At 39.0% G+C, this 124,630-nt stretch overlaps 3 protein-coding genes across 4 annotated transcripts; all 3 read left to right on the forward strand.

Annotated features, from left to right (window-relative positions):
• The first annotated feature begins 8,649 nt into the window (after positions 1–8,649).
• On the forward strand, positions 8,650–34,042 carry tpcn3 (two pore segment channel 3). The gene is made up of 19 exons (XM_075462543.1): positions 8,650–9,062; positions 10,154–10,236; positions 10,859–10,973; positions 12,896–13,024; positions 14,536–14,652; positions 16,569–16,687; positions 18,009–18,110; positions 19,404–19,530; positions 20,218–20,425; positions 24,736–24,880; positions 25,074–25,259; positions 29,819–29,883; positions 30,242–30,329; positions 30,633–30,702; positions 31,234–31,450; positions 31,655–31,745; positions 32,212–32,325; positions 33,111–33,226; positions 33,534–34,042. The coding sequence occupies exons 1-19, from the start codon at positions 8,973–8,975 to the stop codon at positions 33,665–33,667; spliced, it is 2,316 nt and encodes a 771-aa protein (XP_075318658.1). The 5' UTR covers positions 8,650–8,972; the 3' UTR covers positions 33,668–34,042.
• A 1,834-nt stretch (positions 34,043–35,876) lies between these two features.
• Positions 35,877–101,601, forward strand: ttbk1a (tau tubulin kinase 1a). 2 transcript variants are annotated; one of them, XM_075462542.1, is made up of 16 exons: positions 35,877–35,970; positions 54,559–54,717; positions 56,333–56,480; positions 58,935–59,008; positions 60,504–60,644; positions 62,379–62,483; positions 69,189–69,254; positions 69,683–69,775; positions 72,195–72,320; positions 72,417–72,571; positions 73,367–73,577; positions 76,176–76,348; positions 79,074–79,414; positions 82,026–82,207; positions 98,289–99,742; positions 100,216–101,601. In XM_075462542.1, the coding sequence occupies exons 2-16, from the start codon at positions 54,610–54,612 to the stop codon at positions 100,613–100,615; spliced, it is 3,777 nt and encodes a 1,258-aa protein (XP_075318657.1). In that variant the 5' UTR covers positions 35,877–35,970; positions 54,559–54,609; the 3' UTR covers positions 100,616–101,601. The 2 variants fall into 2 exon arrangements, with proteins under 2 accessions (XP_075318657.1, XP_075318656.1); XM_075462541.1 differs by lacking the exon at positions 35,877–35,970 and adding an exon at positions 47,629–48,174.
• A 2,789-nt stretch (positions 101,602–104,390) lies between these two features.
• Positions 104,391–116,877, forward strand: pex6 (peroxisomal biogenesis factor 6). The gene is made up of 18 exons (XM_075462544.1): positions 104,391–104,935; positions 105,660–106,280; positions 106,549–106,718; positions 107,154–107,237; positions 107,444–107,555; positions 108,491–108,624; positions 108,829–108,931; positions 109,053–109,255; positions 110,367–110,553; positions 110,761–110,837; positions 111,200–111,317; positions 112,230–112,435; positions 112,541–112,602; positions 113,660–113,768; positions 113,908–114,024; positions 114,336–114,413; positions 114,694–114,833; positions 116,481–116,877. The coding sequence occupies exons 1-18, from the start codon at positions 104,408–104,410 to the stop codon at positions 116,615–116,617; spliced, it is 3,186 nt and encodes a 1,061-aa protein (XP_075318659.1). The 5' UTR covers positions 104,391–104,407; the 3' UTR covers positions 116,618–116,877.
• The last annotated feature ends 7,753 nt before the right edge of the window (positions 116,878–124,630 follow it).

The raw sequence follows: 124,630 nt of genomic DNA on the forward strand, positions 1-124,630 counted from the left end.
TTTTGGCTGAAAACGGTCAAATCAAAACTCTCAAAACACATCCGAATTAAATAATTTTGATGTCAACTCAACATATGTACTCCCAACATCCCGTAAATTGACCTAAAGTGCATTTTACTCCGGATTATTCCTTTAAAGATCTGAAATGGAGAGAAACCTCTCGTTAATGTCCAACGGTAAGAAAATCCACTTGCCTCAGAAGAGCTATAAAAGCTCTCTGATTAATACTTTATGTTTATTGATTATAACCAACAGAAAAAAATGAAAAATAACAGTGTAGTTGTATGGTAGGGTGTGTACTATACAATTCTCAGTTTGGCGTCCTTTGGCCTTTTTTTAAGAGAAGAAACAAGATGAGATGTAACATGTTAATCATTGAGCTCCAGTTGGCTGTTACCATAGGACAAAGGTGCACCTACCAGTTCCCGTCCTGCTCTACAGTCTTTATGCCGACTTTTCTACCAATATTAGTGTGACTCTTTTAGAAGATTTTTTTATTTCTGAATTGTGGAATTAGTCCTTAATGGAAACATATCAAGCATTTGCTCAACGATCATTTCTACACGTAAAATCAGGGTGTGACAGGCTCTCCTTGAATTCAAAATGTAAGGAAAAATTTGAAAATGAGTCATTCATGTGCTAGGTCAGTTTCAGTTTTAAAAAAAATCATTACAATGCATGTTTTTACTATATCAACTAACCTGTAAAGAAAATTAAGGTCATCACCAAAAGCACAAGATTATATAAAAAACTGACAAACTACTTAGTCAGCACATTTGCTGAACACATATATATATACATATATATATATATGTGTGTATAAATGGCCATAACTCATTTTTGTTGATAAAATGCATTGTCTCTGCCAGCGGTTTGCCAACTATCTTATGACACTAAAGGATTTATTTATCTAACGGTACACTTTATTCTTCATTTTTGGCAGCTCTTTAGGGAATGTCTTTATTCATGGCTGCTGGGTTGATTTCTAGATTTAATTGTCTTTGCTCTTTAAAGAAAAATCTTATAAATGTACATGATCAAATAAAACATTACATTCTCTTTTAATATGACCCGTACAATCTAAATTACCAGATTATTGCAATGTTGAATGAAATTGTCAAGGTGATGGTTGATCAAAAATATTAAATAATCTTTTACATAGTATGTTTGACTTATGTTTGGTAGTGGTTTGATTTGGTTTTATGTCTGACCCACATATTTTAATCATCATTTAAGTAATGAATTATTGGTGTTACATTTTACTGCAAAACAAAATTAAATTTCCATTTGTGATATCCCCTTTTCTCATGCCAGCAGGTTTTTCTTACCTTGCGTACACAGGTTATCTTGTATGATAACATTTTGTGCAATTAATCTACCTTATTTACACAAGACAGCTTTATATTGTATAGAGAAAGTAAAACATCATCTTACAGGACATTTGAAGCTCTGTAAGTTTTTTTTCTTTTCTTTTTTTTTTCTTTTCCTAGATATTGAAATTTTATCCTAAATTATGTTTATGAAATGAGCTCCACATCTGAATGCTCCTGTACAAAGAGGTTGTGGTTCTATTGAATGTGAATTAAGATGAAAATATCATGACGCAATCCTAAACTTTAATATAAAAGCATTGTACTAAGATTTTGGTCTGTGATGGATAATGCAAATTAAAGATTTTATCTTATGATTTTCTCTGTTGCTCTGTTTTCACTGATAATCACTGTTTTTCTCTTCATATTCAAACACAATAAATCACTGAATTTAGGAGTGTCTATAGTAGCAGTGTGGTCTTAATTTTGGATCAACTGGCAAGTTGGAAAATGGGTCTTTATTTATTTATCTATCTATCTGCTTGTTTGGTTTGATAATTTATTATCTATCTATATGTGTATTCATACTTAATGGTGTTTTACATGCTTATTTTTAAAGTTATTTTCAATGGTAAATTGTTGTTTTTTTGCCATATTTGTTATTGGAAAGTTTTTTTTTTATTATGCTAAGAAATTTGGCTTTGTGCAGGGGTAGTAGTGATTTTCTGAACAGAAACAGAACAGAGGTAATAAATTCAGAAAGTTGGACGGATTAAAGGGATAGTTCGCCTCTTTTGACATGAAGCTGTGTGACATCCCATATCAGCAACATCATTTATGAACATCTTCTTACCCCCTGCTGCGTCCTGTGAGCAGAGTTCCAGCCTCGTTTTGGTGTTGATGAAGGTAGTCCGGCTAGTTGGCTGGGGTTTAAAAAATAAAGCGTTTTGCTTCTCAAAAAAATATGCATTCAAAAGAGTAATACATTTGCATCACAAAATGGTTCTCCAGGAAAAAGTCAGACCTCACAATCGCTTGGCCCTATTTTCTCTCCCTTGGTATCACTGCCTGCTGCCGCCTGCCGACAGCCGCGCCTGTTACAGTGTTTGCTGCTCTGAAGCAGGGGACTGCTCGGTCTGCACTTCGGTCTGCACAGCAGACAGTGAACCTGTTTTTTTTTTTTGTTGTACTAAGATTTTGGTCTGTGATGGATAATGCAAATTATTAATTATTTTATCTTATGATTATCTTATGATTTTATCTTTTTACATACGTCCTGTTTTTTTTGGGCACAAAAAGAGTCAAGTCTAGAGTCTGGGACATGTCTTTGTCTACAATCCTCTGCCCGAGTACGTCCTGTCGGGAGAAGTTAGCTAATGCTAACTTAACTGCTAGTGAGCTAATGCTTCTGCATCGGAGTACCCAAGCATCTCCCACCACGCGATTGAGCAACTTATTTCCCCGCTAAGAACAACAAGAGGTCACGGCTCTCTGTTGAACAGGAGGTACGAGTGGCCCCCTGCTCAGTGCCACCGAGGATTAAAAAAATCTGCGCACCCCGACAGGCACATGTATCTCACTAATTTGTAAGTAGGCAAAATATTTACAATAGCACATGTTTCAATGCTGATTGATGAAATGTTGCATTTATAATTTGTACTTTAGGACCCTGGACAATGCAGCTGAATTTCTGCTGAGTTTCCTTTGCCTCATTTTTAAATGAATGTGTTGCTGCTTTGATGAAGCCTAATTTGATAAAGTTTCAAATTTATTTTTGAAATATTATGTTAATAAATATTTCATGAGTAATATAGTTGTCTTTGTCACATTTTATTTGGCAGTAGTAAATAATTATGCACATTTACAGATATTTTACATGATATGAGTGATAACACGTGTTTACATCACTTACACACTAAGTGAACTGACATTACACATTTGAATGCATGAAGTTGTGAACACATCAAGTTGAAATGAAGCCTTTGGTATTTCTACTTTTGTTGATATGAAAAAAAATCTGAAAAAACCCTGAAAATGTGTCTGGATGATTCATCACTTTTATATGGTTTGAGTCAAATTTAGTTGTATGGCTTGATTGTCAGAACATCATTTAAGCTTTAAATGGGACTGTTTATGGTCAGATACTCTAGTTGTGAATATAAAACAGAGACTAAATCAAAAGAAACCTCTGCTTCCAAACTCACGTGCCTCTGGAGGCTCTTAGGAGTCTAAATTCAAGGTGAACACAAGAAACTTGTGCTAAAGAAAAAAACTAATTCAGTGAATAATTCCTATATAGATCAGTGAGCAGTGCTGGCCAACATGTCATTTGAGTCATCAGGTGGGAACCTCCTTTCATCAGTGTTTCGTCTAGTTGGGCCCACGACACCTCCAGGAGGCTAGACAGGCTAAACAGGTGTCTCGGACTGCCTTCTTTCATCTTTGTAATATTGTTAAAATCAGGAACATCTTGTCTCAGAGTGATGCAGAAAAACTGCTCCATGCATTTGTTACTTCAGGATTGGACTGCTGTAATTCTTTATTATTGGGCTGTCCCACATATTCTCTGATCCAAAATGCTGCAGCCAGAGTTCTGATGAGAACTAACAGCAGAGATCATATTTCTCCAGTTTTAGCTTCTCTTCATCGGCTCCCTGTTAGATTCAGAATAGAATTTAATATCATATCATATATCTTAAAGATCTCATTATGAGATATTTTCCTAACAGAGCACTTCGCTCCCAAACTGCAGGTTTACTTGAGGTTCCCAGAGTTTCTAAAAGTAGAATGGGAGGCAGAGCCTTCAGTTATCAGGCCCCTCTCTGTGGAACCAGCTGCCAGTATGGGAGGCGGAGCCTTCAGTTATCAGGCCCCTCTCTGTGGAACCAGCTGCCAGTATGGGAGGCAGAGCCTTCAGTTATCAGGCCCCTCTCTGTGGAACCAGCTGCCAGTTTGGGAGGCAGAGCCTTCAGTTATCAGGCCCCTCTCTGTGGAACCAGCTGCCAGTTTGGGAGACAGAGCCTTCAGTTATCAGGCCCCTCTCTGTGGAACCAGCTGCCAGTTTGGGAGGCAGATTCTTCAGTTATCAGGCCCCTCTCTGTGGAATAAGCTGCCAGTAAATGTCGGGGAAGCAGACACCCTTTCCACTTTTAAGACCAGGCTTAAAACTTTCCTTTTTGATAAAGCTTATAGTTAGGGATGGCTCAGGTGACCCTGAAACATCCCATAGTTAAGCTGCTATAGGCCCAGCCTGCTGGGGGAGCTCATCTGTCACACCTTTCCTCACTTTGCTCTCTTTATGCACATGTGACATTATTGTGGTCATTAACTCGTGTTTCCCTGTTCCAACAGGTATCCTTTGAATGGTGTTACAGTGGTTTTTCCCCCTTTTCTGTCCTCTCAAACCCCAGCTGGGGGAGGCGGATGGCCACCCTTCCTGGTTCTGGTTCTGATGGCCACTCTTCCTGGTTCTGGTTCTGCCAGAGGTTTCTTCCTGTTCAAAGGGAGTCGTTCCTCTCCAGTCGCCTCAGGCACGCTCAGGACGGGAGATTGGGCTGAAGACAAATTTCGGTGCAATCTGTTGGTTTCCTTAGCTAGGAAACTGTTTTTGAATTGGCTCTATATGAATGAATTGGATTATTTTGAAAATAATTACGATTACAATTAATCAAATTCCAATTGGCTTGAATTGGACTTTATAATTTAAGTGCCTTAAGATGACATTTGTTGTATTTGGCGCTATATAAATAAAATTGAATTGAATTGATTTGAATTATGATGAGATTTAATAGCATCAGTAACCAAATTATGTTAATTTGTTTTCTTTTATAATTTAACAACATTTGCAATTCACTTGCAATAAACAGCATAATGAGAGCCAAGTAAATAACAGTTTTTTGGACTATGAGTCCAAAACAACAGGAGGGCTGCTTTTTCCCAAAAGAAAAGGGATCATCTGAGGTCATCCATCTTAAAACCATCTCTCTTCTAAGTGTAGATGCCAAGATATTCTTCTCAGTCTTGGTGAGACAGATCACAGCCAGCATAACAGAGATTATAAAGACACATCAGTCCAGAAGGGGGGTATCCCATGCTTTTCTAGGTGCCTGGAACACACCACCATTCTGAGCCATCTGATACAGGTGATTAAGAACAACAAGGGGGGACTAACAGTTGCCTGACTAGTCCTAGCCAATGCACATGGCGCAATAGCCCACAACCTTATCGACAAGGCCTTGGAGCCCTATCATATACCAAACAACATCAGGAAGAAGATGAACAGCTATCTGGCGTAACTGAAGCTGGATTCAGTACTGCCAGGTTCACAATCAAGTGCCAAAATCTAAAAAAGGCAATTGCAACAGGATGGACATGCCCCCCATCCTGTTTATCAAGGAAATGGATTTCCTTATTACGGCAGCAGCAGCAACCAAGGCCAAGGGACTGATAACTGCAACAGGAGGCCGGCAATCTGCAGTCCAGATGGATCCTGAAGACTGGGAGCATTGGCATCCCAGTACAAGGATGGTGTTTAGGCCTAAGAAGTCAAGACACGTCGTGATAAAGTGGGTGAGGAATAGGCTACTGATTTGCTGGAGCTTTAACTCCAAGGAAAAGCTCCCCAATGTGTTCTTTACTTGTAATCAAAGGATCTGCTGATGATAATACAATGTGATTTTGTGGAGGAAGATGTATGTATGCAAACTAAAGCTGTGAAGATGTTGGAACCTTAAACAAATGCAATATCCCAAGAAAGAGAGTCACATTGGTTGAACTATGGAGGCTGCTGGTGCCACTGGAAGAACAGTGCAGAGCTGAGTTGACGTGATGCATGACTTCAAAGCATACTTCATGCATACTGGTGAAAAATATTGTCCAACTTTCACCCTAGGGTATGTTCTAAGCAGTTCTCTTAAACCTTAGTCAAAATCAAATTAAATCAAATTTATTTGTATAGCACATTTCATGTACAAAACTACGGAAGCGTATTGCATTCACTTAAAAAAAAAAAAAAATCAGTTTTTTCTGTCTAATTTATTTATTGGTTTGTTTTTCGGGGTAATTTTTTCTCCCTGTTTTTCGGGGTAATTTTTTTCAGTAATATCGAGATACTTTGAAATCCCGCGAGATTATCCAGCCTGCAAGTGACTCCGGTGGACCTAAGGAGACTCCTGCCCCCGCCCATACAAGTCTTCAGGTGCCTGCGTAAAGTCGACAAACTAATAGTTATACCATCTATGTGATATCTTGGGATATAAATTAGTAGATACCGAGACTTCATAATCCGTTGAACTGGCTTTATTGCAGTTACCAACATTGGCCATCAGAATACAGGATTAACCTGGGGGAGTCACGTTACAACCTCTCCTGGGCCGGTCGTAGACCCTTGGCACACCACTCTGCATAATGCAATCGGGCCAAATAACACTGGAGCCCTCTATTGGTGCTGAACTGTCATAACAGCTACTTCATGACAATCTACATGACTTAAAGACAGGACTATCTCCCAGTGTCTTAAACCCAGGTCTAAGTAAAACTTGATTAAACTAAACAAACCAGTCATGTTTGCTTCCATTAAATCGAGCCCTCATAAAGGAATGAATGCGTTGATGAATGCTTTCTAAACTAAAAAAAAAAATTACCCCGAAAAACAGAGGGAGAAAAAATTACCACGAAAAACAGAAAAAAATTACCCCGAAAAACAAACCAAAATATAAATTAGACTGAAAAACCGGAGTTTTTTTTTTTTTTTTTTTTTTTAAGTGAATGCAATTATACGCTTCTGTAATTTTTGGGCTTAGAGCGGAAAACTCAACCGAGCCATCTTAATCCAACAAAAGCGGGAGAGGCCCATTTTATGATGATGGATGATGCTTTTCTTTGTAAAAGTTTCTGTGGGAAAAAAAGTTATAAATAACAACTAAATAATTCTTTGCAGTGTAACTGAAGTTTATACTGTGGAGCAGGGGCAACTTTAGGATCTGGTCTTTAGGGGTGCCCAGCCCCAGTGCTCACAGAGGCACATTATTTCTCACTAATTGAGGTGAACTAGTACATTTATAAATTTTGGAGCCGTATTAGTTTTGCTTTGAGTAGTGTTTTTATGGGGGAAATTTTGGGTCAAATTGATCGAGATATATGTGAGTAAAAATGAATATAAATATTAACAAATTTATAAATGTATATATAATTAATATAAATATAAAAATGTGACACACAAATAAATGTACATATGTATATAAATATACATAACTTTGTAAATATATTTTCGAGATTTTAAAATAATTATGCTTGACTTTGTGTGTGCAGTCTGGCAGTCTGCATTTGTGGATCCATTTTTTGCTCTCGTGTCCATGGCGTAATTTAGACACACTCCTACTGTGCTGCAAGATAAACAAACAAATGCATGCCGATTTGAATGTGAACAGCGGCGCAGCCCTCTATTCACGGAGCATCCACCAGATGGCAGTGTGCAAGGCACAGGGCAATGGCAGTGCCTAGCAGTCCAAGACAGAGGCTTTGGACAATCAATGTGGAGTCGACAAGTGGAACAACTGGATGGGTATGACTAGCAGTTTAATCATTTACGACTTTTCCTAAATCCCTTTGGCTAGGCAGAATGAAAGGTAAAATGTATTAAACTTATTAGTCCAGGGTATTCTTCATAAACAAGCGAAGTCATTCATTTACTTATTTAATTATTTACTCAATTATTTAGCCAGGTTTGTCACTTTACCATGATCTTGGCTAAATAATTAAATTACGCCATGGACACGAGAGCAAAAAATTAATCCACAAATGCAGACTGCCAGACTGCACACACAAAGTTAAGCATATTTATTTTAAAATCTCGAAAATATATTTACAAATGTATGTATATTTATATACATGTATACATTTATTTGTGTGTCACATTTTTACATTTATATTAATTATATATACATTTATAAATTCGTTCATATTTATATTCATTTTTACTCACATATATCTCGATCAATTTGACCCAAAATGTCCCCCATAGAGGGATCTGTTCTACGAATGTGTGTTAAAAAACTGTCTCCCTTTTCTCCGTTTCCGTCATACTGCTGTAAGTCACATGACGCTTTGTGCTGCCTCCAGGTTCTCCAAGAAAATCTCAGGAAATCACATATTTTACAAAATAGGCACTGAATGTAGTCAACAAAAAACAACAGAAAAATGAACCTCCCTCTCTTACTTACCCATTCCTCCTCTCTGTCCCCTGTTTATTTATTATCGTTATCTTTTACTTACGATCCTCAGAATCATGTTACCACGTCACAAGCCGGGTTTTACCCTTTATATTTCCGCCAGCCCTTGAAGGTAGCAGCTTTAACAGCAGCAGCAGCTGGGACCAGCTCAGAGTCATCCCGAGGTGGGGATGGATGTTGTTCTGAAGCTTTTTATTTGCAGCGGAAACATCTGATGTGGACACACTGGCGCTGGAACAGGCACTCTGTGGTGACTTTCAACTAAAAGTGAGACTAAAGAACTTCTTTAAAAGAAGCGTGGTGGTGATTTTTCTCCTTTCGACCAGTGACGGAAACTCAAAGCCTGCGAATGAAAGTTTGGAAACTTTAGAAGAGTTACATAGTTACAGGGAAAGGTTTTTGGGGAAGAGCTGTGTGTTGAAAGCGTGCCGAAATGCCAGAGCCGGAGAGCATTGAACATATTCCTGAAGAGTCTGCAGGAAAAGGACTTCCAAACGGAGGGAATCCTGCAAAAACCAAAGAGGTGAGAGAGACACACAGCTGATCCTTCTGATCCATGTCCCTGTTCTCAGCTGTTTTTTTCCTTCAGTTTTCTGTTAACAGACGCGTCTTTCCACATGACGGCAGTAAACAGGATGGACTCTTGTCCCTTTTAGCCTCATAAAGCATTTGAACAGTGAATGGAGACGCTCAATCAGAAGCTTCTGCCGTCTTCTGTTCGAAAAATCAATATTTCATGCACCGTGGTGAAGTTGGTTTGATATTGGATATTCGACAGATATTCACAATAAGGAAATAAGGTGTCTTTTTTCCCCCAATACCTCCCAAGCCATGTGACCTAGTGACTCCAAACCAATGCAGAATAGTTCTCTTATGTAGCACCAACCACGCACACCTTTTTTTAAAGCCAATTGTATGCACATTCTATTTTACATGTTTTTTTTGTTTTTTTTTTAAGGAAAAGCCATTATTTCCTATAGGGAATGGTCTCTATAAAATAGAATGTGCATACAATTGGCTTTAAAAAAGGTGTGTGTGGTTGGTACTACATAGGAGAACTATTATGCATTGGTTTGGAGTCACTGTGAATATCTGTCGAATATCCAATATCAAACCAACTTCACCACGGTGTGCAGCTTCTCAGGTTTTTGAGTGTTTTGGAATCTTAAAAACTAAACATGAATGGTTCACAGACAAACAAAAATCAGCTTCAACAGACTAATTCACCCAATTTTATTAAGTTATCCTTTACTGTGACATACAGTCTCATGTTGTCTAATCTGTAGTTGTAGACAAATAAGCCAAGTAATTATTTGTAAACAGCAAATAGTTCTATTCAGTTGCTTTTAGAAAAGCTTGTCATTATTCAAGACATAGACAGCTTAGATTTGATTTTCTTCATGATTGTCTTTATGTTTGATTAAAAAAAATGCTGAAACACTGTGATGAAAGTGGCTCTCATTAGGACTACCTCAGAAACACTTAGACAAGGCAAGCGCTGTCTGCACGGGTAACTTCACACCAGAAACCCATCATATAATCAATGTTTGAATCTGGCTTTTGAAAGGAAAGTTGGAAAGAAAAAATATTTAATGAATGGCCTATGTGTTTCAGGATTTTGATCTGGCTTCCATTTATGTGTCAGACGCCCAGTACAACAGAAATATCTTCTTTGATACGTCCCCTCAGGCTGTCAGGTGAGACTTTCAGAAGAACATCTAAGGGTCCATATTCATACAGGATGTTTACTTTATATAACTTTCTTACCATGATTGTCTACTCTATGTCTGATATGTTGCCTTCTGGTTGCATATGTCAGTAAACCCATAAAGAGGAAATCTTTTTCCTTACGTTCATGAGGGGTTTTTTTAAAGCTGCAGTTTGCACGTCTCAGACTGAATTGTGTTTTTTATTTTATCATGATTATTATTATTAATATTATTTTCAATTCTGACATGCTAAAGTCACACCAATTATATTCACTATTTACTTTTGCCTGCTGTGCTTGCTCATTTTACAAAAAAATTGTAGAGTGATTTTAATCTTAAATAATAATTAATATTATTTATTATTATTTAAAATAATATTTAGTATTTTTTTAAATTAATTAAAATGTATAATTTTAATTTTAATTAATTTTATGACATCTGACAATCATCATTGTGTATTTTAAAAAAAAAAGGATTTTAAAGATGATTAATTGGTTTAAAGACAAGTTAAAAGTTATTAATTAGGAAAAGTCTTCAGGTCAAGAATGAAGTTACTGTAACATCCTCTTAGGTCCTGACAGCACAACTGTGTGTTTGTGTGTGTTTACAGATTGTATCTGCTCTACAATCACTGGTTCCTTAAGGTGGTCCTTTACTTCTTCATCTTGGTCGATCTATCTCTGGCCATCTTTGAGGAGCCGGCTTTCTTCCCTCTGCCCGTATGGGTACGATGGCTTTGCAGTGTTGCATCACAGATGGTTTCACTCATTCTGGGAGAGCCTGCTCCGAGATAGCATCTTAGAACACATCTTGTTAAGGGAGTTTGATGAATTATAGTTGTCCTCTGCGCCTGCAGTGCAGGCATGAGAGGAAAAACAGAAAAAAGTGCACATTCCTCCAGCAATTATTACAGCATTAAAAAAGATCCTACGCTTTAATTATCCTGGTTTCATGGTTCTTCTGCTGTGCAATACAGTGAGAGCTGTGACTTAAAATTGTTTAATTGAAAACTGCTGAAAAACTATAGAAAACTATTGTAAATGCTAGGGGTGGGTATTGGCAAAGAAGTCACGATTCGAATCACGATTCACATGCCATAATGCGATACTATCACAATGCATTGCGATATTTTCACTGAACATACTTTAAAAAAAAAATACAGCCATTACCAGAAGCTGACTGGCTGTGTATGATCTGGATAGTGTCTTCAATTCATACATAACTCAAAGCAAATCAATTCATAACTGTATTTATTGAAACAACTTTTGGAGGTATTGCCATTAAAACAAATATTACTATTACTGGACACACTCATCACAAAAAGTGCATAGGATTTATAAAACTTAAAATAACAAAATAGGGATGATCAGTACAGAAAAAAAAAGTGCATAGGCTTTATAAAAAAATAAATATTGCAAACATCCCTTGCAGCAAAATGCATCAATTGCATGTGTCCTATCATTAAGGGCATAAAAAGCCCCCTAAAAAATCGATACTTGGCGTCAAGAATCGATGCAGTAGATCACGAAAATTAGACTTGCGATGCATCGTCATGACGATTATTTTGCACACCCCTAGTAAATGCTAACTTAAATATGACAAACAGGATGAAGTCAAAATATCTCAGCTTGTTAGGTCAGTCTGCTCAGTAGTGACATGGGGTGGAAACTTTGCTCTCCATCAAATCTCCAACTGTGGAAAGGGGACATGAGCAGAATCTTTAAATGCAAAAAAAAAAAGTATATTGCTGTTATCTAGTTACCTGGACAACTGGTATGAAGAGCAAGACTATGTTTCTCATTAAAGTGTTTCATACAGCAAAATAAAACAAGTGTACATGACACTGTAGCACAACTCCAGTTAAACTGAAATGAATTGGTTCTGTGAGTAAATATTAAGATAGCATTCAGAATCTCACTGATATTTGTAGCTATAAAGAAAAAATCCCGAGAGCAGACTGAGAATTTCCCTGAAGTTTTTTTTTAGCTTTGTATCTGTAAACATTTGCTCTCTGCTGTTTACATGGTATTATCTGAACTTTATGTTCTTGGATTCATTTCCCTTGTTGAACTGGGGCATTAATGCTATGTAATAATTTCATATTGAAGCAATTGCAATACCAAGTTTCCATAATTAAAAGTGTTCATGTCATGCTCATATTGCAAATGCAACCTAGGAGAGCTGCATCTTTATGACCATTTTTAAAGGAAAAGAAAACATCGTGTCGTTTTAAGCCATCAGAACAGTGTCGGTGTGCTTAAATACGGATTTACTGGAGAGGTGGACCTCCAATCTTCCAATTTATATTTTCTAATTTGTTAGTTTGATAATAATGGTTGAGTGCACTACCTCACAGAAAAGTCATCAGGATGCAAAAGTTTCAATGTGCGATGAAGGTGATCACTCAGAACAACTTTGTATTCAATTGCAGTGACCAATAAACTGGATTCAAAGCATGCCAGCAAATGCCCGCTTCACTGTTGGGGTGAAGCATTCATCAAAAGAACATCTAAATTATTATTTTTATGACATTTTCACACCTGGTCTGAAGTTTGATATTAACCAGAGGTTACTGTCTGAGAGAGTCGGTGAGTGCATGATGTAACAGCTGCATTTGTGAATGTCATTTCAACTGTGTTGTTTCCAGGCCACCATGCTGGTGGAGCTGCTCTGTCTGCTCCTCTTCACCTTTCGACTTTTTCACTACGCCAAGGTGATTCCTCGAGACAAGTTCTGGAAGGACCCGAAAAATATCTGCATCATCGTTATCCTCTTGGTATGAGGGGTTTATCTGCTTCAACAGTGCAGTAGGATGATCTTGTCTACATTTTCAGAGTGGTGGGAATACCTCATCTGTATCTTCTATATCTAAAGCATTTCAAAAGGCTTCTGAATTTGTTTCATAACATTATATTAAATCAGGATCTAACAGGATGGGAGTGTTTCTATGGATTTGTATTTTACACTCGTATTTTAGACCTATTGGGGAAGTTGGAAATGGTGAGGTTAATGTCCAATTATTCAAAAATGTGTCCCAATGCTAGCTCATAGTACTGCAAAGAAAAAAAAATCCTGGGTGTAAATTTGTTTGCCGTTTTATTTTGGATAGATTTTCCAAAAATGATCCAGTTGCTTGTGGGAAAACTGTTAAGGAAACAATTACAGCTGACATGTTCATGTCAATGAATCTTAGAGTTTGGGATTATGTATCCTGTTAACAGTTGGTGCGCTCAGAGGAGTTCCTTGTTTTTGTGTCAAAGCTGAAATAGTAGCAGTGTGCTGAGCAGAGTTCCTGTCTGTGAGCTGCAGTGCCGGAATTTGCTGAGATGACTTTGGGCCTGTTGTTGTGAAGCAACCTTTAGCAAGAGATACTGCCGCGTCAGCACCTTGAAAGCAGAAAAGCTTCCTGGTGACTCAGTGACTCTGAGGTTCCCTATCACACAAAACAATAGGAAATACTGCAGCTTAACACTTAGATTACAGCAATAATTCTTCCTTTTATTGTTAAAACAACTGTTTTTTAAGTTGGTCTTACTTTGTGTTGTTGGTCACGGTAATGTGTTTTTATGGGATTGGGGCTGAGAGGGGCCATTATTTTGAAATGTGTAAGTCCTAAGATTGAATAGTCGAAGAATTGTCACAAAGTTGGCACATGCCTGTTTAACTGTGGTAATTTATCAGGTTCTAATATAAATACTAAAAGGTGTGGTTTTCTTTTAACGATATGATACAGGGAATGCTGTATGTATACTGTACGTATGTATTTAATAATACTTATAGTAGTAGTGGCAGTGTGGTATGTGAAAATGAAAAATAATTATTCTGAATTGTTATAATTTGATTCACTCAGTTATTTGCATATTGAGACGAAGAGTGGCCCTAGAATGTGGTCTCAGTGGGTTAAATGTAGATGTGCATTACACCAAGGCTGCTAGCCTTTGTTCTCTTTCATGTTAATGACCTTTTTCTATCGTGACTTCTGTTTGCTGTTGCTGGTGGTAGTATGTACAAGTCAATAGTTTCACACACACTTACGTCTTATATACCCTGAGCTACAATAGTTTGATAATCTTTACTCTGCCGGATTAATTGCCAGTCGTCCTCTATCTTAATCGAAAAAGCAATATTTATTATTCTTATACTGTTCTTCTGTGATGAGATTATAACCGATCAATTGCAAGCAAGCCTGTCAAAAGACTAACAATATAGTAGTTTGTATTTTCTTATATAACCCATTAAATGTTTAAAATATTGCAGTAAATATTTCTTTCTGTGTGTGTCGACCAGCTCACTCTGATTGATATGATCATCTATGGAGCGCTGAAAGCTGCAAACTGTTACAGTGTTCGTTGGTCCAGAGTACTGCGCCCGCTCCTGTTGGTCAACGTCACAGAAGGGCGGCAGGTAAGGATCTGCTTAAACCCACAGTCAGTGATCATTGAGCCACATTTTGAAATTTCGTCGAGACTATTATGGTGACAAAGTTAGGAACTTGTCTTATCCATTTACTTTTCTTTATATTTTAAATGACTAAAGTTTTTTTTTTTTTTTCTGTAGTGCCACTTTCATAGAAAATGGTACAGTTTATTAGTTTAACAATGCATTGCATTTTTGACAACAAATATGAGTTGGAATTGGCCAAAAGGATTGAATAAAACTTTGTCCTAGAATTACTTATTGTTTTTTTTTATTTATTTTTTTTTATATATATAAACGCAATGGTCCCTGAGTCTTAAATCTAAAGCGGAAGTTGGTACATGCATGCATTGTTTTTCTATGTTTTCCAGAATTTTTAATTTCCAAAAGAGATCATATTCACAGCATATCCCAGAATTTGCCCACCTGGGCTTTAATTTCCCTTGAATTCCCATATGAAGTGTTGATAAGCATAGAAATCTTTGCTTTCTTTGAGAATGACATGACTTGCAACAGCTAAACAGCAGCAATATGTTATAAGAGGGTAAATGACCTTCTGGCAGTTGCTATTTTCTCTTCCACCATCCTCCCTTTTTAATTTCCAGGGTCTTTGTATACTCTGGCTCAGATAAATAGGAATGACTGTCAAATTCAAATGTTCCATCCAGATTATCCAAAATCATCTTAATATTCAACCCTTGCATGTGGAAATAGATTTTTGTAAGTCTTGGAGATATCACTGAAATCAACATCCAAGTTTGAGAGACCATAAAAAGCTAGACATATACAAAAAAATCTATTGCTGCAGAGATCCTTCGCTTTATAAGTGTCTTGACTAAGCAAAGTAGACAGCAGCAAGGAGGAATTTTGAAGGGGCAACCAAGCTAGCAGCTATGCAAAGTGGAGCCACCAGATTACTTCATATTTTGCCATTTAAAACAACTTAAAATCGTCAAAAATATCAGTGAATATTTTTGATTTTTACACCTTGTTGCTTTTCCGAACTGATGGAGTGTGAGAGAGAGATGGAGAAAGAGAGAGCACTTTGACCATTGTCTATTGCAGGTAAAAACAGACTGCTCATAAGTAGACATAACCTGACTTTAAAAAAAACAAAAAACTTTTTCACATGCTATAACACGACAAGGTGGACACCCTCATTTTGCTGCCATTGTTAGCCTTTGCTTGTTCATACTGATAAAGTACAGACTAACAGCAGAACAGAGCATGCTCTCTGTTGAGCAAACGGAGAGAAATGGCATCCCTGTTTAGAAAGGTGTATTCGTCTGTGGAGGCTGTCCCAAATCCAGGTGCATCAACTTTAACCGCTTCCAGCAAGGTATCGATGTCTGTGGGCAGCATAAAAAAGGGCTTTACAGAATATCAATAAATAAATTGAGCACGTAAAAAAAAAGCATTTTTATTTGCCCTATTGTGTCACATTGCAGCTGTTCAGTGGTTGCTGATTTTCTGGGTCAAAATGTTTCTGATTACGCCTCACACTTGATCGCTTTAGATTGCAGAAAATATTATTCTAAAATCCCATGTTTTCCGTTAACATTTATACTTAACAGTAAGACGAGGAATTCAAATTTAGTCGGATTTCTACATGAAGCATTTTTTTCCTCAGAAGGAAGAATTTTATCATGTAAGCGTGTGTGCAATGAACATGTTGTTCTCCTATCCATGGATGATGGTCAGTTTACGTCAATCTTTGAGGGAAAAAAACTGTTTGAGGGAAACTTCCTGCTCCTAAATATTGAAATGTTTCAGTTAATGAGCTGATGGCGCCTGATTGCATCATTAGTTTCTGTCTGTGTGGATGAGGACTGAGTGTTTTGTGTCCCCTGAGAGGATGAGCATAAACTTTGCTCGTGTGTGTTTTTTTGTTTGTTTGTGTTCAGCTCCGCAGAGCGTTCAGAAGCATCCGGAATGCTTTGCCTCAGATCTTCTATGTCTTCCTGCTCTTCATGTTCAGCGTCCTCATCTTCTCCCTCATGGCCCTCAAGCTGCTGGGCAAACGGTGAGACTTATTACCATAAGTAACCGGTAACCTCTAAACTGTACTCTGGAAATGCAAATAGTTATTTTTTTGGAAGCCTTTGACTGATCTCTGCCTTCCAGACATCTTGACTTTTAATAATACTAATGATAATAATAATTTTTATTTTTTTTAACCTTGTAGCACCCAAGCATATAAATAATCATTGAAAAAAATCATTTTGGCTCTTCTTGCATCTTTTTTGGGTGGGAATAAACCAGTATTTTCGGAATTTTTGGAATTGGGCTATTTTTGATCATTTTAGGCAATGTTGCATATTTGCAACTGTGGGCTTTCCTGATTTAATTTTGTAATAATACAATTTGGAGACCTGACCTCCCACTACCGCTGTGAAAGGTGGACAAAGCAGACCACACCAAATGAGACCAGAACGAACTAGAACAGACCACCGCAAAGCAGAGTGTAATTCACTGAGCCGAGAAAATGATTGCTGTGACAACTGTCGGCACATAAAATGTAATGTAAAAAAATATTACACATGAATGTAAATAATGTATGTAAATTTAAAAAATCAAATAATGTAATGTAAATAAAAATAGAATGTAAATAAATAAAAAGCTTGTTGCATATCTGCAACTGTGGGTGCTACAAGGTTAAAAAGTGCCTTTCTTAACATTCAAGGACACTTAACAACACATTAAAAACACAATAAATAAAATAACACAAGTTATAAAGAGCTATCAAGTTATCCTGAGTTACACCCTGGACAGGTCGTTATTTAGTAGGCAGCTAATCATAATAATATGACAGTGATAGTTTAGCAAAAAAGACATGTCCAGAGAATATGGCATTCCTAATAACAGTCTGCCTAGGATAAGTTGTTCTTATGGAATTAAATCAACACGATCAAGAGTTTTGTCCAAGTAAGCAACTTGGTTTTGATTCATAAAAATGTGGTAAGTTTGTTATTAGTTATACTGCACTCAAATGTTAATGATTTAAAACTCCCCACGATCCTATGTTTAATATGATGTGCACATGATAAAACTAGGCTTGACTACAACTTGTGCACCATAGCTCTAAATTTGTGTGTTTTTGCCTCGTTTAATCCTTAATTATTTCTTAATTTGATTAAAGATTGAAAAGTGTATAACATCATAAAAATTCAGGAAGCGAATTGTGAAACTTGGCAAAGATGTTATCAAGCTTTTTGATTTTTTTTTCTCATTGAAATCATGTCTCTCTTTTGATAGAACCATAATAACTTTTTTCCTGGTAATATTTTTTGGGACATTTTTAAGGTCGAGTATTATTTGTAGTTCTCAATTTGTTTTCTCTGCAGAGATCTGAAGACCATAGATGGAGCTCCATACTTCACAGACTACCTGGACATTGTCTTTGACCTGTATGTCCTTGTCACCACGGCAAACAGCCCTGATGTCATGTAAGGAAACATTGTACTTACTCTGTATTTTTGAGCTGTACCAAATGTGTCTTCACAGAAACTGAAAGTATTCTAAATCCAGCATTCTTTACAGCAGTTCATCAAAGTATTTGTTGATAGATGGCAGAGTTTAAAATATGTTAAATGGAGTGAAACTATATATCAGTTGTACTTTCAGCACTTATTCCAACCATACAGACTGGTACAATGAATAATTTAGGTGCATCAGGTCATTAAATCAAATCAAATCAAATTTATTTATATAGCACATTTCATGTACAAACAATTCAAAGTGCTTTACATAAAAATGTAAACGTGAAAATTGTTGCTCAGTGTCTTGTAGATAGGGATTAGGGATCAAACTGCTGATCATCCAATGGTTAGATGACCATTATATCTCCTGAGCTACTTCTACTGCAAATAATTGAGGGAAGACACACTGGAAAGATTGGCACAGTTTTTCTTTATATCAAATGCCTGGATGGAGATGAGTCTTTAGGGGTTTTATCGATGCCCAGAGAAAGTTTTTTTTAAACATACTTTAGGTTGGCAGAAGTATTTACTTTGTATACACTTTTCATATTTTATACATTAGTAATTATCTTGAAATGTGTAAGCAAAAAATGTCACTCAATTCCTCCATAAAGCACACCGAGATGCAAAACACATATGAGATAATATACAGTCTACTGTATACAAAAAAAATTCTAATCAAATGTTAAGCATGAAAAGAAAAGAAAACAATTAACATAGAAATAACTATGACACTTCTGTTTTCAGTTTACAGGAACATAAAATATTATATTCTCTTAATTTTAAAGCCTGCAGAAAATGTACAGCTGTGGGTGCATTCAGAAATATTTTAAATGCTTTTCCTTTTTTACATTTTTTGTACGGACTTTCAACTAAGGAAATGCATTTTGTATTACACATTTCAAATGTATGCACGTGTACAGTATAGGATCCATGGGAACACTTTTCTGTCAGTGGTCTTGGAGCGGGTGTCCTCACTGAAGTTCTGTAAATTTATGTTGAATATTTAATGTGTGCACGTTACATTGAACAGCATTGTGTCTCTTGTGTATAGAAATTGCATTTATGTCATAAGTTAGACAACAATATTTTATTGTCCTCAAACCACATCAACAGTTTTGCCCCTTGAGCAGAAAGGGAACTATCTGAGCTGCACAGAAAAGAAGAAGGAAGTGACTTCTCAGGAAGCATTTTCTCTCTGTCTCTGTTTCTCATTGTATCTGAAGCCTTTATGTTTTATTATCTGCTTCTCATTGGCAGGATGCCTGCATACAACGCCAGCTTTGTTTTCGCCATATTCTTCATCTTGTACATCCTCATCAACACGTACATCTTCATGTCCGTTTTCTTGGCTGTCGTTTACAACAATTACAAGAAATACTTGAAGGTACATCGGCCTGGCTGAGCGAAAACTCTCTTTTTCTACACTACAAAAGTTTTTTTTTTTTTTTTACAGGACCAGTAGTTTTGCACTGGTATACCACTCTGCCTGGTTTGCTTGATGTTTTTCAGATAGTAATAATTTGTTTATATATCATATAACCATGTTCTCAACTGAAGGGTTCAGTGTGAGGAACACAGCAATATAACCCCTGACTTTCTGTAGCTGCTGTGGTGAGTTGCTAAACACACCTTTAGAAAAGGGCTCTGATATTAAACATCAAATTTTTTATACTTTTTATTAAAAACACTTAATGTATTTAGATTTTTAAAGTTAAAAATGGAATCTGAACCTTTTTTTTTTTTTTTTTTTTTTTAATTCTGGAAATCTTTTCTATTTTTTCACCAATGCAAACATTATGTTGGGCACATTTGCTTAAATGGGGAACAGCATGTCATAGCTGTACAGATGCACTTTAAAGTCATCCCAAGAAAAAATTAATAATGAATAAAAAAAAAAAAAAGGAACGAGAGAAAAGCTCCTGTCTTATTACCTGAATATTTAAATTTTCTCCAGTTTTGTTGGTTTTCTAATCAATCAACAGCAAAAATTTTACAATAGATATTTTCAAATGTAACGTCAGTGCTGATTGTGAGAAAGTAGACTTGAACCCTCTTTCACTCTTTTGGACAGGAGGAGATACGGCAGCTGGTGAGGGCCAAACGGCACAAGATGGTGCGAGCATTCGCCGTTTTGCAGGAGCACAAAGAAGAGGGCGGCCAGCCTGTGGTGACACAGGCCACCTGGAACCAGCTTGTTCGGCAGGTCCAGCCGAGCATGAATAACGCTCACAGAGAGCTTCTGTGGAGCGTCTGCGATGACAAGACCCAAGGCTTCATCGGTGGGTTGACACAAACCAAGAATTTTGAGTTTTTGCTTCGATATGTCTTCTGGATTTAGGTTGTTAAATTAATTTGATCCAAAAATTGGATTTATTGAGCGGCTGCACAGTGTTGTGGTGGTGGACACTGTCGCCTCAGCAAAGAGGATACTGGTGCAAATTTCAACTTTCTGTCTGGAAATTGCATGTTCTCCCTGTGCCGGTGTGGGTTCTCCCCGGCTTCATTTTACCTTAATTGGGGATTGACTGAAGGGGCAAATATGAGTGTGCATGGTTGTTTTTCTGGTTGTTTTTATTTTCCTTGTATTGGCCCTGTGATTAACTGTCAATCGGTGTGTATCCTACCACTTGCCCGATGGCAGCTGATATTGGCTCAAGCCCGCCACCCCCAGCGACCCTGAATTGGATGAAGCATAGATAGAAAATAGATGAATGGATCTTGAAAAAAAAGTTTCAAAACATTTGTCAAAGGTCATCCATTTTAATGTGCACTTTGTGGCAATACAGATCAAAACATCTTTTTTGTGCCCCCCTTTATGTCAAGTAGAATTAAATTATCATCAGTTCTTTAAGAATCTGCTACTTTTGAAGCAAGTTCCAAGCAATAGCAGCAGCAAACTTCAGTATTGGTAAGAAAACAAACTGAAATCAAACTTTAAATGTGTTAGGGGCAGATATGTAACTTGGATGTAAAGGTAATTTCTGCGCTGTTGGTCATTTCACTCAAATCAAGAATGTCGTTGAAGTCGCTTTAGTTAACTCTCACCCTGAAAGATGAGGCTTTTTTCAGATACCTACAGATCTACTTATTCACTACTTTCACACTTATCTTGCACTTAGGGGAAGTCAAATTGCTTTATCATTCTGTACTGCTCAAACTTGTGAAACATTCAGAAACTTTGGTCAGCAGATGCAGAAAATAAACCAATACAGTGCTTATTTTATAGCACATGAATTTTTTTTTGTTTTTTATCATTATTGAGATAAAGTTTACATTTACAAAAGACAATTAAATTCAATTCATTTTATTTATATAGCGCCAAATTACAACAAATGTCATTTTAAGGCACTTAAATAATATAGTCCAATTCAAGCCAATTGGAGTTCAATTCATTGTAATCCTAATTGACAAGCTGTGAGAGGTTACACAAACTTCTCACAAAACCTAAAAAAATTAATAAAAAAAATTTTGAGCCACTTGACTAATTTGTTCCAAGCAAAAGCAGCAGCAAACTTAAGTATCGGTGAGAAAAAAAACCTGAAATCAAACTTTAAATGTGTGAGGCAGATATGTGACTTGGATGTACAGGTAATTTCTTAGGCTACATTTAAATGTTACCCAATTCCGATTTTTTTTTGCTCTCATGTGACACAGATCGGATATGTTTTTTGACCATGTAAGTACGACAAGGACGCATGCATTCGGATATTTTGAGATCGGATACAGGCCTCCTTCATATGTGGAAATTTATCAGATACGAATCGGATATGTGACAATGCGACCGCCGTGTAAACAGGCAGATCGGATATTCTTACACATTGCGTTCCACACGTCATTAAATATGCGACGATTTAGATTTTTTGTCGCACGTGGTAAGCTAGCGAATGTGAGACGCATAAACATACAAGGAACATGTCGGAGGAGGTCAAAACCAACGAGGCGCAGTGGACAGTTGAGGAAGTGACCTGTCTTCTCGGTCTTTGGGGAGAGGAGGAGATACAAACCAAAATTAAAGGCACCTATCGTAATAAATCAGTCTTTCAAGATGGCCCTTTTCCTCCTTCTCTGCCCTAAAATCCTGCCAATGTTGGGCAAACTTCTCATGTACCGCAAAACTAGCATCACACCTATGTCAACGTCGTCCCTTTGCCTCAGCAGCAGAGTTTGGTAAACACTTAAGTAGGCATGCGCGATGTTTCAGGTGATAGGCAAGTGTAATCGCGTGAATCAGATATGAGTCGCATTATTAAAGTACGTGTAACCACACGTTAAAAAAAAAATCGGATTGAGGCAAAAAATCAGATCTGGGCATTAAGACTGGCAGTGTAAATGAAGCCTTACATTATATCCATCTAACAGTTTTAGCAGAGCTCCCCAGACCTTACTCACCCCAGGCACCTTCTCCTGCTGCTCCAGGGATGTAATGAGCTGTTGACAAGCCAGCTGAGAGATACATCTGTCCTGATGCCTCTTCTCAGTAGGACAAAAGACCTCACCTCAGCTTGTTCATTTTAGTTTGTACTGTACTTATTAACCAAAACACAGGGGCCCTCATTTATCAAGCCGTCGTAGAAAGCATCGTTGATATGAGCGGAGAACTCGTCGTACGCAGAGGCTCAAGTGAGATTTACAGAACATGCGTACCACACCAATCCCATCGTAAGACCGAGCGGCTGTTGATAAATCCGGCGGCTGAAATCCATCGTAATGATCCTAACCACGCCTTCTACAAAAGGCTGCACCTCTAGAATTTGCGACATGGAAAGACGAAAGGCGGCAAAGAAACGCTGTCAACGCTGTTGACAGCTGGGACGGCTGTCCCGATGTAAATCGCAGACCGGACGAGTTTTCCCCTACTGTGATGGTCAATAAAATGTGATAAACTCCAGATTTTCCCGAAAGAAATCCTGCCGGTCCCAGAACAGTCTCTCGCGCCTGATGCGCGCATTCAGGTCCTCTACCAAAGCCAGATCTGCCATCGTTTCGCCATTACCGCGCCGCTATAATCACCTCTTAAATAGGCGGTTGAATAATGAGCCATCACTCTTCCAATTACGGAATTGTACTTGTTTCATTTTTTTATTTATTTAATTTGCGTTTATGTTTATATTTATGTTGAAGTCAAATAAAACATGGGCCTTCTTTGAAGTGATAAGTCTGTCATTTTAACCTAGGGATTTGTTGCAACTCATGAGGCACGCACTAGTGACGCTGCTGTTTATGTATGCTATTGCAGTCACCGCAAGTCAAAATGGAAAAGTGCGTACACGGCTTCAGACCTGTCGTGGCGATTTCATCTTTCCTGCGTTCACGATGGATTTGATAAATGCCAACCTTTGCGCAGAAAAGAACGTACACACGACCTACGCATGTTTTTCGTCTTACGCAAGTTTGATAAATGAGGGCAAAAATAATGTGTTGGACCTGCATAAGATGTTTGTTTTCAACTTTGATTGTTCGGACCTCTGGTGACCAGAATGTCTTCACGCTTTGCGGGTGTTTAAATTGCATCTGCGCTGTTGGTCATTTCATTCAAATCAAGAACGTCGTTGAAGTCGCTTTAGTTAACTCTCATCCTGAAAGATGAGGCTTTTTGTCAGATACCTACAGATCTACTTATTCACTACTTTCACACTTATCTTGTACTTAGGGGAAGTCAAATTGCTTTATCACTCTGTACTACTCAAACTTGTGAAACATTCAGAAACTTTGGTCAGCAGATGAAGAAAATAAACCAATACAGTGCTCATCTTACAGGACATGAATTGTTTTTGTTTTTTATCATTATTGATAAAGTTCTTTCCTGTTCTTTTGAATTTCCCCCATTGGGGGATGAATAAAGTATTTTTCTATTTCTATTCTATTGAGATAAAGTTTATATTTACAAAAGACAAGCTGTGAGAGGTTACACAAACATTGCATTTGATGGAAATATCATGTTCAGCAGCACTGCTTTTGGCCTCCTTTGTGGATAACTGCACTCACAACAGGTGCATCCGGAAAAAGAAAGAAAGTTCAATTGCGGTCTGACTAACAGTAATGCAATGAAAACATGCTTACTGAAGCATGTAGTTTACTGAAGCATGAGGACAGAGACTAGTCCACCACCTCACTCACACACACAACCGGACTGCATTTTTTTGCATTTTTTTTGCACATACCTCGGACTTTAACCTGTGCACATACATATATTTACTTTACTTTACTTTATTTTGCACTCCATTTTATTCTATATGTATATATTTTTAATCTTATTTTGTATTTTAATCTTGCTTATATATTTTATTTGATATTCTACTATTCTAATTTAGGAATTTTTAATTTTACTTTAACTTTCCATTAATGTTACTTGGCTACCTAGTTTATAATTTGTATTTCATAGTTTGTATTTTGTGGACGGCGGTCAAAGGTCATTTCACTGCATGTTGTACCGTGTATAACAATGCATGTGACAAATAAAACTTTGAATCTTCAATCTAGAATTGTCCATTAGAATGATTTGAAATACTCTAAAATTTCGTTAGATACCTTGCTAATTAAAAAATGTTTTTTACTGTGTTTTATCTTTTTTTTGGTGGATGATGGTCAGGCAAGGTGGCATTTGTCCAGCTGGCGGACCTCCTGAACATAGAAGTAATCACGATCAAGTCAAGACCACATCCACTTCACAGTTTATGTCCCACTGTCTACCAGTCAGCTCCTAGCCGCCTCCTCTGCAGAGTCGTCCAACACCGGTGAGACGCACAGTGTTGTTAATCCATAAATATTGGGCAGCAATGTGTTTGGTGTTTTCAGCAGCAAAGAGAGAGCAAAGGCTAAAGACGAAAATAAAGAACATTTTTAGAAATTGGGTGCTTTGTTTTGACTTTACTGGTTACAGACAGAAATGCGCTATGAGTTTATTTATTTTTTTCATTCTTTTTTTAGGGGTTTTGTGATGGCTTATGACTTGATCATCCTGGTGAATGCTGTGTTTATCGGTCTGGACGAGGAGAATCCAATGATCTCTAACTCAGAATGGGTTTTTCTGGCTCTCTATCTGCTGGAAATCTTGTTTAAGCTCTACGTGTTTGAACCCAGGGCATTCTTCTCTAAACACAACTTCTGGAACTGGTGAGGAAGAGCCCATGTACATCATCTTTACTCATGTCATACTTTGTGGAATTTAACTTTTTTTTTTTTTTTGTCTTAAATAACCAAAGAATCAGACTGCTTTATTGACATTGATGAAATGACATCTATAAATGTTTCCTATCAAGTATGTACAGTTCGTGACAAAATAAGCTAATTCTAGCTAGACTGTCACACATCTTACATATATTTCTCCCAACAAGGTGACAGCTGGTGGTATGTGATCGGCACTTTTTTCATTTTTTTTTTCATCTTTACTATTCTGAATTTCATCAAGGGCTGTACAGTGGTGCGGTAGTTGGGGTTTCCCCACGCAAGTGGGTTCTCTTTGGGTACTCTGGCTTCCTCCCACCATCCAAAACATTCTAAATTGACCCTAGGAGTAGGGATGGGAATCGAAAACTGGTTCTTGTTGAGAACCGGTTCCCTGTGTTTCAATTCCTTGGAATCGTTTGGCGATTTTGCAAACGATTCCCTTATCGATTCCAGTGGGCGCGAATGACGTCACCACGCAACGTTGCGTGGCGAGTCCAGCGCAGCCAGCAGTCAACAGTAAACATGGCGCCCAAGCGGTACAAACGCTCGAAAGTTTGATTACACATCCCTAAAAAAGACGACAACAGGGCAACTTGCAAAGTGAATATTTCACCAAAGGGAGGAAATACTACCAACATGCAATAACTATGAATGAATGTCACGTTTTCGATCTGCTCCAGACTAACGTTGGTGAATCTGAACCCAGCAACGTTAGCATGTCCTCGGCTAACACTGCAGGTAACTAACTAACAAACACTGCCTATCATGTTAGCACCATTTGCCTCATTGTAAAACCTGCTGTTAGTAACGGTTAAGGTTAAATGAATGCCTTCTCAGGCATTACATTTAGATGAAATCATGAGAGACAGAGCCTGACTGGCTCAGAGCCAGAGGCTGGTGGTACTACCCCCAGTTCACCTCTACCTCCAGCTTCTCCTTTCACCAGAGCAGGGAAGAGTTAAATTACCCAGGCCATGATAGACCAATGTGCACCTCACCGTTGTTGGGTTTGTAAGGTCATGACTCGTGTTACTTCTAAACTAAACAAAGTTGATGCTAATCGACCGGTTTGTTGTCCTTTTTCTCCAAATGAGAATCGATAAGGGAACCGAATTGTTTAGCAGAATCGAAAAAGGAATTGGAATCGTAAAAATCTTATCAATTCCCATCCCTACCTAGGTGTGAGTGTGCATGGTTGTCTGCCTTGTTTGTTTCTGTGTGGCCCAATTTGACAATTTGTCCACATTGTACACTGACTCATGGACTGAATTGGATTAAGTGGGTACAGAAAATGGATGGATGGATGAATTTCATTCAGCTTAATCGAGAGTTAGAGAATGGGCAAAGGAGGAACGCGGTACATATTTTTATGCACTTATGTGGGTCTCTTGTTTAATAATGAATTGAAAAATGTGTACTTCACAAATTTAAAATCAATCAGCTGTGTCACATCCATTCACACAGCTTGTCTGCATCCCAGATTATAAGTATGAGGTATGTTATAATTTTTCTGTTCTTATTATCAGCTGCTTCTTTCATTTTCAGTGATATACCAGGAAGCGCTTAGACCAGCTCTTTGTTGCTTGAGGCAGCAGTTATATTTATTGCTTCTTTTTTTGTCTATCTTTCTTTCTCTTTCTTTCTCATTCTTTCTTTCTTCAGTTTTTGGGATGTAAAACAGCTTCTTAGTTTAAAGCTTATTTTTTATTTTTTTTTTCAGTCTAAGAGGGAAAACTACAGGTTGTTTTAAGGAAAGCCATAAACAGAAAATCCAAAGATTAAATGACTAATTATTAGACCAAAACATTTAGAAACTATCACTTTTGATTCTCGTTGATGATGGAATCTTTTTCTTTCAGACTTCTTACACTTGTTGGCCACTTCAATTAGCACATTGTTCCATTTAATGCAATCTATACAAGAGCCTGACTATACAAATGCCTCCATTTTAAGTTCTTGCCTTGAGACTGGTCATGTTGTGTTTTTTGATCTTTGGTTCTGTTTGTTGTTTTGTGCATTTGCCCTTTTACACCTATAGGAAAACACCAGAGACTATATTGTCAGACATGTTTTTACAACTACATGCGCACTGTTTGGTTCCATGATTTATGTGTGAGCCATTACTGGTCACCATCACTACAATCTAATCATCTCTCCAATTTGACATTTTCAGTGGCAACCTTGTGATAATTGGTGCTTCTCTCTTCACCCTTCAAAGCGTGGAAGAATTGTCATTAGCACACTTGCTATCTCTGAATTTACTGGATATCTAAGTTCTTTTTTTCACACACAAGCTCAATCAGGCATTACCTGAACTTTATACAAAGGGCTCTGTCTGCAGTACATGTGAAAATGGCTTGTAACAACGAAGCTGCTGTGGTTAAATGTATTTCTCCAATTCAACTGAAATTATTAGGAGATTACAACCTAAGCTCTCGAGCTATCTAAGAAACAGGCAACAGTTTGTGCAAATAGGGGACTATAAATCTGATTTCATGAATATTAAATACGGGGTACCGCAGAGGTCAATATTAGGTCTGAAATTACTATTACTAATTATTTTTGCCATATCTGACTTACTATGTCGAAGTCTGGGGAAACACCTACAAAACCACTCTGCAGCCGATATGCACAATACAGAAAAGAGCAATAAGGACCATGAACCAAACGGGACACAGAGACCACACAAACCCACTATTCATAAAGTCACATATGTTGAAATTTGTTGATCTGGTCGAATTCAGAACGGTACAATTAATGTACAAAGCGAGAAATAATCTATTGCCAAAAAACATACAAGGAATGTTTAGTGATGAGGGGAGGGGGGGGGGGGGGGTATAATCTAAGGGGAGACCTAAATTTAAAAAAACCAAAGGTCCGAACAAATATGAAAAGCATGTGCATATCGAGCTGTGGGGCGACTTTGTGGAACAGTCTGGAGACAGAAATAAAACAAAGTGCAAATAGAATTCTGTTTTATTAAAAAAATAAAAAAAGGTACAAAAAATATTTTTAAACAAGTACATGGAAGAGGAAGTATGTTAACAGAGGACGATGAGGGATAAATATATGAATAGAATAGGGTTAATTGTTATATTGTAATTTAATTAGTATATGGTATATATTTATTTATGGTGATGGTTATATATATATTTATTTTTGTGATTATATATTTATTCAGATATTTAGGAAGTGTATATATGACATATATTTCTATAGGTGTATTGTAGTTTGGATATTTACAAACTGAAGAGTAGTTAAAAAGGGGTGGGAAACTAAAAAAGTATTGTACTTCTTCCCATTCTTTTTACGAACAACGTGCGGTGTTTTGTTATGTATTAGCACTTTATGTGATTTTATTTTTTTTTTATTTCTCTTTTTCTTCCTTTTGTATGTACAATTAGTTACATACATTTTCTTTTTTATACATGTTCAAAAATAAAAATCTCTCTATCTATCTATGTTTTTACATGGACTCTAAATAAAGTGATCAGATAAGATGTGTGTGAACATCCCTCAAAGCAGTAACTCAGAATCTAACTGTTCTTCCCAGAACCTCATTACGTTGCCTCATGTTGGCCTTTTGGTCAACGTGCAAACGTGTTGAAAGAATATGTTAAATCCAAAGATCAGATAAGCTTCCTTTATATGGTTCTATTTTCTTACTGATAGAATTATCAAAGGACTTATGTCCCCCTTCTCAAATTAGATCAGTCTCTTCTGAATGAGGTGCTCTCACATGGCATTTTAATTCCAATTGAGTTTTTCTAATATGCATTATATACATCACAAAAGTGTAATTTTTGCGTGTTAGGCTGGATTGCATTGTATTGGTACATCTCAAAAAGTGGCTACTGAGTTTATTAAACAGGGACCCTTGTTGGAGCTGTTTGTGTATGTTTCTTGGTTTTCATTAGCAATTTTGCTGTTTTGCAGTTGTGTATCCCCTGCTGTTGAGCCATGTAGCTGTGATGACCCCTGCCAAAAAAGAGTTTGCTTTATATTTTGTTTGCATGCTTAACAGATGAATTATCAGAACTGGATTCTGGACAAAGTCATGAAAACTGATGGGATAAAAACTGCTAACCCTGCGCACAAACTGCTGGGTTTGCCTCTACATGGGCAATAGTATCATTTGTTTCCACAAATTATACACCCACGTTAAATTATTTATTTATTTATTTATTTATTTATTTATTTATTTGATTATTTTCGCAATCATTCATACATTTTAAATGTCTGTGCAGCCAGAGATTTTTAGTTTCTTTGCCAGTTTTGGTTGTGAAAACACAGACTGCCTCTTGGAAAAACTGGCAGCATCCAGTTCTCTTCATTCATCTGTTCCATGTTTCTGTAGCTAAACATATTGATGAAAGACTGACACATCATGTGAACACAAACACGGTAGATGATGATGGATTTGCTTTTGGCATCCTCGCAGCTAAAAAGTATTTCTACATTTAACTTAAGATTGATATTTTCTAATGTATGCTGACTTTGTCCAGGTTTGACACCATCATTGTCATCTCTGCTCTTGTTGCCACAGTCGTAAATTCCTCCTTGAAGTCATGTAAGCATTGTTTGTTTTCTATGAAAAGGCAGCTCGGCTTCAATGTTAAGATTAAACTGGGAAACCAAAAAGCTAAAACAACTAAATTTAGTTGCTATGAAATATTAGTTCGATTGATTTATGAGAGTATTGTGATTTACTTGATATCCATATCCCCTGTGTTTTTGACAGATGTGATGACATTACAATAGACTCTTTTTTTGTTTTCTTCTTTTTTTATAAAAAAAAATGTATCTATTTCTATGAGTCAGTGATTGAAAGTAATTGTTGGTAGCTGCTTCATTGTGTCTCAGTGAAATTTTGCTCAAATACAGTAGACTGTCTGTCTTACTAAATGATTATTCCTGTCATGATGTAGCGGGGGAATACACTAGCCGACAGATCCTGGACATCGTCTTCATCCTGCGGGTCCTCAGACTTATTCGGGTGGTGGACAGTATTGAAAGGTTTGACTGCATCTGCACTGTTTGATACTCTCCACGGTACAGGGCTCTGAGTGGTTGGTACTGTATGTGCCTGCTTCAAACATGGTTGTAGGCCATATTGCTCTCGGTACATACTTTACATAGTAATTGCTAAACATAGAAAATATCAGATGCTTTAGAGGAAAATTTGGAGGAACAATTTTCGCCTCTGCCTTATCACTTTATATATATATATACCTTCATGAGACCTACACCGACATGTAGACTCCTTGTCCTGCGTCCCCACTTCCCACTTATTCATCTGTCTTGATTATATTGTGTTAGATTTCGTACAATCGTCAACACCCTGATCAGGATTGGACCAGCGATCCTCACATTTGGACAGCTCATCCTTGTAAGTAGCTCACAGTGGACTTATTAAAACAAATTGTCATATTTCTAAAAGTGTTTCAATTTCACCTTGAAAATCCTCCGGGTAGAACTGTGGTATAATAACAACTACCACTATCTTTCTAGTAGCTCTTCAAATGTATATGACACAGAAATAAATGCAATTGGATACTAAAATCAGTACGCTAGAAAACTCCACATGCAGACATATAATGTTTGCTATGTTCAGCATCTTAGTTTAGTCATTTATGATTGTAACAATTTCTATCTATAAAAGCAACGTTCTGCATGAGCTGCAGGAATGTCATTTGTTCTGCTAATATTTGGTCTAAAATAAGAGGCTAATTCAAATTCTTCACAAGGTGAGCAGCACAAGGTGATGGGAGCATGGAATAAGCAGTTTTTCAAGGCAACTCATTTCAATTAAAGCCAAAGAGTTGGATCGATTGGTCTGCAAATGCTGCCTTTCATAGAGCCACCGTTCTACCAGAGATTAAAACTAGAGTTTGCATCCTGCTACTGTCCTCCTCCTCAGGTTGTGTACTACATCTTCGCCATGGTGGGAATGGAGCTCTTTAAGTATAAAGTGAAGTTTTACGAGGATGCTACTGACCCGGCAAAGGCTTACTGTGGTAACCCTGTGCTGAAAGGTACAGCCTTCGCACAACTCAACTACTGCAAGAACAACTTCAACAACGTGGTGTCCTCCTTTATTCTACTGGTGGAGCTCACTGTGGTAAACCAGTGGCATGATATCCTTTACATGAACATGCATTTCTGGTGATAGTACTGCTGTTTTTATCTGGGTTTAATAACTTGTGACTGCTCTCAGTCACCAAAATTTTGGCAAAATACTTTTCACTATTTTGTCATAACTCAAGAATCATTTCTTTGATCCCACGGTGACCCTTTTATTTTATTTTTACACCTTCTGTAATTCCTTAACACAACTTAACTGCTCAGCAGCGGTTTTGTCAAGGTCACCCACGTGTCAGCCAGGATCTTTTTCATCCTCTTTCACATTGTGGTAGTCATCATCATCATAAAGTAAGTAAGAATAATTACATCTCCCCTGTCTATCCTCTTCCTTATCATTAGTCACAAAAAAACTCTCCAAATGTAGTCTGGGCTAATTTGGCCCAAAATGGCTTAAAAAAAAATGTAGCCCGTGTTTTAGTCTTATTCCATCCAATCTGTGCGTGCAGTTACACGTCTTAAAATCTAAAAAATATTAGCTGATAGTTTAGCTGATAGTTTGACAGTTAGGCTACAGTGTGAATGGGACATGCTAATTGCTTATTTAGCAAGCTTTCAGTGTTGATTTATTTACATTTAGGAAAACTCTCGAGTGTGTTCAACACCTATTCTTTGTCTATGGGTGGAAATAAGGTGCATTGGTGTTCACAGACCAGCATACCTTGAAGTATGCCTTTTTTCCATCAATAACTAATTAATGCCTGTGCCTGATGTGCCCTGTCAACCTCTCTTGTTTTATTTATGTCTTCTCCCTCAGTATTTTTGTGGCGTTTGTCCTTGAGGCGTTCTTTGTGGAGTACTCTGTGGATAAAAGTGATCTGCAGACATCTCTGGAGAAGAAGATCGAGGAACTGGAGCTCGCTGTGGAAAAGTAAGTTAACATGACAATCAATGACACAATCCATACACGTATACTGAGTTTAAACAGTAATTGCACCACATACAGATATCACGCTGTAAATGGATTAGAACCACTATTGGCCATCGTTTAATGCTGTGGTGTGTTCTTAAACATTCTTTAAAACTTGCCTACTTTAGATCACTGCTCAGTGTTTTCTAAAGCTTAGATCATGACTCTTGACTTTTTAAAATCAGAACATCTTTGAATGCACCTCTTTTTTAATAAGATACTGTAAAACCTGCTTACAGCTAGGCAATCTCCATACTGATGAAAGATTTGGAAAATCATTGAAAGTGAATGGTATACAAGTCCAAAATGAATTTTTCAGCGTTTGAATAACAACACATCATCAATTAACATACAGAAATGGTAGATATCATGTCCATTGATCCAGGCTATTATTTGAACATCTATTTATGGCCAGAATTGGTCACATTTAGAAAAGCAGTTTTACTCTCTATTGTGGATGCATTCCTTGTGATAGCTGTGTAGGCATTTATGTTAATTTAGTATATTGTTGTGCTTGTTATTTTGTATTAATCTACATAGAAGGAAGACAGAAATGTTTTTTTTTTTTTTTTTTTTTTTTTATTATGGTTCACTTTCATGTTGTTATATAGTAATTTATTTGGTAAGTTTTCCTAGTTTTGCTTCATTATGTGATGTCATGAATGGTCCACAGGCTCTTATGAAGCAAGTCCAGACCTTATCAAACTAATATTTTTGATAATCATCATTGTTTCTTTGTTGACCAGGGAGAAGTTGGATGAAAACTTGGTGAATGCCATGGAAACGATTGACAATGACTTGGGAACTGGCCAGTCGGCAAAACCAAACTTACCAGCCCTGATGTTTAGAATTGCTTCAAAAAGTAAGTTAACACAAGTCAGGTGGCAGTAAAATAAATGGCAAGATGATTTTGCAAGACATAAGAAAGAGGAGAAATATGAATTATTTTGAAAGAATTTAAATGATCCATAAAATTTACAGAAAAAAGACTGGAGGGTTGATCGTTTAATTTTCTTAACTGTGTGCTGGATTGTCATCAAATATATTTGAGACATAAATTTTACCCTTGTAATAACAGGAATAGAATATTTGTTTGAATAGAAACAAAAAAAATGTCAGCGCTTATTGATCACTATATCGATTATGAATGTGTTTGTGTTCCGTGTCAGGATATAGGACAGTGGATGCATTGTTGCAGCGAATGTTTGAGGCAGATCTCGACCCTGAAGACTTCGCTGAGAATGATGACCCTGAAGCCCGGAGCTCTGGGAACTTTGCAAACCCAACATTCAGCTCTGCATAGACATTAATCTGCAAATATATGAAGGGAAACAGATTCTATCATTTATGTATAGTTTTATACATATTGAGTCTTAAATATTGCAATCTGATGCTTATCCAGTGCAATGTGTCAACAGTTTGATCAGGTAATGATCTAAGTCATATCCAGTGTTATATTTTTATATTTCTGTCCCGAAGCTCCATGTAGACGCAAAAAAGAAATCAGTATTTTCATATAAAGAATATTTACACTTATGTTTAATGTGTGGAAGGCTTTTAGAGCCCAGCAGAAAATTATTCATAAGAATATGTTTTATATAGAATTTGCAAAACTGATAGAATAATAAGATAATTTAAAAAAAAAAGCAAGAAATAAAGAGATCAGATTAATTATTAATTATTACTCTTTTTTTCAGTTGAATTTTATTGTTATTGAGCCTTTTATAATTGAATTATTACAGCAGAAGATTGTCATAGGTATAGTTTTATTCCATGAAGTAACATTTATACATTTATATAATAGATCAATTAAGGAGCAGCTATTACTGTGATTTTTCATTTTTAATCATACTAAAGGAGAAGTCACACAAAATACAGCAAACCTCTCCTTATCCAAATCTACTTAAAAATACACATACACACATATCCCTCTGCCAGAGGCAAAGAATGTCCCAGACTGACAGTTAATTTCAGAGGAACCAAACCAGAACTACACATTTTCTTATATGGTTCTTGTTTTCCAAAAATTTTGATCTTGATTTTAGAATATTTTTTAAATATGTCAATGTAGATTCTCAGTCATCCAAGTCATGGTAATCCTGAGAGTTTATAAGTACTAGCTTATCAGTAGTAGAGGGGCTGTTCACACTTGGCGGGTCATTCCACCTTAAGCAGAAGGGACACTCTTTTGAGCACATTAATGTACACATTCTGGACAGAGAAGAAAGCTGGTTCGAGAGAAGACTCAAGGAAGCCATCTGGAAACTGGAAAAACCATCTTGGAAGACAGCAGGTTGCCTCAGGTATTACCTTCCTAGCCCTTACAACGCATCTTGTTTCTCCTCCCCGGGCAGTCTCGCAACCATTTGCACCTTTTGATCTTGTGACCAGAGCAGCCTCTTTCAGACGCGTAAACAACGCACAGATGATAATTACTTAAATGACCCACACTTTGGTCAGGTAGTTCAGTGACACACATGGCCTTAACTATCTACCGGCCCCTCTGCTACTTGTAAGGTGCTATTCCCCACCAACGAGTTAAGAACTGAGGAAGCCTTTTGGATGTGAGTTGAAATGTCTGAACCCAGACGTCCAGTTGCAAACTCAAACTCTCAGGATTATTTTTTAAATTCACTTATTAGACAACAAAATTGAACTGAGAACTGAAAGTCAATAATGCACCATGTGTAGTTATAGCCCTAGTGAGACAGCTAACCACAGAGTTAAAGCCAAGGCATGTTGATTTAAGTACATGTCTCACAATGGCCAATCAAAGTGTTTTGCATTAGGCTTAGGGAGAAAAAGAAGGTGCTCAGAATCAGAATCAGAATCGCCTTTATTGTCATTATAATTTACATTACAATGAAATTTGGTTGCAACTCCAAAGGTGCTTATAAAACAATCAGAAATCAAAACAAAACTATGTTTAAAATGAATTTAAATAAAATGAAGGCACAGTATGAAATATAAAATAATATATGGTAGTGAATGGAACAGAGTTATTTGAACTTATAAAATATTGCACATTTTTCCAGAATTACATATATTGCATGGTATATATTGCACATGAAGTGTATTGCACAGTTCTCATTATTGCGTGTGTATTGCGTATTGTAGTACAATGAGAAATAGAATCCATTACATAATGAATTTTCACATGAGAAGTATTAAAATACAAGTTTAAATAAAAATGAAAAAGCCTTTATTTATCCCAAATTTAAATACTAATGTAACATATTTTGTTCTGCACTACTTTCCCTACATCATGTGACACACACACACGTCCTGATTGGTTAAAATCTTTAAAAGCATGATAACTATGACTCTAAGTCTGAAGTCTTTCTAAGATAAAGATTATGGAATATTTCAACGGACTGCTGATAAAATAATAACATTAGCTTGAAAGTAGGTGTGGAGGAGTGATGTTTAAAAGACTCCTATTCAGAAGGGGGCGCTGTGGAGCTACAACTTTAACGTTGAGACGCGGAGATACCGTGTGTTTGTGCGTGTGCGCGCCCGTGCGTGTGGTGCTGATGCTGTTGAGATGGAGCAGCGGCAGAGGAACCTACTCGGCTCCATGTCGTACGGACGGAAAGCAACATTCAGGTAAGACATACAGACATAACACAAATAAAACAGTCACACCAGAGAACAATGAAGCTGATCAAACCAAAGCGACGCGAGGCTGAAGGATGCAAAGGCGGGTTGTGTGTGTGTGAGGCCACGGGCATCTACTGAGGCCGGATCAGGAGATGCCCAATAAACAAAGTGGATGATATATTTAGTTGGATTTGACATAAGACTCTGGCGCTGTTTCACTGCGCCAGGTTCATTTTGTTGAAGTGAATCAAAAATGACAACAGAAGGACGTTAGAACCACGATACAACAGGCCCCGCGATAAATGAGGGTGGGACTTTCACGCCTCTCCCAGCTGCTATGGAAGTCATTGACCAGGATTTTCAGAATAAATACAATATAATTACATGGAAAAAACAAGTGACGCTTGTCTTCAATCGTACAATAGTTTAGATTTAAACGCATAGTAAAATAAAAGAAATGTGATTTAAAAATGTGGCATTCAATTATAAAGCAGCTAAAAAAAAATACAATACATTACATTACATTACGGTCATTTTGCAGACGCTTTTATCCAAAGCGACTTACAAAAAGTGCGTTCTACATCGGTAGGCAAAAGAACTTCAGGTCACAAGAAATTATAAGTGCATTTCCTTCCAAAACCAAACAGCTAAAAGCAAAACTAGTGCTAGAGTAAGTGCGATAAGTCAGGTACCTAGACACATGGGAAGACAATTTAGAAAACAAATAAGTGCATAAGAATCAAATAAGTGTGTACAAATACTGAGTGTCATACCCAGGTGTTCAAAAATCATTTTTTGCTGAAATCACAGCACACAATGAATGCTTGTATAAGAAGAAGCCATGAAAGCCATACTTATCGATTTGGTTGTGTGATTTTTAAGTGTTTGCTTTAGTACATACAGATCACTTTGTTGTGCAAAATAGTTTTGATTGGTGTTTCATTTTTTTATGACAGTATGAGCAGTGGTATTTGTAAAGTAGTAAAACTATTGGTTAAATGGTTGCTTATTAGACAGACACAGGACTGGAAAATGGCAACTTACTGTGAAATAAAAAACATAGGAGATCACAAACTATAAGAGGAGTGTGAGAGCAGACCTGTAACTAAGGATTATCTATATCTGTCTATTGTTTGTATTGGGTGATTATTTATTTTTCTCTGTAAGATATAAAGATAAGTTGAAGATCCCATATTCATCTTTAAACATCATGTAATCAACATACCTGAATTTATAGTCACATGAAAAAGAAAGCACACCCTTTTTCAATTCTAAGGTTTTATGTGAAGGGACGTGATTAAAAACAAATCATCTGATCCTTAGCAGGTCTTAAAAATGTGGTCAATTCAACCTCAGATGTACAAAAACACATTATGTCATTATTTATTTCACAAAAAACTAGAAACAGTTTGTCAAAACTAAGTACACCACATGATTCAAATAAGGAGTAGAACCACCCTTAGCAACAGTGACTTGAAGTAACTGTTTTCTTTATAAAATGTTCAGTTTCTCACATCATTGCAAAGGAATTTTGCTTCAGTTTACTGAGGTTTGCAGTTATTTGTTTATGCAGGGCTCTTTTTAGGTCGAGCCACAGCATTTCAGTCTGGTCGAAGTCTGGAATTTGTCAGGGCCATTGCAACAGTATGACTCTTATCTTGTTTTTTTTTGTTTTTTTTACAGCCATTCAGTTGTAGATTTGCTCCTCTGCTCTTGTTGCATGATACAGTTTCTGCCAAGCTTTAGACAGATGAGACAGATGGTCTCACACTTTGACTCCAGAATACTTTGGTATACAAAGAAGTTTATGGTTGACTCAACCGCAAGGTGCCCAGGTCCTGAGGCTGCAGGACAAGCCCAAATCATCACTCCTCCACCCTTGTGCTTGACAGATGGTATGAGATGTTAGTGCAGATATGCTGTATTTTTGTTTTCTCCAAATGTGGTCCTGCATTATGGCCAAATATCATACCACTTGTATCTTGTTTGTACAAGCAGCATTGTTCCAGAAGTCTTGTAGTTTGTTCATATGCAACCTGGCAAACAGTGCCGTGCTGCCATGTTCTATTTAGAGAGAACAGACTTTTAGAATAAAACTTATTTGAATATCCTAATTCATTTTCAGTTGCATGATTATTCATGTGATTTTTGCAGCTTTTTGTAAGAATTACTCTAAATTCATTCATTTGTGAAAATCTGCTAAAAATTAAGTATACCATAATGCTAACCTCTTTATTTTCAAATACTGGTGTTTGTGGTATATATTGTATCTCCCAAATTAAACTTGTTGATTCTGCAAGAGATCACACTGAAAATATTACAATTTGTTCACTGTTCAGGTTTCAGTTGAGGTGAATATTTGTACTACACATGTGTTCAATTATCTGTTTTGCTTAGGAACCTTCCCTAACCCAGATGTTTGTAAGTGATGGTCATGAGCTGGTTGAACTGTCTAAATGCTAAGGAGCACTTCCTTTATGCACCATAAAAACACAGGACCATCTTTTGTAAAAAAAAAAATAAATAAAAAAAAAATAATAGATTCTCATTTCTGCATGGTCACCTTTCCTGAACTACATTACATTTTCCAATAAGATAATGTAAGCTCAACTGTACCCCAAGTGCAGTTTGCAGTCAATTTAATAACAAAACACACTACCACCAATGATTTTATTTATTTTTTATATTTATATTTATATATATATATATATATATACACATACATATATATATATATATATACACATACATACACATATATATATATATATATATACACATACATACATATATATATATACACATATATATATATATATATATATATATATGTCGTGTTTTTTTTTCAAATTTTCAGACCCACATGCAGAAAACTCTCAGGAGGCAAGTAAACAGTTCTCTTTACAAAGTGAAATTGCAGGCTGGAAATCCACTAGAAGGCGGCTGGCTGGAAACCAGGGAAACGGCTGGAACTCTGGAATACGGGAGCACAGGTTTATTGAGTTGTAAGCGGGTCTTGCAGAAATGAAGATGATCAGAGACTTACAGGTGAGTTGTAGAATTATGGCCGGAGGGAGGATACTATGGGGCTCCGGAAGATTAGCGGCTTGGATCCAGACAGCGGTTCTTACTGTGAGCACGGCGTAGAGTGGACAGGATTCGATCAGGGAATGGAACACGGAAGGAGGCCGGGGCTGCCAGTCATGGGTTTAATCCGGGATAACGGAGTTTTCCGGTGAGGAATTGAGATGCAGGGAACCAGGCTTGGCGTAACCAGGAAGTAGAGTAACCACGTATGGCTAACACTCAGGCGCCGAAGGACTGGCAGCATACTCCTTAAATGCTTCTCCCTGATGAAGGGAAAGCCACCGTGCTCACGACGCCATCTGGTGGAAGGAAGACCATAACACACTCCCAGAACCCAACAGTACCCCCCTCTCAACGGCCGCCTCCTGGCGGCCCAGACGAAGTGGAAGGAAGGGAGGCCTCATAATCGTTCATCAAGGAGGGGTCACAAATGAAGGAGCGGGGCACCCAGGAACGGTCCATAACCCTCCCCGTCGACGAGGTACTGCCAGCCCCTACCCCGCCGACGGGAGTCCACGATCCGTCGGACCAAATACACTGGGTGCCCCTCAAAAACCCGGGCGGGTAGAGGGGGCTTGGCTGGACGGGTTTGATCTGGAAACATGGAAAGATGGGTTGATACGGAAAGAAGGTGGTAGACGGAGACGGACTGCGGTGGGACTGATGACTGATTCGATCTCATTGGGACCAAGATAACGAGGAGCAAGTTTCTTAGAAAGTGATTTTAAAGGAATGTCATGTGAGGACAGCCAAACCTTCTGACCTGGGGTGTAGTGGGGTGCTGGAATTCGTCTCTTGTCTGCAAAACAGCTATTTTGTTCAGCAGGGCAGAAGGACAGAGATGGTGTTTCTCCAAATGATTTTACAGGGACGAATGGGGTGATAGACAGAAGTTACAGATATATATTTTTCGTCTGATGGAAAAAGTGGCGGTTCATCCTTTCCGTTTGACCGTTAGACTGGGGGTGATAACCAGAAGTGAGGGAAACTTTTGCACCAAGCGCTAGACAAAACTGCTTCCATACCCAAGAGATAAATTGGAGCCACGGTCTGAAAGTATTTCTTGAGGAGTACCATGAAGAAGGAAGACATGCTTCACAAGAAGCTGGGCGGTCTGGAAGGCTGACGGGAGTTTCTTAAGAGGGATGAGATGGCAGGCTTTAGAAAAACGATCAATGATGGTTACAATTGTGGTCATACTTTGGGAATAAGGGAGTCCGGTGACAAAATCGATGGCTATGTGGGACCATGGTCGTTTGGGTATTGCCAGTGGTTGAAGTAGTCCAGCAGGGGGACGATGAGATGGCTTGTTACGGACGCACACTGAACATGCGGCAACATACTTCTTGACATCTTCATGTATGGATGGCCACCAGAACTTTTGTGAAATGAGGGAAATGGTGCGACTGGTACCGGGATGGGCTGAAAACTTGGCACAATGAAACCAGGGGATAAGACGGGAACGGACTGCAGATGGAACGCAAGTTTTCTTTGGTGAACCATTTCCGGGATCTGGTTGAGTTTGCAGGGCCTGTTGGATTATGTCTTCAATCTCCCAAGTCAGAGAACCAATGGTGCAGGTAGGTGGAAGGATAGGTGCCAGGGTCTTGTTGGAGTCATATGAATATTGACGAGATAATGCATCCGGTTTAGTGTTATTTGATCCTGGGCGATAAGAAATAGACAGGTTAAAACGGGAGAAAAACAAGGACCAGCGGGACTGACGGGAGTTCAGACGTTTAGCGGATTGTAAGTAAGACAGATTTTTGTGATCAGTCCAGACCAAGACTGGATGTTCTGCCCCCTCCAGACAGTGATGCCACTCCTCCAAGGCTAACTTTATGGCTAAAAGCTTGCGGTCTCCAACATCATAATTTCTTTCTGCAGAAGACAGTCTACGGGAAAAGAACGCGCAGGGGTGCAACTTCTCATCTGGACCTGAACGCTGAGACAAGACGGCTCCGACTCCAGTATCGGAGACATCGACCTCCAGGACAAACGGTTTCAGAGGGTCTGGCTTGACCAGAATAGGAGCTTGAGCAAATTTCTGTTTCAAGGCGGAAAAAGCAGAGTTAGCTTCATCATTCCAGGTAAAGGGGACCTTAATTGAGGTTAAAGCTGTTAGAGGGGCAACAGTTTGGCTGTAGTTTATGAATCGTCTGTAGAAGTTAGCGTGATTTGATTTAATCCCCTGTAGTCAATGCATGGCCTTAGAGAACCATCTTTCTTACTTACAAAGTAAAAACCTGCCCCTATTGGTGATGAGGGACGAATTATTCCAGCGGCAAGGGAATCATTAATATAGTTTTTCATAGCTTGGCGTTCGGGACGGGAGATGTTATAAAGCCTGCTGGAAGGTAGAGCGACAAATCTTGATGCTTACTAAACACTTGTTTGAGATCGTGATATTGGTGTGGAACAGGGATCAGGTCGATTTGGTCCGCTTCTTCCTGAGAAGCTGGAGACAGATTGGGTGGAACTGCAGACTGTAAACAGGTTGAGAGGCAGTTAGTAGACCGGGACTCGATTCGAAGTTTAGTCCAGTCTAAATGGGGATTGTGTTGTTGCAGCCAGTTAAACCCCCAAGACAATGGGAGGATGAGAAGTGGGAAACACAAAAAAATAAATAAATAAATGGTTTCCAGATGATTACCGGAGATTAGCTGAACGGGTTTGGTTTGGTGAGTGATCTTAGGGAGTTCCTTTCCGTCTTGAGCCGTAACGTTCAGCGGAGTTGGAAGTTTAATGGTTTCGATCTTGGCTTGATCTACCAGATTTTGAGCTATCAAGCTTTGTTCGCAGCCAGAATCTATGAGCACAGAGAGTTGCAGGGAATCATTGTTGAATCAAACGACCGCAGGAAGTGTTAAACGGGGAGATGAGGAGAGAAATTTTTGGCCCATATCTACTGACAGGCTCTCTTTTGGGCGGATTGGACAGGTTACAATGAAATGTTCTGAGGAACCACAATAAAGGCAAGATTAGAATCTCTTCGTCTCCGTCGTTCTTCCGGGGTTAGTCGGGCCCGACCCAATTGCATAGGTTCTGGTGGCGTGGTTGACTGGTTAGGTGATCTGAGATTTGAAGGGTTGAAACTTCTGAACACTGGCCTATCACTTCTCTGTCTCTTCCTTTCACGTAACCGATTATCTATTCTTGTTGTCAAAGTAATTAATTCATGAAGCGTTTTGGGCTCCTCCAAAGTAGCCAACTCATCCTTTAAGGATTCGTTGAAAGATTGGAAAAATGCTGCCTTTAAGGCACAAGCATCCCAACCTGATGCGGCTGCAAGTGTACGAAATTCGATAGAAAAGTCTATCGAAGAAAACTGATCTGGAGCCCTGTTTTAGACCCCATAGTCTACGTGAAAAACAGGTCTGGTCTGATTCTTCAGCAAACGTGAGTCTAAATTCATCTATAAATTCTTGGAATGAGCAGCCAAATTGGGTAGGATCCTGAAATCTGGCTTCCGCCCACTTTAGCGCTTTTCCAGAGAGTAGGCCAAGGATGTAAGAGATCTTTGCATCATCATGCGGAAAGGTTTGTGGCGATCTGTTGAATACAAGAGAGCATTGAAGCAAAAACCCGCCACAACCAACCTCACTGGAAAACTTCTCGGGATTAGGGGAGGAGACGTCACGGGAAGTTACAAGCTGTTGAGTGACTGGTGGACCGGAGGACTGAGCGGAGGCCCCATCTGCTGGAGAAGACGTGTTAAATTGCAGGTTCTATTCAAAGGCTTGTTAGATATTCCAGGCGCTGACTCGAGGCGCTTTGTTGCTCACAAAGGGCGTGGAATATTCCTTCTTGGATTGGATTAACCGATGTTGTTCTGTTAAAGGTGGGGTAGGGGATCTTTTTCTGGAGCATTTTTTTACATATTGCTTGAAATACTCTTCACCCCCCCATTGCAACCAATTAATTAAAAGTATTGACACAAAAATGAAAAGTTTTAGTGGCCTCTAGAACGTACAATCTAGGAAAAACACTATCCAATCATTGTGAACGGACCGTTCACAATGATTGGATTCTGATCCCGTCTATCAAACTGCAATCTGCTCCTCCCTCCCCCTCCTTCCCCCTGTGCACGTACCCTGCTCCGTGAACGAATTACGTGTCCAGAAGCTTGGCAGGAAGCTAAACTAGAGCCAGCTTGGCTAGCACCTAGCATTATTAAACGTATAGTTATCATATACTCAATACTAAATACTACTAAATACTACTGAGGACCTCTGCTGGGTCTGTTTGGCCTGAGTGTTCTGTCATGGTTTTCTCTAATTTTCAGACCCACATGCAGAAAACTCTCAGGAGGCATATAAACGTTCAACAGTTTCTTTACAAAGTGAAATTGCAGGCTGGAAATTCACTAGAAGGCGGCTGGCTGGAAACCAGGGAAACGGCTGGAACTCTGGAAGACGGGAGCACAGGTTTATTGAGTTGTAAGCGGGTCTTGCAGAAATGAAGATGATCAGTGACTTACAGGTGAGTTGTAGAATTATGGCCGGAGGGAGGATACTATGGGGCTCCGGAAGATTAGCGGCTTGGATCCAGACAGCGGTTCTTACTGTGAGCACGGCGTAGAGCGGACAGGATTCGATCAGGGATTGGAACACGGAAGGAGGTCGGGGCTGCCAGTCATGGGTTTGATCCGGGATAACGGAGTTTTCAGGTGAGGAATTGAGATGCAGGTAACCAGGCTTGGCGTAACCAGGCTTGGCGTAACCAGGCTTGGCGTAACCAGGCTTGGCGTAACCAGGCTTGGCGTAACCAGGAAGTAGCGTAACCACGTATGGCTAACACTCAGGCGCCGAAGGACTGGCAGCATGCTCCTTAAATGCTTCTCCCTGATGAAGGGAAACTGCTTGCAGGTGTGCGTAGTTAGACTCCGGACTCAGCCACCATGCTCACGACGCCATCTGGTGGAAGGAAGAACATAACACACCCCCGGAACCCAACAATATATATATAAAATTATGATAATAATGAATTATTAACTATTTATTTGTATGTGTTTGCTTTAAGATGTGAAGTGTAATGTCATAATCATTGGAAAACAAGCACTGATCTCTGCTCTGAGATGTGTGTCCACTCAAGATGCTGTCTGATACCTTAAAGGCGGGGTAGGGGTTCTTTTTCTGGAGCATTTTTTTACATATTGCTTGAAATACTCTTCACACCCCCATTGCAAACAATTAATTAAAAGTTTTGACACAAAAATGAAAAGTTTTAGTGGCCTCTAGAACGAACAATCCAGGAAAAACAGTATCCAATCATACTGAACGGACTGTTAACGATGATTGGATTCTGATGCGTCTATCAAACTGCAATCTGCTCCTCCCTCCCCCTCCTTCCCCCTGTGTGCGTACCCTTCTTCGTGAACGAATTACGCGTCCAGAAGCTTGGCAGGAAGCTAAACTAGAGCCAGCTTGGCTAGCACGTAGCATTATTAAATGGTTCATTATGATGTTGAAAGGTATTTTCTTACCTGTGAATCCGCCATGAGAAAAAGTTAGCAAAAGTTAGCCAAACCAATCGATGCTTGCTGTCAGAACAGCGCTCGTGCACCTTCGTGCTCGTGAACAAACATTGCACGTTCATGTACTCTAGAGGCGTGGCTTCGGGGGGAAAGTGAAGAAAAGGGTTGGGACTTTTTACCTGTGTATTTTCAAAATGCAGCTTCGCTGGACTCAAAATCCAGGATCTCCTACCCTACCTTTAACTTAACTCATTGGCTGCCATTGACGTCTATAGACGTCAATTTAAAAAAAAAACGTTGACTGCCAAAGACGTCTATAGACGTCAATTGCGTTTTTTAACGGAGCGGGCTGGGGGACAATCTAGCGGAGTTCGTCACTAAATCTTAGGCTTGTAAACACTAAACAGAGAATATACTGGCAAAATTACCCGCAAGGTGGCAGCAGTGCCACTTTGCACAAAAAAAGAAGAAGCTTGTTTTCTCCGTTTTTTTTGGTCAAACAGCTGTTTTTGGTGAAACCAACCTATGTTCTACTGTCTATTACTAAAGGACTGAAAATGGTAGAAACAAACTTTTTTTTCCTGATCAAAGAAGAGAGTCTACTCTTTCGTTTGGTCATTTCGGTGTGTACATAGTCATAAGACACACTTTTCTGTGGGTCTTGGAAAATCAGTCAAAATACTGTGAAACACTTGGCAGCATGGGTCTCTCTGCACTGAAAATGGCTGGCAGCCAATGAGTTAAACACGTTGAATTGGCAAACGGAGTTGAGTTTGATTATTGCTGATTCATCTTCACTGTTTAGCACTTTGGTCACCTTTTAGATGTTTTAAAGCGCAAAATAAATACATTTTGATTGATTGATTTAACAGAGCCAAACAGTTTAGATGTTAAACATAAAACTTCACAAAACTGAAGATACAAAATATTTGAGTCACTTTGAAGTTGTGGACTGTCACCTGCAAGATTAAACTGAATGCTTAGTTAACTGAGCGTAACTCTGGCCATCAACTTGCCACCTCGACATGTTTGTATCATTATTCCAAGAAAATTTAAGAGGATCCTGAGTTGCTTTGAAAATCCTGGCATTCAGGGAATATATAGTACCATGACAAGAAAGAATAGTTAGCTTGCTAATTATGAGGTAGCCTACACAACTGGAAAAATAAAGTTTGCCAGTTTATGGCTAATGCGCTCTACTATTCATAACATGAGGGACAGGCTCATCTTAAGTAGCCTCCATATTCCACTGCATCATGGAGTTAGAATTTCTGACCTGCCCCAAAAAACCCAGAACACAAAAACTGTGAAAAAACTGTCAGACCCTCTAACTCCACAATTCAGCATCACACTGTGTTCATTCTTTTAACTGATCTTAAGCTATTGATTTATAATATGTATCTTCTTTTTAAATGGAAATCTCAAATGAATTTGATATACTTGGACTTTAATGTCTAAACTGTGGATAAAGAGTGATTATAAAAAGGTCAAATAATTGTTCATTCAACTGGATATCATAGAACAGCTTTTAAATTGTCTTGCTGGCCCACTATGGCAGAATGTGCCACATTCACATTTTATGTGGCCTAAACGTAATAAGTATGCACATACACACAAAATCACTTAAAGGGATAGTTCGCCTCTTTCGACATGAAGCTGTATGACATCCCATATCAGCAACATCATTTCTGAACATCTTCTTACCCCCTGCTGCGTCCTGTGAGCAGAGTTCCAGCCTCATTTTGGCGTTGATGAAGGTAGTCCGGCTAGTTGGCTGGGGTTTAAAAAATAAAGCGTTTTGTTTCTCAAAACAATATGCGTTCAAAAGAGTAATACATTTGCATCACAAAATCGTCCATCCAGAAAAAGTCAGATCTCACAATCGCTTGGCCCTATTTTCTCTCCCTTTGTATCAATGCGTTCAGCCACCTAGCGACAGCCGCGCCTGTTACAGTGTTTGCTGCTCGGTCTGCACAGCAGGCAGTGATACGAAGGGAGAGAAAATAGCGTCAAGCGATTGTGAGGTCTGACTTTTTCCTGGAGAAAGATTTTGTGATTCAAATGTATTACTCTTTAGAACGCATATTGTTTTGAGAAGCAAAACGCTTTATGTTTTTAAACCCCAGGCAACTAGCCGGACTACCTTCATCAACACCAAAACGAGGCTGGAACTCTGCTCACAGGACGCAGCAGGGGGTAAGAAGATGTTCAGAAATGATGTTGCTGATATGGGATGTCACACAGCTTCATGTCGAAAGAGGCGAACTATCCCTTTAAGGTATATGAGTGTTTGCAGAAATGATAAGAAAAGCCCACATCCTGAGCTTCAGGTGCTGGTCATGGCTTAAATCATTTGGCAGACACTCAACCAGGAGGCTGGAGTTGAAGTCCTGCGCAATGGCTATTATATAGCTTTTTATTTATTTTCCACCATTTGGTTTAATGTTTAAGTTAAAAAAAAAAACTTCTTACTTTCTCTAGTGAGGTTGAGTAGGCCTAATGACCTGAACTTTTCTTGCCAAGACAAAATGCAATGCGTCTTTAGTGAACCTGTGGATCTGTTACAGGCTTTTACGTGAATTTGTGCTGATCTGCTGCTGGAAGCAGCTTATACATCTAATATGCTTTAAATTTTGAAGGCTAAATTTCTGTTGTTATGAGTCAATTGATCTCATCAGTAGCTGTTATGAAAGCATTGGCAAGCTAAATAAAACTTCATTGGGTTATCAGCCTAAATTCTTTCTGTTTTTTTTCTATTTAAGTGATTTTTGAGTTAGGGACTCTTGATCAGACAAAAGAAGATATTTAAAGATGGGAAATGTTAATTCTAGAAAACAAAACATTTTAATTTACTTTATGGAGCAAACAGTTTTATGTAACTCTTAGCAGGCAATGGTGATTTCTACATTCTGCTGTTTCATCATCAATTTCTAATTTCAGATTTGTTTTGAACAACATATATGTGGACACATCTGTCAAAAACAGCTAGATAATCGGCTGCGTTATGATGAATATGTTGAGGAGAGGGAGGGCTTATTTTGAAAGACTTGACCGGATGTTGTGGCTGTGGTTGGTGGCGGTGATCTGACGCTGGTGGAGGCAGAGCTGCAGTGCGGACAAACAGGCTGGAGCCGGAGATCCTCACATCCACACACTGCTCCAGCCTCGGCCAGCTTTCTGTATCTGGCTTTGCTGTCAAGTACCCGAAATCGGTCCAACAGGGAGGGAGGGTGGACCGGTCCGCACCCCACCTCTCCCCTCCTCCTCCTCCTGCTCAACTGCAGCATCGGAGAACCGGAGGAGGACCAGGGCAGCAGAGATCTGTGTTCCTGAGCTCCAAGGAGAAAGCAACACAGTTGTCTATTCTTAAAAAAAATAATAATTACTTATTTATTTCTGGGCCCGCGGTGTGAGCCGGATTTTCTGCGGGTCTGCTTGGCATGGGACGGCTGGTTTAAGGACCGACCCGGTCCGGTTTGATAAGAGGGGAAATAGATGCTGATTTAATCCTGTTGGGAGTCTGAGGCCCGAAACCCGGCCCCCCCATCAGAGGAACGGTGGGTTTTCTGGACCAGAACGTTTTGTGCCGAAGTAAAATCCCAGATGAAGATTCCCAAAAGGCGGAAAAGGAGCGTACGGTGCGCCAGGTAGGCCTGATCCGGAGCGTTTCAGTGGGCGTGTGCGTCCCGCAGCGATATGCGCTCACATGAAAGTGAATATTTATTAATCATTGGACGATCCGTTTTTATCAGAATGACGCACCGTGAATCTTTCAGACTAAGATGCCAAGTTGTGTAACTGTAATGATCTTTTTAATTCATAACGTGGGTCAGTCCGGGCCAGATTTATTGATTAGCAGGATGTGATGTTGCGCATGCGCATAGAGGACTCATGACTGTGCACTGCAGAGAGGAGCGATTCAATAAGAGTGATGCAGAGGCAGGCAAAGAGAGTGGTGGGGTTTAAACTTGAACTAGAGCGGAAGTGTGTTGCACAAGCCTTTCATTCATTCATTTCTGTACTCCGTTTAGTTTTATTAGCCCTCATTTAATGTGTTGTCTGAAAACAGCAATTATTATGAAAGGATTTCCTTTCTTTGTTTGCTCAGCTGAGCTGTCATTATTTATTATCACATCTTTTGTTGCATTAACTTTGAACATATTAATAAATCAATAATTTTTTTTTTATTATTTGATAGATTAAATGTCAATGCCAGAGCAGTATATTAATATTTAGTATAGAGGTCAGGGTCAGATGAATGGTACATTTGTACCATTCATTCACTGAAAAAAGATATTTAGATCAAAATGATTGGATAAAAAAATGTATTCAACTATTTTAAAAATGTTCTTAAATTAAATTAATTCATATTCATTTGAGGGAAAAAAAAATTATTATTTCGTTTTCCGAATTAATTGCTTTTCAGTAGCAGTTGATGTAATCAATTTAATCAAAACACTTATTTCTTTTTTTTTTTTTAAACAGATGTAGTTGTGCGAGCTGTACTGTTATTTCACAAAGGTAAAGTTTAAATAGTACACAGTTTCCGCATGTAATCTATATTTGGGGATCTAGGCTGATCGTTTTTTGTCAGTGTTTAGTTGCAAAATTGCTGCTCTCTTGATTAGATTAAAACTGAATTATCAGTGTTTGCATTGTTGATCAAATAATTCATCTGGCTAACTTTCTTGCTTAGATCTATTTTCACAAACACAATATACAGTGCTGTTCTGTAAGACAGTCCATTTCAGTGTGTGCCCTGTGACTTGCTCTTAATCAATATTTTGTTGCTGCAGTTGGTAACATTGAGCACTATTATGTGTTCATTTGTTTTTCATGAGTTTTCCTATGACTGTTTAGACTCTGCTCATACTTCTTTTGCAGTGTCTTCACAGGGAAACACTCATGTCTGATCACTGCGCATTCAGATAAAAGATATGAAACGCTGTTGTTGTTCTCCTTTTTCTATTTGATGTCAGATTCATCAAATAACTGTGAGTTTAGTTCAGATATTTCACGTCCCAACTGCTCCTCACCTCCTCAGGGTGATGTTTCGCCTCAGGCCTGTGTAGTTCTAAGAAGACAAAGATTTTCTTAAAACATATTTAAGTTTTAAGGTGGAAAAAAAATCAAACCCCCCTGCAGTGAATAATTCATCACATCAGAATTCAATCAGCATTGATTGTCAAATCAATCCATTTGTATGGCACTTGCCACACAAAGGCTACAGTAGTTTAAGTTAGATTCATCTGAAATTCCTGGACATTAACTTTAATTAATTTCTGTGAATTTACTTCATGTGTTGAATCTTTTTATAGAATGCATTCAGAGATTCACAATGATGAAACTTAACCACAAAACTTCAAGCTCCGCTTCACCTCAAATTGTGTCTCTGATACATTTTTGCTTATACAAATGTCCTGCTCTCCAGTCTAAGACCTATCCCTCTTACTCAGGCTTCTTCTGTTTGCCCTTGAGATTTCTGCTCATGGATTTTTGCATTGGATTGGTGTTAAAGAAGCCCGTCAAAAATCTGAGCTGAGTGCCATTTATGATGCTGACTTTACTGCCCACTTGGAAATCCACTATTTTTACTTCACAGCATCTTTTTGAAACAGACTAAATAAAATAAATAAATAAAATAAAAATAAATAACTGTGCTATTTGGAAGTGACTAAACTACAGTTTACACCCTTGTATGGATGGCTGTCTACGTGATGCCTCTCAATGATAGATTTAAACAGGATGTAGATGGATTCTTTAGGAATTATAGGCATTAAATATTAGTTCTTGCTGGGGTTTTTTTATGATTCATGTAAAATATAACTTTATTTATCTGATAGAATGAGAGATCAATGTAAAATAAAATAAATCACAAATTACATAATGATATATGTTCAAATGACAAACAAAGACAAATCACAAGCACAAAAATGTATGCTAATTTCCAGTATTCTTGCTGTAGCATAAATTGGAATGATACTTGTTACACAATAAGATTTTCTTAACTTCAACAGCATTAAGATATTGATATTTTTTCAGTTTATTAACATTGACATGTAGATAACAAAAGTAAAAGCATCATTAATTATGTTTAATTGGATGAGATTACAAGTGATTGGATTGCCTGCAATTGAACTTTAATTAAACTGTAGATGAATAGTGTCCTGAGATTATTTTTGTTGCTAAATAGGAATACATTTAAGTCAATTGAAATAAAAATAAGTTTGATCTTCTGGACCCAGTTAATCAGAATATGTCTAGATGAAGTAGAAAAAACGCATTTACAAGAAGGCAGTAATGTCAGCATCAAACCTGGTATTCTCTTGGCTCTGCGAGAATTTTTGCAGGTGCAAAGAAGATGCCTGAGTGCAAAGAGAAGGACTCCAACAGTAAAGCACAATATTTGTGTAAACGGTGTATCTGAGCAGAGAAATCCACTTTTGAGGGGAAGCAAAGCAAGGAAGGGAATTTTCAGGTGTGGCGGTAGATTTTTAAAAACAAGGACGCCTGGTCTGAAATAAAAAAAATGAAAAATTGGTTCTTGATAAATGATAGTGATATACCACTTCACTGTTGCTAATTGGTCGCCAAAAGTATCTTCTATCTATTCATATGATAATACAAGTTTTTTTTTTTTTTAATTTTTTATTAAGTTGGTGTAGCCACTCGGGTTTTCTAAGTGTTTTGATGAATTTGGCATCACATGGAAATAATAAATGATAAGTTTTGTTCTTATTCGATGATGACTGTACATTGTGTTTGCTGTACGAGGATCTAAAGGCGTAAACATGGTGTATGAAGTGCTGTCCCTCCATTCCCCCCTCCCCCCCTCCTTTGGTGATGTCAGGACAGAGGACTGCGGCGGTCAGTGGTCGCTGTCCTTCTCTTCTTCCACTTCTGGTTAACTGTGCCCTCTGTTTTGGCTTGTAGGCTAACACAGGAACAGGAAGGGTTTTGTCCCGCTCAGGATTTGTTGTAAGCCGTCAGGTTTTCCAGGAGCTCAGAACTATGGTGAGCTCTGACTGACTTCATCAGATCAAAACTGGAATGATGCAAGCCCAGCTACTGGCAGAGCACCCCCCTCCCCCCTCCCCCCTCCCCCCTCCCCCCAATAATGAATTTGTAGATTTGTAAATGAAGAAAAGAAGAAGAAGGTGAGGTTTCATAGTAGAGACGCTCAGGATGTTTCTCTTTGATCTGCTGCTGAGAACCTGTCACAAACCAAAACGCTCTTCTGGTGGACCACAGAGTTTCCTCCCCTGTTTTACACTAATAACGATTCCATACGGAGACGCAAAACTCAGCAAGAATATTTTACTATAGATGGTACTCTCAGTGATTCAGTATGATTTTATTGGGCAGAAATTCACAATCTAAGCCAGCACTGGCCTCTGCCACAACATGCACGGATGTGGATCAATGCATAATGTATATACAAGATATACTGCTATATATATGTATTCTACTGTGCTCTTTTTACTGTTGCAGTTTATGAATATGTGTGATTGTGGATATAACAATACAACAGTATTATACTATACTACACTAGAAGGCTGAATGCGAAAACATTTCATTATGTCATGTAATTCCAATAAAAAAAAACTAGTAAAACTATACTCTAGTGTGTTTTATATTCATGTAGAAATACCAAAGCTGCAGAAAGTTTTATCACTACATTACTCTTATTACTACATATAGATAGTTGCCTATTTTACTATCTAAATGGTATACTATTGTATAAACTAAAAAAAATTGTTTTACTTGCATCAGTTCTGATTGGCCAGTTAGTTTCTCCTTGACTGTTGCTGTGGCCTCAGGGAAACTGTGTGGTCCCACCCTCTGCAGGGACTGGTGTCTCAGCAGTGTGTTGAGGTTTGCTGCAGGTATCACTACATCTCCAGTGTTACAGTGACTCTCAGCTGCTTGTCACTGTGCATCTGTTCACGACGATGACGATGATGATGATGACGTTGATGGTGCTGCTGTCAAACTGAGCTGTATCACTGAAGGTGCAGAGAAGCCTCCTGCCTTACTTTGCAGTCCGTCCAGTCCTCTATCAGAGCTGGTCTGACTGAAAATACAGTGGACGTTCCATTGTTATGTGCAGTCCGCCTGAGCTCTGCATGCACTGATGACAGCCCGTGGCATTGCATGCAGAACAGCATGGTTTGGGGACTGACATGCATCACTTTGAACTTAAGATTTCCCCCACGAATCCACTGAAAGCTGAAAACCTTTCATGGCAGATGTGTTGTATCTGAGAAGAATAAAGCCCGGAGCACAGTTCAGGTTGACCGACTGGAGGACACTAAAATAATGAGTGGTAGCGAATGAATGTTGTTATAGACAGCAGCCTGCAGTGTTTTAATATTTAACAGGCGAACCAGATCATCAACCAACTAGTGTTATTGGAAAGTGTTTTTGCTTGTCTTGTGTTACAGTGTTGTTTTATTCAAAGTCTGCTTTTAATAATTGCCATTACATCTGCGTGAAATGTGAAATAATTTGGAACATTTGGAACGACCACTTTATGGTCAGCTCAGTTATACACTCTATGTGTATTTCAAGAAAACCTAACTTGTGAAGGTTTCCAGGACCTTGTTTACCCTGAAGTTGTCTTCCCCAGGCGTAGCTCACTCCCAAGCTGTTGGTCCCGACAATCTCCTCTAACTCTCATAAAAGTCGCCTAACTTTCGAATCAAACTCATCCAGCTCATTGCCAGAAAGCTCAACCTAACCACTTGATTAACGGAGGTTGTTGGGAGCAGTACTCCACTGCACCTTCCAAGCTAAATCCAAGTTATTGGATTTAACTATATGCCTGGCTCCTTTGATGAAACAAGCTATTAGGCCTAAATAACATGATATATTTGCTTTTACTGTGATGGCTGAAGTATTTTTCCAAATTGGTTTCCCTATCTCTGCAAAAGCTCTTCTTACAAAGAAAAAGAAAAAATTCAGAAACTTAGCAACGGGACAGTAGAATATTTTTCAGTCTATTCTGAACGTATTGAGGTTTAATATCCAGCATTTACTGCATCAGTGTTAGTAATTCTATAATCTTATATATTCTGCTTAATTGCATTATTTAAAAGAATAGGTCAACATTTTGGGAAATACTGGCTCTCTTTCCTGCTGAGAGTAACATGTTTATATTCAAACCACCCTCACACCTGTGATGTAAATATGAAGCTACAGCTTAGCATAAAGACTAGAAACAAAGTTGAGGCTGGCTAAATACACATGGAAGAAAATATACTTCCAAAACTCACTAAGTTTTGATTATGTGGAAAGATTTGTGATGGTTTGTTTCTTTAATGGTGTCACTGACTTCCTGCAGTCAACTTTAGGTGATTTTTCCTGATCAAGTACAGCTTATAACCTCCTAAAATGATGAGTGTTTTTTAATTACTTAAACAAAGCACAAACTTTATTGTGTGTGTATGTAGTTAGACACTTTTTTTTTTCAGATTGATCCAGGCTAGCTGTATTTCCTGTTTCCAGGCTTTATGTTTAAGTTAATCGGCGTGAGATGGAATTTCTAACATCTAACTCTCAGGAAGAAAGTGAAGAAGTACTATACTGCATATTCCTGAGAATTTTAGGCTGTATGTTAATTCATTTAGACCTGGGTGGGATCATATTGGGATGTGCCCATGTTGATGGCTGTCGGCTGTCGCAGCATTAAACCTGCAGCTGCAGTCAGGATGCTGGCAGAGCGTCCAGCTGCTTCCTCTGCAAATATGATATTTGCTCCAGTTACTGCAAATGCCATCACACACCCTTCCCCCCACCTTAACGCCAACTGCAACTGCCCCCCCTCCTACCATCCCGTAGCTGAAGAATGGCTTTTAATGGCAGTCAGCCATTTCCAATGCCTGTTATTATATCGGACTTCTGTGACTGCCCAGCTCAGGGCTGTGGTTAGACTTGCAGTCTCCCAGTATCAAGATGATGAACTGCTCTGTTTTGCTTTTCTGTCCTTCCTCTCTTGCTTCCCCACCTCACCTCCTTCCCCCGCCTCACAGATAAATGGCTCTTTTAAGCTGGGAGCTGCTCGTGTTCTGTCTGGCTGGCAGATGCAGTGCCTAGTCCCCGGCCTCCAGGACAACGCCAACATGAACGGGACGTCCGAGCAGGCCGACATCCTGCCGCCAAACTGCATGGTCAAAGACCGATGGAAAGTGGTGAGTCAGGAAACCTCGCCTTCCATCCGTTCAATGTGCACATTGTATGAATGTATATTTTTGTTTGTTGGGGGTTATTATTCTTTATTATTTTATTCAGTTACTTTACGGTTGAAACACTACAGATGAATATGGTAAATATTTTAACCAACACGGATTGCAATGAAACTTTTTTTTTTTTTTTAAGATATGTTTATTGATTTCACATATAAAAATTACAATTAACATTGAAAGCTTCAATTTTCTTTTTTTTCTTTCAAACAAACCCTTTCAATCCCCCCAACCTCCCCTGCCCTCCTCACTACATACAATAAAACGTGTATGTAACAATTTGGTTAAATAAGCTACTTTCAGAGATGCATATACATATGTCCTTTACACTACCAACATACAATCAAGAGGGGGAAAAAACATATAGACATCCTCTAACTGGGCACATATGAGACAGCAGCACCAAAAATAAAACACAAACAAAAACAGTAGAAAAGTTGGTTAGGGAGTAAGATATAGGGTCAGATTATGCTCTATCAATGCTTAAGGATCTTCAAGTGTTTTTAAGTTATTTATGTATTCTAGTGCCGAGTTCCAGCTTAACTCAAATTTCTCAGGAGCCCCTCTTATATTGTATTTAATTTTTTCGAGACTTAGAAACATCATGAGGTCTTTAAGCCATGTGGATGTTGTAGGGGCAGATAGTGATTTGCAATGAAACTTTTAACAGTTTTTTACATTTCTGACGAAACGTTTTACCCAAATTTGTGACAGAATATGGTTGTATATGCAAATGATGCTCTATCTAATGAATATGCATATATTTGCACAATTGACCGTGACGATATGTGTAAAAATGAACATCAATGTGTGTATTTTGGGGATTTTTTTTTTTCCACTCCTCTGACAGAAGACATGGAGGCAAAAAGATTAACATTGTTTTGATTTTATTCAGCCAAAAGGGGGGGGGTATTAGGACAATTGTCTTAGTACTCAGATGTTGCATCAAGTTTAAACATGGTTACAGAGCTATTACATATAAAATTCAGTACTGTGGTTGTGGGACTTCCATTTGGTTCCTGAAATAATAAGTTACATAATGCAGCTCCTGTCTTAGCCGGTCAGGTTGCAGTGTGCAACCTGCAGGCTTTTTGCACGTAACTGATCATTCTACTGTTTTTACTGAACCAGTGAAATCCAACACATCACGAACTGAAAGACAAACCAAATATAAAAGAAAGAGATCATAATGATATGATAGAAGAGTAGAAGAGGTGGAAAAAAAAAAGCTGTCCTGTTACATTGTGGGTTGTTTTTCATCTTCATTTTTTATTTATACATATTTTTTTTTCATGTGGGTGAAGGAAAAAAAGAGAATAACTGAAACACGAACAAAATTCATGATTATTCATGATGGAATAGCTGTACATATGCTCTTTATATGATAAGATTTTTTTGTTATTACAACACCAACTGATTGCTTTCATTTAAGAAAACCAGATGAAACGAGATGAAAACATACATTTACAGGTTCTGTTTGATGTTGGTGTTATACTTTGTTTAGGGTCATGTAACTCTGAGAAAATGCAGAGTCATCTCTTATTCTCTTTGTGCTGTGTCCTAGCTGAAGAAGATTGGCGGGGGTGGGTTTGGGGAGATCTATGAGGCCTTGGACCTACTGACGAGGGAGAATGTTGCGCTCAAGGTGGAGTCGGCCCAGCAGCCCAAGCAGGTGCTAAAGATGGAGGTGGCAGTACTTAAGAAGCTGCAGGGTGAGACACTGTCACACATTTAAACACGGCCTGTCAGCTTTAGCATTTAGATCTTACCACTAGAAACACTGTTTCACAATCTGTGGAGTTAGTTTACTGTAACTTTTAGTTGTGGCTGCTATGTAGTACGTGTTAGGAGAATTTGTACAATCACCAAATAAAAGTAAGTTTTTGATTGTCTTTTTTTACCAATTGGTCTTGCTGAGGTAAGTCCTTTTTAATGCAAATATACATTTTGTGATATGATTTTGATTGTTTAACTTGTTTATTACAGCTGGGTAAAAACAAATATCCAACTCTTCATACATTGAATTTAATGCTAAGATGAACATTAACGAATGAGGTATAACAGCATTATGTCACTACTGAATTAAAGCAGTGATTGTGTCACATGTGTGCACTGTATGTCAGGTTTGCACATGATTAGTTGGCTGGGCAATGTTTGGAGCAACTTCAGCTTATTCAAAACAGAGTTTGCAGCTGTTGACAAACAGCAACTTCCTGATCAACTGTTCACGGTCCAACAGTCATTCCTCCACCTGCTCGGACTCAAAAGTGTTTCTCTTGCTGCTTTCAGCAAATATCCTGTTATTAAATATTCTGTTAATGATGCGAGCAGATGTGCAGATTTATTATGAGTAACCATTTGAAAACCAGTGGCTTTTTAATATTTTGCACTTCTGTTTCTTCCATTTCGATCCAATCAGTCTAATTGTTCAAATAAATCATGACCTGCCACAACATTATGATAACATAAGCATTTCATTTTGTTTCAACATAGCCTCGCAGAGATTCATGAAACTTAAGATTTTAAGATTTTAAAATATTAATACTTAATATTTTGATTAATGCCCGGGGACAAATTTATTTCTGAAATTGACATTAACAGCATAAATATATATACAATCTGGGCATTTTGAGAAACTGTCATAAAACCATGAAAGTTCTCATTATTGCACTTATACCTGTACAATCATTTCAATCCAAAATATGCTTATGTATACAGTATATTGATTGATTGATTGATTGATTGACTTGAGAGGACACATTCACACCTTTTGTTCTATTTTTTCTTAGATATACTTTATTTGTCTTGGACTCAAAATGTTGCGATTCACAATTAATTTCAACAAAACTGAAAAAATGTGCAAGACAGTAAACACCCTTTGTTTTTTAAAAGTAAATAAGTAGATAAAACCATTTCATCTTCATTCATACATTGAAGGTTGGCTGAGTATACCTTCTCATTTTCAGCTATGATAGTGATGTCAGCAAATGCTTTCACTGTGAGTTTATTTATTTTATTAGAACATTTGAAAATGGCTAAAACAAAATGGCTCTCACAATTTTGTACAGCTCAAGGTGATATCATCAAAGGTCTTTTTATTTCTGTACTGAAAGGTTTTTAATGTACCACAATGTATAACATTGTGTTTGGCCAGTAAATTCCTTAGCTATATTTTTTATTTAGTTGTGTGTTCCATTGTATTATAAAGTATAACTATAAAAGTGGTGAGGTGACAAAAAAGTCCTGCATAAATTGTTGCATTTTTCCTGTGAACTGAATTATTGATGAATGGACTAATCATTGCAGCCCTAAAAGAGATGTTGTAAGACACAACATCACTAAAAAAGCAGTGAGGCTATTGACCAAAGTCTCAAAGTTGCTCAGAGTTGTGATTTTTGGTTTTATATAACCAATTAAACTCTAACATTTTCCTACATCAGTCGGAATGGACCGGGAAGTTTCTGAGTGGCCGTTTATGCTGAGTAACAAACGTGCTCTTAGTAAAGTCTGCTTGGACAACGTTTCAGTAGATCAGCTTCTACAGAAAGAAGTGCATATAAACAATGAGTGAATGTAGAGGACAAGTCTGCATGGTAACAAATTACCAGGTATACGGTCATCCAAAGAGACACATTTATGCCACTGAAGACAGAATATGGGACCCACATGTTTATGACATCCCTGTAATCCAGAAGTAAGGGAGGAAAGTAGCCTGAACGTTCCTCTTTCTACAATTTCAGCTGCTTCTGTATCTGCATTTATGAAAATGTTTTATGTTAAATTCAGAATCAAGCCATCATGCTAAGATCACCATTTTGTATTTTGTTAAATATTATCCAGTATGTATTGTCTTTTAGCTCTCTTTGTGATCTCAACCCATGTCTCTAAGAAAATAATCGGACTCTTTTGCTGCTTCATGCTCCACAAAGTTCAGTGACGAGTTTCTGTGGCTGTCTTTTGCTTGCTGTTGAGCGAATACTGTTATTCACTGATGACACGATCGTTTTTAACACATAAAAGAAAATGCCCAACAAGTTTTAATCAATGGATTTATTTTAAACATTAAAAAAGATAGGTTTTAGATATTTAATGTAGATATAGTGCATCTTGTAGGATTATGTCTACATTATGAAAGTTTGAAATAACCTTTATTCCTTCTTTTTTAGGCAAAAATCATGTTTGCAAGTTTATAGGCTGCGGGAGAAATGACAAATTCAACTATGTGGTCATGCAGCTTCAGGTGAGTCAGAATGTGGGTGGCTACAGACAGACAAAAGCCTTTTATCATGATGAACAACAACACTGAGGTGTGGAAGGAGACATATCAAATGCTTTTTCTTTCTTTACAATTCAACATTGTAAAAAAATGTTTGCCTCTTTTTTTGTAATAAAGAAATGTTTGCCTCTAATGAAGTTTTGGCACTGAGATGGTAAGGACTCAAGGGAATAACAGCAGTTTAATTGTGTCTTTGTAAAAATGCAACACATTATTCATTTTATCTCAAGTGTAAACCACAAAATCGTGCTTCGTCTTCTCGGGAATGATTAGAGTTGAAAAATGGCCGGTAGTTAGGTGAACTTCCATTTATTATAGACAAATAGCTGCTGTGTTGTTAATGTGACGCAGTCATTACAACGATGTCAGAATCAAACTGTTTTGTCCTCATTTCCTCAAATCTCTACTGTCAAAGTGGAGAGAGTGCCACTTACGTGCAAAAAATACCAGGTTGTTATAAACCTGAATCATCCTTTGATAGGTTTTAGTGATCTGCATTTCATTTGATATCATGTTTGTCTGAAAAACAGATGTCTCTAAGAGGTCATGTTTCAGCCGTATGGCAAAATGCTCTGGGCCTCCCTTCTGTTTTTAAGACATTTCTCCCATTTGCTTGGGCCAACTAGTTAGATCCTCCAGAAAAACGCGGGCTAAAATCCTGGATTTTGCGATTGAATATGCGGGGTTTTTTAATGATTTTATGCCGTGAAATTGCGAGAAGTTGCGGAAACTTGCGAATTATGCAAAAAGTTGTGAATTATGCAAAGTTGCAAAATGTGCTGCTACTGAATGAAAAAGAGGCAGTAATGTGCGTCGGTAGGTGAGATCGATTAGCTTTTTTCATTTTGTCTCTCGTTAATTTTCTCTTCACACTACGGTGCTGTTTTCCTTGTGTGTGTCGATGGCAATGACGTCGCAAGCCGCGAGTCGGATATAAATTACATCACAGTTAATTTGGTTCATTTAGACATTTTTTTCTCTTCCCAACTTTATGCAGAAAAGTGCGGATATTGTGAAATCAAGCGAGTCCTGCATATTTCGCATATTTTGCGCGGAAAATGTGATTATTGCGGTGAATATGCGGGTTTTTTGAAAAATATTGACCCCCGCATAATCAGCGGTATTTTGCTGATTTTGCAATAAAATCAGCGATCGCAAAATCGCGTTTTTCTGGAGGGCCTAACTAGTCACAGGCATTGAAATCACCGGTGGCAGGTTTTATACGATAGGACTTTTTTGCAGAACAACATAGAGTTTACCAGAATCCAAACATATGCCACATGTTTCAATGTTCTGCTTTGTTTTAGATGTACCCAAATGAAACCAGAAGCATTTTGCTTTGCAGCCACTGATGTCACTAAACTTGCAAATTTGTCGGCTAATGCCAACTTTACAACAGTTATATGAAAATTAAGATTCTGGTGGCATTCCTTATGTTGTTCTCTCTGTGGGGTCGCAGGGCCGTAACCTGGCTGACCTGCGGAGGAGTCAACCCAGAGGAACCTTCACCATGAGCACCACCCTGCGACTTGGCAAGCAGATCTTAGAGTCCATCGAAGCCATCCACTCTGTGGGTTTCCTGCACCGTGATATAAAACCGGTATGATGACAAAGAACTTTTTAAAAAAAATTTTTAAAGGTCCTGCTGTCATGTGTTTCTCCTCTGTAGTTTTTGTTTCTTATTGGAGAGTTGTTAAGGAGGGATTAAACTTTAAGGATCTCACTGACATTTGATCATGTTTGAACATTTGGTATGTGGACATAGTTTTCTTATTATGACAAAGATGTGTCAACAAATGCAAATAAACATTATTGCCTGAGGTCTAATTGTTACAACTTGGTAGATAAAAGTAGTCTGGATGCAAGCGATGACTTGAAAAACCGCAGTTGGACTGTCAAGCAACTATTTATTGATCTAGCAAGGATGGGATTGTGGAAAATATTCAGCGTCTAACAGTAACATTTAACAGTATTTGTTTTTACTGATTAAAAAAGGTTATTTTTAAAAATATTTTTTTCTGATGATGAAATTTGTTCTTAGATTCAAGGCAAGGCAATTTTATCTGTACAGCACAATTCGTGCACCAGGCAGTTCAAAGTGCAAATATTAAGAGAATATGGAAATATTCTGATATGATGTGAAGTCAGTAACTAAAATATAGAATTTAATTGAGTTGAACTGAATTGTATTGTATTCAAACAGAAAAATATATATATTTTTAAAACTAAATGTGATGTTTAAATTCAGACACTTCAGCATTTTTTGCCTGGTTTCCAGTCAAGTTGAATTTTTTTCACAACTTAAGACTGTGATGTAAGCATCTTGTTTCACAGCTGATCACAGTGAGAACAGAAGAGGATTTTGGAGCATTGTGCTGAATAGATTTGCATAGTAACAAGAGGAGCAGGAACAAGAGCTGGAGGGCAGACGCTGATTAGTGTGAAGGATCAGGAAGGTCAGATTGAAATGAAAAACCTGCAGACTGTCTGCTCTGCCTCCGCACGGTCAGTTCATGAGGCTCATCGGGTTCTCTTCAGTCAGGAACAGGGCTAACGGTTAATAAAGTGCTAAAAGAATCGCAGTAAAAATCCTGTTAACAATCTATTTATGAGGAGTTCTTATACTAATAAATACTTTGGATCTACATATATTTGTTAAATGTTTGACTTAGAAATGTCACAGGGTAGAAGGAGTAGATCATCAGTGACTGCAGTGCAGAAAGAGAGCTGAGGACACAGCTGTGAAGTAATCGATAGAATAAAGAAGTAGTGTTCTTTTTTTATAATTAAGTTAATTCACTTTTCATTGTGATTTTCAGGCCACAAACAAAGAGAAAATGACAATCATAAATGTGGTAACGATTTTATTTACAGCCACAGGCAAAGCTTCCTCACCTTTAATGTCTTTTAATTATCTGATTTCTTTTATTTTTATTTCCAGTGTTAAATTATTTCTGCGTGTCAGTGGAGTCTGTAACACTCAGTATGTGAGAGGAGAATGCTATGCAGAAAGAAGACTCAATGTTAACTCTTTTGTTATAATATGAAGAGCCAAAATAACAGTTTTATTTGACTTTTTATTTAGACTCTTTAATCAGAATGTTTAAACTTGAAGGACAATGTCACCTCTTTTTAAATTGTTAAATATAGAAGTTGGAACCATTAAATATTTTGCAATTTTACGGCCCCAGCAACTTGATCTCTGCTCATATATGATGTTGGGTAGTTTAGCTTTCAGTAAAGCATTGTGCTTGCAGATTCCTGTGATGTTTAGTGAAATATAAGTTGCACTCTGTGTTGGGACCTGACAAGTCTTTGTGCTCGGTTCTTTCAGTCAAACTTTGCGATGGGTCGGCTTCCCTCCACGTACAGAAAGTGTTACATGCTGGACTTTGGTCTGGCACGGCAGTACACCAACACCACTGGAGAGGTCCGACCGGTAAGAAACTGTTAGTCAGTTACACAGAAACCAGACGGCACCAGAAAAACATATCATTTACATCGGGAAAACAATTTTTTAAAAACTATTAGGTTTAAATTATGTATTTAAAAGTACATAAATAATGAAATTCATAAAACTTTGTGCTACTTGTAGTTTTGGCATTGTAAGCTTCATCAAGTCTAATTAAATATCTTATCAGTATTAGACACAGCTTTTCATTTACATGGATTGCTTTTCAAAGTTAATGATAATATTGACAACAGAGAATAAAACAATTGAATAGAAACAAAAATCTAGTCTAGTAAAGTAAAATAGTATTTTGTATATAATTGGGTATTTAGATGCACTGATCTCGATGAGGGATTATTTACAAGACATTCAGGATTGTGGGATTAAATCAAACATTGAATGGTATCTGTCATTGTGACTTTTAAGTTAAAACCAATAAAATATTTTGTGAGATATCTGGATACTTCCATTCTAATTATTTTTCTCAGTTTTTCTCTGCTGTGTTATGTTGTTGAGTTTTCTTTAAGCACTAATGGGGGGGGGGGGGGGACCCACAGGATGACAAATGGGTGTGTTTGCTGCACTGCAGCACATTATCACATTGTGTCGTGTGTCTGTTAGTTGCCTGATGTCCGGTTTCTCAGGAATTCACCGTGATCAATAACTCAATAACAAGTCTTCCTGATCGCATTTTATAGAACTTGACGGAAGCCGTACATTAGAAGCTCAAAACTCTTGATCAATTCTGCTTAGTTTTACTGGTGTAAATGTGCGAGGCTTTTATTGTTAGGGCATACATCCATATGTTATGTGTCGGTAAACCATGAGTTCTGCTGGATTTTTGTAGTTTTCTGCTCATCAAACTAAGCTGCTGCTGTTAGTCTCTTTTCTATTGCACCTCTCTCATTCATTTTCTGCCTCTCTCTATCAGACTGAACTCTGAGCTATTTTTAGATCAGTGAGTACGTGAGCAGCTTCCATTTACTTTACACCCGCCTCCACTTCTCCTCCGCTTCTCACCCTCCTTTTTCATTTTTTTATTTCCTCCTCTCCCCATCCTCATCCACTTTCTGCTCTCCTCTCCTCTTCCGTCATTTCCCCTCGTATCTGCCTCTCCTCTTGTCGTGCTTTCTCTCTGCCTCCCTCCTCTCCTGCAGTGTTGTGTTTCTTCTGTTGCCACAGTAAGATGAATATTTGATGCTTTAACATGCGTCACTGGGCAGGAGTCCTAAAGCTCTTAGTCTCTCTCTCTCGGCCCCCTTCCCTCCACCCATCATGTCTTGTCTCCCACTCGCCCTCTGGTTCTACAGCTGAGTCAGCTTCAGTCCAGTGATCTGTGAGGGTTGTCTATCTCTTGTTCCACCCCTCCCCCTCTCTGTTCATCCTGTTCGCTCTTCTCTTCCTGTCCTTCCTCTGTTTCATCTCTCCATCATCTCTCATCAGCTCTGATCATACATGCACTCCTCCCATCTTCAGCAGGAAGATCTTCGTACATCTGTCTATTGACTACACGTGTTGCAGCAACAAGGATGCATGTTTATCAACTTTAATGACTTAAAGGGATAGTTCGCCTCTTTTTACATGAAGCTGTATGACATCCCATATCAGCAACATCATTTCTGAACATCTTCTTACCCCCTGCTGCGTCCTGTGAGCAGAGTTCCAGCCTCGTTTTGGTGTTGATGAAGGTAGTCCGGCTAGTTGGCTGGGGCTTAAAAAATAAAGCGTTTTGCTTCTCAAAACAATATGCGTTCAAAAGAGTAATACATTTGCATCACAAAATCGTTTTGCATGAAAAAGTCAGACCTCGCATCGCTTGGCGCTATTTTTGCCTCCCCTGATATCAATGTGTCAAGCAGCCACCTAGCGACAGCCGCGCCTGTTACGGTGTTTGCTGCTCGGAAGCAGGGGACTGCTCGCTCTGCATAGTTTACATTGGATGTATAGTAATACATTTGTATCACAAAATCGTTCTCCAGGAAAAAGTCAGACCTCACAATCTCTTGGCCCTATTTTCTCTCCCTTCGTATCACTGCCTGCTGCCGACAGCCGCGCCTGTTACGGTGTTTGCTGCTCGGTCTGCACTTCGGTCTGCACAGTCTACACCAGGGCTGTTCAAATAGCGGCCCGTGGGCCACATGCGGCCCAGAAGCAACACCCGAGTGGCCCAACTTGTGGTTCAGGCAAAAAAGCTGAGAAAAATGCAACACTCCACGTAACCTAGCAACACACAACCAACCCACAAGGCAGCGCGTTGTTCTGAAAGTTACTGAAAGAACCAAGTTAGCAGCTCAACTCCAACTGAAAAAGTTTGTCTCTCTCTATGAAACCGTCGTTTTAACCCCGCCTGGGCGGATAGACGCCGTTTTATTTTACCACCAACTCCACACGGTTCTTTTTTATTCACTTAAACGCATCTTGTGATGTGCTACGGACAGAAATACGACCAGAATGTTACTTTGATTTCATTTAAAAAGGGGAGACGATATTTTGTGACCAAAATATTCTTTTTGGTATTTTAAAGTTAAAAATAGCATCACTGTAAACTCAGGTTCGATTTATTTAGAGAAGGTTTTAATGCACTTTTTGATGTTCTTATGTCAGATATGTTTATTTCATTTCAAAAGGGAAAACCATTTCATCCCCATTGATGTGCACTTTTTGTTTTTAATGCCCGGGTTATTTCAGGAGTCACAGTACTGCGACTACCTCGGTTCATTTAAAAGTTTTGAAATGTGTTTTACAAAAATACAAAGAGGGGAAATGATGAATAAACATCACATGTTATTTCATTATATTTGTGTTGGTTTGAAATTTGTCATCACCTCCTCCTTACTGACCGCTGAAAATGTCCGGCCCAGCTTAAGGTCTCGGTTTTAAAATCTGGCCCAACTGAACTTGTAATTGAACAGCCCTGGTCTACACCGTGAAACAGGCTGTCATGGGATGTCATACAGCTTCATGTCAAAAGAGGCGAACTATCCCTTTAAGGGCAAAGATACAACCCAGTATGAATCCAGTTAATCACATTTTAAAGCCGAGTCATCTTCTGGATAGTTACACTGTGACACAGTTCTGTTTTATCATCACACGGGTCTTCTTTTTCTTTTCTTGCTTGTAGCACAACCTACAGACTACAAACAGGACGAACAATGTAACAAGTACAAGGACAGGAAAAAGAAAGATTCACTGTTCTGTGTACAAATGTTAAGTCCATTCATTTGAGCCCCTCTTCTTGGGCTCAATAAAACATGCTTCTTACTTGATTTGGGATATATTCATGCTGGCTCGTGATCTGCTGAGCCACAAGGAAGTGGTGATGATTTCATTGGTCAGTTTCGTAACTAGCATTCTGTTGGGCGGGGGATTTTTTGCAGGACGCTCTCACAACAATCCAAACAATGAAAATCCAAGCCAGAGTGTACGAAGAAGGGCAGAGACTGGAGCGCAAACATTTGTACGCACAACAATGAATCTGGGTGCAGATTTAAGATGGAGCAGTGCATATCTGCACACAAGCAGTAACTTTTTTAACCTAAGGGCAGAGTTGTGAGAAATAGCAGCACAATAGCTAAGTTTGAAAACGAGGAAGCCACCTCTAAAATTAAAAAAGTACACCCAATAAAGGATTTTTTAACCATCGTAGATCTGAAAGGGAAAATCTACCCAGCATGCGTACATTCTTAAAACTCAAAAAGCAGATAGTGGATCGCAGGTGGCCTTGATAGATCCAACCAGAACAGAGTTGGGGATAATTCAACCTGATCCAAGATACATTAAACAGTGTTTCTGGTAGACAGAACTTTTGACGCTTCACTGGGGAAGTTTTATTCACTATGAATTGGCAGTTCATAAATTCTTAAACTGAAATAATAGGCATTAAATGTGGCACACTACAAAGCAAACAGAGTATTTCCAGACATAACCTCTCCACCTGTTACTGGATCAGCTCCCCCTGCTGTGGGCCTGTAGTTGATTTGAAAAGATGTGCTGATGAACAAATCATCTGGATGGAATAAATCGCTCCTCTGACTAATTATGTGTGCGATTTGGATAAGATTAACTCAAACAATTCTTATTTTCAGAACCGTTAACCATGAACAGAGATGGCATTTCTAAAGTATGCCTCAAACCTTTAACATAATCATGGTTACAATAGAATCAGGATTGTCAGTTAATTAAGTGATCAAATAATTCAAATTTTAAAGCAAATTTGACGAAAAATTATATTTATTGCTTTGTAAATGAACTTTTAAAAGTATATTTTTGAACTTGGCAGTAAGCACAATATGGAAATCGATTTGAGTTCTCTGAAATTAACTTTTTATTTTTTATTTTTCCCTGGCTATTTAAGGACTAAATTAAATTTATAACTAAGAAAATTAACGAATTAATGAAATTCAATATCAGCAAAATAAATAAATGTTAATTTTTTTTTTGTTTTTTTTTTAATAGATTTCAAATAGATTTCAAATTGATGCCAATTTATCAAAAACCATGAAATGTAAAAGTGTCTTGGCTGGATTAAAGCAGCACTTTTATGTTTTCATTACATATTTAGGTGACAATTTGTAAAATATTCAGTCCATATTAAACACCAGCCATTCACCCCCTTATTTATGTTCCGTGACATTTCTACATTTTGCCTTCATTTGTTTGGTTTTTCTTTTTTCATATTTTGAACATGTTTTATTTCAATCTCTTTATGTTTCAGTGTTGTTTTTGTTTTTCTTACAGTTCCTTTGGACTTATGATTTTGACGTGCATGCCACCCGTTTCTCCATCACCTCCATGAATACCCAGGGATGTGAGTGGTTTCTGTAGCCTTTAGAGGGATCACAGCCAGCTGACCATGAAAATTAAAGTTGAATGAAATGAACATTTAAAAAGAACATACGGTGACAATGACTTAATATCACACATAACACAAAGTTTTTTCTTTTTTATTGTAATGGGCAAACAAACGTTCGAACCAATGGTTTTCTATTTACCTGAACCAGTTTGTTTATTTCTAGGAGACAAAAATAGGAAACAAATGTTTTAACTTTTGTTAAAAAAAAGCAATGTTGCCCAACCTTTTTCTTCTTTACATTCAACTGTTCATATATATATACAGCCCTAATATACATTTTTTATATTTTTATATATATATATATATAAAATGTATATTAGGGCTGTCAATCGATTGAAATATTTAATCGCGATTAATCCATAGATTGTCCATATTTAACTTGTGATTAATCACAAGCTTTGATATATATTTTAATATGTTCTAAATGCACCTTAAATAGTTTTTTTTTTAAAACTCTTATCAACTTGATGGCAGACAAATATGCATTCTTTATGCAAATGCTTTTTATATTTACATTAAAAACCCAAAACATAATGTTCTGATACACACTGTCCAGAACATCCTCATCTAAAAAGCAACAACAGAAGGGCATTTTGACCTGAATGTAACATTATTTCCAATGTGTAACATCCACACTTTAAGAAAATAATTTCCCACGTTGTAACTGTGTCTAACCTGGCAACCAAGGTCTGCCTTTGGTGAGAGGGAGTGGAGATCTCTGCATCAGCTGTGTGTTTTGCTCGCAAGTGATATTTAAGACTCAACGTACTGCGGCGATAACTCAATTCACATTGACAGAAACGGCAGATAACTTTGGTCCTGTCGAGAGAACTATCTAGCAGGATTTTGAAGATAAACTTGCCATTCAAAATACCCTTTTCTTTATCTAATTTAGCTAGCTATCCACAAGATTAGGCCCAATCCCTTCCTGATTTGTCAAACTACGGACATTTATAGAACTTTAATCTTGTGTCCAAAAAAAATAGTGGCATTAGAGAAATTTTTGTTAATTTGTTATTAACGCTTTCATTTTGACAGCCCTAATTTTTATCTGGTCGTTTCTTTGTATTCCAAGGTGATTTTTCATCACCCACATCATTTAAAAACAACAAAAAAAAACACTGAGGATGACTTGAAATATTTTCTCACTGGCTGTTGGAGTGAACAAAATCAGATTGACAGGAAAAACATTCCAAAACGTGTTGAGTATGTCTTATATTCCTGTTCACCACACAAATATGAACTGACAATAGCTTCCAGACTGTTGGGTGCTTGATTTTAGTTTGCCAGAAAATAGAAGCGCAGGCCTCTGCAGGATGTAAACAAAATGGAGCAATGACACTGTAAAAGATGTAGTCTGATAGGCATATGACTTGTAGGGAAGAGGATTACTGCTGTATAAACTTGCACATTTAAATTGAAATACTGATTGTCCCAGTTGCTTTATGTGCTGTCAATTTGTCTGTCAGTCATTTAAATCAGTGTTGCCTAACACTTATGGCATTTTCATACTGGAATAAGCCACATTAATTAGAGTATTTTTTTAAGCTGAGTTGTAATTAATGTCTGTATGACCACCATTCCATGTTTTGAACTAAGTTGCAATGAAAATGCAGCAAACTGATGAGGGTGGGTCATGGTTGGAGCACAATCATTTTTGAGGAAATCAATAAAATTCTGATTAAATAGATATTTAGAAATTCTGATGCAAGAAAATCTCAGCCCCAAGATACAATTGTTGCACTTGTACATAATGTAGAAGTACAAGATGCAGTGGTGAGTTGTGATCTTGAAGCGTGTGAATGTGAGTGCTGACTAACTTTGCTCTGTCGTGTGTTCAGCCAAGAACTGTTGCTGGTTTCAGAGGAACGGTCCGCTACGCTTCAGTTAACGCTCACAAAAACAAGGTCAGTGCTGTTTGCTCTCTTTGATGGCTAATGAGTTCAGCTGCTATTTTGATTTAAAAAAAAACAAAAAACGTAATGAGACAGTTCAGCAAAATGGAATGAATGATAGACTGTCAACTTGTTTACATTATTACATGAAACATTCCACATGGGGTTTTGTTGTTAAGGTTTGACTGGTGCTTTGTAAAAGGCGATATCTCGTAGTCTTCTTTTGAAATCATTTAAAGGCCCACATGGCAATAACCCTCAACAACTGTTTATTTTGATAAATTGAACATGTAAAAATCACAGAGCATGTAAATCTGTTCAAAATCTGTTCAAATTTGTACTTAATGTGGTCATAATTGTCTGCAACAGTCAAATATACAATGCTTTAAAACCAACATTTAGATTGATAACTGAGAGAGGCTTTTCTTGTGCTCTTCCAGGAAATGGGTCGCCATGATGACCTTTGGTCATTGTTTTACATGTTGGTTGAGTTTGCTGCTGGACAACTACCGTGGCGGAAGATCAAAGATAAGGTCAGATGGTTTCTCCTGCACAACTAAAACAACAATACAAGAATTTGGTTTGTTTGGTCCTCCAACAGCCTAAAAGTGATGAGATGAGATGAGAAAAAAATAAAAAGAGGGAGATTTTCATTGGAGACATTTTGATCAAGTTAGCAAGAATTGATACCCTATATGTGTCCAACCTTTTACACGATGGCAGCCCCCCTGTGACCCTGAATAGGATTAAGCGTGTATAGAAAATGGATAGATGGATGGATGATACCCTATACTGTACGAACTGAAATCTACCTGATCATTTCAAACCATCAGATGTTTAAATGTTTAATTTAGATGTTTAATGATGTATGTTCAAAGTCTTTGAGACTTCACTGAGTCAAAAGATAGATCAGATATAGTGTTAAAAAAAAAGAAAGAATCAGAAGTAGATTCAAAAAGAAAAAATTAATGAAGTTTAAGACTGCTATGTGCTGCTATGCTGTACTGCGTTTTTTGTAAATCACAACTAAAAGTCAGGTCAGACATTAATTGCAAACGGAAGCTCATTCAGTTGTTCACGAAGGAGAGTTCCCAATATCTTGTTTGTGTCTACAGGGTAGTCCTTTTAGTCAAAGAAATATCAATAGCAGTTTTATATATTGAGGAAATGTGATGTGATGTGAAAGAAATGTAATTATTTTTGCAATAACATCAGTTGTTTGCTTTAAAATGTGGAGCTCCAAAACATCATGTTAAAGTGTTTGAGTGATCTTTCCGTTTCTGAAACGGTGACTATAATAAAACTAAAGCAGTTGTCACAAAATTGTCAGAAACAACAGTGGGGGTGTACTAATGAGTAAAACATAGACACAATGGGACAAGAGGCAAAAAAAAATACTCATTAAAACCGAATTCCCAATAAAGCTGTTTTCATTCACATATTTTTCTATTTGATTTGACAGAAGGCTAAACACGTCAGAAATTGTGACAAAAAAATAACCCATTAGGACGATCACATAAAGGTCACATAAAGCATATCCAGACTGTCGCTCTACTCTAATAAAATCTTGATTTTATAACTGCAGTGTCTTCTTACAAAATCACTCTTCAAATCACTTAAAGACCATGTCTGTGCAGAAATTTGGCTATACCTAAATATATGATCTCCAATAGTCTTGAACTTTTTCTCATTCAGTCCACAATGCAGTGGCATCGGACATCCTTGTGTCAATAACTCGATTCAGCACCACTGTTTGTATACTGGGATAAGGACGGTGGTCTAATTAAATGGCCTCGTCAACCTGTGATCATGTCTCGACTCAACTTTGCATTTAATCGTACTGACAGTCTTGTTCAGTCAGTGTTTCCATCAGAATTTCAGGCATCTTTGCTCTTATAAATAGGGATGGGAATCGTGAACCGGTTCTCTGTGTTCCAATTCCTTGGAATCGTTTGGCGATTTTGCAAACGATTCCCTTATCGATTCCAGTGGGCGCAAATGACGTCACCACGCAACGTTGCGTGGCGAGTCCAGTGCAGCCAGCAGCCAACAGTAAACATGGCGCCCAAGTGGTACAAACGCTCGAAAGTTTGGTTACACATCCCTAAAAAAGACGACAACAGGGCAACTTGCAAAGTGAATATTTCATAAAAGGGAGGAAATACTACCAACATGCAATAACTATGAATGAATGTCGCGTTTTCGATCCGCTCCGGACTAACGTTGGTGAATCTGAACCCAGCAACGTTAGCAACGTTAGCATGTCCTCGGCTAACACTGCATTCACTTACTAACTAACAAACACTGCCTATCATGTTAGCGCCATTTGCCTCATTGTAAAACCTGCTGTTAGTAACGGTTAAGGTTAAATGAATTCCTTCTCAGGCATTACATTTAGATGAAATCATGAGAGACAGAGCCTGACTGGCTCAGAGCCAGAGGCTGGTGGTACTACCCCCAGTTCACCTCTCCCTCCAGCTTCTCCTTTCACCAGAGCAGGAAGAGTTAAATTACCCAGGCCAGGATAGACCAATGTGGACCTCACCGTTGTTGGGTTTGTAAGGTCATGACTCGTGTTACTTCTAAACTAAACAAAGTTGATGCTAATCAAGCAGTTTGTTGTCCTTTTTCTCCAAATGAGAATCGGTAAGGGAACCGACAAAGAACCGAATCGTTAAGCAGAATCGAAAATGGAGTTGGAATCGTAAAAATCTTATCAATTCCCATCCCTACTTATAAACTTGCTGTCCACCCTGTGCTCAGATAGCTGACATGTAGACTTATAAGTGCAGAAACTGGAACAACTATCAACTTAAAAACTGAATATCAGCCTTTTAGCACAGTCAATTCTATATCATGAGATGTGGACTGCCTAGTAATCTTCTTTAATCTTCTTCATCTGAAGTTGATTTTCGATGGGGTTTCTGATTTTTTTTTTTTTTTTTTTTCCAGGAACAAGTTGGTCAGATTAAAGAGCGTTACGACCATCGGTTGCTGCTCAAACACATGCCTTCAGAGTTTCATATCTTCCTGGACCATGTTCTGGCCCTGGACTACTATACCAAACCAGATTACCAGGTAAACAAGCAAGAGTCAGAACAATGGTCCCTGCTTCAGCACCAATATCAGCACTGTAATCTGGATTCATGACTCCATCTTGTTTTTTTTGTCCAGCTGCTGATGTCAGTGTTTGAGAACAGCATGAAGGAGCGAGTCATCACTGAGAATGAGCCTTTTGATTGGGAGAAGGGAGGAGGTGATGTCACATTGTCAACCAGTGCCTCCACCCAACCTCAGCACAATACCCGACCCACTGCGGCCATTGTGGGGTAAGAATTTAAACTGAGCAAGAGAAAAGAATCACGCATGGGCGTCACACCCGTGGGGGTTGGGGGTGTTTCGACACCCCCACTTTTACAGCAAGACGATTTCACCTTTTTGAATTTTCAATGACCAAATAAAGTTTTAACAAATCATAAAATGTGTTTTAAAGACCCTGTACCCTCTTTAGAATAATTCTATCCAGATTTGAGCAGTGTAACTATTGTAGTTTCCATACAGGATCTAGTTTAGGGTGATCAAAATGCAAAAAAAAATGCAGTAAAATGGGCCTGTTCTGCATTTGTACAAATCAGAAAAAGGTTTCACAAATCCCAAACAAGGTTTTAATGAATCTACAGCCTCTTTAGAATAATTCCATCCAGATTTGAGCAGTCTAACTATTGTAGTTTCCATACAGGACCTAGTTTAGGGCGATCAAAATGCAAAAAAATGCAGTGAAATGGCCCTTTATGCCCATCCATTTAATTCGCGAATCAGATGCCAACTTCAGCGTCGTGTCTATGGGCTTGATGTGGCGCTCATGTGCCCCCCCTGGAACACCTCCATATTTAAAATCCCTGCTCCACCCCTGGAATCACGTGTGGAGTTTATTCAAATCTTATTCCTTTTTGACATATTTGTGGGTTTTCGTGTCTTTGGTTTGCCAAATCTTTCAGACTGTAAACACTTTGTGATAAAACAAGCCAGAACACCAAAATAAGATAGATTATTATATTATATATATTTTTTTTCTGTATTGTTTCTGAAATACCTTCTGTATGAGAATTATTTTGTGTCTGCAGTGCCGTTGTGACGCCAATTCCCGGAGACCAACAGAGGGAAAATACAGATGACGTTCTGCAGGACGAACATCTAAGCGATCAGGAGAATGCTCCTCCGCCCCCACCTAGCCGACCAACCGGTGAGACGGTTGTTCAGCATGCTGGAGAGCCGGGAGAGCCCTGGGAGGACACGGACTTCAACCGTAACAGACTCAGGATCAGCCTTAACAAGGTCTGAACTGAACATCGAACAACTATAACTTTTAATGTGGTGCTATTTTATTCAAGAGTGGTTAGAAAATGGTTTGCTAAGACCACAAATTTAAAGACATGGTAGGTAATCCTGTTCAGAAACACATTTTGTAATACTGGGTGAAATGGTCCGTCTATCCTGAGAGATATCTATACAAGATGTATTTAGAAAAAGGGACGAAAATAATCAGACCTCTGTGGCAGCTGCAGGACTGAGAAAAAGCTGATCGCCTACAAAAAACCAATCAGATGCCTCTGCTCTCTGCCTACGCCCCCCTCTGCCGGCTCCCTGCTCCATGTGCGCATGCGGTTCCACCGGCTTTGGATGAAGCACTGACGGAATGGGGAGGGGGGGGTGGAGCTTAGAGGAGTGGACACTTTCGAATCTTGCTAGCTCTCTTGCTAGCTCTCTAGGATTACCTACCATAGCTTTAACCTTTAGTGATCAAATTTAACCATTATAGCTCTATCTGTCATTCCCACCTGACGACCACACGGTCTCAGCACTAATCTCAAACTGTGTCTCTGACATGTCAAAATGGATGAAAGCCCACCACCTCCAACTGAACCTCTCTAAAACCGAACTGCTCGTCTTTCCAGCCAAACCAACCATACACCACAGCACCTGCATCCAAACTCAATCCCTATCTCTTGCTCCATCAAAGGTAGCTAGAATGACGCTTGGGTGTCATGATTGATGACCAACTAACCTTTAAAGATCTCGTTACCTCTGTTGCTCGATCGTGCCGCTTCGCATTGCTAAACATAAGAAAGATCAGGCCGTAGCTAACCCAACACGCCACCCACGGCGCGTCTGGTTTTCGGTCAGCCTAAAAGAGCTCATGTCACCCCTCTGTTCACTGAGCTCCACTGGCTACCCTTAACCGCCCGCATCTAATTCAAGTCACTAGCCCCTTTCACACTGAGACCCGCTACCTTAGCGGGTCCAAATTGCAACTTCGACCCGCGTTGAGCAATGTGAACGCTTGGCGTGTCAGGGTGACCCGTGTCGCCTGAAGCCGAGTTCAGGGGGCGTTGCCTACTGGCAGAGTGTCACACGAAACACATCAAATGCTGGGCGTGTACAATGACGTAGGCACAAGCCATGCGTCGGAGGTAGGGTTAAATACAGAGTGGCTTCCTCCCCAGATGGCATGGCACATGTCAAAATATGGCCAGTCCAATCGCCTCTGCCACTCCTGCATGTGGTCATTAACCGCATGGAACTTTTTCCTCATGGCTTTTAGTTTGTTGGTCAGCTGCGTCTTGCTGCGTGGGAAACCGCGCTCTCCCATCTTTCTCGCCAGCCCTTCCAGCAGAGGTCCATCTTTCACCGTCCCAGACATGTGGCGGTAAATAACGTCCTCTGCTCGGAGGCTGAGGAGCTTGCGGACCTCCTTGTCTCCCCAGTTGGCCATCTTCAAAAATGTCTCGAACTCGATGTAAAACAGACTGAAACTTGTCCTCACCTGTCGCTGTTGTTCTGAATCAGCTGTCCATTCTGTCTTTTAAACTCCTCACGTCACGCCACGCCCTCGTCCGACCCGCGTCAATTGCTTTCACACCAAACTCTGCTCGGCAAAAAGACTAGGGTCCAACGCGGGTCGAATGGCGAGTCGAGTTGACACGCCAGCCCGGGTCGTCAGTGTGAAAGGAACAGCGGACACGCTAAATTCGCGATTTAAACGCGGGTTATTCCTCAGTGTGAAAGGGGCTACTGATGTTAGCCTACAGAGTCCTTAATGGAACGGCTCCCATCTACTTGAATGCTCTTGCAAAGGCTTATGTCACAACTCGGTCACTCCTGTCGTCACAGGATTGTCGTCTAGCGGTGCTTACGCCACGCTTTAGACCATCCAGACTCTGTTCATGTGTCGTTCCACGGTGGTGGAATGACCTACCGAGCGCTACCAGAACAGGGGCGTCCCTGAATTTCTTCAAGAAACTCCTGCAGACTCAGCTCTTCAGAGAGCATCTCCTATCCCAGCACTTAGCCTGTACTTCCCTACCCCCTCTACTGCACTTTATCTTTCTGTACGTCCCTCTACGTCTGCACTCTATCTCTGCACTATCACCCCTGTCACCTCTGACAGAGTCTGACTAGTGGTTTCCATGTAGCTTATTGTTATCTTTGATGTTGGCTGTAATGTTATATATTTTTTTTTCAATTGTAAGTCGCTTTGGATAAAAGTGTCTGCTAAGTACATAAACAAACTAGCTGCATTCTGTCAGTGAGTGTTACATGGGTGAGGCAGCTAGTTTTTCTCTTAAAATTCCAAAATGTTCTCTAATTTTTCTCTTCTGTAAAGGAGGTATTACATAGAAGTACTTCTTTTTATTATGAATTGAGCATATTCTCCACTAAAGTGATACATTTGATCATCAATATCTATACAGTTTATATTTGTTTCAAAATGTGAATGAAGCCCTTTGTTGATTCAATTTGTGTATCTGTATGCAAATATAGTAGCTGTGAAAATTGTTCCATCTAAAGTTTCAACTCTATGAACTAATTTAATTTAACTAAATGAAACTTCCAGAGTGTTTAAATGACTCCTCTCTTATTGTCCTTCTTCAGGGGGCTCAGGAAGAGGAGGTGGGTCGGGGGGCATGTCCAGTATCGCCAATTCGAGGCGGAGCCCCCGAGTCACCGAACGGTCAGGGTCGGTCTTTGCGATACCGTCGGGTAAACAGCCCAGAATCTGACCGCCTGTCTGCTTGTGAGGGCCGAGCCGACGGCTATGGACAGAGGTGACAAACCGCAGAAAACACGGGTGGTTTTTGAAAAAACAAAAACGAAAAAAAAACCTGTCTATTCTATATTTAGAAGAGAGATATTCACACTTTAAAGACAGAAAAATGCATTAAATATGTCTTCCCCAAGTTTAGATTTTATTATAAATTCCAAAGGTTGAAGTTTAATCTGCTGTGCACCCAGTTAGACTTGTATAAATGTCTAGTTTTTTACATTGGCAGTCTTCATGTTAAAGAGTTTCCTTGTACTCTTTCACCAAGAATGTCACATGATTAAAGCAATACTATGTAACATTTCTACCTTAAAATAACAGCTTGAAAAAAATTGTGCGGCTAGAATGAGTTTTAATATTACGATGGGCCTGTCTCCTATGCCCTTCGGGGGTCTGAGTTGGAAAAACTGCGCTATGTAACTTTGCTGGAGCGGCCCGGGAGCTGAGCGGAAGTACTTCGACTTGCTTTCTTGCACACCTACCGCAAAAACAAATAGACCCCTCTGACGCTCCCAGGTATAAGGCTAAGCTAGCGCAACATTGTCAGTACGATCATCATGGCAGAGGCACCGAAGAAACAGAAGAAGACGTTGACTGATGAAGCAAGGAAGAGAAAGAGATTTACGACAGTGTCTTAACTGTACATTACCTCCAAGCCTGTAGGGGGAGCTCCATAATGGGCTTTTTGAGAAGTTACATAGTATTGCTTTAACTGAGGCCCAAATTACATACCAATAATCAAAATTTCTATTTATACCAGAGATTAAAATGGATTTTGACTGTATCGTTAGCAACTAATCTCTGCATTGTTGTACTCAGTGTTGGTATTAAAACTAGCTACTAGGATTGTATCGTCACTCTTAAATGTGATCAAATCAAATCCAAATTTAAAAATAGATTGCGGAGAGTGAAGATAATTGATCAAAGGAGGTTTTGTTTTAAAGGCCACCTGAATGTGATTAAACTGATTTCTAAATTTCTTATGATGGCATGTAATGTGGCTTGGACTTGACTTTCTTTACTCCAGCAAGTTCACCAAGGACTTCGTATGATATTTGGAACGATACTTGGAACTGTAGATTTGACTTGGACCTCAAGTGACTTAAAAGTTGATTAGAACTTCCCCCCTTTCATCTGATTACCTTTAACAAAATGTGTGACGTTACTTGATCTTGGCCCGAGTCTTGTTGAACATGAGATGTAACATGGACTTGTTCATATTGACTCGGTATCTGGATTTTAATTTACAGTAATGTGTCCTTTGACTTGACTGTTAGATAACTTAAGGACCAAGGGCGTAAGTTTGCATAGGGACAAAGTTTGGGACCGAAGTTTGGGAAAGACAGTTGTCCCTACCAATATTTTTGATAATATGATAATATAATTTTTTTTTAAACATAATGCATTAAATATAATATTCTTCACAAACTCATTCATAGTATTAAACATTTGTAGAGAACTAATTTTCCAACGTGCCCTCTCGTCGCAATGTTCAGTGTAACCTGCATTGCGACAAGGTTAGATATGCTGCCATTTGATTGGCCAAAGGCCAGCCCCTCTCGTCACCGCTCCTGCTGTGAAGCAGAGTTGCTGTAAGATGCTGGACTGACAGTAAAATATCAGATTGGCTGTTGCAGACAGGCTTGACGCCACAAAATCATGAAAGTAAATCCTCACATTAATATTTCGTTTGGTCTTAACATTTTTGCCTGTGTTTCAACTTCACTTGATCCTGTTTAAAGTGTCTTTAGAGTGGGCTTAAAGTAATACAATGTAACTTCTCAAAAAGCCCATTATGGAGCTCCCCCTACAGGCTTGGAGGTAATGTACGGTTACGACACTGTCGTAAATACAACACCCTTTCGCTAGCGGCTAAACCTAGCGAAATCGGTTGAAAATATTTTTCCTCAGTTATAACAAACTAGCGAGTCACTTTCCGAACACAGTGAAACATCAAGCAAGTACAACACAGCACAAAGCATGGCAGCAAATAAGCTACTTACTAATCCAGCAGAAAGGTGGCTAGCTCTGAATCGAACTTGTATCCAAATGTTTCTTTCAGCTCTCGCCAACGAGTAAAAGCTGTTCCGAGAGCAACTCTAGTCCGGTCTCTTGCTTTGTCGGCCTCTCTCTTTCTCTTCCTTGCTTCATCTGTCAACGTCTTCTTCTGTTTCTTCGGTGCCTCTGCCATGATGATCGTACTGAAAATGTTGCGCTAGCTTAGCCTTATACCTGGGAGCGTGAGAGGGGTCTATTTGTTTTTGCAGTAGGTGTGCCAGAAAGCAAGTCGAAGTACTTCCGCTCAGCTCCCGGGCCGGTCCAGCGAAGTTACATAGCGCAGTTATTCCAACTCAGACCCCCGAAGGGCATAGGAGACAGGCCAATCGTAATATTAAAACTCATTCAAGCTGCACAATTTTTTTCAAGCTGTTATTTTAAGGTAGAAATGTTACATAGTATTACTTTAAACTTCAGGATTTGGATCAGAAATTTCTCGACTGTTCTGCGGCCTGATTTGAACATCTAAGGACTGGAGGTGTTATTTCATTCAAATTAAAAATGTAGGATTTATGTTGGTCCTGACTGGATTTAGACTTCAAGCAGACTAAGACTAAGACTTATCTTGCTTGACTTAATTCATTTCTGGCAGTGAAACCCTCTTTTGTTGAGTTGCAAACGATCACATTTGCATTTCTTTCTGTCCCTAAATATTTTTGTGTGTCTTCCAGGTCTAGGATGGACATCCTGGGCTCTCCATCTCGTCACGCGTACTCCTCTCAGCCAGCTCAAATGCTGTCTGTTGATCCTGGTTGCCGTGGAGATCGTCAGGTCAGCGGACGCCAAGAGGTGTCGGCGGCGTCTGTCGACCAAGAGGCGCACAGCAACGCTTTCATTCGCTCCGTCCCACTAGCTGAGGAGGAGGACTTTGACAGCAAAGAGTGGGTGATCATTGACAAGGAGGCAGAGCTGCGGGACTTCCTTCCAACCACGTCAGGAACCACTGACGAGGAGCCAGAGGAGCTCCGCCCACTGGAGGAACAGGAGGAAAGGAGGAGGCTCAGGGCTGGAGGTAGGAGCTTCTGTTTAGACCAGAAATTAAAAGAAAGATGTGCTTTTAGGAAAATGGGTGAGATGATTCAAGTGAAGTCAGTTTTTTCAGCAGGACTACATCATTTGAAAGAACTACTCTCATCAGGGTTCCATCCTGAGAAAGCATGGTATCTCTTTCCATTGTTATGCTGATGACAGCCAAATCTATCTTACCCTAAATAAGAAAAATGCTTTCTCTCTGAAACCACTTCCGTTATGTCTTGAAGACATTAAAGCCTGGATGTCCTTAAACTTTTTAAAATTCAACGAGAATAAGACAGAAGTGATGGTGTTCGGTCCCAGTGGCTCCTGTGAATCCCCTCCTGTTGACTCATATTTCGTGTTGTTACTCATGTACAGCACTTTGTTTCAGCCACGGCTGTTTTAAAGGGCTTTATAAATAAAGTTGAGTTGAGTTATGATATATATATATATATATATATATATATATATATTTTTTCCAAGTGACATTCTATGATTTTGGTATACATCCATAAAGTATTTAGGTTTAATAAAAGGCCTGTTTGACTGAGAAATTTGTTATTTTTGAAGGACCAAAGATGAACTATTACTTCCTTCTGAAAAATGTACCAAGCACCACTTAATTTGACATTCAAAGAAACTTCAAACCAGTTTAAAATTATTCTTCCTGTCTCAACTGTACTGTATAACTGCAGTCACAAGAGAAGTCTTAAGAGTAAAAAAAAATTTAAGAGTAAAAATCCTTGTGCAAAATACAGCTTTTCATAAACACTGACTTTCAATTCATGAATCCCTTAATCTTAAACCCTTCCTTTATAATAAAGCAAAACATAGTTATTTCTGAAAATTGTGCATATATTACCAAAGCATTTATCATAAATACAGTTACAATAGAAAAAAACCTGAATGTTTTGTGCAGCATGGTGTTTCAAATTTAGCTGCCAAGGAACTGACACATACAGTTCATTCGAGCTCAGTTTTTCTAATAGTCCACTGTGACATGATTATTGTCATTTCAACTTCTTGTGCAGAGCAACCTGTAGAGTCCTGCGTCACAATGCCGCATGCAGATGTGTTGCAGTTCTATCAGTACATTTTGTCCCGGACAGTTTATACCCTATTTTTGTACTTTACGAGTGTTTCAAGTTTATGATTGACTTTTTCTTGCAAATAACTGATCTTGTCAAGTGCACACGGGGCAGCTGTAGCTCAGGAGGAAGAGCACTTGCGGAAGATCGGTGGCTTCCCCTCAAAGCGTCCTTAGGCATGACGCTGAACCCCACGTTAAATTAATGTGTGTGAATGTAGTAGGAAGCACGTAGCTGTATAGACTAAAGACATGCTGTACGAGTTTGTGCGTGAATGGGTTAAAGGGATAGTTTGCCTCTTTTGACATGAAGCTGTATGACATCCCATATCACCAGCATCATTTATGAACATCTTCTTACCCCCTGCTGCGTCCTGTGAGCCGAGTTCCAGCCTCGTTTTGGTGTTGATGAAGGTAGTCCGGCTAGTTGGCTGGGGCTTAAAAAATAAAGCGTCTAGCTTCTCAAAACAATATGCGTTCAACAGAGTAATACATTTGCATCATAAAATGGTTTTGCATGAAAAAGTCAGACCTCGCATCGCTTGGCGCTATTTTTGCCTCCCTTCATATCAATGCGTCCAGCCACCTAGCGATAGCCGCACCTGTTACGGTGTTTGCTGCTCGGAAGCAGGGGACTGCTCGGTCTGCACTTCGGTCTGCACAGTTTACATTGAACGCATTGATATGAAGGGAGGCAAAAATAGCGCCAAGCGATGCGAGGTCTGACTTTTTCATGCAAAACGATTTTGTGATGCAAATGTATTACTCTTTTGAACGCATATTGTTTTGAGAAGCAAAACGCTTTATTTGTTTAGCCCCAGCCAACTAGCTGGACTACTTTCGTCAGCGCCAAAACGAGGCTAGAACTCGGCTCACAGGACGCAGCAGGGGGTAAGAAAATGTTCAGAAATGATGTTGCTGATATGGGATGTCATACAGCTTCATGTCAAAAGAGGCGAACTATCCCTTTAATGTGGCATGGAGTGTTAAAAAGCGCTTTGAGTGGTCAGCTAGACTAGAAAAGCGCAATACAAGTACAGTCCATTTACCATTTATATGCAATCAGTGGAGCTCCATTCTTTTTTCCAATATCACAGCCACATAAACGGCATGAGCTGTTTCCGTTCTTTGAAGAGATTCTTTCCTTCTGTAACATAAGACCTTCAGCTCACATGATTCCTCATAGTCTCCTCATAGAAAGCTGGTACTCAGGATAAGCCCGAAGTTAACAGGTGGATGAAAAGTCGCAGAGAATTGCTGGTGACCAAAGCATTATGTTAACTTTCTATTTTATTTCACCTATACTGACACACACACACACACACACACACACACACTAATCCTCCCTCCAATTTTATGTTTCCCAAAATACATGATGAAAAATAATAGAGACATATGAAAAAAATAAGATTTGAGATGATGTACTTAATACAAATCATCAGTTGAGTCTTTAATGCATCATATTTGCTTTAGTATCATCTGTTAGAACCTGCGTCATGTCTGACATTTGATTTTCCTTCAGGTGGGGAGCTGGTGGTTCGTCCAAAGTCTCATACCAGGGAGAGCAGCCGGGGAATGCTTACTTTAACTGAGGAGGAGGTGTCGAGGAGGAGTGGCGGGAGCCCTGCACAGTCGCCGTGTCACTCGCTGCCATCAGGGCGGCCTCGCCGGAGAGAATCGGAGCCGACTGGACCTCACAGACCGGTAAGGCTCAGCGAGCTAATCAGAGGAGAGCTCGGCTCTCTGATGGCATGTTGGTGGACAGATGAGTGGAGTGGATTGCAGCCATACAGATTCACTCTCTGATGATTGGTTGGTAATCCAAGATGCTGTCATAATGAGGTGCAGCAGCCATTATACTTCATGTTTCCACCAGCAAACATACAGCTTAAAGGACAAGTCCAGCATGATCAGAGGTTTCGTTAACTCCTTCTTTATTCCTCTTAATTTCTATGAATGTTTTAGTGATTTTGCAGTTTTATACTTTACTATAAAATAGCTGCAGAAGACAATTTAAGTTGTAGATAATGAATAAATTGCAGGATAAAAAAAATAAAAAAGCTAATATTTGCAGAATTTAGATTTAAAATAGATTTAATATTTCTGCAACTTAGATGGGATGATGAGTCAGCATTATAGCTGTCTTCATACTGTTGTGTGATTTGGTTAGGCTGATGTCATCATGGTTCCATCTTGGCACCCTGACATGCATGGAGTTGTTCATCCAAGAAACTGGGCTCTCATATACCCAGTAAGCAGGTTTACAACTCACCTCCCTGCAGTCAGGCGAGTGATCAACTGCCTGCAGGGAGGTGAGTGGTCAAAACCACACAACAAATCATTTTTGAATTTAGATCAAGTCCAAGTTACTTTCTATGCGCAGCACAATATCCAGGGAGTCTTCTGAAAAATGCACAAAACATCTGCACCAATGCTGGAGCTGTCTTTTAAAGGATCAAACAGACCAACAGATTTCTGCTAGAGTTTGTCTGCAGCTTTATGGCAGCACTGTTCAGCAGCTGAAAAATTACTCGTAGTTAGACCCAGTAGCGGCTCGTGGGCTGGAAAATAGGCGGGGCAGATGATCTGCGTTATCAAAATGCAAGCTTTTATGGAGCATACGCAATAGGCCAATAGTCTATGCAACCATACGCAGGGGGGGATGTGCGCACTCGCATAAAAGTCTGCCATACAACAAACACAAAAGCCCCGTGAATATGAGCAAAGAGAAAGTTTGTGAAAGGAATTAATACTGCCTACGTTTCAATTAGAGGGAAACTTGTCGCAAAGCATTACCTAGCATGGCTAATTTCATGGCACAATTCAGATGTGCCTTGCTGGACTCGTGTTTTTTTGCCTTTTCCGAAAAATGCTTCATGTCACACACACCGAGAGTGCTCCAACCTAAGCTAGCAGACAAGTAACCTACTGTACATGTAAGCTGTCAACACATTGTTTACTGTCTCAACATTGCTTTGCTCATCAAGCTAAGATATTTCATTAAATCACTCCCAGTTTCCCATTTTGCAAAGAGCCGGGCTTAGCTGAGGGCAGACCAGGCATCTGCCCTGGCCAGTGGCCATAGATCTAACGTTAAGCAGCCACACTGGAGGTAGGCTATATTTCAGCCAAAATAAAAACAGATTCCACTCGCAAAGTCCGTCACAAGCCACAATATGGTGTAATACGATTCCCACTGTGATTGAAGTTGAAATAAATATTTTATTTATAATTTATAATTATCTATATTTTATCTATAAAAGAAAGGTTGGGGGTGTGGAAGGCGGGGCTCTGCCCATCCTGCCCAAATACAGCGGCCGCGGCTGGTTAGACCACCACCAGCTAAAAGATCCACCGTCAGACGGAATGCTCATTTCAGTCTGAATATGAATCCTATTAAGTTGCTTACGATCAGATTGCAGATTAGTTCATTTCTTTTCTGCCAAAGCATCAAGTGAGTCATGTGGCTAATCTTGTAGTGCTATTACTAAAAAAGTGTTTCTTTTTTTGCCTACTCCTTTAGTGGCAAACTCTCCTCTGTCTGACTACATAGTAGAGCACCAAGCTTGCATTGTCAGATTTATTCAGTATGGAGCCTGTTTTGGAAATATTGAATTTTGAGGAATGAAGAGATCCATTTACCATTTACCTAGTTATGCAACATTTCTTAGTCACTGGCATGATGTAAAAGGGATCTTGGGCAGAACTCCACTTATAAAATGTATCTCAGAACCCTATATAAGAAAATATTGGTGCCAGGGAACCTTAAATTTGCAAGAAAGAGTTGGCATTAAATGAGCAAATCATGTACGTTTAGGTGCCGTTGTGGAGATTTTTAATCACAAGTTGTCGCAGCTTCTTCTCAATAGTTTTCTCAAATAGTTTTTTTTGTTTAGGTTGAAGAGGCTCTGAATGCTGATGCATTGTAACTGTCAGACTTCGGTAGTTAGCAGCCCACTCAGTCAAACAGACTCTTGATATCGCGTTACTGCTGTCACCTTCAGCATCATTCTGACCCTGAATAATGCTGATGGTTTGTCTCCTCCACGAAGGCTTGTGAGTCACAAAAAGCTCTTTTGTACTGTCCAGCTTGAAGAGCGGTGCTGTTGTATTGTTTTCTTTTTAAGTTGGAGTTTCATTTTTTTTCCATCTCTGGTTTTTATTCCACAACTTTTATTTTGGACCATTGTTTTTTTCAGGAATGAATGTGAAACAGTAGCAGTATTACATGTCCTGTTTGATCCAGCCTGCAGTAATGTTGTTGTTATGTCGGGATATTAATGATGCTATGCTGTTTTCATATGTTCTCTAATACGTAAGAGTCAAAGTGGCATGGCTTCATAACCTGGTTTTAAACTGATAACACACACACATGTTTTTTGAGTGGAGAAATACAGCGTGAAACAAAAACAGTTCAGGAAAGCAAAAATGAGGAAAAATCTTTCTTGTTTGTTTATTTTTTCTAAGTGTGGTTGTATGAAGTACCTTGTTATAAGTAGTTGGTGTCTTACCTGCAGTGGAGTACACTCTGAGCACTCTCAGTTTGATGTTGCAGGAAGGATTTCTGACAAGGGAGCCAAACTTTTGCCTCTGAATTAAAAAGAAATATTCTTGGCAGTTTGAGTGAATGCTGTATCGTGGATTTTTACATGGCCTCACTTTTGCATCGTTGTGTCTGGGTTTAGACATTTAAACAGTGTGAGTGTTGCCACCCTCATGTCAAATTACAAAAATGTTCATCCCGGATACAGTTATATCACTATCACAATGAAGGTATGAAGGTTTTAGTCTTAAAGTTACACTAGTTGTCTTCGTGAAAGGAACGTAATAAATAATGTGCATTCTTGGACTGGGGTAACAAGAAGGGACACATACAAATTGAGGGGGAAAAAAAGTAAAATGCTGGTATTGGTTACTGACTGTTTCAGAGCGAGCAAAGTATCTGCAGCTTACCCCTTTTTACAGTAGCAGAAACTGCAGGAAGACGGATGTGAAGGAGGGTCACGGTTAAGGTTAGTAATGAGAGGATTGTAAAACAAGGCAGAGTGACTTGTCCAGTCTGCAGTGAGTGCCAGTCAACATTTCAGTGACTATTTACTGTCTTTGTTTTGACTTTGAGGTGTTGGTTCAACTCGATTGGATGTTGTTTGTTGCTGGTAAATTTTCTGTTCAGTGTGCTTCAGTCAAGATTGGTTATTGGAATTTTGCAGACATTTTCCCTACTTCTACTGGTTCTTTTTTTACTGGTTTTTCTTATCTTGAAATGTCTGCTGAATATGCCCTAGAGTTAAAGTGAAGTTATTTGTAAATTAAGTAATGGCAGTGAGGTCAGAGGATAGTGCGAGTTTTGGAACTGCTTCAAATTAGAGCAGTAAATCATCAGGATTGGTATATTTGACGTCAAATACAGTTTTACATTTGCCATTGTCGGTGATACATTTGCATTTTTTTCTAAATATGGCCTAGATTTTGTCATTGTGCAATTCCATGTTTTACAAGGTGAAATACGTAAAAAGTCTGCTGCTTTGGGTCAATAACAGCTGTTTTCAGATTAGCTTCACCTTGGAACATTTAGAGATGGGTTTGTGATCAATGATCAATGATACTTGACATATTATGTTTCTTTTGTAAATCCAATTCAAACGGAATGTCAGAGGTTTCTCACTTTTAGTTGATTTACCATTAGCCGTAGATGATTATTTGCATCAGTTCATCAGAATGCAATATAAACTCTTGATGGTTTGATGTTGAATGTAAAATACATTCAACATCTACCGCGATGACTCAGTCAAAGATAACTCAACTTAAGAAAATAAGATTAGACTTTGGTATTGAGTTTGGTGTGACCAACACAAAATATATCAATCATTCCTAAAAGTGAGAAGCCTTAAGTTCAACTAAGAAGCACAAACTGAGCATTATTTCTCATAAATACTCACCTCCACCCAGACTGCAGTCAAACGTTGATGAATGTGTTTCGAATTAATATGTTTCATTACAAGCGCCTCACAGAAGACCATTGAGGCAACAAATTCAGGAATTCACCGAACCATCAATAAAGCAACTTTTATCATCTGGACATGGTCAGGAACTGAAAGCATTACATGTGTATATTCATTTAAAACTACAAAGGATCTGCTCCGTGGGCTAAAAGATCAAAATATCAAATAAATGCAGCGACCCTGAAGTCCTGAGAGATAAAGTTAAAAAAAAGTTTGTATATATTTATTTTATTTTACTATAAAGTGCTTCAGAATTTCCGGACCTCACTAGATTAAAGTTTAGAATAATAAAATGACAAAAACAGAAAACACAAAAATGAATGAATAAACGAATGCATGCATGCATAAATAAATAAGTACAAAAATAATACTTAAAAAAAATACCACAGCCTCTTTATACAACTTCGTTGCGATGGAGGACCAAATCTGACAAGTCAGGGAATAAACGGAAGAATGAGCAAATAAAATGGCCAAGTAAATAAAAAATGTGATCATTTATTGATCATTTCTGAAGTCTCATCTAATGGGTTCAATCTTTTATTTTTCATTTGTGTGTGATTTCTATAATTCTTGTGAAATTTCATATGGAGTTATCAAGATTTTAGTCTCTTGGGAAAATGAATGTGGAATCTTTGAATTTCACATTGATTTTACGTTGTATTTCTATTTTAATTTCCTTCAGCAGGATTTTCTTCATGGGTGTGGTGAATTTAACTTTTCTTTATCCATTTTTGCCTTTAAGTTATAAATTTATGTGACCATTTGATTTATTCATGCACTAATTCATTTATTTACTAATCAGTCAGGTTTTGTCCTCCATACTTGGTGGCTTCTGTTTAAAGGCTGGACATTTTAACACCCATCACTAATTTCTCACTACGTTCCTAGTGTTATCATTAAAGTCTTATTGGTGCGAAAAACGTCTGCACAAATCCATTTTAGTGATATTTTAGCAACCTCTGCTTTGATTTGCTTTGATTTTTGCGCCAACTTTCACGATAGGCCCAGAACAAGCTCGTCTGCCGCCAACCATCGAGGACTGCCATTCTTTTTTTTATTCCTCTCCGATTCCTTTTCCACTTCCACATAACTACTGACGCCTTTGCCCCCAATCTATCGCTTTAAAAGTACACAGTATGTCAAGTTTGACTCACCTGAGGAGACAGAGAAAAGAGCGAGGGTGCCATTGGGACAACACAAGAAGAAATAAAGTGATGTTTCGGGGTAAGCACAGTTTAGGAATAGTCCTTTACCTCTGTTCTCTCACTTAGTTTCTGTTCCTCCTCTTGCTTTTCCTTCTGTTCAGACATGTTACTTTCCCTTTTCCCTTCCGTTGTGTGTCTGTGTTTTGTGTGCTTGAAGACTTCATCTCTCTTTTAAGTTCCCTGATTCTTTTTGCATCTCCAATGGTAAAATTTTTCTACAGAAATGAAAATCTCGAACTGCTCAAGGCTCAGACTGTTGTTAACTAGTGATGTAGAATGTATGCAGTGCTCATGCTGGTGACTTTGTATTCTTTTAACAAGCTTCTTTGTGGGGGGAAATATTTTCATCATCATTTTTCCAGATATAGGGATGCTAGTCTGACTAATCTGGCAACCCACACAGCTAATAAGTATCAGTTCTACTGTCCTGTTAAGACATTTTTTTGTAGCTTCTAACTAGTATTTGATAACTGTAACTATTGAATGCCAGATTTACACCAGCACCCCTTCGGCTTCTCTCCCCAGGCTCCTCCCCTTATGACTGATCAGCTGAAGGCTTTAGATGTGTGAGAGCACTAATCAGTTCGCTCATGTCTAACGTCTGTCAGGGAGGGGGAGGAGACGAGGGCAGGAAGTCAAATCAGAGTGTTGGGATATAGCTGCAGGAAACTTTGTAATTTTAAAAGAAGTTAGTTTCCAAATGATAACCTCCCCCCTTTTCTCTGATTGGTCTGTTTGCAGTTGGAGGATGACAGGCATCAACCACGTCCCAATCAGCTGAGGAGGCTGGCCTCCTACGTCTTCTCCTCCTCCACCTTGGAGACGGAGCAGTATCCCCACGCAGGAGGCAGCTTCATCCAGAGGAGTCGCTCCGCCGAGAGCAGCCCCGCCCACATCACTCCCATCACTTCCTCCACCCGCCGACGGCACGCCGGCACTTTGCCGACGCCGGGCAGCCCGAGGAGCAGACACTCCATCCTGAACGCCTCACGGGTGCAACAGATGTTAGCAAAGCTCATGAGCAAGAACAGCAGCTGAGAGGACTGAGAGATGGACTCGGAATACGCACATACATGTGACATAAAGGGATACATAAACCACAGATGTGTACAGCCATAGATACATAGACAAATAAATCAGAAACACACACACACCTTATATATGTAAAAACACAAAAAAAAACGATGCAGGGTTAGTCAGACGATTTTCAGGGCTGGGATTTAGCCACCCCTCCCCCTATCTTACTCTGGTGCTCCATCTAACTGCAGACTGCATACAGTGTAGTTCACTTACCATGCAGCTATATTTATGAGGGGCAGTAATTCTGAAAACTAACTCACTTGTTTTAATAGTGATTATTCCATAAATCTTCGAAATTTAGTTGATTAGTCTTCAAAGAAATGCCAAAAAATATAGTGGCTTAAAGTGTCCCTAAAACATCAAATTATTGAATTGTCTTTTCCTTTAGAGCCGCTCCAGTGAACTGGGGCATTCTGGGATTTGCAGGTATGGGGTCAGAAATGAAGAGCACACCTGGAAATACTGCAATAAAAAAGAAACGACAAAACAAAAAATAAAGAAGTTAGTTTTGCATGTTCGATATATCTGGCCAGCTCTGCATTTACATACGCATATTTGAATGTACACATAAAGAAAACATAACAAATACAGCACACAGAAAGCCAGATCACAAAAACAAGCCATATCACTGGCACAGAGCAGCACTGCTGCGCTGGCAAACACATGTTGTTACACTTTCACACTTCAGTGTCTCTACAAACTACTTTTCAAGCAGAGAATCCGAAGAAAGATGAGAAAGTGCTGAACATGGGAAATATTTTTCATGCAATAAACTCTAAAAAGCCTCTCTGCAAACCTGATGTTGCACATGCCACAGACCTGGAAAACTGGTGGAAATAATGTGAAACTGGATAGTTATTGTTCCTTTGAAGAAGAGGACCGTGAAACTGAGTGGGGCTGCTAATAGACTGTTAAGCTTTACAGTTTTTGTGCATTTTTCATCTTTTTCGGCTAAAATGACGGCGTGATCGTCGAGGAATGCAGGTCGTCCCAGCGATCCAGTTTTTGCACCGAGACTCCAGAGTCCATTCATCATGCCCATCGAAGCAATATGCCATTCATTGTCGCTTCACAACATGCCTCCATCCGCACAGAAACAGAGATATCTCCTGTTTCTCACTTCATTAAAAGTCGTGTATGAAGAAAGAAATGTTTGAAGAGGTGTCCCTGAAGGCTGAATAAATGATTTAACATGGATCTCTTTTGGAAGAAAACTAGTTTGGAAGTTCAGTAGAAATACATTTTCGGTTGTAAAGTGCAAATATCTCATAAAACGCAAAAATATAACTGCAAAACAAAAACATAGCAATCAGAGCAATCTTTCTAAAAAAACTCATGAAAGAATTAATGAATGAATATACAAAGTAAATGTCATAAAGTGAAATAAAAACATTTCACAAATTTAATAACCTATTTACAATTATAAAAATATTGCCATCATATCTTAGCATCCACTTTTTATGAAATGTAGCTGAAGGTAAGAAAAACTGACAGAAATAAAAATGGATGAAGAAGATTAGAAAACATTTAAGTGAGCCTAATAAATTCACACAACAAAATCACATATTTGTGTGCCTGTGTGTGTGGGTGTGTGTGTGTGTGTGTGTGTGTGTGTGCGTGTGTGTGTGTGTGTGTGTGTGTGCTAAACCAATTAACAAACAGAATATCTAAATCATGACAAAGACATCGTTTTTGTTTTGGGTTTTTTTGTAGCAAATGTAGCAATTGCTGATTTTAGTGGAATGATTTTGCTTTAATTTCTTGGAAAATTACTTGACTACAACATGTTTAGCTTAGCTGGCTTATGTAAATTTTCTTTTCTGTTAAGGAACCCAATGTGAAATACTTTTTAGATTTTTTTTATGCATAAAGAAAGCAGTTATTGATTTTTTTTTATTTTTTTTTATGTCACTTTGTCAGGTGATCTTTGTATCTCTTGTTTGGGTCTTGATAAAAATTTCAGGACTTTCGGTGATTTTCACTTTGTTTCCTCATAGCTTACACACAGTGTTGGGATGCAAATATATTCCGTGCATTCTCTGCATATACTAATGCAGAGAATTTGACATACAAAATTGGTCTATAAATCGTTGCACTCCGACGTTGGTAATCTGAAAAATTGCAAAGCATACTGCAAGCCAGCATGAGATCTTTCAAAAAGGACGCAGAAAGAAAGATCTCTTTTTACTTTTGGTTAATCAGATTTGGTTGGTCAGAGTCGTCTCTGTATGCTGCTGGCAAATCAAAGGTTGCACATCACACCTACAGGCTGTCTGTTTTATGTCTGTCTACTGAACACATCTTGAGACTTAATTCTTTACAAATCAGATGGACTTGAAAATTCTCTGAAGGGAAACTGTTTTGTAGCAGTAATTCAGTACTTGGAAGCCATAAAATCATACAAGAAACAAAAGGAAGCAGCGTGGAGTCCATTGGCAACATAATGAATGCATTTGTGTACTCGCTTAGTGCAAATTCTGGGCCTTGCATCAAGTGGCAATATCAGTCAGTGGGACCAACAATTTAAGTCCACTGAAATATGTTGGCATCTACTGAGCTGTAAAGATATTACCTCGCAGAGGTTCCCAGAAGATGAGTCAAAATGGCTAAAGTGCACCACTAAGAATTTAAGAAAGACATTTGTGCTTCTGAGTGAAATATTTGAGTGGACTGATGTTTGGTATTATGTTTTTTTGTGTGTGTTTATTCTAATAACTTCAGTAAGTCTCCAGTCTTTCGTGATCCCAGTTACCAAATAGGAAGTCATGAATTCTCATCACCTTCAGATGCACTTGTGTTTACTGCTTATTTACAAATGTCAGCAAGCTAACATGCTTAACCACGTTGATAAGCGTTGTTCCTGCTGAACATCTGCATGATGTCATGGCACTGTTATTATAAATATGTTAGCGTTAAGTGTTTTTGCGGCCACTAGAATGGTTTTAGGCCCAGATTTACTACTGCTTTGCACTTGTGCAGACTATGTTTGGCGATAAAGAATTGCTGTGGGGGTTTTTTTGGATAGAGATGACTAATATAAGTGGACCTAGCCCCGTTGCATTATTCAAATAAATCCCATAGCGTTACTCTATGGTGTCTTAGTGCCCCCATTATACCATCGTTCACTGACACATAGTGAGAGTGTGAGCCAGAAGAAGACATTATCAGAGCATTTGGTTGCCAAGCCACAATATTCTTAATTGACTGGAGGAATTATAGTTTGATCTATTTTATTTGATCACACCATAATGTCTGTAACTGTCTGTCATCTTATAACTTTTCAGTTGCACCATCTGCAATTGCATTGGAATTCTGGTTGTCTAGAATGTTTTCATACGGTGAGGACACAGTGATGCGCCACCAGGTTTACGTTCACGTTCACATGCCTTCATTCGCTGGGATATTTGAACTGAACAGGAAGTCAGGTTCATGCTGATATGGTTTACAAGTGTCTGATGACAAGAAGAAACGATCTGTGCCTGAATTGTTAGTAATTTAAAGGCTCCTGGTCTTCTTGTTTGTGACTCTTTGGTGATTTCATCCCTAGAACTGAACACGTCCATAGGCACTCTTTATAGTTTGCAACCACGATATAATTTGCCATGTTGAGTAAATCTGAGCCATGCGCTAATGTTCATTAATTCATTGGTATGTTCGTTTAGCCTGTAAACAAGTGATTAGGATTGGTCAAATGTGGCCTTTGTACTTCCTTAGAATTGTTTCTTTATCTCAACCCGAAAATGTAAAAAGGCAAAACTGACAGGTGACCAGCACAGTTGCTGTTTTGAGTCACTAAGAACTATTAAGTGACAACTTTAAGACAACAAACTTAAAAACAGATAAAACTGTGAGTCAAAGCTGTGGAGGGCTGATAGGAGATTTCTTCATGTATTCATGAAATTTGCACCATGTCCTAATTTGCTGTTGTTTTTCAATCCAGGTCTTCCAGATGACATGGTTGATCCTGCTTCATTCATTGTTTCTTAAATGAAATGGAATCAATGGCATTAGTTAGAAACTATATATATATATATATATATTTATATATATATATATATACATATATGTTGGCGTAGATAGTATAGTAACTGAAGATTTTGTATTTTAAAGTTTCTCTGCTCAGAGGACTGGTATTGATTTGGGGATTTTATATATATATATATGTATATGTATTTATTAATTCATATATATGTGTGTGTATGTGTATTTTTTTTTCTTTTTTTTTCTAAGAGTTCCTGTCTTGGATTGAGCCAGTTGACCTAGAGTCTAGTGAAATGGATTTAGCAGTGGTCCTCTGTGAGATTGTCCTAGCTTTGACAGCGGTGTTTGGATCACGTCTTACTTTCATCGTGCTTCCTTCTCCATCACTATTTTCAAACCGCTGAACTTTACTTTTGCACTTTATCACTGGATAGGCCAGACTGGGGGATCAGGCCAGGACTGAGGCTAATATGAATGCAAAATGTTGATGCAATAAGTAAAATGTGGGAGATTGTTTGTTTAAAAAAAAAAAAAAAAAAAAAACACTTTTTATGTTAACGAGGTGTCTGAAATGTTCTTTGAACATATTTTGAATTCATACCATCAGTTTTTAGATGGATTTTCTTATTCCAGTTATCTTTTGGTTTCAGTTCCTATGAGAATCAATTTTAAAAGACCCGAAGCTTTCTTGAATTCAGCACCAAGGAGAGTTCAAGCCAAATGTTTCAAAACCATGAAACATGATGTTAAAGATATAGAAATTGTAATCAGTAGCAGCGGGGCAGAAAAGAAAAAAAAGATTTTAATGGAAGATTTAAATAATTATGTCAAGCAGAGCTCTGGTACAACAGACTCACTACTGTCTAACTACTGTTAGCAACAGTTATGTTGTAAGAGCTTGCAAACTAAAAGTAGTTTATATGTAAAACAATGTTGTGCTGACCAATGGACAACAAGCAGGAAAATGTTGTGTTTATTATTACATAATTGCTTTTAGTATCTCCAGAATCTCAGTCACTGTTGTGTCCATGAACATCCTTAAACAGCAATCCCAAAAATCCAATAGTTCATGTAGATATTATTATTATTTTTACTTTTTTCCCCCCATTTTTCACACGCACCATCTTAAAAAAACAAGATCGTTCTCCCATTAAAGGAAGCCCATCGTCGGTCATTTGGAACAGCAGCTTATTGTAAAGCCTAGTTTTGTTTCACCGTGACACTGCCCAAAGCTGCAAACTCCTTATATGGAGGAGGTTGGGATGGATGGATAAGTCAACAAATAAACTGAACTTGAACAGTTGGTGTTTCCTATTAGCTATGATAGTTCCACAGTCTTAACTGGGTGATTATTACTGTAATCATGACAGTCCTCTTTGTTAGCCAAAACCTTGACCTCTTCTTAAATCTAACCAGCTGTTTTTTTTAGCCAGTCAAACACAGATGAGTTTAGATATTTATGTCCTTTTGTGTTTAGGCAAACCATCAACATGGTTGTTGAAGTTGAAGGACTTAAAGCACCCGCCATAGCTGATTGAGAGAAATCATTAGGCATATCTGATTTTACTGAAAAGAAGGGATTATTCCATCGCAGTAGATGTTTCAGTTGCGTATTAAATTTATCCCCACTAACATAGCATCTGTTGACTGGATGAAACATCAAATGGTTAAGAAACAAATGGGTAACAAAACCAAAGCGCCTATCTTAAGAAATAGGAGACAGAGCAATGAGTATTATTTGTCATATTTATGCTCTCCTACTGTATTGCAACAAAATCTACAGATGTTAGGCTTTGTTTTGTATGTTCCACTGAATGGAACATTTTATCCTTAACCATCTCCATTCTTGTTCCATCTAGCAAGATAGAGAACTTAAGAAGAAAATGAATTACCATGGTTGAGAGTAGATTGGTGAAGCTTTGTTTAGTATGTGGTCGTTGCTAACCTCACCCCAAAGCAGCAGTTTTTGGTATGTTACAGTAACTTTCTTCAGAGTACAAGTTGTGTCTACTCAACAGAAAGCCTAAATCTGGCTTCAAGTGACCGTCTAGGATATCCATTTTGTGAAATGAAATCCAAACTGTTGCTTTCTTAATGCGTTAAAGGGCTACACTACCTAAATATGCACCACTTGCTGAATCTTCGTGCTTGTACGTGAGGCATTCTCCCTTTGCTGAAGCTCACACAGCTCCTGTCCGCCTCAGTCTGTTTTCATGCTGCTTCACGCTGAGTTCGGGATGCCCCATCCGTTTTATATTTTGCATAGTGTTACGGTACAGCCACTTCACGAAGTGGACTAGCTGCTAATTTTTTACTTTATTTTGCTTGCTAGCAAAAAAAATGATTCACCTGCTGTACAAGATTGTCACCGATACATGTCAATGTTTTGTCCTGTGTTGCCTTGAAGGCAGTGCCACATTCAGTTGCCAACAGGTGGCAGAAAGCTCACAGTGTGCTTAATCTGCTGACAACACAAAGATTTAGAGAGTGATCCGCAGCATTTATGACAGTATGTCTTATCAAAAGACAGAAAGACTGACTGCTGACTGTCGCCACTCTTTGCATGAGATCTACTGTTTGTATGACACACACCTCTGACTGTATAATGACTAAAATCAGCACTGTACTGTAATTACAACACCAACACAGTGAATATAAACCTCAAACTGAAAGAGGTCTGTGATTTGTTTTCCTTTTTTTTGTGTAAATAATTCATAGTGCTCTTGAGGAGATACTCACGGATCAGAAATGCTGAGAACTTAGCTTACTTTAAAATGACAAGAAGTGGCAGGAACCTTTTGGTCTCTAATCAAATCTTTTATACTAGATTGTTTGTGTGAATATTTAAACCCAATGTTTAGTTTATTGATGGAGGAACCTGGGATAGATGATAGTGGAGAGGCATCCCTTTTGCTGTTATGACAAAAGTTCCCACGGGTTAGATGTTACTAATGAAGTGCAGCAAGCAGTAAAACAATGTGAACATATTTTGAATGTTGTTACTGAAATTGAACCACCAGAAACATTAGTCAATCTTTGAAGTGTTTCTTTCAAGTTGTATTTGACGCTGTTTTGTTGGTCAATGGCCCATTAAAAAATGTATTTAGTGTATGTTAAGTTTAGTTCATCCATTCATTGTTGTCGATAGAAAATTTGGCCAAAATAACTGTAAATTGTCCATTATCTTCATACATTTAAAGTATATTGAAAATACAAGTGAGACTGGCAGTACACTCTAAACAAAATTAGGTGTCAGAGGCTTTTAGACTACCCCTCAATGTCATGCTGTGAACAAATGATTGTACATAGGTAGAATTATTACCTTAACTAAGAAGAAAACTTGCAACAGATGAACATATTGCTAACCTTGCCAAAATACAGCCTCATGCTGTAGAGTATATGGGGGAAAAGCCTTTTTGGTTGTATTTCTCACATTTTGTTTGGAGTGTTGTGTTGGTCAAATCTATATTACTCAAGTTGTGCAAACTAAAGAATACATAGTAAATATTGATTTAATTTAGACAATTTTTAATTGAAAACGATCAAACCTATGTTAGAAACTTAAAAAAGGTAAAGTGAAGGAATTTCCTGATTTGTAGAAAGGCAGTATTTAGATGTGACGGCAGTACTTCTCAGTGGTTATAGCACTATTTTCTAAGCCCCTGAAAATTTTGAATTTTTAAGGTTTTCTTAACTGACAAATTTACATTTTCAACCCATCAAAATAAAATGAATTTCAGAGCACTTTGTGATAGATGGAACTATTTTCAGAGTCTGCACCTAAACATTTATACCTTGTGAATCACACACTAGGTGTAGAAAATATGTATTGTGTTCCTCCCAGATATACATTTTATTGCATATTTGGTACGTCTGTGTTGATCTTTAAGGAATAACAGGGTGACATTGTACAGATAATGTGTCTTTAGAGAGAACCGTGTCTTTAGTTTTGTTTAGACTGTATGCCACATTCACCGGTTTGGTAACCACATCAGTCACATAAAATCACTCTCGTTCCACTAGCTCCAAAAGAAACAGATTTTTTTTAGGAAATCCTATCCACTCTGAGAGATCTTTGAGTCTTGATAGAACTTGGTTGTCTTTGTGCTAAGTTAGGCCACAACTCTCATATGACTCTGCGGACATTGAAAAACAAAAGATGAATATAGAGAGAACTGAAGAGCTCACAGTGTTTGTTTAGTGCGATGATCCGTGAGTGTCTTTCACTTGTATAAAAACATGTAAGCATTTTTTCTATCACAATATGATTGTACAGTACTGCTTGTATAATTTACAGGTAAAGCATGTATTTTACATTTTTTGTAAATTCAAATGGTTACTGTGTACATATATACATAAATGTAGAAAGTAATTAGGTTTGCAATTAATCTCTAAAAGCATGACAATTAGCAGGATTTAGTATGTATGTACAGGCTGTATGTTAAATCTTTATGAAGGGAAACACTTGAAAATTGGCTGATATCAGACTGTGTGCTGTCTGAGGACAAACTCTGCAATGCATTTTTTTGTGCCTTTTATATCAATGTATGTAATCTAGACAATCTTGAAAAGCTTGTGTACAACCAAAATGACAATAAAATGGTTCTGGGGGCAAATATGTTAGTTGCGATCTTCCTTATTATAAATGGGGCAGTTAGAGAAAGCACTGAGGAGTGCTCCAGGCCAGCTTACGCTATAGTTTTAAAGTTACTTCTCTTTTGATGCAAAAACCTAAAGGAAATTATCATTACTTCTAAAAACCTTGTTGATCCTGCCGGAAATTAGTAACGAAAGAAAACGAGAAACAACGAAAAAAAAGAAGCCAGTCATTTAAGTGGGTAGTGTTCATTTATCTGCTCCTCTTCGCAGTATATTTACACAATATGTTTGTCATGTCCAAAGAGACCCTGAAAAACTGGAGGAAACAAAGATTTGCTTTTAAAACTCTTTTTGACAAATATTTGATTTTCTCATTCTTTAAATTATTTAGTTAAAGTTGTCCTGAAATGTGTATGGGATTTTCCCCATTGAATAACACAGTTCTATAGCCTCCCTTCTTTTGTTTTGCTTATTTTATATGTTTATAATGATAGTTTTCAAGCACTGTGTTATTTCAAAGCTATAGTGGCTTTTACTGCTCATCTCTCTGCGCTGCAGGACTGAGAGGTTCAGAAGGTCCTTTGTTCCCACAGCCATAAGGCTTTATAACAGTGACTGCTGAGTTCTTCTCAAATTGATTGATTGATTTTTATTTATTTGTTTATTGTGCCATTTAGTCATTTATTATTATTTAGTTAGTAGTAGTATTATTATTGTTGTTAATTCAATCATTGTAAATATTTAAAAAAAATGTTGAGCTACTTGACAAATTTGAATTTCCCCCATTGGGGGATAAATAAAGTATTTTTCTATTTCTATTTCTGTAAAAAATCCTTTCATAGGTTTGATCCAGAATTGCATGGATGACTGTTTGAAGTTGACTCGGTTGTAATATAAGTGTTATTGTGTTATTCCCAGGTGTTGTCACCAACAGAGCTAAGCGGCCCATCACCACCCTCTCCAGATTATCGAACAAAGGGCCAGAGTGATGAGAAGGAGCATTTCCACATCCTTCCTCAGCTGCAGGCCAAAAGAGCGGATTTCCTCACTGTCATATTGACTGGTACGTTGCCTCAGCGTCGAAGCTTTGCCACACCAACTGAAGAGGTACCAGAACCCCCGGGACCAAAAGATGACGATGTTACAAAGAGTGAGTCGAACAGTGAGGCCAGTCAGAAAAGCACCGAACGCAGTCAGGATGCTGCGCCTTCAACGCTCATGGCCGAGGACCAGAGGGGCCAGAGGGAGCACGCCTCAGCTGCTGATGCAGACCCAGACCTGGAGGATGCATCCAAAACCCTCGTTCTTTTCTCACCTGGAGACACTCGCAAGTCTCCCTCTGGTGGGGATCATGTTCTTGAGGGTGAGTTGGCCACACCGTCTGCTCTGAATTCCCGTAACGACCGCCTCCTGCTTGGGGAGGCGATGCAGCCTGAGCCTTCTGAAACTGGCCGCTTGTCCCCAGCTCTCAGATCAGACTTGAGGCCCTCCACTCCCATTGCTCCCGCATCACCTCCCTTCACCAAAGTCGAGCGCACTTTCATCCATATTGCAGAGACGTCACACCTCAACGTTATGTCTTCAAACGGTCACTCTGCAAAGGACAGCGACCGGGAAGTCTCTGCTATCACAAAGGAGTTGGCTGTAGAGGACCGTGAACAGGAGGGAGCGTCGGTGACTAAAGAGTCTCCGGATGAGCATGTGACAGTCTTAACTACAACAGCCGATAAACAACCCAAAACTGAAAATGGTCCCTCAGCTGTCCTGGCCCAGTCTGGAGTCTTGGAGCCTGTCCTCGAAGCCAGCTCACCAGCTCATGAACATAAAGATTTATCACAGGAAACCAAGAAGCAGCCATCACCCAGTGAGACAACTGTGACGCCTCAGGCAGCTGGGTCGGAACTGCCAGCCGTCGTTAAGTCCAGAATCCGAAGTCGAATCCCAGTACTGATCTCTGAAGAGGACTCAGAACAGTCTTCTTCCCTCTCAGCTCGGGCTCGTCTTCAGCAGCGGGCCAGACAGTTGGACTTGGCGCGCATGCTGGTCCAGAAGCAACAGGGTCATTGGATGAGGAGGAGAATGCTATCTGGGACGTCGTCATCCTTGTCCTCTGGGGACGACGAGCGCCGGAGGGCTTCTGAAACTTTATCCACTACCGGCTCAGAGGAGGACACGCATACCTCGGACGAGTCCAGGAGGAGCTCCCGTCTCAAACCGACCGAAGAGCAAAGCTCCAGAGAGTGTAGAAGCAAGATCCCCAGACCTGTCACCCCTGTAAAAAGATCTTCAGGGGGGCTCGGGGCTGCTGCTCCCTCTCCTCTCTCCTTGCCAGATCCCAGCAGCACCAAAGGGACATCCTCTATTAATAACGGGTAGGACATCATTTCTACCTTTTACTGTAACTTTGAAGTTGTTTCATTAAATTGTTTTGTTTGAGGAAATATTATGGAAGTTTTTCTGTGCCATCAGAGTTTGAATACGAATTTGTAATATTGAATTTTTACAGCATCAAAATCAGACTTTGAATATGAAAAACCAACAGTGTAAAAAAAAAAATCAATTTCTTAAAACAAAAATTCAGTGGAAAAAAATTCAACATAAAAAAATTCAACTTCAACCAGACTCAAAATCCATTGAATTTTTTTCCATTGAATTTTTTTTTTTAGATGTTGAATTTTTTTTCCACAGAATTTTTGTTTTTAGAAATTGATGATTTTTTTTTTTTTACACTGTTGGTTTTTTAAATTCAAAGTCTGATTTTGATGCTGTAAAAATTCAATATTACAAATTCGTATTCGAAAAACTTCCAAAAAATATCAACATCAATATGCTCTTCTGTTTATAGAAATCAGAAAACTGGACTAAGCACTCTCAGCACACAGCGGAAATCCAAGCCAGTCTCACCCAGATCATCCTCCTCCTATCCTCGTCCGTCAACCGTCTCTGCTCCACCTGGAAGTCCCCGAATGCCCCTACACGTCTTGTTTGGAACCCGACGCAGCCTTAGCTCCACCCACTGCAGGACTGACAGCCCTTCCCCTCAGAGAGTATGCCCGTCCAGGCAGCCCCTCTCGGTTCGAGCCCCAACCGTTCCTATGCTACCACCCAGGACTACAACAACCATGCGACGCAGCGCCTCACAGGAAGCCACCTCTACCACTGCGACCACCAGGACCAGGCCAAAACCAGTCAGCGTGGCCAAGGGGAAATCAAATACCAGGGAGAAGGTGGTGCCCGCTAGATAATACAAAGAGACTCATATCTGAGATATGTTAATGTATAATCAGTCTTTGAACAAGCTACGCCTCAAAGGTTTTCACCTGATTCCATAATAGACTGTGATATTATAAAGACCTCCTTCAATTAATTTAATGTATACAGACAAGTTATATTTTCCAAGGATAGTTAATTGATCCTTTCTTTATGGGCTTCCAGTAATCCTGACTGACTGTCCTACAAGAGCTTTGCTGCCATGGTGCTATGGATACGTCTGCTGCTCCCTGGTCAATCTCTAATTTAAGTCCTTCCTTGAGCTGAGGGGTCATTGCTTCCAACAAGTCCATTTTTAGAAACTCTCACATAACACAGTACTCTTAGCTTTCCACAACTATGCTACTCTTCTATCAACAATACTCTGCTTGGTTCACATTGCATGGTAACGTACATCACAAATGCGTTGAATCTGTTGAGGGAAGATGACATTAAATTATTTGATATAGCTATATCTCCCCACCTTACTGGCCATGAACAAGTCAAATTGGACTGGTTTGAATCCCCAACTTTGTTGAGATTATAAGAGATTCCTAAGCTTCTGTACTCGTTATGGCCTTGGATGAAGAGAAAAAGGGAAATGTGAACACAAAATAAATTGCTCGGCCACTCGTCTCCTCCTCATGGTGTGACAATGGGCATGCTTTAATCATTCTATTTTCTGAGTGTTTTATTTTGTTTATGCTCTGAATTGTACATAATAGAATCAGTTCCCATAAAGACGTCTTTATTTTTTATCTTGCCAAGCAAAAGTGTAAATTAAGTACTTAACCTTCTGTTTCAATGTGTTGGCACCACGCTTGTTTTTTACGCATGAGAAAAACAGGGTTAGCCATGAGAGGAAGTTATACTTGCTTGGATTCAATGCAAAAGTGTGCTGGTTGTTGGAGCCCATGTTGTTTGTGTGGAGTCGCAGGGCACTGAGCTGTGAAGTAAAGTCTTGGTCATGTAAAGAAGCGTCTTGGGTTTTTTTTTTCAGCAAACCCTAAGACTTTAGCTCAGGGGTGGAGCAGTGATTTTAAATGTGGGGGTGTTCTAGGGGTGGCACATGAGCGCCACATCAAGCCCATAGACACGACGCTGAAGTTGGCATCTGATTCGCAAATTAAATGAATGGGCATAGATGGTCATTTCACTGCATTTTTTGCATTTTGATCGTCCTAAACTAGATCCTGTATGGAAACTACAATAGTTAAGACTGCTCAAATCTGGATAGAATTATTCTAAAGAGGCTGTAGATTCATTAAAACCTTGATTGGGATTTGTGAAACCCTTTTCTGATTTGTGAAAATGCAGAACAGGGCCATTTTACTGCTTTTTTTTTTGCATTCTGATCGTCCTAAACTAGGTCCTGTATGGAAACTACAATAGTTACACTGCTCAAATCTGGATAGATATTCTAAAGAGTTCTTTCTTCTTTTTTTTTATTTTCATTTGGACAATCCAAAACCAGAACCTGGATGAAATATAATTAAATATGGGCTTAATTATTCAGCACAAATGTCCGTTCAGTTTGACCAATGCCTTTTTGTGCATAGGGGGCTGAGGTGCGCTCCATTTTGTATGTTGGTGCACTATGAGGGTGGGCAAACCGTTAATATAATACATCCATGGAGCAAACGGGTTTACTCTTGGAAAATGTGGGGGGGATGAAATCATCTTGCTGTAAAAGTGGGGGTGTGTCGAAACACCCCCATCCCCCACGGGTGCGACGCCCATGCTTTAGCTGTTACAGGTTCACCTATAGACAGGTCAAAGGTCTGCATCAGAAGAGGTCCCATGCTGAGCTTTGAATCAGCACTCAACATATGACACATTGTAGTGGTGGAAACTTCAGAATATGTAAGTACTTAAAGGGCTTTGCATGTGGATTATGCTCACTTTACATTATCTTCCTCCATTTTAGAAAATCCAGAGAAATGGGGAGTTGCACAAAACCGTGTGGTAATTTCCTAAACAACCACCGTATAACAATGTCCACCTTGCCGTCTGAAGTACGATTCACATTCTTAAGATATTTCCTAGCTAACCTAATTACCTATTCAGCCACACATACCGTTTGATTATGTGTGAGAGGCTGGGGACATGTAGCTGTGGCAGTGGGCATGTCTTTGTGCTAGAGGTTGTAACAACCAGGACATCCTGCACATATAATTACTCGAATAAATGAATTACCCTGGATGATCCAGTATAACTGATTGTAATTATTCTTAAGATCAGTATAAACATTTTATAATTTCTATTTCTATAAAATTCTTTAATGATTCTGAATTTTTACTTTGTGGTATTTCCACATTTACTTTGGTAAATGATGTGCATACTGCTTATGAATACTGTTTGATTAGGATTAGCTCATTTTAGTTTAAGCAATAGCCCAATAGATGTTTAGCTATTATGGTAGTTAATTAACTTTAACAGTCTGACAAAGATTTTTTTTTTTTCAAATTTACTATCAGTAATCAAGTCACCACAACATAAGGACCAGAGTAAGAAATATTACATGAGTTGACAGGACAAATTACAATGAAATCAGAAAACAGCATCCTGGCTACATGGCCAAACCATTTCATCTCTGCTTCTTTTGATGTGAAGTAACAGCGACTTTACTCTGAGCATTTACCAAATGACTGAGCCTCACCCTATCCATACAGAAAGAGCCCAGCCACCCTTCAGAGTAGGCCAATATTATTGTTACAATTATTATCAGCTCAAAACCAGAGATTTGAAAATGAAGATGATCTATGATGAGGATGAGGATGGTATATTTACTGGTCTTGAGCAGTAGTTCTCCAGGCTTTCTGAAAGTCTTTCAAAGTTTTTCTTTGGACATTTAGTTCTTGCACCTGACCATTTTCAGAGGAATGTGGGTTTTTTTGTTAGCTTATTTGTTAACCCACATAACAGATAACAATGAATCACAAAAGATGTATTTAGTACCACTTATTTAGTTGCATCCATGGAATATGGGAAACAAATTCCCGTTTGTTACACATAATATTATAATTTTGCACACGGTAATTCCTTTTAGACTTCTATTAGGCTTTAAGTTTGTCTTAAAGTCTAATAGATTTGTTACAAAATACAAAATTACTACCACAAAAGGAACCGCTTACATCAGTGTATACGTTTCTGTTATAATGACTTGTTTGATAAAACATACAACGTATTTTGGAAAAAATCTATGAGACTTTAAGAAAAACTTCAATTGACTTAACCAAACACTGCAAAGAAAGAAAATGAACAAAATAATTTAATTAGAAATCTTAGTAGGATGAAAATGAAATTGGATATAGTAGATTTATTGCAAAAAGAATCAGGAAACAGAGGATATCAGGTTATTTTTTTATTATTTAAAACAGTGTAGGTTGTATAATAGAATTTAGTATATATAAAGTATATAAATGAGTGTATATGAGTAGGGACTATGTAAAAGTGTAGGCATATGTAGATATAAGGGTGTATAAGTGGATATGGGTGTATATATTTATATATATATACATATATAATACCATATATATATATAATATATATATATAAGTATATATAATTATAGGTATACATAATTGTCATGTGATCCACGCTCCTTACCAGTTGGTGGCGGTAATGCTTCTTTAAGTTGTTTGCCAACCGCCAATAAAAAAACGAAAGAGAGAGAGAGAGAAAATGAACGGCACTGCTTTGCTGTTCACCTAAAAATCCACTAGGCGGCGGTAAAGACACGCGGTGAGGACAAGTCAAAAGCAAAGCGGCCGTGAAGAAGACTGAATATGGCAGTTCAGGTTGAATTGAGTTGTTTGGAAAGTTTCCCCTCAGAGCTGAATCCTCTGGATGTTTTGGTATTGAAGTCCCACCTGAATTTAATTTTCCAAAATGAAACGGACGCACCAGCGGTCCTCCTCACACCGCAGCGGCCTCGGGTCTCCGGGCAGAGGGGGGTTTTACTGCGTGTACACGCAACCACCGAGGAGGAGATGGCGATCTGCTGTGGAGCAAACTGCACCAAAGCCAACAGCGACTCCATGCACCGAGTCCCTTTTTTCACTAGCCGATACTTTTTTCGGCACCATCGGCTTCAGGAGCCAAGAAGCAGCGGGACCGTCAGGCCTCTCCAGCCGGTCAGCCTGGACAGAGTGGTACTGGGTGCCCGCAGCAAGCAGAGCCTTCGCTGGGCGAGAGCGGAGCAGTTCCCCGGTGGGCTTCTGGAACTCTGCCGCCCGGGACAGTGGCTGCTAGCAAGACAGGGAGACCCCCTTCTGCTGCCCCAACACCCGCTGCTTGGAGAGGACCAGGCACAGGTGAGATACAGGATAATGATCATGAATACCAGTAACAATTAACTCAAATCAAATCAAAATCAAATTTATTTGAATAGCACATTTCATGTACAAAACAATTCAAAATGCTTCACATAAAATAAAATCATTGCAGCAGGGAGTGGAAGAAGCATTAAAAATGCATAAAAGAATAGAAAGAGAAACCATTAAAATCATTTAAATGAATTTAAAAACGAGCAACAGTCCAGATAAGTTCAAAGATATCGTGCAGATTTCATGCATAGACACATGAGAAAAGAAATGTTTTTAACCTGGATTTAAAAATGTCTCCATTTGGTGAAAGTTTAATCTCCACTGGCAGTTTGTTCCACTTGTTTGCAGCATAACAGCTAAATGCTGCTTCTCCATGTTTAGTCTGGACTCTGGACTGGACCAGCTGACCTGAGTCCTTGGATCTCAGAGCTCTGCTGGGTTTATATTCTCTGAACATATCACAGATTGTAAACCATCAGCAGGCTTTTAAAATCTATTCTGTGACTGACTGGAAGCCAGAGTAAAGATTTTAAAGCTGCTGTGATGTGTTCAGATCTCTTAGTCCGGGTTAAAACTCCAGCAGCAGCGTTCTGGATGAGCTGCAGATAAAAGGCAACTTTGGTTAACCCTCATGCAAATGTCACGTTTTAAAAGCTGCAGCCGTACTATTGCGTGGATTTTGATGTGTCTTCTCCTTTTTGTGTGTGGTAAGGTGCAGCAGCAGGAGCTACTTGTGTTGGAATGCAGTCCTGTAACACAGGGGAGGATAACAGCCAACACTTCTCTCGTTCTAACAGAATTCTGGGACTCTGTGGACCCCCCATTCCCCCCCTTGCCCTGCAGACCACCCAGATTGTACGTGTCGGACTTTGCTCATTACGCCTATGGCCTCGGCAGTGGACGATCCCTTCTTGACAACAGGAAGCTGCTGGGCTCGGTGTTCTCTGACGTCCTACAAGCGTTAGAGTGCCGTTTGGACGTGCGCGTGGTGGACACCCAGCGATGGCACGACGTCAGAGGTCAACAGGGAGCACCTTTGGATGGGGACAGCTGTGTGTTTGTAAGCAAGCAGATGCTTCTAAGACTGGGGCTGTTTAACCACGAGTGGATAAGGTTATCGAAGCTCGGGGGATCGTTCAGAGCGCACGCAGGAGAGACTGATGTCAGGTTGGGCGTCTGCAGGGAGCGGCTGGTGTGTGTGGTGGTGGTGGATCTAACACTCTCTCCAGAACTGCAGGTCCATGACGACGTGGGTTTCATATCAGCGACTCTGTGGTTCAACATGACGGAAGGAGAAATGGTTCCTGTTAAGAGCTGCACATTACGGATGAAGGTGCCTCAACACGTTGTGAAAATTATTATTATTTTTATTTGTATGTATGTGTGTATATATATACATAAAGTGGAGCTTCTCAAAGCAGAGCTATCACACCTAGATAATGCAGTGTGTATGCTAAACTGGGCTCAAATGGGGCTGGTTGCTCTACACCGAGCTGGATACCAGCAAAGGATTGTTGTTGTTTTTTTTGTTTTTTTTTTTTCTATATGCCAGAGCATTCTTTATTTGCTGACCCGTTTGTCATCTGGCTGTTTGGTCTCAGAGGTGGAAGCCGTCTCCCCCAGAACCTGATTGTCACCGCTCTGAAAGTTTCTGTCGCTCGGCATCTCCGCCCTTCGCCAACAAGCTTCACATCCAGCCGGTTGTATCTCCGCTATACAACAACCTCAGCTGCTATGACAACTTACTGGCTGAACACTTCAGCACTTCCAGGTAAGCTGATGCTTTCTGAGTCACAGGAGGTCTCAGGTCCGTCATTAACACTGTTAGCACGGAGTGTGGTTATCAGAGAATGAGTCGCCTCACACACAGTTTCCACTTGTTCCTCTCTTAATCTGATAATGAACACATTTTTGCTGTACCTTGTGTCTGTAGATTAACTCACTGCAACGTAGCTAAGCATTTAGGATGCTACACTACATGATAAATTATTAACTTGAATGTAAAACGGCCATTTCTTACTGTAGATGCGATGCACTTCACAGCCTTTTGGAGAGATAAGCTTCCGAACAGTTTCTTTGAAAATTTCCCACAAATGGGAGAAATAACAGCTGTCAAATGCTTTGAGTGGTCAGCTATGCAAGTCAACAACAATCCACCAGTATGCTATACAAGTACAGTCCATTTCCCATTTCCCATTTATCACAGAGTGGTTTCACAAGGAGACATCCTGACTGTACCAGCTGAAAACCATCCAGATCTACTTGAAAACAATTCTGAGGGAATCCACAGGTACCACACCTCATTCCACAAAATTAGTCAGATCTGTATTTTGTGTAACCATATTTTTATTTCCATCACTTACCTTCAAATGTTTCGTATATTCTCGAGTTGATATCTACACTTTTCTAACTTACTGACGAAATGACTGATTTTAACTTTCTGACCTCGACTGTTGCAACTCCTCAGTGATGAGTCTGTGAACTTTAAATTGTCAGGAGTCAGGTGCTGTTCTTCCGGGTGCAGAAGGTGTGCTCGTCTGCAGAGAGAGAGGAGGAAGGAGAAGGAGGAGCTCATCTGGCCGACAGACTCCACACCTCACTCTACATGGTGAATATTTGCCTTTGACCTCATATTATGTAGAGAGATCTGTGCGTGAGTCGGGTGAAGATTAATGATTGAAAAAAACAAACAAACATGTATCCCCTCCTCTGTAATTACCCAAATTCCCTCTAAAAACACCAGGAAGCATTAAACGGTGTAAGTCCGTATTAATGCTTTTAATACGGACTTTTGACATGAAGCTTTATGACATCCCATACTAGCAATATCATTTATGAACATGGACTTAACAGCCGCGCCTGTTACGGTGTTTGCTGCTCGGAAGCAGGGGACTGCTCGGTCTGCACTTCGGTCTGCACAGCAGGCAGTGATACGAAGGGAGAGAAAATAGGGCCAAGCGATTGTGAGGTCTGACTTTTTCCTGGAGAACCATTTTGTGATGCAAATGTATTACTCTTTTGAACGCATATTGTTTTGAGAAGCAAAACGCTTTATTTTTTAAACCCCAGCCAACTAGCCGGATTTTCATCAACACCAAAACGAGGCTGGAACTCGGCTCACAGGACGCAGCAGGGGGTAAGAAGATGTTCATAAATGATGTTGCTGATACGGGATGTCATACAGCTTCATGTCGAAAGAGGCGAACTATCCCTTTAACTCAACAATGTGGGTTTTAGGAGACAGTAGTTTGGAAGCTTAATGATCGACTTATCTTGCATTTCTTTATCAACGATTTGCACTTTCTGTTGTGATTTATTTGTTTTTTTTCTTACAATTAGCTGTTTTTGTGTATGTGGCATTGTTTTAGCCGAAGGGGAAATTGGGAGCATTTCTTTTGACCTGGCAAATACGGCCAAATGGTTGTCGCCTTAGAAATAGATTTTTGTGGAGGCTTGAATCAATGCTATGCTCTTATTGTAATTATTCATACAGTCTTATGGTGAGTGAGAAGAATTGGTGGATGATTGTTTTTATCTTCTCAGGGAGCTTCCACAAACTCGCCCGTCCCCTGCTACTCTGTAGAGGGAGCATCTCTATGGAGCACCCTGTCTCCTCCAGGCCTCAACAGGACTGTCGACCTCATCAACAGCATCATTCTGCCTCACCTGCAGCACAGGTAACTCACCTGTCTGATGAGATCTACGACAAGAAGCATTAAAAACGACACGGCAATCAGCCACAAAAGCATTAAAACCAGTTATGGCTGCACTGAAATAGGATCTGTTCTTTCTGTTTTTAAAAACCATATTAAAAAATAAATAAAAGAGAAACGTATTATTATATTCTATTATAAAGTAGGTGTTGTGTTTGGTTGGAGCAGCTCTCTGTCTGGTTGCACCGTCCTCCTCTACGGTCCTGCGGGCAGTGGAAAGATGACAGTGGTCAGAGCAGCGAGTCGTAGACTGAATCTCCACCAGCTCAAGGTGCGACTCCAGCCATGAAATTAGTAAATGGATGGAATTCTATATGCATGATGTTCTCGCCTGTTTACGTGTTTGACTGCTGCTGCGGCTTGTTGCTGTCACATTTCCCTTTGCTGTTCAGGTGGACTGTGTGACGCTGTGCGCTGACACTCCCGCAGCCTCCGAAGCGAAGCTCACGTCAGTGTTTCAGCGAGCTGCAGCCCTGCAGCCCTGCGTCCTGCTGCTCAGGAACCTGCAGCTCCTGCTCACAGCTCGGGGAGCTGCTGACGAAGATGGCAGAGTCCAGGCGGTTCTGTGCCAGCTGCTCAGCAGCGCCCCTCATAGGTTAGTGCATCTAGCCCTCCTGTATTAAAGAAGAAGAAGAAGAACTTTATTTATATAGCACCTTTCATAGATAAAAATCACAAAGTGCTTTACACAGTAAAACCAAATTACAAAGAGAAAACAAGTTCATATATGGATACAAAAAAGTGACATCGGGCTAATCAACTAAAAGCCTGTCTAAAGAAGAATGTCTTCAGCTGCTTCTTAAAAGAATCGCTCCCAGACTAATTTGTGGTTTAGTTAGTTGTCTATAACTGATTGAGCTTTTGACTGAAGCACAAACTGATCTGAGACCTTTAAGGATGGTCAGACAGTTATACGGGCAGGTTTGTTTTCTACTTGAAGGATATCTGAATTGGGCACATATACAGACTGGGAGAGGAGTAAAGCCAAGTGAGCGTGATGCAACTGGAAGATACTTGATCTTTGTGACCAACTGTAATAATTAGATCATCACACTCACCACGAGGCAAGTTTCCTCTCTGATCTTGCTCCCTCAAGTTTTCCATTGTACAAGGGTCAAATCAGCTTTAAAGGGATAGTTCGCCTCTTTTGACATGAAGCTGTTTGACATCCCATATTAGCAACATCATTTATGAACATCTTCTTACCCCCTGCTGCGACCTGTGAGCAGAGTTCCAGCCTCATTTTGGCGTTGATGAAGGTAGTCCGGCTAGTTGGCTGGGGTTTAAAAAATAAAGCGTTTTGCTTCTCAAAACAACATGCGTTCAAAAGAGTAATACATTTGCATCACAAAATGGTTCTCCAAGAAAAAGTCAGACCTCACAATCGCTTGGCCCTATTTTCTCTCCCTTCGTATCACTGCCTGCTGCCGCCTGCCGACAGCCGCGCCTGTTACGGTGTTTGCTGCTCGGTCTACACAGCAGGCAGTGATACGAAGGGAGAGAAAATAGGGCCAAGCGATTGTGAGGTCTGACTTTTTCCTGGAGAACCATTTTGTGATTATCATGTTAGGTGTTGCTCCAGCACAAGAGGAAACCTTGGCACATGCAAGTGAGCTGGTGCATTTACAGTGAAGCTACCAGACTGTTTGGAGCATTTGATTCCCATTTCCAGTGAAATATAACTCGTCTGTGTTTGTGTGTCACAGTGTGGTAGTAATAGCAACAGTCTGCAGACCCCGGGAACTATCTGCTGGTGTCACGGGGGCGTTTGTTCACCAGGTAGAGTTGGAGAGTCCCACAGAGGAGCAGCGGCGTTCCATGTTGGTCAGCCTTAGCCGAGAACTTCACCTCGGGAGAGACGTCAACCTGGAGAGAATCTCCAAACTCACTGCAGTATGTAATGATTTCCTTCATTTTTTTTTTCAGTTGCCAGTAAACAAACCTGTAATTTCTTCTCTCCAGACTTTAAAGAGGCATCACAACGAGGTCTGACAGAAGTATTACATTAAACATGACAGTGAAAAACATTTATTTTGGTGCATATGTGATAAAAATCTAATTGTAAATGAATCACGAACACGTTCCGTTTCCCTTTCTCAGGGTTTTGTTTTGGGTGATCTTAGCTCGCTGCTAGCTGAAGCTGGAAGAGCTGCTTGCCGGAGGCTGATCCACACCTTGTGAGACACGAGACGATTAAAGACACGTTCTGCTCTTTTTTTTAAATTTACAACCTGTAATATATATTTATATTCAGATGGCTTTGAATCTAAGCTTCTTTAAATAAGGACTGTGTATTTGATCTAAAGTTTCAAATCACTCTTATATTGGTCACTTTGTTTAATGTTTATTACAATTACAAGATTATAATAATTTCTTGATTTGTCCATATTCTAGTTCTGACAGATTTGTCTCATGTACTTATGAGAATAGTGTAAATATTAAGTGTTATATATTGTCTGTGCCTCTCTCTGGATTAAGAAACCCAGAATAGTGTTTTGTTTGCCAGAATCATGACCACAAAGTCCTGTTGTTTGTGCAGTGGTAGTCGGTGGGAGGAGGATCTGTGCTCCAGCGGCGTGACCATCCTGAGCCAGGATTTTAGTTCCGCATTGGAGAACCTACAGGAAGCCCAGTCCAAAGCCATCGGCGCACCAAAGGTGACACACCCCACAGCATGATAAGCCATTAAAAAATGTGAATAAACAGTTCGATTTAAGGTCAACATGGAACACAACAGGTAAACATGTAGTAGGTAAACAGGTCAACTAAGCTGAAAGAAATCACTGCAGTGGCAATTGCTCGCAATACTTTTTCATCTGATCCCACTCACATTGAGGGGATGAATGGAAGTTTTTCTGTGCCATCAGAGTTTGAATACGAATTTCTAATATTGAATTTTTACAGCATCAAAATCAGACTTTGCATTTGAAAAACCAACAGTGTAAAAAAAAAATTCAGTGAAAAAAGAACTAGACTCAACATCCGGGTAAACAGGGAGAAGCAATCGATCCCTGTCTCAATTCATCCAACGGCAGCCAATCAAGTTACGCTCCATTGGACAGATCAGCCATGTCCACCAACGCAGGTGATGGTGCTTCGGTGAGTGAGTTTACTTTATTTGCCATTTGTGTTAGTAAAATTGAGTAATAGATATTACTAATATCTATTGAGCTGATCTGTCCAATGGAGCGTAACTTGATTGGCTGCCGTTGGATGAATTGAGACAGGGATCGATTGCTTCTCCCTGTTTACCCGGATGTTGAGTCGTTCTTTTTCCACTGAATTTTTAGATGTTGAATTTTTTTACACTGAATTTTTTTTTTAGAATTATTTATTTTATTTTTTTCCACTGTTGGTTTTTCAAATTCAAAGTCTGATTTTGATGCTGTAAAAATTCAATATTAGAAATTCGTATTCAAACTCTGATGGCACAGAAAAACTTCCTTAGGGATGCTTTCTGCATTGGAAAACAAAGCATGAAGAGCCGTGCCAGGTCGAACCGCATCACATCGCCACCTTCTGCTGTGTGTAACTTTAGCCTTCCTCATGCTTAAACCCTGTACGAGCAGATCCCTAATGTGCGTTGGGAGGATGTTGGAGGTCTACAGCATGTGAAGAGAGAGATCCTGGACACGGTTCAGCTTCCTCTGCAGCATCCTGAGCTCTTGTCTCTGGGTCTGAACCGGACTGGAATCCTGTTGTATGGACCACCCGGGACAGGAAAGACTCTGCTGGCCAAAGCTGTGGCCACTGAGTGCTCCATGACCTTTCTCAGGTAGGTTTACTTCATTCTAAAATATCCAACTGCACAGACAGCAGGAAGTATGAATGATGATTTTTTTTTTTTTTTCCAATGCTCATTCATTGTTTGCTGTTTCAGTGTTAAAGGTCCAGAGCTCATCAACATGTACGTGGGTCAGAGTGAAGAAAACATCAGAGAAGGTGGGTGTCACATTTGGGATCATTCTGCTTTATTTTAACTTCATTAAAAACAAGAATCTTGAGCAGAGAGACCACGAAACAGGTTGGAACTCAAGCCACATTTGGAAAAATTCACATTAAGTGAATTTTTACTCCTCTTAAGCCATGTCATTGGGGGGCCTAGCAGCGAAGGCTGAAGGCACCCATTGTGTTTGTAGCTTTTCCTGTTATTTTTGATCCATTTCAGCTGCAATTGAAGTCTATGGCAGCCCCATGAACGCTATGGTAAAAAGTTGTGAAATTTGGCACACGTAATCAGCAGAGAGTCAAAGTCAAGAATTTTCATGCCCCAAGAGCTTACTCTCTAGCGCCACCAACGCGTCAAAGTTCAAAGTGCATTCAGCTGCATAACTTTCCAATGAGTCATGTGACATGAACCCTCGCGCACCCTGAGATCCTCCGGCACTGGCCTTTTAATAATACCCAAAGCCAGAACACAAACTTACGGTGAGGCATCTTTTCAGCACTATGGCCCCCGTCTGTGGAATAGCCTGCCGGAGGACCTGAGGGCCGCAGAGAGTGCTGATATTTTTAAAAACAGGCTCAAGACCCACCTATTTAACTTGGCTTTTAACTAATGTCTTATTTATACATTAATTTAATAATTTTTTGTCAATTTATATTTGTAGCCCTTTTATTATTGTATTCTTGCACTGCATTCTGTTTGACTCAGGACCCAGAATCCACTTGTTGGTCTCATTGTAGAGAGTAATCAAAAACACATCAGTGAAGGTTCACTCACTTTTATTTGGTTTTCTGCTGTTCCATAAGATGCACACAGCAACCAATATAATTATGTGTGTCGCAGCAGTGACAGATATACTCTATCCTCTTAAAGACTTTAGAAAAGCTCTGCGTAATGAAGGCTCTGCACGGCCCCTGGGATCTTTGGCAGCCCCCTTACGGAGTTAGGGAGCCCAGCTTGGAAACCACTGCTTTAGACAATAGAAATTGACTTTTGATTTGTATTGAGGATTGTATTTCTATAGCTGTAGACTGATGTGGATGTTGTATACAGTGTTCGACAGAGCGCGTTCAGCAGCTCCCTGTGTTGTCTTCTTCGATGAGCTGGACTCCCTGGCTCCCAGCAGGGGGCGCAGCGGAGACTCTGGAGGAGTGATGGACAGGTGAGGTCTTATACTGTATATACATATAAATTTTGTTTGTTTTTGTTTTTTTAAGCACTGTCTGACTTCTGCACTATATGCATATATTACTGTATTTAGCAGCAGCATCCATTAAGTTGAACTGATGCTCTTTATACAGAGTTGTATCTCAGCTGCTGGCTGAACTCGACACGCTGCACTCCTCTGCCGGAGTTTTTGTGATCGGAGCCACAAATCGCCCAGACCTGTTGGACCAGTCACTGCTCAGGCCTGGCAGGTGTGTGATCTCTCTCACACACACAGGCTCACAGTAATGTTTCCTTTGCTGACTCATATTAGAGACATGCAGATCAAACAAAATGATGAATATCTTTGCTGCTGATGTACAAAAAGAAAAACGTTGACTGTGTGACATGAGAGTGTCGTGATGAGCTCAGAGAGAATTACGACAACAACAAAAAAAGTCTGCCGCTGGGGTTTGGTGTCTTCTCATCCCTGCAGATGTTTCATGTTACCAATCTGACCGTGAAACATTTAATGTGACTGAATGTCACATTTCTGTGTCTTTGTCATTGTGCGTCTCGGCAGGTTTGATAAGCTGGTCTATGTTGGAATCAACAAGGATCGAGTCACACAGCTGCAGGTTCTCCAGGCTATCCTGAGGAAGTAAGAGCAGTGTTTGTTTTTTTAGTGTTACATGAATATTAGGTGTAAAATAAATAAGCAAAACTTTAAATGTACAATAATAAAATGTTTCAATGAAATGTATTTATTTGCTGACTGCAAAAATTAGGTGTAGAAGTTATTCATTTATTTATTTATTTTATTTTTTTTTCAAATTATGTATTAATTTATGAAGTAAGTACTACTTGATTAGAGCGCCTTTAACTGATATTCATTAGAACAGAAAAAAAAACAAGACCTTTATGTTTAACCTTGATAACAGGTTCCAGTTGGAGCCTTCCATAAATCTACAGGAAGTGGTGGATCGCTGCCCCGCTCAGATGACCGGCGCTGATCTTTATGCTCTTTGTTCAGACGCTATGACGGCTGCCATCAAGAGGAAGATCGCCCTCATCAACAATGGTAACAGTTCAATGTTCTCAATAAACACTGCACCAGTGTTTCTCACAAATGGGCTGTGTTGAAATTGCTCACTCACTCATTGTATAGTCCACTATAAATTGAGTTTCTATTCACGATATATAATGTACTACAGACTTGTTGCGTTACACACCATGAGTAGTTCACACAAGCTGTGCATCACAGCCGAAAAGGACCGCCATGCATTAAAACCCTGGACCCATTGGCCTCAGAGCCAAACAGCATACTAAACCTAACATAGTTAGGATTTTACTACTCATTGAGAATGTCTGACCACAGTAATATCTCTTTAGTTAAGTGTGAAGATTTGAGAAATGAATTGTATGACATGTAGGGGTGGGACGATATGCTTTTGTCACGATTCGATTGTATCCCGATTCTTGATAATTGCGATTCTACAAGTATTGCGATTCGATATAATCAGTAATTGCAATTTTCCTTCTCCTTAAAAAAAAAAAAAACAAGTTGAATCATACACTTCTAGAATGAATGTCGTTCCCATAAACAATGCACATCAGTCTGTGTCAGTCAGCTGACATTTATTTCAACTCAGACAAAAAGAGGCATTTTTTAAAGTTTACAGTTACAAAATTTTATTTGATTTTTTAGAGACTTTATTAATCCCCAATGGGGAAATTAAAAATTAATTCAAATGTCCACACAGCACAAATGTGGGCTAGTTTTAACATAACTTAATGTAATGAATTGATGAAGTTTTTCTGTACACGGATATGACGTGATATTATCGATTCTGGGGAGAAAAATCGATTTTTAAAATCATCCCATTTAAAATCGCGATATGTACATGAATCGATTTTTTTTCGCCCACCCCTAATGACATGTACCAAAACCGTATTTGAAATTTTTGCTCAAATAGTAAACTTGTTAGAGATACGATGTAAAGTAGAATTATCTTTACATGTGAGCTACAGCAAAGGGGCAACTTGGGCTCTAAAATCTAATGATTATAAACAGGGCTTTTTGTATTGATGTTTTATTTGCTTTTCGTAGTCTAATATTAATTCACTATTACTATATTGAAGATTATTATATAGTTTCAGTCCGTGCTTTGTTGGGTAGGTAGGTGAATACAGTCCAACCAAAAGCAGTCCCAGTTTTATGTTGCTGTTGTGGAGAGACTTGTCGGTTACAAATTGTTCTCAACCTAAAATGGCAGACTTGTGCCGTCCATCACCTCAGATTTTGTGTTACTATCCTGCTAGCATGTTCATGCAACACATAATTGTGATTATCTGGCACATAACTGAATAATGAAGTACAGCTGCATTCAAGGAGTCTCTCAAATGCATAACCTGCTGCTCACCCCTGTACCCTAGAACTGGTAAGTCCTCTATGTAGTGAGTGAATGGGTGAGTGAATGGGTGGGTAATCTGAGCGCAGCCATAGTCTGTACTCTGGCTGGCTGCCCAAGTGTATTATTGGCTGTCCGAGTATACCTTACAACACATTCACATATTTCATCATATAGACACTCTACCCAACCTTTTAAAACACTTGTTTTAGAGCAGATATTGCAAACAGAATCTAATCAAAATGCTGCACAGTCATCTGTCTCAGCACCCATTTATGCTTTTTATTAGTACACTCTCTAACACACGTTATCCTCAGGTCTGGATTCAGAAGACTCCCCTGTCCTTCTTTCCATGGACGATTTCTCTACAGCACTAGAAAACTTTAAGCCATCTGTGTCCGACCAGGAGCTGCTTCGATACCAAAACCTTCAGCAGAAACTCACTGCAAAGTAGAAACGACTGTTCTTCATAAGGAACGGATGGATGTTCACCTTCCAATAACAAGGTGGATGTTTGAAGAAGATGAGCATTCACAAGAATGTTGGGAAATAAATACAGAAAAAAACAATAATAATGGCATTATTGTGCAAACCACATGTGAAAAATCACTGCTGTAAATTATTGCAAAGCAAATAAAATGTAAATGATGTTAATAAAAATTATTTTAGTAAATTGTTTGAATAATCAAGCAATCAAAATTAAACAGACCAATGAGGCCAGCTGTGGGAGTTCATTTTTTTTCTGATTGAAACTGTCCAATCACAACCTGTGTGACTCATGTCTATGTACACAATTATGCTTATACACCATGCAAAGGCTCACACACTGCCAGGCAAGGCACCAAGCTCTAACCCACGTGGGATGTTTTGGTGTTAGACCCTGTTGTGCCACTAATTAAATTCGAATCGGAGCCGGCACATACCGCAGAGGCCAGGCCAGCACGAGTGGCATGCCATTTAACATGACTAATATTTGTTACTCATTATTTATGCTGCAGAATAATTTACATCTTTGTGATGAATGAATTATCATTCAGTTATAAGGTTAATGACGATGGTGACGAGGCTTATTTAGCTGGCTTGCTTTTTAGCTATATGAGCCAAGGTAAGTAAAAGCTACAATGAGAATTCTGAGAAATTAAGAAGAAAATTTGCTGATTTTTGTTTCATTAGTTTGGATAACATCTAGTCAGATCTGTCCATCTTTGAATAAAAACTGCTTATCTGGTTGAAAATGGCATGTTACTAGTCTGTACCAACTTCTACCAAACTTGCGTTATGCCAAGGTCCGCCCCTGACCCGTACTACAAGTGCTATATAGCTATTGATGCTAAATGTTTCCTTTTTTATTATTTTGCGGATAGTGTTATTTTCTTGTGGAAAACTACCATTTTTTTCCTAATACTATTACTCATAAAGGCTGAGAATAATTCTGCTGTTGATGGAGGTCTGGAAACGGTGTGAATTCAAAATATTATTTCATTTTTACATCAAGTTTTTCTTTGTACTGAAAGAAATTGTTGAGAATGTCTTTTCAGAAACGATTTGTATTGAAATAGCCTGCAAACTGTTTTGGGGTTTTTTTCCGCTATGTAATAATGCAAACGCTTTCAGCAGGTCTCAAAGAGGTTCTTGGAAATTGGGTATTGTCCCAGGTTGTACATGGTCTAGGTGGAGAACTGCTGACTCGAACTGGGGATATCAGCGAGCATTGAAAGGAACACTGAGGATCTCCTTCAAATAGCCACCATGTCCTCCACTGAGCACGGATAGCTTCAGCTTTCAGGGGAAGTCTGGTCCATCACCCTGGCAGATGTTGGATAAATAAAGTTGTCTGAAGATCTCTACGCTAAGCCTAACAAAAAAATGTTAGATTTCAGAAAGGTAGAAGTCTGTGAAAACACTGATAATGTGAGGATTTATAACAATTACTGGGCAGAAGAAAATACACAGAATTACAAGAACAACACACTGAGGCCAGCAACGTGTTAAATTTTTTTAAACTTTTCTTAAATTTGGACATTTCTTTGTTATGTCAATGGAAACCTTTTCTTATTGATGTATTTTGTGTCTCAGTTAATAACCGTATGAAAAACACAAAACGATACCTGTCAATGATATTCTTACTGAAATGGTTCAAATACAAACTGACAGGGCTCTCAAATGACAGGTGGCTACCTCAAATAGGTACCTGTTTAAGCACTAATGATTAACTTTTAATAGAGTTCAAATGTATCCAGTTATGTGCAAATCCTGAGTAACAGTGGCTTCATCAATAGCTTTAAAATTGTATAAATAAATGGAGCCTTTCCTAGCTGTCATTGGGAAAGAGGCAGGATACACCCCGGACAGGTGGCAAGTCCATCACAGGGCATGGAAGAATATATTTTCCAAATTAATCTGTTACAAACATTGGCTGTGTTTATAGATTGTTTAAAGCTATAAAACATGACAAACTATAAGATATCCTGGTTTGAAAAATTAGGCCTCTGTGAACTTGCCTTCTTCTGCACTCTTCTTAATAATCAATAATGATATATAATGTATACGACTAACATAATCTGCGATTATTTTTATGTTTGATCCTTAGTCTGATGGTGAAGATCAAATGCTGATGGACATTAACCTTAGCAGGACAAGAGACAAACTTTTGAAGAGTTATTTTAAATTAAAAAGCCTGAATACTAACCTGACTCAAAACACAGGCCAGTTAGAGAAAGAGAATGGCTTTCTGTCAACTTCACCTAAGAAAGAGACTAATTACATAACCACATTCGTTATTAGTAATAAAACTTTATACCAAAAAAGTTGGGATACTGGGTAAAATGTACAGTACATAAAATTGTGACAACTTTAAATATTCCATTGATTACAGTTCATAACATCATTAGCAGATTAAGAAAATCTGAAGACATCTCTGTGCGCCTCAGGGACACAGCTGAAAATCCATATTAGATACTTTTTTCACAACGGTTGTGCCTTATCTGTGAAAAAAAAAGACTTTCTCATTAACCCACCACTGTTCATCCCCTGTAATTCCCACATAGAAGACAGGGGCAGTGTGTGCTGCTCACACACATCAAAGCAGCATTGCGGAATCAACTCTAAACATTGGTGAGAGTCGCAAGTTCTGTGTTTGCCTCAAAGGTTTATCAATGATGGATCAACTCTGACTCCTTATACAACATCTGCACGACACCGATCTGCAATGAAGCCACATCAGTCTCACCTTGAAAGCCACATGCGAAAGGGCCTCATTTCTGTGAGTACAGTTCAACTGCCTTCCACAGATGCAGGTTAAAGCTCTAAGATGCAAATAAAAAGCCAATGCGCTGTGCTGGCCACACCTGCAGCCACACAGTCGGTAACCCCACACACCAACACTTTCATTCTGAGTTTACATATACACGTTTTTGGTAGCACAAATATATAGGTTGTTTGTTTTCATTTGATGATATTGAAATACATTAGTTCTATTTGTAGCGCGCACATTTAGTTGGCTTTTGTATGTTTAGTTTTGTCAAAAATATATTTTGTTCTTTCTTTTGTTGGTGCTGCGGGGGAGTACCTGGGACTCTGGCTGGCACACTCCAATCCCACATTGGTTATGTTAAAACCTTGATTTTTGGCTTTGAGTTTAGTTTCCTTATTTGACCTCTTTCAAGGGCCCTGTAACAATTGTTTAAAGTTTGTTATGTTTTGGGAATAAACCCATTTTTTTCTTGAAAATCATTTCTGTGTCCTCGTGCTTGACCGGCTCGGTCCCTCACAGCGTGAACATGGTCATGTCATCTTCTCTGAGCCAAAGTTCAAACAAATCAAAACTTGAAATTCTTATGGAAATTATGGACATCTTTAGCCTGGGTGCCAGCCAAACTTAGCCCCGCCCATAAAATATTTGGTCGGGAAGTTCGGTCTGGCTCTGCTCAGTTGGGAAATCTCTATGCTCGACATCAAAACAGTCGACCCAATCAGATTGCCAGGGTGGGCTTTATACGATGATGGACAGATGATCAACAGGGACATTATCGACTACGTCACTAAAGAGCGCTTGGTTTGACTTCGTTTGAAACAAACATGGCTGCCGCTGGAGAGCTAGGGTGTGTAGATTCTGCCATCGAGTCTGTTCTACAGGATCTCCACATTGCTTTCATTTTGAAAGACGAACAGAGGAACGCGATAAAGGCTTTTATCGATAGAAAAGATGTTTTTGCCGTCCTTCCTACAACAAGTGTGTGTCGCTTAATCTACGTCACATACTACGTTGCTCTGATTGGTTGTAGGTCTATCCAATTGAACGAAGAGGCATTTTTTCTCCTGGTTCGGTTGAAACACGCCCCATACTCAAAACTCTATCGAGCAGTATCAGACTCACATTCTGACTAGAATCGTGAGTATGACGTAGTCAGGCATGGACATCTTGTCTTCTGGAGGGTAAATTCTGGTCCATTGTTCCACGACCTCTGCAAAAGCCACACTACTCCTCCTGAACCTGAGGTTCGACAATCGGCCGGAGCCTCCTCTCCAACACTTTGGAGTAAACTTTCCCGGAAAGGTTGAGTAGTGTGATCCCCTATATTTGGAACACACTCTCTTCTCTTTTTGTCCTTTTTTTTCATCCCTTTTCTTAAATATTGGAACCACGCTATGCCACTCCATAAGCATAGACCCAGATCTCCATGCGACATTGAAGAGGCGTGTCAGCCAAAACAACACCATCATGTCCAAAGCCTACAGCATCTCTGGGTAAATCTCGTCCATCCCCGGCGCTTTGCCGCCGGGAAGCTTTTTGACAACTTCGACGACTACCACCAAGGTGATGGATGAGTCTTCCCCCAAGTCCTCAGACTGCCTCCTCAATGGAGGATATGTCAGCTGGATTGAGGAGATCCTCAGAGTGCTCCTTCCACCGTTCGACAATATCCTCAGTTCAGGTCAGCAATTCTCCAACCAGGAACAAGCACAACCTGGGAAGGTCCATGCTTTCCCTTTCTGAGCTGTTGAATGTTGAATGAACATCCTTGAGGTCATCCAAAAGTCGTCCTCCATAGTCTACCTGAATTCCTCCCACAACCGAGCCCACCGTGCAGCCCTTTCAGTTAACCATATAAGTTTAACTACATTTTTCCATTGACATTTGTGCAGAGAGTTTAAAGATACTGGTGAGATCATTATTTCAGTGGTAGTGCTGTCCATCAATTATGTTGACTGATAAGTCTTCCAATCAGGTAAATGTTAGCTGAAGATGTGCTGAAACCAAAATGAAGCTATCAGAATAATGTGGTGGTAAGTTGTCCCGCCTTGGCAAGTGTGGCCTAGTCCACACATATGCACACATTTTTTTAAAACTTAAAAAAAAAAAAAAAATCATATAAATTGTTCTTTTAAAAAGTTAAACAGAGATGATAACTTTATATGTACAGTATAAAAAGAGATCCCTATGACCAATCCATGTTTTAAATCTGGATTGCTCCCACTGCTCCAGAGTCATGCTAAAAACCTAAACCTTTTTTCAATTAACCTCCCTGGTAAGTGGTTTTCTTAAGGTTACACAACTGCTCAGTCTCATGACCTTGACATTTCTTCACATTATACAATGTAAATGCACCGATTTTCACTGTAGAAGAACACTGCCATGAGTTCTACTGATAATTTGAACTTAAAGGATAAGACCGTTTTTTTTTACATTGGGCCCTTGATTTCACATTATAACATGATGTTCTACTCACCCCTGCTTGTTGTTGGTCATTTGGAGCTGTTCCGAAGATATTCGCGAGGCGTCTGGCTGCTCTCTTGAGATATTCGGCCATGAAACGGTTTCCTATGGGCAAGCTTATACAGGCACAAACTATGCTGTTTATAATTTATTAATTACTGTACATTAGCACTGATAACGTGGAGGTGCGTCGCTTACTTAAAAAAATCCGGGTTATTGTAATTTTGATTTTTTCGTCGTAAAGTGGGTGTTACTCTCTTCATCGTCGTGCTACTGCCACAGACAGCCCACAGACCTGCTGCCTATTTATTCATTCGGCTAAAATTCAAAATTAGTAACCCGGATTTTTTTAAGTAAGCGACGCACCTCCACGTTATCAATGCTAGTGTAGAGTAATTAATAAATTATAAACAGCATAGTTTGTGCCTGTATAAGCTTGCCCATAGGAAACCGTTTCATGGCCGAATATCTCAAGAGAGCAGCCAGACGCCTCGCGAATATCTTCGGAACAGCTCCGAATGACCAACAACAAGCAGGGGTGAGTAGAACATCATGTTATAATGTGAATGAAATCAAGGGCCCAATGTCAAAAAACCGGTCTTATCCTTTAAAGTTTAGGTGATCTCCAGTCATGACCATTCATTTTTTGAAAAAAAAAAATGTTCCTTCAAGATGATGGTTCACCAATGGATAAGATGGATAGTTATTCATTTAAGAATGTTCATCACTCTCTTTAGTTGTTTTGTTTTCTTGATTCAGACCAAACATTTTTTGTCACCGCAGAATGTGTCTTCCAATATGGTTGATTAAGAACATAGAAGTTTCCTCATGCATCAGTTCGGATTAAATAACCAGTTAGCTGCTGAAACAAATGATGTAATATCAGTTACTCTAGCAAAGTTTCACTTAGATTGTTTTTCCCAGATGATTACATGTAATGATATCTATGTTGAATCAAAGGTTGAAAAAGCTAATTTTCCTTTTTTGTCTAAGCAACCAATCTTTTGAAGACTATTTATCTTATATTTCTGTCAAGCATTGAATAATGTATCTTGCCAAGCCATTCTATTTAGAATTGCTTTATATAATAATAACTGGCCACAGAACTGTGACCTTGCCCTTTATTTACTGAACAAAAAAATGTCAACGGACACAGGTAATCTGGTTGATTTATGAGGAACAAACATTCACTAAGCATTTCCTATTTTTCTTCTCTTCCCCTTTTGATACCATGTAGCCTGCCTCTTTTGTTTTAAAGATTTAAAAAAAAAACAAAAAAACAGAAACTGTGTCAGTGCTGTGACTCTCGGAGCTATTGATGGTTTAATGTGTAACAGTTAAATAGAAATAATGTCTGAGGAACTTTACGCTGAGCCTGGTACTGTCAAGAAGGTTCACTTCGATCAGGACCACCAGGAAAGCGTCGTGGACATCTATGTCAGCGCAGAAAGCCTGAGAGTGTACGACAGCCCCTGGGTGGAAGATGTATCACCAGGACCTGTGAGGGCTCAACACACAGGTATGGAAACAACAAATTGATTTGTTATGTTTATGTTTGTCAGTTTGGTCGAGTTGTGCAGTACCACGGCCTCCTCCCTTTAAATGTGTTAGTTTATTGCGTTCAGTGGTTTCAGCGTCATATAGAATGTTTGAAATCTACTTTTAATATAGTTTTAATTAACTTAATTCATTTTCTTTGTCAAGTGACTTTTGTCAATAGAATCTCTGGAAAGAGGAGATATGGAAGGTATGATCCATTGATCCTGCGTGTGATGTGTCCTCTCCTCCTGATTGCGATTGTCTGTCTAGCAGTAAAAAGTAAGCATGTTTTAGTTTTTGTTTTTCAAATTATGATAAAAAAAGATCATGTCAGTGACAAATTCCAATGTATTTTTAATTATACGATATTGTAGGATAGCATTTGTTTAGTTACTGTTTTGTTGCCCTTCCTTTTGCAACAGTGAATGAAGACAAAACCAACTGGGGACTAGAGAAAGAACAGTTATTGTCAAATAACACTGAACTCATGAAAATGGCCGATCAGTTAACAGCCAATAACACTGAACTCATCAGAGAAAGAGATGACTTGCAGACAGAGTTAAATGGTAAGTAGAATATTATTTCCTGTCATTTATCACCTTTGTCTTCTGATGAGGACTATTTGTTTTGAAAACTTAAATTAAAAATAAATCATCTTACATTAGGTGTCATGTATCAGCAGAGATTTAAAATGGAAGTCACAAAACTATTTTACCAAATATATAAGCAGAAAATAAGCCAAAAGTTAGACTAATAACCCTGGAAACAGGTTAAACAAATAGTGTAGTGCTCATAGAATTTTGTTGTATTGTTGTGTACTTTTGCTGATGTATACATATATATATTTTGTTCCCTGTGTGTGGTCTCTACAGGGGCGGGCAGACCGGACAGGCGGCCGGGGGGGCATTGCGGGGGGGGGGGGGGGGGGGGGGGGGGGGGGAGTGAAAAGATAAAAATAAAAAATATGTTTAAAAAAAAAAAAGGAGGGGGGGGGGGGGGGGGCCCTGTTGTTTTTCGGCGCCCCCATCTTCCCCTCCTGAGACTCTCACCTCTCGTGTTAGGTGAGCAACGCAGCACAGTGCAGAGTTTGTGCAGGGGGGAGGGGGGATGATTCAATTTATTTTTTTTAATTATTAATGAATAGTTTTGAATGAGAGTGCATTATTATTATTATTACTATTATTACTGTTATTATTATTATGTTTTTTTTTC

This window comes from Odontesthes bonariensis, chromosome 4, assembly GCF_027942865.1.
Source record: "Odontesthes bonariensis isolate fOdoBon6 chromosome 4, fOdoBon6.hap1, whole genome shotgun sequence".
NCBI classification, from domain to species: domain Eukaryota; kingdom Metazoa; phylum Chordata; class Actinopteri; order Atheriniformes; family Atherinopsidae; genus Odontesthes; species Odontesthes bonariensis.

Excerpts from the sequence above, each read along its gene's own strand:
- tpcn3 (XM_075462543.1), top strand. The coding sequence starts at position 8,973 with ATGCCAGAGCCGGAGAGCATTGAACATATTCCTGAAGAGTCTGCAGGA. Across the intron at positions 20,426-24,735 it reads CAAGACCCAAGGCTTCATCG|GCAAGGTGGCATTTGTCCAG; the intron begins GTGGGTTGACAC and ends GATGATGGTCAG. Across the intron at positions 24,881-25,073 it reads TGCAGAGTCGTCCAACACCG|GGGTTTTGTGATGGCTTATG; the intron begins GTGAGACGCACA and ends TTCTTTTTTTAG.
- ttbk1a (XM_075462542.1), top strand. The coding sequence starts at position 54,610 with ATGCAGTGCCTAGTCCCCGGCCTCCAGGACAACGCCAACATGAACGGG. Across the intron at positions 54,718-56,332 it reads TCAAAGACCGATGGAAAGTG|CTGAAGAAGATTGGCGGGGG; the intron begins GTGAGTCAGGAA and ends GCTGTGTCCTAG. Across the intron at positions 76,349-79,073 it reads GCCGACGGCTATGGACAGAG|GTCTAGGATGGACATCCTGG; the intron begins GTGACAAACCGC and ends TGTGTCTTCCAG.
- pex6 (XM_075462544.1), top strand. The coding sequence starts at position 104,408 with ATGGCAGTTCAGGTTGAATTGAGTTGTTTGGAAAGTTTCCCCTCAGAG. Across the intron at positions 108,625-108,828 it reads CTGCCTCACCTGCAGCACAG|CTCTCTGTCTGGTTGCACCG; the intron begins GTAACTCACCTG and ends TGGTTGGAGCAG. Across the intron at positions 114,025-114,335 it reads TCACTGCTCAGGCCTGGCAG|GTTTGATAAGCTGGTCTATG; the intron begins GTGTGTGATCTC and ends GCGTCTCGGCAG.